The following is a 144,179-nucleotide window of genomic DNA, read 5'->3' as shown; positions in this document are numbered from 1 at the left end:
ACGAATAGCCAATAAAAAAAAATTTATAAAAAAAACTAAGTTTTCAAACTAATAGCACATAAAACAACATCCAAAAATGTTATTCTACATCCTACCAGACTGAAAACAATGGGAACCTTCTCTGGTAACACCTCCGAGGCTTCTACAATTTGCAAGCCATAACGGATGCTGAGACTAAGGAAGATGAGGGAATTCTACTATTTACAATTCACGTCCCATCTGCTCAGCGCAGTAAAGTTCCAACGAGAATGGTTCCCTTCGTACTCCAATCGGAGTAAACATGTAAATCAAAAATGAATAACCATTTTCAATTTCGTTGCAACACGAAACTACAGCCGCATCATTATTCCAGTTCAATCAGAGAGTGCAGCAAGCACCTCTACCGGTTTCGAAACTTATTAGTCTCTCATCAGGAGGCACATATGCTGCTCTCTCTGACCCAACTAGGACAAACCCCGGCGTGCAGTCACGGATTGCAACGAACGAAATGGCAGGGATGCCCTAGCTGCAACTGCTATTAAAAGACTAAGTTTTCAATCTAATCTATATATATATATATATATATATATATATATATATATATATATATATATATATATTGATGTGATCTTGATTATTGATATAAGATATGTTGAATACCCAGTAAAAATAAGCAACGGCAAATCTAGGGGATTTTTGTTATTGTATGATGTAGTTGGAAACAATGTTATATAAGTGTCAGATGTCAACTGTAAGCAAAAATAAGTGTCAAAAGAAAAATAAATGTTGATTTTGATGTTTAAGTTATTTGTAGAATTATTGAGTTTTCTTTTAAAATAAAACTGACTAGAAGTACTTCGGTGTTTAATTAACATCCACGCAATTCTGCAAAACATCAGGTTATGGGCCCAGATCACTTGTTTCGTGAGTATTTCGCCAGTAAAAAAGTCAGTGTTGAAGAGCCTGTGTCGGTAGTTTGCCGCGGCCAACGAAAATAAAAAAAAAGAAAAGCTGAAAAAAAGGTGAAAAAGAAGCTCGAGTATATATACATAAAAAAAAAGAAAAACATAAATCCGAAAAATGGAAAATTCATCGGCTGCGTTGAAACTTAGTGGTGGTGACAACTGGGTAGCCTGGAAATTTCAAACAAGGGTAGTGCTAAAAAGCCGTGGTTATTATGACATAGTAATAGGAAAGTCTGTGAGACCGAGCACTACTGGAGATGACCAAAAGAAATGGGATGCTAGTGATTCAAAAGCACAAGAATTTATAGTAACCAGAATAGAGCAAGGCCCTATGACACACATTTTATCCTGTGAGACCTCGAAAGATATGTGGACAAAGTTGAAGTCTGTCTACGACAAAGAGTCAGAGGTGAGCATTCATTTAATGCAACAAAAGTTTTTTCTCTTGGAGTTTTCATCAGGTAAAAATGTTGCCTCATTCATATCACAGCTTGAAGAGATAAAAAATAAGCTAAAGCAAGCTGGTGAAGAGCTGTCCGATAAAATGATCATGACAAAAATACTTATGGCATTGCCAGAGGAATATAAGCATTTTCGATCCGCATGGGAATCCGTACCATCTGATAAACAAACCCTAGATGAACTTACATCAAGACTACTTATCGAAGAAGAAAGAAGTAAGTCAGCACAGGGCAGCACAGCATTGGCGATGAAAAGTGATACAAGAGAATTTAAAGGGCAAAAGAAAACCAGATTAAAGTGCCATTTTTGTGGCAGAGGTGGCCATATTGCGAAAAATTGCTTTTTCAAGAAGAAAGAGAGAGATAATAATAGCCAGAAAGACATAAAAGTATGCAGTCAATGTAAAAGACGAGGACACAACTTACAAGAGTGTTGGTTTAATAAAAATAAAAATGAAAAACAACAGACAAGCAGAGAAGAAAATAAAATTGACAGTAATGCATTCATGGTATATACTGGGAGTAAGAAAAATAAAAATGAATGGTGCTTGGACACAGGAGCTAGCGAACATATGTGCTGGAATCAAGATCTGTTTGAAGAATTGATAGAGATAAGCTATAAAAAACAAGTAAAAGTCGGAAATGGAGAAAAATTACCAGTTAAAGGTATTGGAAAAATAACTCTATGGGCATTTAATGGTAAGAAATTTACAGCAGGAAAAATGAAAGAATACCCATGAACGAACATATAAAACACGCTGTATTTTGCTGTCACCGTGTCACACAAAAAATTGGCCAGCGCAAGTACATGTAATAATTATTGTTACATGTACTTGCACTGGACAAATTTCTTTGTGACACGGTGACAGGAAAATACAGTGTGTTTTATATGTTCGTTCATGGGTATTCTTTCATTTTTCCGACTGTATAAAGTCAACCCTGTCAGATGTATTATTTGTGCCAGATTTACAATTTAATTTATTCTCAGCTGGATGTGCCTTAGATAAAGGTTATAAGATGTTTTCAAACAATGAAAAATGTGAATTTTATAATGACAAAGGAGAAATAAGAGCATTGGCAACACGGGATAACAAATTATACAAAATGTTATTCTCACAAGAACAAAACACTGAAACCTTTGCAAATATTTTAATTTCGGAACGCACCCCTAACGAAAACTTGTCTGACGGTCAAGTTCACAAACCATACATACCACAGACCATACATACTTATAGACGTTTCACGGCCATGTTAATCTTTCGGATCGAATTAACGCCATCTCTTGATTGGAATGAGAACTAAATTGACAAATTTTAGTTACGCGGGAGTTTTAAACAATAAATTTTGAGTGATTTTTGAATTAAAAGGTACAGATAAATAACAGAAAGGCAAATCAATGTTTTATTCAATAATTATACAATAAATTAAATGAAAATAAATGTGGATATAATTATACAGTAACTTAAAGTTATTTTAAAAGTACTATCTACGTAAAAAATACATAAAAACGTTGGTTCAAGGATTTGAACCACCATTTTTGACATTGTTAAGTGAAATCATAATATTTTCACCTTAAAAATGAACCTTAATGAAAATTTAACTATTAAAGAATATTTCCTGGAAATGATAAAAATATTGTAGAAGGAAGGAGAATACAGAAACAGTGTATTTAGAAAGATTTTGGATATCTTAAGATGCTGTTCACTATTTGCATGAAACTATGGCTTATAGAATAAAAAATCGAACAGATAGGTAAGAACGAAAACAAGTGGCAAATTTGTTATTAATTGATATTAATAACATTTCAAGAACCCAGATGTATCTTCCAAGAACATGGTTTTTATTGCCTTAAGGTTTTCTGTAGTAAAATGGATTCATATCACTGGTTTTAAGCAACAGGCTCCTTTTTGCAACTTATGGGTGATTTTGAAGCAAATGTAGAAAATGATTTTGCTAATTTATTAAATTAAATGTACATAATTTGTTAATAAATCTAAAATTATATTTGTACCATGCTTATGTACATACCACTTTATTTAATATAGTTGGTTCACTAAACTCAGAGGCAACTGGCTAGATATTTTAGTCGATAATTTTTTTGTTTTTTGCAAATTTTGCAAAAATTGGCAAAATTACTAACTATTTAGTGATTATTAACTATTTAAAAATTATTTTTTGCCAATTTTACTAAAATTGGCAAAATTACCGACTAAAATATCTAGAAAGTTGCGTCTGAGTTTAGCGAACAGACTATATCTAATGGTTACAAACTAATGCTCTGAAACTATTTAAATAGCCTACCTACTTCATTAGAATAATGCAAATATTAACATTCTTGAGTGAATTTAGAATCATAGCTGTAAACAGTTATCTATGAGAACAGAATGTGAAGTTGTATCTTTTGGTTGGTGATAGTGGTTAGGGAGTCAAGAAAAACCTGATAACACCCTTACGCAATCTTTGTCAAATCAAACAAAAACTGTTAAAATTGTAATAATGGTAAATTTAAGGGTTAGTTATTAATACAGTTTGTAACTTTGTGTACGGTGTACTGTAGTACTAACCCTTAAAATGTATAAATTTACCATTATTATAATTTTAACAGTTTTTGTTCGATTTCTTAAAAATGAATCAAATGGCACTTGTTATTCGGTAGACCCATTCAATTGTAATTGCAACATCAGTGTTGCACAATATTGCAATTCTTTTTAATGACTCTTTACCCATACTCTAATACGAAGATGAGGAGGAAGCAATGGAAGGAGCAAGGAAAGTAGATAATAATATAACAAGACTTTGACTTATTCATGAATATTTTGCTAATCTATTAAATTAATGTACATAATTTATCAATAAAAGTAAAATTTATGTTGTAAAATATGTACTTATATCACTTTATTTAATTATTAAACAAACTAATTTACGTTATAAATTATCGTAATGCCCTATCTACATACTTCCCTAGAATATGACAAATATTAACATTTTTGGGTGATTTTGATATAGCTATAAACAACTATTTTTAAGGGAAATAAGCCACAATTTTACCAAAAAAATGATTTTATTAAAGTTTCATTATTATTTAGCAGTATTTTGTATTTTGACAACGAAACCCGATTTGGGCTTCGAAACGTTAATAAAATCATTTTTTTGGTAAAATTGTGGCTTATTCCCATTAAAAATAGTTGATTATAAAAATGCCACAAGGAAATAGCTTCAGAACAACATTAGCTATAAACAGTTATCTATGAAAAGAAAATGTGAAGAACTGGATGAATATCTATCTTTTGGAGAGTGATAATGGTTTTGGAGTTAAGAAATACCTGGTAACACCCTTAGACAATCCTCAGTCACCAACCAGTTGAAAATTTAATTAAATGGGGCATAAATTAGAACCAGGAATTCAATATAAAGGACATTTGGAATATAGAAACAGTGGTCTTTGGGATAAGGGTAAAGCTAGAATGCATAAAAGCAATTGTAATTGGAACATCAATGTTACACAATATTGCAATGCTTTTTAATAACCCTTTACCCATACTACATGAAGAAGGGGAAGTCGCAATGGCATTAGCGGAAAATGTAGAAAATCTAGTTGTCTAGAGAATTATGAGAAGTACAGTTTGTTAAACCTAGGATTGAAAGAGTTTGAAAATGTTATGCATGAATACTTTGTTCATTTATTAAATTGATTGTACATCCAATCATTTTATTCAACCATTATGTGTGGTCAGTGTTATTATATGGTGTGAGAATGTGTGCATTAAGGCAAAAACAATTCACCATCTGAGGCATTCAACATGTGGTTACTCACAATAATTGCATTTGATGTCTGTTTTTGCAGCAACCCATTGTGATATCTTGTTGTTGCAATTTTATCGTTTTTATATATTTTTTTTCTGAAAATTTAAACTAATACATACAACAACTATTAGATATTTATAAAAATATCTTACTATCTGTTACAATCAATGGCTTTGATAAATTTCTTTTAAATTTTTGTGGCTCACATTTATTTCATTTAGTTTCACTTTATTTTCTACAATTTTGCTGTATTGTTTGGCCCAAGATACCAATATTAATTTCTTCTTGAGAGGTGAAATTGGAAGCCATTCTTGAGTGCATATTAGAAAAAAATATACTTCTACCGACAATTTTTTACAAAATGAAAATGAGGTGTCGAATGAAAGCTTATAACCCAAGGATGATATTAAAGATCAGAAATTTGACTTCCTGATTTAGAGTTGCAACCTGAAGTACCTCTTTAAAGTCACCGAAATATTATAAGCGATATATAATTCGACATGCCTTAGCAAGATGAGGGCAGATTGGTTTATCTCTTTCGGTTAAAAAGTTCTAAACTGAAGTGCTATATTATAGTCGAAGATATAGTACATGTGACATATCAGCTAAAGCGCATTGAAAAGTCGAGATTGAAAAATTTTTATTTCCGATTTTTAAGTCGATTCTGTTTAAACAATTATGACCGAAAGTTTAGTAAAAATTATTTAAAATTAATGAAACCGTCTATCAATCGACGCTAAGTTACACGAAGAGATCAAATATCGACTTCTGGTTCTACTATTGATCACTTTGGGTGAAAACCTAGGACTTACGAAGTCCAATTACTTGTTGGGAATAGCACCTTCTATTAAGGTATTAATTTGTTTGCGAACTAAGCAAATGAACTTTAAAATTATTAGAGCAGAAGGAATAAGAGTTTTATATATCTTAAAGTAAAATCTAGAGTATCGTCAATAAAAAGTTCTAGAAACTTAATCGAACTTGCGGTATTTATTAGACTATTGTTAAAAAATTGGGACTAAAAAAAATTCCTCTAAACGATTCGAGCCCATTCGAGTTAGGGCAAGACTTAATAGTAACAAGAACGAGATCCCTCTACTTATGGTAAATTGTAGAATTAGCAAATCTAAACGTGCTTGCTAAGCTTGAATATTTCGTTCATATAGTAAAAGGTCAGTGTTATATAGTAGTCTGCTGTGTTTTATTGTACACGACAAAATAAAAGGTAAAAGAAATTTAGGAAGAAGACGAACCTTCTGGTCACGAAATCTAAGGGAATTATTTGGTCTGAGATCTAACCAACTATTCAGACCTACTGTAAGTAAAATAATAATTGCCAAGTGGATGCCACGTGCATAGACTTCATAACGAGAAACTTAGATATAAGACTGGTATGGGAGGAGATTCCTACAGGCAAAAGACCACTCGGGCGTCCCAGAATGCGATGGAGAGATAACATCCAAGCAGATCTCCGAAAAATGAACATCCCATTTGACCCTAGGTTGATGGAAGATCGAACAAATTGGAAAAAAGTTGTACAGTCAGCCAGGACCCACCCAGGGTTGAAGCGTTACGTGATGATGATGATCGATGTTGATGCCTAACCGTCGACAGAAAATGGAACCTTAAAAAGAAGAAATCTAAACTACTCCAGGTTACACTTATATCATCGGCAAACAAAGTAATTCTACTATATTAATTTTTAAGTCGGTCATGTAATAAAAAAAAAATGATTAGGTCCAAGATTGAACCCTGAGTTATACCACTGATTACCTACTGGAAGCTCTACATAATCCGTTAAATAGAATCTTTTGGTTTTTTTAGAAATTTGTTCTTTCTCCTCTTCAAATATATTTGAGAAGCTTCTTTTTTAACAGGATTATTACCAGAATAAGGTCTACTATCTTTACCTTGAATTATATTATTAATACATTTGCACCAATTATGTAATAAAGTCCGTGTAGTTATTGTAATAATCAAATCTATTGTATTATGTTTGTGCTCCTTACAAGAAAAAATATCCAAATTTTGTCTAATAACTTGTTGTTTTATATCAGTTACTAGGGTTTTAGATGAAGGAGATGTTTTTAAGAAATAATTGTCTGTAATAGCATGTGAAAAAAATTGACAAATCCCTCCGTTGGATAGCATAACCTGTAACCCCAACCATTTCTATATTCTCTGACTCGAATTAATTCATTATCTGGATTATCTTTTCCTGTAAATAAAGAACTTTTACAAACGTCACATTTTTTACACAGACTTTTAATTTTTTTCAAAATAAATCCCGCTACATAATTGGTTACCAACTTGCTCAACTTTTCGCGTAAATTTACAATATTTGTGGGAATAGTTGGTATGTTTTGCAAAACATAATTATTAGAAATAACATTTTCCCTGTTATTACAAAAAAATGTTTTAGTGGAAGTAAACAAATTTGTGCTTCCATCATCTTCACAATTAAATGATGATTGATGGATTTTGAAGCTTGAATTCACCATCATTGTTTTAAAAATACCAGCAAAACTTGATGGCGAGGGATTTGTATAGAGTGCCCCAAAAGCTCTAGCCTGACCAAATATATTCTCGATAGGATCCTGGTTCAAACGCCTGGGTAACACGTATTTGAATCCAGATGTTTTTAAGGCTCTCCAAATGGAAATTAAATTTTTTATAGTAAATATCCAATTTTTGAGGCTTGGGGGACGAGCTCGGTCATGTACTCTCTTTTTTTCAAATGTCATTGACTGCAACATGGGCAAAGCCTCATTTGTCCAAAATCTAATATGATCAGATGTATCACTTATACCACATCTTAAAATTTTTCCTCGCTCTGCAGATTTTCGTCCTCCATTCACTGAGTCAAACAATCTATCAAAAAAGAGTAGAAGTCTGGCAGTATCTGCTGCACCTTCCCCAAGAACCTTGTTGTTGTCTGAAATAAAACAACAGAATTAACTAATACTGCAACAACAATTTTTGTCACATTTACTTACCGAGTCTACTAGCCAACATCAGTGTTGATGAAAATCGTTGACTAAAAACTTGAGCAGCTAATTTGACTTTCATTTTCTTCATTTTTGACTCCTCAATGTGTAGATCTGTGATGTGCGGCAGTGCCCTTAAGCCTTCATTATCCTCAGAAGCACAATCATTTTCATATAATGATTTAATATGTTGCCATTTTGCAGTTTTTTGGGTATTTTTGAAAGTGTATTGTAAATTTTTTTTAGAAGATTATTCCTTATTCCTTTTAACAAATGAGGTGGATCCAGTATTGGATAAATTTTGAAATCTCCTACTTCAAAAAACCCATATTCATATTTGTCACTTCTTCCTTGTTCCAAATATTTCTTTTTTGTGTCCTTCATTAAAGAATTTAATACACTTACATTCACTCCAACTTGGTCACATATTACTGTTATGGGCTTCAAACCTATAGCTATAACATTTTGCAACACACTGGTTAAGGTGTTTCTTAGTTGGATGGATTTTGCTCCTCCTCTACTAGAAAAGCAGTAGCTTATTGGAGCTTTTATATTTGATTTTATACCTCTAATCATAAAAAAGAGAACATGATCACATATGTAGGTACTTCTTCCATCTCCAAAATCCTCAAAACCCTCAATGAAACCCTGCCTTTCATTATAATTCAATCCTGGCATTAGACTCATTTCATCAAAAATGAGTGACACAAATTTTTCAGTGTCATCAAGTTTTTCAACTTTTTATTCCAACGACTGGAAAATGTTGCTATTTAAGCCAGGTTCAAAATGAATTTTAATTAGTAATCTATGTAAGGTGGCTTTACTAGGCAAAATAAATATTTTACATAGGAAGCGGTAAGATCTAGCACTTTGTTTGTATAAGGTTAAAGCCATTATTTTCTCATCTATAGTGAAACGACGCTGCTTTTTAGATTTGTCTGCTTCTCTAAATTGACATTTGATTAATAATGATGACATATAGTTCAGTTTGTCAATATTTTCTTGTAGTAAAAATGTTTTCTGAAATTTTTCTGATTGGGCTAGTCGCTTTTTAAAAGATAACTTTGAAATCTTGGTATGATTATACTTTTTATACAGTCGCCTTATTTCAGTATAAAGTTTCTTTTTCCTTTGTGTTAGATCATTTCTTCTAATTCCACATTGTCTTAAAATGTTCTTAGGGCCTTGTTCTGAAAATAAAATATCTCATTTAATAATGTATTAAAGATACAGTTTAATTTGATAATTAAAAATAGTATTGATTTTGTACATAGTTGTACATTTATAAAATTAAACATCTGTACACTCGAGGTCTGCTTCCTGGAACAATTTTGTTCAGGAAAAGTTTATTTGATTGTATTGTGATTGACTGATTGACTAACTTAAGAGTTCCAGTGGGACATTTTGGACTTGATGTTGGGTGTTTCTTTGGGATTCTTTCTTTAGCATTGGTAACCATATCCTACTCTTCCTTTGCACTATGTACTCTTCCGTTTTCATGTGGTGATAAAACTTGGCCAGCCTTTTCGATTGAACTTATTATATCCGACTTTGCGATACTTTGTTGAGATATTGCAAAATTCAGTCCTTTTGACAGTACTAAGCTCTTCGTTCAATTCAAATTTCTGTTGGATAGGTCGACTACTGTGTTTAGTGTAGGCTGTGTATTGTGTTTACTAAGGTTGTGTTTTTCTATAGCCTTTTGTTTATAGCATTCTGAATTTTTAGAGAGAATGTTAAGAATAAGCCACAACAATATATTTACATAATATATACACTTTACTGCATACTACTCACCTGTAGTTTCATTAAACGGAAGGGGAGTGTCAACAGTTGCTTCAGAATTGTATTCGTTGGAGCATGATACATAGTTATGGTCATTTAACTCCATACATCTTATTGATTGAGCATAACAATGATCTTGAGAGATAGCTGTAAGGGTAGTGTCAACAGTTGCTTCAGAATTGTATTCTTTGGAGCATGATACATAGTTATGGTCATTTAACTCCATACATCTTGTTGATTGAGCATAACAATGATCTTGAGAGATAGCTGTAAGCGTAGTGTTAACAGTTACTTCAGAATTGTATTCTTTGGAGCATGATACATAGTTATGGTCATTTAACTCCATACATCTTGTTGATTGAGTATAACAATGATCTTGAGAGATAGCTGTAAGAGAAATGTTTTTTAGTATGGATGTAATACAATACTTCGTAGAGTCATACTCACCAAACCCACTTTGGGCCTCTTTTTCAGTTTCCCCAGGTTTAATCACATGGTTGGAAATAAGATTGATTCTATTGCCTGAAATATGAAAGTTACTGTAATCTGTATACAGGGTGTAACAAAAAGACAGGTCATAAATTAAAACACATTCTGGCACCAAAAATAATTCGATTGCACTTAACATACAAATATACAGGGTGTAACAAAAATACAGGTCATAAATTTAATCACATATTCTGGGACCAAAAATAAATCGATTGAACTTAACTTACCGTAGTACAAATGTGCACATAAAAAAAGTTACAGCCCTTTTAAGTTACAAAATGAGAATCGATTTTTTCGAATGTATCGAAAACTATTGAATATTTTTGATTAAAAATGGACATATGGCATTCTTATGGCAGTAGCATCTTAAGAAAAAATTATAGTGAAATTTGGACACACCATAAAAAATTTATGGGGGTTTTGTTACTTTAAACCCCCCCCCCCCCCCAAACTATTGTGTACGTTCCAATTACATTATTATTGTAGTACCATTAGTTAAAACAATGTTTTTAAAACTTTTTTGCCTCTTACTACTTTTTCTAAAAATCAGTTTTTATCGAGATATTTCGAATATTTGTCAAATCCACCACATATTTGTATATGGTTAAGTACGATTATGGAGACTTGGTAATAATATGAACATCATTTATTTATGATTTACATTTTTAGGGCTATTTTGAACCATATTCAAAAATAAGTCACATCCCGATAAAAGGTGCCTTTTCGAAAAAATACAAAGAGGCAAAAAAGTTTTAAAAACACCGTGTTTAACTAATGGTACCGCAGTAATATTTTAATTGGAACGTACACAAACATTTGGGTGGTTTAAAAGAACAAAACCCCCATAAAAATGTTATGTAAACATATTGAGAAATAAGCCTCAACTCGATAAAAAACTGCCTTATCGAAAAAATACTAAGAGGCAAAAAAGTTTTAATAATATTGAATTTAACTAATGGTACCACAATAATAATTTAATTGAGATGTACTCAAAAGTTTGGGGGGATTTAAGGGAACAAAATCCCCATAAATTTTTTATGGGGTGCACAAATTTCACTATAATTTTTCTTTAAGATGTTCCTGCCATAAGAATGCCACATGTCCATTTTCAATAAAAAATCTCCAATAGTTTTCGATATATTCAAAAAAATCGATTTTCATTTTGTAACTTATTCAAAGGGCTGTAACTTTTTTTATGTGTATATTTGTACTAAGGTAAGTTAGGTTCATTCGAAATATTTTTGGTCCCAGAATATGTTCATTTATGATCTGTATTTTTGTTACACCCTGTATATTGGTACACATAAAAAATTTCAGTCATTTGAAGTTAATTACAGAATGAAAATCGACTTTTTCCAATATATCGAAAATTATTAGAGGTTTTTTATTGAAAATGGGCATGCGGCATTCTTATGGCAGAAACATTTTAAAAAAATAATATGAGTGAAATTTGTACACCCCATAAAAAATTTATGGGGGTTTTGTTCCCTATTAAACCATCCCAAACTTTTGTGTACGTTCCAATCAAATTATTATTGTGTTATCATTAGTTAAACACAATGTTTTTAAATTTTCTTGTCTCTTACTATTTTTGTTTTATCGACATGCGGCTTCTGTTTTAATATGTTTCAAATATACCTCAAAAAAATATAAATTATAAGTAAATTTTTTTGTTACAACCAGGTCTCTATAATCTTCCATGTAAAAATATTGTGTTGGATTTTACAAATTTCAAAATATCTCGATAAAAACCGGCTTATCGAAAAAGTACTAAGATAGAAAAAAGTTTTAAAAACAATTTGTTTAACTAATAGTTATACTAATTGCTTAACTAATTACTAATAGTTATTCTAATTACAATTGTTCAACTAATAGTTAACTATAGTTAGCTTACTACAATAATAATTTAACTGAAACATACACAAATATTTATAGAGGGGTTTAAAGGAATAAAATTTTTATGGGGTGCACAAATTTCACTTTAATTTTTTTTAAGATATTCCTGCCATAGTAATGCCGCAGGTCCTTTAATTTGCCAATATAGAATCTGTAATAGTTTTCGATATATTGGAAAAAATCGATTTTCGTTTTGTAACTTCAAAGGGCTGTAACTTCTTTTATCTGCACCTTTGTACTAAGGTAAGTTAGGTTCAATCGAACTATTTTTGATCCTAGAATATGTGATTTAATTTATGACCGACCTTTTGTTACACACTGTATATTTGAAAATTTTGGTAGTAGATAGTATTGTAATCGGGACTGAAATATGTACTTCAAATATTCCAATTTGTTTTCAGTTATTAAGCTATTTTTATTAAATGATTTAAGTTATTTTTTTAATATATATTAGCCTGATTCTTTAACAATACCGCTGTAATAATATTGTTGCTTAACAGGTTAATTTTCATTGTATTACCGGCGGCATCAAAAATGACCAAATTTTTAACTGGGCGGATTTCTATGCACACAAGTTGAATGAACATTTTTGAAAGTATAACTTGTAGGAAGATAGGTAGATAAATACTTTACCTAATAATTTTAAAGTCGGAATTGCATTTGGGTGTAATCTTTTAAAACCTTCCGAAAAATATATTCGCTCGAAATGCTGATGACACACTCGTCTATTCGAATAAACTCTTTCAGGATCCATTAAATTAAGTTCAAGATTATTTATTTTCTGCAACCACAACTGAAATCGATGAAGGTCCTTTTTAGGATTTGGAAACCTATGGAGCAAAATATTGTTTTTTTTACAAACACAACACGGGATTATCGAACTCATAGTGTAAACTAAACTATTGTAAAGTAAATAGTAAATAAAAAAATAATATTTTAAATTAATTGTCAAATTTTAAATATGACAAGAGAATTGACTGACAGCGACATCTCTTGATTGGAATGGTAACTAATTTGCTGTCTTGACCTTGACAATTTACGTGAAACGTCTATAAGTATGTATGGTCTGTGATACATACTCATAGACGTTTCACGACCATGTTAATCTTTCGGATCGAATTAACGCCATCTCTTGATTGGAATGGGAACTAAATTGACAAATTTTAGTTACGTGGGAATTTCAAATTATAAATTTTGCGTGATTTTTGATGAAATTTCGCAGGAAATTAAAACAAGAGAAAGACAATTCAATGTTTTATTCAATGTTTTACTGAAAACTTCAAATGTTCCAATTTGTTTTCAAAATGCTATAAACACTACTGCCATGTGTCACGTGAAAGCTCTGATGTGTAATATTGAGTTGAATGAAAATTTTTGAAAGAATCTTGTACGATGATTGTTTAGATAAATACCTTATAATCTTTTACAAACTTCCAAAAATATATAGGCCCGAAATGTTGATGACACACTTGTCTATTGGAATAAACTGTTTCAGGATCTATTATATTGTTTTATTAAATGTGGAGCAACACAACACGGGATGATCAATGTAAACTAAAAATTCTACTCACAAAAACGAAGAGGAGGTTAATACAATTGATTGAAATTATGATTAAATCTAATTAAAAACGTAACACCACTATAATAAAATATTTAAGCCACAAACTGAAAAATAAAAAGTAAATAACAAATTAATTTAATTGTCAACTGTCAGTTGTTAAATATGACAAGAGAATTGACTGACAGCGACATCTCTGGATTGGAATGGTAACTAATTTGCTGTCTTGACCTTGATAATTTACGTGAAACGTCTATGAGTATATATGGTTTGTGGTCAAGTTCAAGAAAACAGCTGTTTAGTAGATGTATTTTTATCAGAGTGTAATTCTGCAAAAACAACAGAAAGTTTGAGAGTTTGGCACTGCAGACTAGCACATCAAAATACTACATATGTGAGAAACTTTTTAAGGCAAAATAACATTGATTTTATAGACGAAAAATTCGTGTGTGAACAGTGTTTAACATGTAAACAACACAGAATACCATTCAAGTTAAGTGAATCAAGAGCAAGTGAGCCATTACAATTAGTGCATACAGACGTATGTGGCCCTATGGAAGAAGAGTCTTTAGGGGGAAATAGGTATTTCCTGTTGTTAAAGGATGACTATACAAATTATAGGTACGCGTATTTCATGAAAAATAAATCAGAAGTTAAGAAACACCTTAAAAATTTTATATCATTAGCCGAGAGAGAGACAGGCTGCAAGATGAAAAATTTACGATCAGATAACGGTTTAGAGTTTATGAACCAAGAAATAAAGGAGATGCTTGACTATCAAGGCATAAAACATCAGAGATCAGTAGTGTATACGCCTCAGCAGAACGGTAGGGCTGAGAGGGAAAATAGAACCCTAGTTGAATCAGCCCGAACTATGATACAAGGGCAAAAGTTGAATAAAAACTTGTGGGCAGAGGCCATACATACAGCAGTGTATGTTTTAAACCGAACAGGCCCTAGTAGCATAAAAAATGTGACACCTTATGAATTATGGTACAAAAAGAAAGTCAATAATATTTCTACACTCAAGAGTTTTGGTTCTAGAGTATCGGTGCATGTCCCAAAAGAGAAGAGATTAAAATGGGATGCAAAAAATATGTTTGGTTTCTTTATTGGCTACAGTGAGGATGTAAAAGGTTACAAAATATTTGTCCCAGACAAAAATAAAGTTGAAATTCATCGAGATGTCATATTTTTGCCCGAGAAAACCATAGAAATAAAAAATGGGGAGACAGACATGAATAAAAACATACAGATGATATGTGAGGAGATAAAGTCAGAAGAAGATGACAGTGAAGCAGAAGAACCTCAAAATAATAGAGAAGAAAGCAGTGAGAGTGACCTCGAAACTGATAGCAGTGTTGAAGATGTGAATGAAATAGAGCAGGAGCATGGATATGACCTGAGAAGACATATAAAAAGACCCTCAAGATATGATGATTATGTTCTGGATGATGACGAAATGAGTTTGTTGACTTTTAGTGATGATGAAGAACCCCAGACGTATGATGATGCAGTGGCCAGTAGTGAGTGTAAAAATTGGAAGAAAGCTATGCAATCAGAAATAAATGCGTTGCTAGAAAATGAAACATGGGAGTTTGTGCAAAGTAGTGATGGTCAAAAAGTCATTGAGTGCAAGTGGGTGTTCAAGAAAAAGAAAAATGAAAATGGTAAAGTAGTGAAATATAAAGCTCGTGTGGTAGCTAGAGGTTTTCAACAAATTGGTATGTTTTTTAATGATATTTATAGTCCAGTAGCAAAATTACCATCAATAAGGATTTTCTTAGCCATGTGTAATACTTTTGATATGAAAATTCATCAAGTAGATGTTTGTAGTGCATTTCTAAATGGGGATATTAAAGAAAATGTTTTTATTTCACTCCCAAAGGGATTTAAAGAAAAAGAGGGCACTATTTGCAAATTAAGAAAATCCTTATATGGTTTGAAAAGTTCACCTAAAAATTGGAATGACAAATTTCACAATTTGATGCAAAATTTGAGTTTTTCAAGATCTGAATATGAATATTGTCTTTATATTAAAGTAAATGAAAAAGGTAGGATATACATTTTGCTGTATGTTGATGATTTGCTGTTGGCAGGTACAAATGATCAAGAAGTTGAGAAAATAAAATACATTTTAAACAAAAACTTCAAAATGAACGACTTAGGTCAATTAAAACATTTTTTGGGTATGTGCATAACTCAAAATTTGTCTGAAGGCAAAATAAAAATTAATCAAACTGTTTACTTAAAAAATGTTTTGAAGAAATTTGACATGTCAAGCTGCAAACCATCAACAACACCAATGGATAATAATTTTCACCACGATTTTCTCAAATGAAAAAAATCTGAGAGCATAGAGATAGAAAAGAAATGTAGAGTTGCTATAGGATGTTTGATGTATGCAATGTTATGCTCAAGACCAGATTTGTGTATAGCTATAGGTATATTAAGCAGGTATCAAACATGTGCAAGTAACGATTTGTGGGTAGCAATAAAAAGAGTATTGAGATATATTCAAAGCACAGTTACTATGAGTTTGATATACTATAAACATAAATATAAACAGGAAAATTTGATAGTAGGGTACTCAGATTCAGATTGGGCAGGTGACCGTACTGATAGAAAATCTACATCAGGATATGTATTCAAAGTTTTTAATTGCACGGTGTCATGGGCATCACGGAAACAGTCTACAGTCAGTTTGTCCTCTACTGAAGCTGAATATGTTGCACTAAGTGTATGTGTGAGTGAAGCATGTTGGCTAAGATACTTAATGTATGATTTAAAAATAAAACCTGATTATGTAGCGGTTCTAATTCATGCAGACAATCAAAGCGCTATAAGGGTTAGTAGAAATCCGGAATTTCATAAGAGACTAAAACATGTTGATATTAGATTTCATTTTGTACGAGATAAAATTAAGGAAAATATTGTTGTATTAAAATATCTTAATACAAGTGACCAACAGGCTGACATATGTACAAAACCATTAGGTTTAACTCTGTTTAAAAAATTTAGAGAGTTGCTAGGTTTAGAATAAAAAATTAATTTAGATCTAGGAGATTTACCGTTGAGGGGGGGTGTTGAATACCCAGTAAAAATAAGCAACGGCAAATCTAGGGGATTTTTGTTATTGTATGATGTAGTTGGAAACAATGTTATATAAGTGTCAGATGTCAACTGTAAGCAAAAATAAGTGTCAAAAGAAAAATAAATGTTGATTTTGATGTTTAAGTTATTTGTAGAATTATTGAGTTTTCTTTTAAAATAAAACTGACTAGAAGTACTTCGGTGTTTAATTAACATCCACGCAATTCTGCAAAACATCAAGATAATATTCTTATATGTCACTTAATTTAATCAATGTATTAATACTAATCTAATTAATTAACCAGATCACTTATCAATATGTTTTCAATCTCAGGGCGAATTATAAATTAATTACTTACTTTCGTGGCTTCAAATATTTCTTAATGGTTCCTAATCGGGATAGAAAAGAAAAAAGTAAAAAAAAATACACATATGGGTTACAATTATAATCAAAATATTATTTATTTTATTTAAAAGGCAATCAATGCTTAATATTTGCTATTTCTTATTATTCTTAAACATAACATTTACAAATGGGAATCTTATTTCCTTTTGGTTTTCAATTGAAAGTTTTTATTAACATTTAACTATTAGGAGTTATTAGGAACAACTCTATTTAACTTTGATGAAGCTTTTCTGATATTATTGATTATGTTATTCAATTTTTTATGTGGAATTTAATACGAAAAACCCATAAGTACATTCATGTCCAAACAAATGAGACTGACCTTTTCCTGGTGAACTGAAAATGTCCTCACACAAGACCCGTTTCCTGCTATCCTTGGCTGCGATCAAACCTCGTCCTGGCTTCCAGTAATGTTCTCCTTTGAAAAACTAGCTCGAATAGCTCTCGTTCCTGCTTTTGTCGTGATGCTGTGTTCTACCTTTTTCGAAACTGCTATCAGCTACCGGGACACTCTGGGCTCAAGGAGGTTCTTTTACTCTCGACCTGGCCTACTTCTCGTTCCACGATAGATACTCCACACTCACGGAACTACCGGCTTTCTCACTCTCCGTACACTACCGTCTACTACTCGACTTCACTTCTCGACAGCTCAAAACATTCTGATCTCTATTTGTCATTCATTCCCCTACTTTCTAAATATCCCTTCCAGATTCACAAATCAAACTTCCACCACCAACTCTCATTCGCAGTATTCCTCAAAACCAATTTTTAAACTTTCTAAATATGCTTAATGGATTTCAAAGAAAATAGTTAATTCCCATTCTAAAATACTTTCTAACTATTTACAAATTTTAATGACCTATTCTCTCTTTCAAATGAGTCTTATTTAGCATAGGCTAATGATCGAAACCTTCCGCGAAAAACGATAATGAACTATCATCTATTTCACTGAGTTTTATTTAGCATAGGCTAATGATCGACCTTCCGAGAAGAACGATAATGGTACGCGTCATTCACTTTGTTTATCTAAGCACATTGTTCCGAGTTTCGTACGCTTATTCTAATCACTTCTTAAAATTACATATAACAATTTGTTGTATACAGGTTGTTCTAAATTTATATGCCCGAGGTTGAGAAAATTAAAAATATTTTATATTAAAGTGAATTTTGTTTATAATTATCAAATTTTAATTTTTATATCAAATAGAAATATAACAAATCCCCGCCTTGTATTCGATAAAATTTATCTGCATTTTTAAATAAATTTTCTCGAGGCAAAACCAACTCCCTGTATATTTCCTTACTTTAATCTACGTCTTATACCCCTTCTTCTGGTATTACTCTAATTAGTCCCACCTGTAGAGTAATTGTTTCCTTATTTTCAGTGTCCTCATCCTGTGTTAGAGTGTCGGCTATTATGTTGTCTTTCCCTTTTTCCCATATTAATCTTCTGTCTTTTTCCTCAGATTTTTCACATACTTTTATCGTGTATTCTGCATCCTCGTTTTCATATGCCTCCTCTTCAAATGCCACTGTTTCGATCATATCTTTTTCGCTTTCATTTTTTTGCTTTATTTCTTCTTCTCCTGAACTCGTCTCTTCTTTTGAGGAATCCCAGGTTTCCTTTGTTTCTGATACTCTCAAATTTTCTTCTGGGCTCAACTCTTCTTTTGAGGAGCCACAGGTTTCATTTTCTTTTGTCTTTTTCTGACTTTTTCTCCCTTTTCTTCTTTGTCCTTGCTTCGTTGCCAAATTCATTTCCACTGTTTGTTCTTTACCTGATTCGTCCGTATTTTGTTTCTCCTGTTCCTTGTCCTGTTCTTCTTCTTTTTCTTCTGTTAGATTCATCGTATTATTTTTAAAATCTATCACTACATGTTTTTCTGCCAATTCGTCAACTCCTACTATCATGTCATGTGACATGTTTGGCATTATTACACATTGTAGTGCATACATCTTCTTACCCAGTCGTACCATTACTCGTATGCCTTCATTTATAGTTGCCAATGTCCGTTTGTTTGCGCCCACTAAATTTACCCTAGGTATTTTGTAAATTAAATTTGTTAAGTTAACTTCTTCTATTAGTTTTCTGTTGACCAATGTTATTTCAGATCCAGTGTCTATCATAATTTTAATTGGTTTCTCGTTGATAAATCCATCCACAAATTTTAAATTAACTCCATTTTTCTTTTCGTTGTTTCCTGCCAATTTAATAAACTCCTTGGGGTGACAAAAGATTCCTGTTTGATTTTTGGTTTTTAGTGAGCGCCGTCGTGAAAAAACGCCGGTTGCTCATCGTTGTTTATATTTTCGTCATAATGTCTCTCTCCGTCATATTCATCTGTCTGGGTATTATTTACTTCTCTTCTATTTTCTCTTGGTCTGTCGGATCTGTTTCGGTTTTCTCGATATCCCTGTTCATTTTGTCTACCATTATTTCTGTTTTCTTGATTTGAGCGTGTGGTGTTTCTATTCTGGTATTCTCGATTTCTGTCCTCATTCCATTGCCTATTTCTTTGTTCATAATTTCCTCTTCCGTTGTCTCTATTTTCGTTTTCCCTTCTGGGATTAAAATCTCGTCTTGTATAGTTCCTCCTATTTTGATTTCTATCTCTGTAATCCTGTGTTTCTCGGGGCCTGTAATCTTCTCGCGACCTTCTTGATTTTGTTTCTCTTACACGTAATTCTCTTATTTGTAGGAATTGGCATAAACTATCTATGTCTTTGTAGTTTTGCAATGTGATATGGTCTTCCAGCGTTTCTTCGAAATGTCTTGCAATCAGTTCGACTAATTGTTCCGATGAGTAATTATATTGTAAATGTTTTGCGTTATAGTAAATTTGTAATGCATATGTCCTTTCTGATATACCCATCCTATCATTGTATTTCCCATTTTGCAATTCCTTGTTAATTTCCAATTGTTGGACTTTTCCCCAGAAATAATTCAAAAATTTTTGTTCAAATTGTTGCCAACTGTCAAATTCTTCTTCTTTGCAATCGAACCATAGGCTTGCTTCATTTTTGAGATGGTTTCTGATAGTTTCTTTTGCTGTATCGAAATTTCCGATGTGTTGTATTTTCTTTTTCAGGCTATTAATGAACGGCACTGGGTGTAATCTTCTTACATCCCCGCCAAACCTTATCTTCACGTCATCTGTGCTATGTATAACCATTTCTCTTCTTTCTCCGACATTTTGTTGCGTATTGATTTCCGCAATCTTTCTTTCCACTTCTTCTATGTCTGCTTGAATAGCGTTTTGCAACTTGTTTTCCAAACTTTCCATTTCTTTTTTCTGGCAATTCGTTAACTCCTTCATTTTATTTTGAATTTTCATTTCTTGTTCTTTCATGTGGTCCTTCATTCTCATTTCTTGTTTTTGCATGTGATCTTTAATTTTCATTTCATACTTTTCTATGCGTTCCTCTATTTTCTTATTGTTCTCTTCTATCGCTTGTTTTGTTTCCTGTTGATTGTCATCCATTTTTTTCTCCACTTTATCCATTTTCTGATCCAATTTTTGTTGTGTTTCATCCATTTTTCGATCCACTTTTCGTTGATTGTCATCCAGTTTTTGTGACTGGAGTTGCATCAGTTGTAATAGTTTATCTATTCCTGATAATTCTTGCTGTTCTGATGCCATGATTGTCGTGTCTAAAATATCTTCTTGGTCTGAATGTTCTTTTTGTTTTTTGTTGTCCTTGCTTTGGCTTCTTGTCACAGACATTTGTTTTCAAGAAGTATTATCCCCGCCAAATATGAAATTTTACTAGTATGTTACCAAGACGACTTTTTTTTTTTTTTACCCAAATATTATAAATTGTCAATAAATATATCAAATGTAAATATCGTAAAAATAAAATATTAAATCAGTTATGTAAAATTTGTACCTAAAGAGATCTAAAATTTTATGTTATCAAATGTAAGTATCTCACTTTTTACCACAGGCATATAAATTTTCAAATACCGGCTTTACTCTTTCTATCCTTCAAATTTGCCACTAGAAATACTTTACAATGCCCCACGTTGGGCGCCAGTTGATGTGATCTTGATTATTGATATAAGATAATATTCTTATATGTCACTTAATTTAATCAATGTATTAATACTAATCTAATTAATTAACCAGATCACTTATCAATATGTTTTCAATCTCAGGGCGAATTATAAATTAATTACTTACTTTCGTGGCTTCAAATATTTCTTAATGGTTCCTAATCGGGATAGAAAAGAAAAAAGTAAAAAAAAATACACATATGGGTTACAATTATAATCAAAATATTATTTATTTTATTTAAAAGGCAATCAATGCTTAATATTTGCTATTTCTTATTATTCTTAAACATAACATTTACAAATGGGAATCTTATTTCCTTTTGGTTTTCAATTGAAAGTTTTTATTAACATTTAACTATTAGGAGTTATTAGGAACAACTCTATTTAACTTTGATGAAGCTTTTCTGATATTATTGATTATGTTATTCAATTTTTTATGTGGAATTTAATACGAAAAACCCATACATTCATGTCCAAACAAATGAGACTGACCTTTTCCTGGTGAACTGAAAATGTCCTCACACAAGACCCGTTTCCTGCTATCCTTGGCTGCGATCAAACCTCGTCCTGGCTTCCAGTAATGTTCTCCTTTGAAAAACTAGCTCGAATAGCTCTCGTTCCTGCTTTTGTCGTGATGCTGTGTTCTACCTTTTTCGAAACTGCTATCAGCTACCGGGACACTCTGGGCTCAAGGAGGTTCTTTTACTCTCGACCTGGCCTACTTCTCGTTCCACGATAGATACTCCACACTCACGGAACTACCGGCTTTCTCACTCTCCGTACACTACCGTCTACTACTCGACTTCACTTCTCGACAGCTCAAAACATTCTGATCTCTATTTGTCATTCATTCCCCTACTTTCTAAATATCCCTTCCAGATTCACAAATCAAACTTCCACCACCAACTCTCATTCGCAGTATTCCTCAAAACCAATTTTTAAACTTTCTAAATATGCTTAATGGATTTCAAAGAAAATAGTTAATTCCCATTCTAAAATACTTTCTAACTATTTACAAATTTTAATGACCTATTCTCTCTTTCAAATGAGTCTTATTTAGCATAGGCTAATGATCGAAACCTTCCGCGAAAAACGATAATGAACTATCATCTATTTCACTGAGTTTTATTTAGCATAGGCTAATGATCGACCTTCCGAGAAGAACGATAATGGTACGCGTCATTCACTTTGTTTATCTAAGCACATTGTTCCGAGTTTCGTACGCTTATTCTAATCACTTCTTAAAATTACATATAACAATTTGTTGTATACAGGTTGTTCTAAATTTATATGCCCGAGGTTGAGAAAATTAAAAATATTTTATATTAAAGTGAATTTTGTTTATAATTATCAAATTTTAATTTTTATATCAAATAGAAATATAACAATATATATATATATATATATATATATATATATATATATATATATATATATATATACATCTTTCCAACAATGTTGCGTCTTTTCGTACTTGCACCTTCTTGCGTCTCCTTGATAGCGATGAGTTACGTTCGAAACGATAGTGAATATTTGTTATAAACTGTTTATTAGTAAGGGCTGCTAATTTTGGTTTTAATAAAATATTTTTTTTAAATTCAAATTTTCATTCAATTTGCAAATGTTGCTAACTCCTTTCGGTATCCCACTTTATTAGCTCCAATTTAGTGTATATTGTATATTATTGCGTCATTACAGTGTTGCCATACTTACTTACTACAAAAAGTTCGAACACCTGTTCCCATTCATCAGCTAAATTTAGATTCCTACAAGGGAAACCAATTATAGATGTTTTAAATGGATTTTTTAACTTTGGTTACTCAATGCATTTAAAATAGATCCTCATGAATGATAATAATAATTTTATTTTATTTTAAATTGGGATTTATTTAATAGGAGTATTAATAAAACGATAATAAAAATTTTCTAGTTTTTATTCCTTGATAAAAACAACAATCATTTAAAATACAAAATTTTATTCTTTTAAATATAAACAATCATTCTTAGAGTAATGTAGAACCCAAAATTTAATAAAAAAACATGCGTTAATTTTTTTATTGCAATATGAATTTTGTATGAATACTTTAATCTTTAACCAGTTATTTTGTTCAATAGCTCAGGAAATTTATTCTTTAGTTCTTCACACTTCCCTTTTTTTGGAGGCCTTCTAGATTTGATATGATTCTTGAAAAAGTTTAGAGTGACAGACTTTTGTCTTTCTGTCCATGGAACTAGTTTTCGCGCAGTCTTATTTTTGAATGTTTTATTTTTTTTTTTCGTTGTAAAAATGGTATTCTCACTTTTAGGGCAGTCAATGAGGGTATTTGGCTCCGAATTCCATCCTACTACATCGATGTACTTGATATTTTTACAGTAAGTAGGGAATAGCTCAAGAAACAAAGTCTACCCTATGCCGATGTGAGCTTTTATCTTGGGGGTGGTTCTCACCCCTTCTCGAGGGTGAAAAATGTTTTGGTTAAAATAGCCACGGAAGAGGCTAGAGAACATAATTTTAAGCAAAACTGTTCTATAATTATTTTTTTAAAACTCAATACTTTTTGAGTTATTCGTACGAATTCGTATTTTTTCGTACGAATTTTTGCGAATAAATTAAAAACTATGCATCTAATAAAAAAACTATATAACATATTTCTGTAGGTTATAAAAAACAAAGAGATTCGTCCCTTCATAAATCTTCTAGTTAAAATACAAAGAGGGATATGGTAGGTAAGAAGAGTTCGTTTTTTTGCTGCATGCTCAAATCGGTGTATTCAACTTGAAATAACAGAGAAACTGTCGATTTTAGGTGTATAATGATACTAATAACTTTTATGTATTTTAAGAAGAAATGAGAAGTATATTTAACCCCTCATCCATCAGAATTTAAATACCTACATCGTTTTTCTTCTACAGTACTTTTTATTATAGTGTTATTTCTATGTTTAAAAAGTTGGACTAGATTAAAATGAATGGTTTTTGAAAAAAATAAGATCAAATTATAGAGCGCATTTTTAAATTTTCTTAGAAATCTTCCTTTTCCTCCATGTAACTCGAAAAAGATAAGAGATACGAAAGAAAGATATTACACAAAAATGTAGGGCTTTTTCAGATAAAAATTTCCTTTTTATTTTTCATTACTCTATCTCTTATCATTTTCAAGTTACATGGAGAAAAAGGAAAATTTTTAAGAAAATTTAAAAATGCGCTCTAAAATTTGATCTTTGTTTTTTCAAAAATCATTCATTTTAAACCCGTCCAACTTTTTGAACATAGAAATAACACTATAATAAAAGGTATTTTGGAGGGAAAATTATGCATTTACATTTTGGTGGATGTGGGTTAAAATTACTTCTCATTTTTTCTAAAAATACATTAGTTATCAATTTTGTTTGCATCATATCTCGCTCAGTTTTAATGTAATGGACCTTTAATATAGCTCATTGTAAAGGTCTTTTCAAGCACCTCAAAAGATATTAGTAGCATTATACACCTAAAATCGACCGTTTCTCTGTTATTTCAAGTTGAATACACCAATTTGAGAATGTACCAAAAAACAAAATATTTTCACCTACCATATCTCTTTTTTGTATAACTGGAAGATTTAATAAGGCAAGTCTCTCTTTGTTTTTTCATAACCTACAAAAATGTTTAATATAGTTTTCTTAGTTAGATGCATAGTTTTTAAGGTATTCGCAAAAAACCGTTCGAAAAGGTATTATGCTTCAATTAAAATGGCCAATTTTCAACCACGAATATCTCAAAAAGTATTGAGTTTTCAAAAAAAAATTATGGAACAGTTTTTGCTTAGAATTAGGTTCTCTAGCGAATTCCGTGGTAATTTTAACCAAAAAATTTTCCACCCTTAAGAAGGGGTGGGAACCACCCCCAAGATAAAAGCACACATCGGCATAGGGTAGACTTTGAATTAGGAGATAAGTAGAAGCTAGGCCCAAAATTTCATTAAAATCCATGCAGTAGGATAGAATTCGGAGGTAATATCCTATTCTTGCTCCCATTGACTGGCGTATTTGACTAGTTGATGGTTCACTATCATCATGTAGCAAACACTTTAACTCATCGTCACCATCAACATCGCTTTTAGAAAAGTTATCTTCCAAAAGATTTTTGTCCATATCAATTTCTACTTCATCTAAAGATTTTCATTTGAATTTGTTGGCTGTTCCCTTCTCCATTACCATCAACAGTTTCGCTATTTTAGTAGTTTGGTAAATATCATCTGGCAGTCTGTAGGAACTTCTGTAGTTCTGTCTGTATCCCATGAAAGTAGCTAATTGTTCAATCTCTCCATCAGATAAATTTAATAATTGTGATAAAGTTGCCAGATGCTTACGCAAACGAGCCGATGTTATATAAGTAGGATCTTTCGCAACGGATAATTTTGCGTGCTCTCCTAATATTTTGTAACTGATTAAATGTAAAGAAGATTTAACAGGAGCAAATAGGTAAGGATTATCCCTTGGTACAAATTCATTTCTAACCGCAAGCAAAGTATCGATATGATTTTGTACCTCGGGGTTGAACAAAACTGGAACACCCCTGCCCCTCTTACCTCTAATGGCTACTGTCTTCATTGAACTTAATAGTTTTTTTTTCAGAAGGTGAAACTGCTTTTTGAAACTCTTCATATTTTTGATTTCCGATAGAGTTAACATAAGTGTAAAAGGACATTCTCTGTAATTCTCCAGAACGTTTTCTGTTTAGCAAAATTATTCTACAATACACAGATTCAATGAGATTGTTAAACGCTTTAATATCTTCTAATTTTAGTACATTTTTGGAGTTAGTCTTTTACGGTGCATTTTCAACTGTAGTGTCACAAATAATTCTGCAGAATTTTCGTTGCATCGTCAGCAAGTTTAACTAAATGGGATCTTAGCAATTTTAGACCATTCGCTAGTGGAACTATTGTAACCTTATTCCATTTGTTAAGATTTAAATTATTAGCTGCTTGGGTTGAGGCCTCAATACTCCAGTTTGCCTCAAATAGATGAATTAAAGTTTTAAGCTATGCCTCAATTGTAGCAGTTCAAACATATAAGTATGCAGTTTGTTTCTTATAGGCAAAAGTGATTGCAAAATCGCAACATTGTTTGAGTGATCTCACTATATTCATGGCAACATTTGGAGACAAGTCTTTTTCAGGATCATAACAAGCTATTCGTTTTGTGGTTTCAACAAAGGCATCAAATACTTTGGTCGCAATGCTGAAAACATAGTGGATATAGATGGGTCTATTTTTCTCCTTTCTTTAAATATTTTTGACAATTCCCTCATTTTGCGTGATGTAACTGCTATAAAATGCTTTTCTCTGTGTGTCTTCAAACAACGGGTTCCAAATGGACGAATTAGAAAGTCGTTCTTGGCTTCCATTGAAATCCTGTCCGCTCTCATCCTGAGAAACATTTCTTCTTTTAGTCGATGATCAATTTTAATGTTGGGACACATTTTTGATTGGCTAGCAAATTGTGCCCTATCTTGATTGCTTCTATTTCCACATTTTTTTCTATATCGGTATAATAGTTTGGAAGAGAAAAATCCTAAACAATTGTCACAATGAATGAGAACCCGATCTGGTACATAAGTCTGTCTAACAGCCTTGAAACAGTTTCCACCATCAGTTAAAAAATTTCCTAGAGTTTATCAAATAGACTTCTTCTTTCACATGATTTGATTGGTTTGGAGATAATTTCAGCCACATCGACTTCCATTGAATGGTTCCTTATAATATGGCGACCAAAATTAAGAACTTCCGTTTCACAGTAGTAACAATAATCTGGTTTTCTTTTGTAAGGGTGTTCGAGATTACCTGTATTTCTACATTTTTGTTTATTGTAATTGTGTATATGTTCTTGTACCCCAGTTATCGTTGACTCGAGGGCTGAAACATCTTTCACTTCATGGATTAACTGGTGGTCGGTACAAGTTTCTGTGAGAATCCTGAGATTTTTTTGACTTAAATTTGTAGCACTGCTGTTATCTGAATCGGTCTCCTATAATAGAAAATATAGAATTAAAGTATATACGAGCTTTATTCGCGCAATCCGCCAAATAATTGTGTTCAGTATAAGTTATCTACTAAATAAATATCTTTGTACTGTAAAAGGTAAATAGTGCATAAATATATTCTACATCCCTAAGAAAAAGAGCTTGATTGAAAAGATTGACATGCAATTTGGTGTGCTTTTGACCTGGGGGTGAGTTTCACCCCTTCTCGAGGGTGAAAAAATATACGTTCAAAATAAGTCCGGAAATGAAACTGACTAATTATAAACAACTTCGGTTCTATAGAAAGGGGAAAAAATGATGTATGTATGAGGTCTCTAGACCCAGCAGAAGCCGAGTTCTAGCTAATGAAAAATAGGATATTCGTCAAATTCCAAAACAAATATTTCAACTTGAAATATCCAAAAATTAAAAAGGTTTCTGAGGAAAACTCATTACAACTTTTGTAAAGTGTTAAAAAAATCTTTATTTCTGTTTATAAATGAGTTTCTAGCATCAACCGTAAGCAAGTTACGCTCAAAATAAAGTTGGTAACTTTTTTTATAAAAAAAAAATGTGAAAATCACCCCATAATTAGCATCTAAAATAAAATTAATCGTTACCGCTTCACAAGTTCCTTTACTCGTGCACGTATTGTTTATATGGTCTGTTAGTTCATCGGTTCAATGTGCTTATTTTTAAAAGAGCTGTAGTAGAGAGGGCTTGAACGAATCACTAATCACGAGTGTATGCAAATAATTTTAAACAGCCATATCTGAATCCATTTTTGTCTTACTGAAAATCAAAAAAAAGTATTCAAAAAAGCAAAGCTTACAAATTTTTGTTCTTTGAGGTTTTTGGTGCCTATCAATAATAATTTGTAACTTATTTTGAAAAAAAAAACATGTTTTTGTCAAAATTAAAAATTAAGAAAATTTTACTTTATTTCCAACTTTTTCAAAGATAAACACTTTGAACCGATGAAACTTACAGATCATCAAAATAATACATAAGTAAAGCAACTTGTGAAGCGGTAACGATTAATTTTCTTTGAGATCCTAATTACGGGGTGGTTATCCCATTGTTTTTTTTTTCAAAAAAGACGGACTAACTTTATTTTGAGCGTAACTTGCTTACTTTTGATGTTAGAAACTTAAAAAAACGAAAATAAAGCTACTTTTAAACTTTTCCTCAAAAGTTTCTCCATTTTTTTTATTATTTCACGTTGAAATATTGATTTGGAATTTGACGAATATGAAACTATTTTTCATTGGCTACAAAACTGCTTATGCTGGGTCTAGAGGCCCCATACATACACCGTTTTTTCACTTTGTATAAGCTGTATTTCTGCTAAAAGTATTTTTTTTCCGATAAAATATTCACTTTTTGAGTTATCTGCGAAAAACCATCTAAAAACATGTTTTTTTTGTTGAAAAATGAACATATTCACTCGCAAATAACTCGAAAAATATTGACTTGTGAAAAAGGCTATAGAACAAAAGTACTTGCTTAAAAATAGTCAATTTATCCATCACCGGCCTTTTTTTAAAGCACGTTTTTTCACCCCCGAGAAGGAGTGAAACTCATCCCTAGGGCAAAAGCACACATCGGCACAATATCACTTTCTTTCTTAGCCTTGTTAGCTATGTGTATGCCAAATTTCATGTCAATATAAACGGTTGTTTAAAATTTGGAGCAAAAACCGTGAGTAAATGGATTTATTTTTAGTAAGAGTACATTATTCCTTTGAAATGATATATGTACCTATTTTACAATTATTGAAACTTAAAACAAGTGGTCACAAAAATGATTGCAATGACGTCCAAATATTTGAATATTTACCATTTTTTTTTAAATTACAAAAAATTAATTTTTAATTTAATGCTGTGCTAGTAAGTTTATTTCAATTTATCCAATAAATGAAAACAGTAACTGATTTCTTTAAAAATGTACTTAACAAAGTTGTGCATTTAACTTCTTTAACTGATTAAGTAATTACTGAATTGATAAATATTATCAAAAATATTTTTAATATATTTTACTCTTTTAGTGCATAGGCTAATAAATAATCTCGAAATCAAAAAGAAAAAATAATTAAAAATTTTTCCCTTCTAATAAAAATATTAACATAGAAATTCACTTACCTATTTGTTTGAGGATTAAAAGAACACAATAAATATACGACGCAATAAGCAACAGGACGAACAAGTTGATATATTATATTAAAATCAACGAGAAACAAACCGCCGAAAACAAACTAGCCAAGGTCGAAAGATTCTGTTATGTTCTAAAAATAGATACTCTGGGCAACGTTGTCATATCTCCTATTTTGACGCAATAATGTTCTAAAGGAAACGAAGTATACGGTAAATATGTATATTATAACCGCGCCACTTTCGTCAACTCGCTGAACTAACATTATTCATTTGATTACAAGTTTAGAATATTATTGCGTCTCACGATTTTTAGGAGAAGTTTAATATCTCAGAAATCTAACTAGAGAGCGGCATGACGTTTTGGGCTATTGGTAAATATAGAAATCTGCATTTAACTAAGGCGCCATTTTTAAGTAGAAGTAGTGGGAAGTCCATAAAATCAGGATGGTTTTATTGCGTCCAATATTCGGACGTAATAATTCGAAGGACGCAACATTCAATGCTACGGTATATAATATGGAAGCAATAATGATATAAATATGAATATATATATATATATATATATATATATATATATATATATATATATATATATATATATATTCTATAACACTATAAAACAGTGTTGAAATTATCGGGAATTGCGGTCTGTGGCTTAGATTGAAACTACATTTAATTCTGTTTAATTCGATATTTCGATGAGTATTTATTAATTTTTCATCTTCATCAGGAACAAAGAATTGTTGTAGGTATGTTATATAAAGCAATTTAACTTAAAGCTATGCATGTCGTTTCACGAGAACGTCGAGGGCGGCACTGTGAAACGACATGCATAGCTTTAAGTTAAATTGCTTTATATAACATACCTACAACAATTCTTTGTTCCTGATGAAGATGAAAAATTAATAAATACTCATCGAAATATCGAATTCAACAGAATTAAATGTAGTTTCAATCTAAGCCACAGACCGCAATTCCCGATAATTTCAACACTGTTTTATAGTGTTATAGAATATACTTGCACGGTCGATAAATACATCGGATTTCGAATCCAGTTCTGTATATATATATATATATATATATATATATATATATATATATATATATATATATATATATATATATATATATATATATATATATATATATATATATATATATATATATATAAATGGGGTTGAGGTTTATTGGGTATACAGCTGAATAAAACCAAGTGGTACTCTGTTTAACAAATCGTTATATTTCGCTGATTTTCATCAGCATCATCAGACGAAAGCTAATTGAGGTTAACGGTATTAAGATGACATCGAGATACTGCAATTTTGATATAAAATGGATGAAATTTTGTTAATAGTGATGTATTAGGATTGATTTAAATTATTTTTATATTGACAAGAAGGAAAATTTTTTTGATTTGAAGTTGATTGAATGTCAATTGACATTCAATGATAAAGGTGACACCACCTTTCCGTTCTGTTGGCGGATATCGCATGTAACATTTCCTCCCCAGCCTGTATTGTCGCTTCCGAGAAAGGGTCTTCTTCATATAGCTGTTCGTATCTTTTAAGTAGGGGTTTAGATTCTTCATTGAGCCCCGCTATGTACTCAGTTCGACAACCTCTAGGGATAAATTTCCGTGATACTTGCTTTACGATTTCTACAAATTTATCGTTTGAATCAGGGCAAGGTTCTAGCTGGGAAACTTCTTGATCCAATGTTTCAGAGAATTTTTCCCATTTTGCTTTAGTAAAGTTGAACCTTCTCTTGAAAGGAACAATTCCGTATCTGATTGCCGCGTTGGAAAGACAAATTATTGGTCTGTGCTGTGTCTTTGGGAGGGCGCTTCCAACGATTTTTGTCACCTGGTCTCCAATTCTGTCGCTGACAAATATATTGTCTGGGTTGTAACCTCTGCGCCATCTTCCGCTGTTGAACGACGCAGGCTGCTTTGGATCGTGAATAAGTTTTAGGTTCATGCTTTCAGCCCATTTTTCTAGTTCTTCGCCATTGGAATCTGTTTCGTTGTAACCCCACGCGACACTGTGACAGTTGAAGTCACCCAGTACGAATTTGATTTGCTGTGATTGAAAGTTATTCGGTTCCTCAAAAGCAAAGTCAGCGTTTGGTGGTTTGTAGATTGACGTTACTGTACAGGAGTTTATCTCCACTGTGAGGATCTCGATGTCATTTTGATCTGTTAGAGATGTGGATGCTACGTCGATATCTGGTCTGACGAAGACTGCGCTACCATATTGGTCGTGTGGTCTCTCCAGTATGAGCTTCATACCCCGAATCCTTGGTCTGCGGCTTGCAGTACCTCTATGGGTTTCTTGAACTAGTAGAACATCGACACCATGTTCTCTGCACATATTAGACAATAGGTCTTCTTTATCTGCTGATAGTCCTTCAATATTAATTGAGGTCGTCATCAAAACTGCCGACCCTGACCGGCCGCCACTGCTCGAGATTGATCTCTCTCGAGGTGTGGATTCGTCAAATACTAGGATACACATATTATGTTTTAAAATTCGCCATTAGAGGATTATTGGCAGTAAAATACCGCGCTTGCCTTGTATTTAGTGAGTTTATTTTCAGCCACCCATTCTTGGAGACCTATTATCCGCCACCTGTGGAGGCGCCTGATGGGAGATTAGTACCCCACATGGGATTATCTAGTAAACTACTTACGGCGAATTGGGTCCTGTAACCCGGTGAGTCAATAAGCCGACTCATTTGTGAATATACTAGCATAAATAGAACTAGTTATATTAAAATATATATCATTTATTTATCAAAAAACCGACAGTTACAAATATTAAACATATAATTGACCAGGAGATGACAAATAAATACCAAAAGCGGTGTTTGAAGGGACTGGAGAACTTGTTAGAGCGAAAGTCTTTGACACATTGTCTCCTTGTGTAAACCACAAGAATAGTCGGTATGACATATTGTACTATACACTCCTGCATACGTTCCGGTAATCTCCACTAAATATTTTATATTGTGCGTACACAGAGCAACTATAACTGGAGGAGCAATTGGAGGTGGTCTGTTTCTATTTAGCGTCAAGTCCTTTAAATTTCCCTGTGGAGTTACAGCTATGATCGGAATACTTGTGGACATTGGAAAGAGAGGGAATCCTATAAGGGCCAAGAAGAATCCTATAACTTTTCTAAAAAGATTTGAGTGATGACTATAAATAAAGTTTAGAGAATAGAGATCGTTTAAGGTAGCAAAGGCAAAAGCGCCTGTTAGAGCCAAAAATAAGTAAAATGAACATATTGCTACGAAATCGTAGCTAACTTTCTTAAATATTTTGCCTTTATTCTGTATAGGAACCAATAGACTGGGCAGCGATTGGTGACACATGAAACTGTACACCAGGGGTGGGCAAATACTTTTAAGCGCGGGCCAAAATGAAATTTTCAAAATGTCTCCCGGGCCGGAAGACTATACTCAGTATGTACGCTAATGTTTTTGGTGGAGGTTTTTCTCTGCCCAAGAAATTTTTTTGACAAGTTACTTAAGTATCATTTTAGAGCATTTGGAGAAAGACATTTGACTGTTAATAATAATAAATTGTCTTTCTGGTGTGTACATGCGAACAATTTGTTCCCAGTAAAATTACGAAATTTTTAATATGGTCAATTATACAGTGCGCTGGAATAAGTGTTACCCCTCCCTATTAACTTATTTATTTTTAGCACATAAGCAAAACTCTCGGAGAGGTCGATTTTTAAAACAGTCGTAGTATATTCTGGCATCAATGTTTCGAACTTTACGTGAACCCTCTTCAGGTGACAGGCATAACTTTGATTTTTTTAAATGGGAAAGTACATCATGTGACACCTCATTTAAAAGCTTTTGAGATACTGATTACAAAAATGTATAATATGTACTTAAATCTTTCTTAAGAGCGTAAGCGTAAAATTTTGATCGAATTATTTTTAAATGCATTCATTTTTTGCGGATCTTGAGAAAACTAATAAATATTTTTGAAAGATTTAAACGCAGAATGAAAGATTACATTATTACCGAGGGCTGAAAGTCCCTTAAAACAAACAAAAAGTTTCTTTTGAATTATATTCCCTCTTAATTGTCAATTTTTTTCACCCCTGTAACTTATTAAAATCATCATTAAAGAAGTTCTCAGGGATTTAAAACCCTCGGTAATACCGTAATCTTTCATATCGCGTTTAAATTATTTAAAAATACTTATTAGTTTTTTCAGGATCGGCAAAAAATGAATGAATTTAAAAATAATTCGATCTGAAATTTTGCGCCTACGCTCTCAAAAAGGGTTTAAGTATTATACATTTTTGTAATCAGTATCTCAAACGCTTTTAAATGAGGTGTCACATGATGTACTTTCCCATTTAAAAAAATCAAAGTTATGACTGTCACCTGAAGAGGGATCACGTAAAGTTCGAAACATTGATGCCAGAATATACTATGACTGTTTTAAAAATCGACCTGTCCGAGGGTTTTGCTTATGTGCTAAAAATAAATAAGTTAATAGGAGGGGTAACACTTATTCCAGCGCACTGTATTAAGCCATAACAAGGATCCAGATAAAAAATGAACTTCAGAAATTCGATCAAGAATAGAGTAATCAAGAGAAGCCTTTTTGAAGATGAGGAAATTTCTGAGTAACCAAAGATTCAATCTGCAAATCTAATATCGGATGGTAAAATGTTATGTCAAGTCAGCCATCATAGACGAAATTCAAAGGAGACAACTGATCTGGTCTGGTACGGTCATGTACGACGTCAATGGACGACGACAGGCTGCCAAAACAAATTTTAATATGGTGGTCAAGGGAAAGAAAGAAGAGAGGAACGCCGAAACAATCCTGGTTAGGCGGCATTCAGAAGGCAATGTCGGAAAGGAACCTTCACCCTGACGAATGCAACGACGGACGAAGCTGGAAACTGGCAACCGGAAGACGGAGAACGCTATAAAAAACCGGGATAATAATAAAAATGTTATGTCGACTCTCTTCTTCTTTATTGGATTGTTAATGCTGTCTTAATGAAAAAGCTGCAAGCTTTTTAGATGTGGCTTTTTAGGGGAAAATTATGAAAATACCATGGACCGATCATATTACGGACGAAATGGTGTTGCACAGAATGGAAAAGGAATAGAGAACTTTTGACCATCATTAAAAGGAGAAAGACATAATTTGAAATTAAAAAATCACACTAAATTTTCTCCTTTTTTTCGCCTCTGTGATAAACATTATAGAAGTTTTTAGGACTTATAGGACTTTCTGCCCTCGGTAAGAACGCAATCTTTCATTCTGCGTTTAAATTTTTCAAAAATACTAATTAGTTTTCTCAGGATTCGAAAAAAATTAATGCATTACGCTCTTAAAAAAATCGCTTGCGAGATTTCTCAATGGGCCGGATAAAGTAAGCAAAAGGGCCGGATCCGGCCCGCGGGCCGGCTTTTGCCCACCCCTGCTGTACACCGTACTGCGGTACTGCCAGCCAAAGCAGGCACTTCTTTCAAATTAACTAGAACAGGAAAACGCCAACCATCTTATACAAATGGTAAACAAATTATTTGTAATGACATTCTGAGGAAGAAAACCAACAAGGGGTTTCTTCCCTTTCGTTGAGTTGGTCTGATCTGAATTTTCTATAGATGTTTCTTCAAACATGTTCTGCTACCAGTTTTAGCATTAAAAACACAACGTATTACTCGTATAACATAATCGTAGGTGTTTCGTTTAGTGCTACTGATACTTCGTCGCAAACTGTTCAACTTCCTCGTCTGAAAGTCTACAACCTTTGACGGATATGATGGGCTTATGCATATTGTGCACAAAGAACCCAATACGTCCGCTCAGGTATCTTCCCTTTCAATGTGGTAAAAAAGGGGGCTTGATTTGAGTGTGTTCAAACTTTTTATTTTTCTTCTGACTTCACTTACTCCCTATTATATCCCAGTTAATGTATGATATTTCGCTTTCTATTTCTGTAAATCTGTCTTCTGGTGTTAAATGATGCGCTACTTGCAAAGAGATAGGTTTTTTTTATATTCGTTCTACTTTTATTCGGCGAATTTTTAGCTCCCCAGAATCTTTGAGGTTGACCTGTATCGAGATAAGACAGTTGTCAAATACTGTAAATACCCACCTGGGCTACACATCTGTTTTAAAATACGCCATTAGGGGGTTTTTGGCACTTAAAACCGCGCTTGCCTTGTGTTTTGGTGAGTTTGTTCAGCCGCCCGTTCTGGGAGCAACGGCGTAAGCAGGATGATCCTAAGGTGGGGGTTACAACTTCAAAATGGCTTGATTTGTCAACAACACATATTGGTGTTAAGCGTATAGAGCTCAAAGTAGATCCCAATGGGGGGAGAGTTATAACCCCCAAAACCACCCCCTGGTTACGCCTATGTCTTGGAGACATTCCCCTATCCGCCACCTGGGAAAGCGCCCGATGGGGAACTAGTACACACGGTGTAAATCTAGTAAACTCAACCCGGTGAGTCAACAAGCCAACTCATTTGTGAATATAGGTACTAGTAGAAATAAAATTAGTTATATCAAAATATATTATCATTTATTTACCAAAAAATCGACAGTTACAAATATTAAACACATAATTGACCAGGAGATCACAAATAAACACCAAAAGCGGTGTTTGAAGGGACTGGAGAATTTATTAGAGCGAAACCCGAAGTCTTTGACACATTGTCTCCTTGCGTAAACCACAAGGATCGTCGGAATGACATATTGTACCATAACCCCTGCATACGTTCCGGTAATCTCCACTAAATATTTTATATTGTGCGTACACAGAGCAACTATAACTGGTGGAGCAATTGCTATCGTAGGAAATATTAGGCGGTCTAGTACGACGGTAGCTCGTGGTCTATTTCTATTTAGCATTAAGTTCTTTAAGTTTCCCTGTAGAGTTATAGCTATGATCGGAAAACTTGTGGACATTGGAAAAAGAGGGAAAATAACCAAGAAGAATCCTATAACTTTTCTAAAGAGATTTGAGTCATGACTATAAATAAAATTTAAAGAATAGAGATCGTTTAAGGTAGCAAAGGCAAAAGCGCCTGTTAGAGCCAACAATAAGTAAAATGAACATATTGCTACGAAATCGTAGCTAACTTTCTTAAATATTTTGTCTTTATTTTGAATAGGAACCAATAGACTGGGCAGCGAGTGGTGACACATGAAACTGTACACCGTACTGCCAGCTAAAGCAGGTACTTCTTTTAAATTCACTAGAGCAGGATGCCCCTGAGGCCCCAGTTTAAACAATCTTATGCTTGCTAAGGTAACCATAATAAAAAACGCCAACCATCTTATACAAATGGTAAACAGTTGTAAATATTTTGTTTTCTGGACGTTGAAATAGGCAAAAGGGCCTACCAACAGAGCAAACGTGGTAACAAACATTCTATACATATCTATTTTAGTCAAATACGAATTACTCAAACACAACGTATCATAATCTTCTGTTTCATTCCCGTTGTTACAGATCAAATTGACTAAAGTCTTGCCTGAGGCGGCAGTGTATATAGCTAGGTCTCCGTAAAGATATATACATAAGGAAGAGAAAAATAAGGTGTGATGGAATTTGTTTAAATATAGAGCGGCTATTTCTCCTAATTCTACTTTGGTATCAATTTTGTATAACGACAATCTTCGAGGTACTTTATTTAAAATGGCAGTCTCTTCGTTACTGGTACTGTGCTCTGGCTCTTCAACTTCTGAGTCTTCTTGAGGACAGTCCGTCTCCTAAAACAGATACACATTTATTTAATTTTGTTTAGTTACATTGTTACTGTTGTTAGAATACAAAGCAACAATCAACAATATCGGCAAAACTTTAATATGCGTATTATTAGGGTAAAACATGATCAGAAGTGTATATAAGTATTTTATATACGTCAAACACAGATCTTTATATAAATAAGCAACTTAGTATGACTAAAATTGAAGTTCCAATAAGATTAAGGATTGGGATATACTGGATGAGAAGCTTTTCACCGGCACATCAGTACGAAATTGGCACAAAGGTCACAAAATACGGCAGGAAGAAAACAGTATTCGACAAAGAAAAATTTAGAAGATAAATAAATATGTAACCTACCAAAAAAATCTATCAACTTCAATGAGTTCCGAGAAAATATCATAAGTGCACACAAAAAAAGGTACTACAAAGAAGCATACCACATACACAGTATTTTACTGGTGGAATGATCAAATCCAAAATAAACGACAGGAATGCTTAAGACGCAAGCGAGTAGCACAAAGGCACAGGAACCAAGAAGAACACAAAGAGGCTATAAAAGCGCAAAAAAGGGAGTAAGTAGAGAAATTAAAAGGGCTAAATGCACATGGCAGAACTTGTGCGCCGCGCTGAAAAAAGGTATATGGGGCGAAGCATACAAGATTGCCATGAAAAGTCTAAGGTTCGAGACCCATATAATCTTTGTGCAAAAAGAAAGATGGAAACAGCGAACACATTATTTCGAAGGAAGACGACAACACGTTTCTGCGAATAGACAAGAATATTCGACCTGCAGAGTTTACTAATATATACTATATATAACACTATAATAAATGAAGAATGGACAACAACTAAGAGATAAGAGCGCGCATCGGAAAAGCTAAATCCACCTTCAACCATATGGAGAAACCATATTTTCTCCAGAAATCGTCAAATTCCACAAGGTCATTAAAAATTGTATAAAATATCTCGGTACTTATTTAGATAGAAAACTTCTATGGAAGGATCACATCCATCATGTCATAAAAAAGTCTGAAAATGCAATGAATATTCTAAGAGCCTTTTGTAGAACAAATTGGGGTGCCGATCCAAATACATATAGCACTTTTATTTTACCGTACTATGATTCGTCCTATTTTCGATTACAGTTGTCATTTGTATGGAACTGCTGCAAACACACATTAGAATAAATTAGAAATACAAAAAAATAAATGCCTTTGACTTTTTCTTGGATATTTGAAGTCTACACCCGTTAATACAATGGAAGTTAAGGCGACAGAACTACCCCTGGAAATTCGACGACAGTTTTTAAGTGATAAATTCATTACTAGAACCATAGGAAAAAATACAAACTATCTGCAGGATATACATAAGTTATCAATTTTAGAAGCATTTAGAAGCAAAAATATCTCAATACCGAAGCATTTTCTATACTTATAAAAATCAAGTTTCACCTATGTATTCCCATGTATTAGAAGAACTTTTCTCAAAACAAATGAATACTTTTTTTATGGATATTAATTTAAATCCAGCCGTTTTTCAATCATTTATACTTCATAAATGGCCACATTATCAGTTTTACTAGATGGATCCAAAGTACAAAACAAAGTAGGATGTGCAATAATCAATATCCAAAGTGGATTTAAAAAATTATTCAAATTGCCTTGTAAATCATCGATATACACCGCTGAAATGATAGCTATACTTTTTGCTTTAAGACACATATTTAGTAACGAACCCTATAGCTGCATAATATTTAGAGACAGTAAGAGTGTCGTTGATAGACTAACTAACGTACATTATAAGTCCCAACAACTCAATCATATAGAACTGGAAATTATGTCTCTTTATAATAAAATTGCAAATTTAGGAAAAAAATCATTATATCATGGATAAAGGGACACGCAGGCATTAAGGGTAACGAAATAGTAGACAGGCTAGCCAAATACGCCCTAGAAACTTCCCATGAACTTACTACCCATTTCTTATATTGATATTATTAGTAGGCGACACCAAAAAGAAAATTGGCAAAGGTATTATCGAAACACTAGAACTGGTAGTAATTACAAACAAATGCAGCCTGAAATTCCCATTAAAAGATGGTTTCATTCTGTATCAAATCGCCATTTCATAAAAGTTATAAATAGATTGAGATGTAATCATGCTCTTACCCCCCTTCATGTGTACAATTTGGGTCTCACAGAGTTACCTAACTGTGAGTGTGGAATAGGTGATCTACTACATATTCTCCTCGAATGTTCACATCAATCAGTAAATATAAACAAATTTTATGATAATCTTAATACCTATATTAAAAATTCCACTTCCCGTCTACCTGAACAATTTGATATTTTCTGAAGATATTAATACATTAAAAACAATCTAGGTACGAACATATCAAAAACTGTAAATATAGATTGTAGCAATAAAATTTACCCTGTATTTAAGTAATTTTGTTAAAACAAAGCAGGCATGTTTGTTAAAACAAAACATGTTTGTTTTGTTGTTATTTTTTTAAACCCTGTAGATTTAAGTAATTATTGTATATTATAATTGAAAAAAGAAAAGAAAAAGCAAAAAAAGAGAAAAGAAAAGCAAAAAAGCAAAAAAAAAAAAAGAAAAAAAAAACTAAGAAGATGTAAACCTCCAAGATGTTGAATCGGGTTTATGTCTTAACGTAGTAAAAAAAAACAATTAATAAAAAATAATAATAAAAAACAAATTAGAGATATAAAAAATACAAAAAAAAAATAAATATGTACAAAAAAATATTTTCAACCAAAACAGTGTATTATTTAGATAATAATTGTAATATGTTAGTTAGTTATCTTTATTCCAAAAAATCACAAATTTACAATAAATATAATTTTAACAAAAATATTTGTACAAGAACAATATGTGATTTTAGCCTAAGCGTTGGAACCGTCTAGATCATTAAAATTTATTAAAAAGAATTCATCCAGACTATAAAAAACATATTGACCTAACAATTTTTTAATTTTTTTTTAACTTACATATTGAAAGTGCTTTAATCCCAGTGGGCAAATGGTTGTATACTTTAATACCGGAGTACAATGGACCATTTCGAGTACGTCTATAATTATAATTGGGAAGAATTATATCTTGCCTGCGTGTATTGTGACTGTGCATATCAGAAGGTTTTAACAATTCATGTCGTTTTCTATGTATAAGTAGAGACATCTTATAAATATAAATATTAATGAGCGTCATTATTCCATGATCTTTGAAGAGAGATCTACATGAAGTTCTATTTGTTAAGTTGAATAGTGCTCGAATTGCTCGTTTTTGAGCCACAAATGTGGATTCTGCTGTGCTAGCCGCGCCCCAAAATTCCACACCATATTGCATAATACTTTGAAATTGAGCAAAATAAACTATTTTTGCCACACAAAAATTTGTATTTTGTCTAATTGCTCTTATGGCATATATAGCTCTGCTGAGGGTTTTATTAAGTTCAGTTATGTGGTAACTCCAATCAAGTTTGCTGTCTATGTTTATGCCTAAAAATTTAATTGTATGACAAGAAGTAATGCTTTCTTGATCTACTTTAATAACAACATCTTCCACATTTTGATACAAATTAAAACGGATACTTTGTGTTTTACTAATATTCAGAACCAATTTATTGGCGAGAAACCAGTCTGATATCTCTTCAACTGTAGTAGCGGCACAGGATGTTAATGTATCAGAACTATCGCCTTTAATTACTATACTCGTATCATCTGCAAAAAGTGAAAATGTGGTATTCGGGAAACTAGCTACCAAGTCATTGATATAGATAAGAAACAGTGTTGGTCCTAAAACAGGCCCTTGTGGAACTCCACACTGAACTTCTGCGAAATTTGAATAGGATGCTTCACAGCTACTATCAGAATTATTTATTCTAACACACATTTTTCTGTGTGATAGGTATGTCTGAAACCATTTATGTGGTGTACCTCTAATGCCGTAGTAGTAGATCTTGTCCAGTAGTATTTGTTGGTCTACGCAATCGAATGCTTTCGATAAATCACAGAAAATACCAAGAGGATGGTGTTTTGCTTCCAAGATTTTATGCACATTTTCGATTAGAGAAAATGCTGCATCTGTAGTACTCATATCAGATCTAAAGCCATATTGAGAAGTTGTTAGAATTTTATGTTTATTTAAAAAAAGAAGTAATTGTTTATTTACGCACCATTCTAATAGTTTTGAAAGGGAAGGTAATAGAGACACTCCGCGATAGTTCTCTATATTACACCTATCACCTTTTTTATGTACAGGAATAACTACCGATTTTTTAAAACATTTATTAAATATTCCGTTTTCAAGAGACAAATTAAAAAGAAAAACTAAAGGCCTACAAAGGGTATCAATATTTTCTTTTACAAGGGTAATTGGAATTTTGTCAAGCCCCGCGGATTTCTTTGGTTTTTGTGACAAAATGCACTCCCTGACATCAGTTTCTATTAAAGGTCCAAAAAACAATGAACTTACATTATTTGCCGGTAAACTCTGCAAATAGTTATCACTAGATTTTTTACTTTTGATATTAGGAATAATACTTGATGCAATGTGTTGAAAATAAGATTTAAATTCTTCTGCAACTTCAGTTGGATTTGTGATATCAATATCATCTTTTTATTAAATATATCTTTCTTAGCTGTTATGTTTTTTTTGTTAAAATGTGAAATTAAATCCCATGTCACTTTAGATTTATTATTTGAGGAGTTAATTATACCGTGGAAGTACTTATTTTTTGCCTCTTTAATTATTTGTTGTAACCATCGACAATACGTTTTAATGTAGTTTTTTATGGTAATATTTTTTTTATATTTTTTTAGTTGTAATATGAATCTTTTGTTTTTTGACGATACTTTTATTCCGGGAGTTAACCAACCTTTAAAATTTCTTTTGTTATGTATTTTTTTACGTTTAGTCGGGAACGCGTATTCGAAGCCCGAACCAATTTTTTCATTAAAAACATTATAAGCTACTTCCACATCTGATATTTCATATACATCATTAAAGTCGCACTGACGAAGATACTCAAGAAATTTTAATTTATTAGTTTGACAAAAGGATCTAACCAGATGATATTGATTATTAGCATCAGCTTTATCCACACTTATGGTTAAAATTTGAGCTTTGTGATCAGACACTCCTACTTCAAATGTAGACCCCTCAAATAATAGTTTAGGATTCAAATTAACACAAATATTATCTATTCGTGTAGCAGACGTTATTGTTACTCTAGTAGGTTCTAAAATAGTTGGTATTAAATTATACATTGTCAATATGTTTTCAAAATCAAAAACATTCCTATTCTTACAATCTAAGTCTATATTAAAATCGCCGCAAATTATATAATTGTAATTTCTGTATTTTCAATACAGTTCACTTAACAAATCGCACAACACATTAAAAAATATTTGCAAATCTCCCGAGGGGGTCTATAAATACAAGAAATTACTAATTTTAAATTTTGATTGTTTACAACGGTAAATTCAATTTTGTTATCTACTGAAACAGTTTTTAAATTAACAACTGGACTAAAATCAAACTCTTTATTAGAAAAAACAGCTGCTCCACCATGGGAATCCGTTTTCCTACAATATTTGTTTATTAATTGATAGTCCTCTAAAGAGTAAAAGTCAAATTCTCCCTCTTGCATCCAATGCTCTGTGAAACAGATCACGTCAATACAGTTTTCTGAACTATAATCGTCAATAAAAATATTTGTCATCAACTTTATTGTGAATTGAATGAACATTAAGATGCATTAATGAGAATTTTTGCGAACATTGTTCAGTTGAATTCGGATTTAGCTCCGTATTCCACTTCTCAAACTGTAGTTTTTTGAAGACGATGATGAATTTTGTTGTTGCTGTGATGAAATTGGTTTTTCAGAATCGTCGAATTTTTGCTTAATCTCTGTCAAAAACATTTTTTTGTTGTCCACTATTATATAATTATGTCTAATAAAAGCCGTTGCACCAGAATCTTTAATTTTCTTCAAGTAAGGGACCAGTTGTTTTCTTTCTTCTATCGTTTTTTTACTAAACTGCTCTGATACACTATAACTGGTGTCTTTTAATTTCCTAGCATTTCTCATAATTTGATATTTTTTTTGAATTGAATTAAGTCTTATAACTGTCGGTCGATCTCTGATCACTATATTTAGAGTTAGAAATACAGAAAAAAATCCTCTGATTGAAAAAACAAATTTGTTTGTTTTTAAAATAACAAAATGTCTGGCTAATTGGCTCGGCCAAGGCCATCAAATTCACAAAAAAACCATATGGAACCCTTTTTCAAGAGCCACAATCTTTCTCTTGATATAAAAGTAAGAATGCTGCGATGCTACGTCTTTTCTGTCCTTTGTTATGGTGTTGAATCATGGACCTTGAACGAAGATATGTGCCGAAAATTGGAAGCATTTGAGATGTGGCTATATCGGAGAATTCTTAAAATCCCGTGGACTGACCGGGTCACAAACGAGGAGGTATTTAGAAGAATTGGGAAGAACTACTAACCACCATCAAAAGTCGAAAGTTGGAATACTTGGACACATTATGCGGAATAAATCCAGATATGCCCTCCTACAGGCCATCCTGTAAGGAAAAATATTTGGAAGGCCAGGTCCAGGAAGAAGAAGAACATCCTGTTTAAAGAACCTCAGAACGTGGTTCAACACAACATCTGTGCAGCTTTTCCGCGTTGCTTCAGATTAAATAAAGATTGCCATGACGATCGCCAACATTCGTCACGGCTAGTCACATCAAGAAGAAGAAGAGTTTATTACTACAGAGATCATTCAAGGACCAGAAAGCAAGAGACAGGTACAGCAACAGGACCAGATAAAGTAACACCAGAAGCAATAAAGCTGGTAGTACAAGATAAACCCGAATTTATATGTAGATTTAGTGATGTAAGAAGAGAATATTCTCAAGAGAATATTCTCGAGAACGAGAATATTCTCGGCCAGAATATTCTCGTTCTTGAGAATATTCTCTTGAGAGTTGCTGCGTCCTTAATCGTGCTAAGACGATACATAAAAAAGAAAAATGAAAAACGGAAAATTTGGATACGACTTTTCTAAGTAAACGCGAAACAATAAGGAATTTAACTATGGAAATAATGCTAGACAATAATTATTTGTTTAAGAATTTTACAAGAATGTCAAAAAGTGATTTCTAACTATTAATAGGGCCAAGAATAGAGAAGAAAGATCAAACATGAGAAACGCAATACCAATCTCAAGTTCTTCAGTTTTTGGCGACTGGTGATTCCTATACTAAAAGTTTTAGTTTAATGTATTTATTCAGGGTGCACTACTCTTCCATTTGTCTCATAGTTCCAGAAGTATGCCAAGTTCCACAACTCTGGACGTAAATGTACTGCATTAATAAACCTTATTGTGATTTCATTTGACCACGTATTCATCTTTTCTTTTGTTTTGACAAAACCAAATTTAATTTTAACAGAGTACAGGAAATAAAGAGGAAATATAGAGCAACATGCAAAATTTTTCACAACAGTTCAACTTTATCGGCAACGCATCGCAGCAGCTAACTGCAATAGTGTTCAAATACCAGCAAGATTTCGACCACATGGCCCGGCCATATGGCGATATTTTAATTAGACGGCTGTAATGTTGCCAGCAACATACGAAATATATATTTTCAGCAACATATTGCTTCAGAAATTAGCCCGTCTAAATGCCACTTTAGACGTAGACCAATCCATGAATGAGCTGGTGACTCGTGAAAAACAAAATCCCACAACTTCTCATCAGTACGATGAAATGCAGAATGTAGATGAACAGGATCAGCTAATGATAGAAATAGATTCTGAATCTGAGGCCTCATCTTTTTCTGATTAGATCACCACATCCATTACTTGCATTATTTGCTGTTAAGAAGAAACTTTCATTTTTTTTATCAAATCAATTTTGTGTCCTCTGTTGTTTTTGTATTTTGTTTATATATAAAGAACACTGTTGTTTAGTCTCATAATTTTGTATATAATTTCATGATTTTAGTATGTACCCTATTTCATCTTTAACAATATCCCTAAGCGAGTCATAGGGTTCATTCTCAGAAAATTCTCCATATCGAAAATATTCTCGAGAATATTCTCAAGAATATTCTCCGATTTTTCATTCTCGAGAATTTTCCAACACTATGTAGATTAACTTTTGAATATGCCCAAATTCCCCGATAAACTGAAGTTGGCGAGACTCGTATTATTACTAAAACCCAGAAAGAATCTGGACGAACTACGATAAGACCACTATGCTTATTAGAATGCAAAGGAAAATTCTATATGAGAGGCTTATCAAGAAACACCTTGAAGAAGAACTTGAAGTACTGGGAATAATTTTAACTAGATAATATGGTTGTAGAAAAGCCAGATGGGCTGTAGATGCGGCGAAGAAGACCTCTGACACTGTAAAAACAACGAGTAAAAGATGGGGAAGCGCTGCATAATTTGGAATGGGGTGTGAAAGTTAATGGAATTCTGATAAATACAATCAGATATGCAGACGATACAGTTATTTTAAGTGATGATATGAATGGATTACAACACCTTTTAAATGCCATTGACACAGTGGGAAGAGAGTTTGGCCTAAATATAAACTGTTCAAAAACAAAATACATGGTATTTAGCCGTTTGGCCCATCAAGATTCACGGTTATATGTTGATGGTCATATAATTCAAAGAGTACCCAGTTTTAAATATCTTGGTTGCCATATTACGGAACAACTAGATCCAGATAAAGAGATAACATGTAGAATCGAGATAGCCCGCACGACATTTTTAAAAATGAGGTCATTCTTCTGTAATGATACCTTGCAACTTCAACTTCGAAAGCGCATGATTAAATGCTACATTTGGTCAGTCCTCTTGTATGGTGTCGAAGCATGGACATTAAAAATATCCACCATTAACCGTTTGGAGGCCTTTGAAATGTGGCTGCACAGACGTATACTGAAAATACCATGGACGGCTGTGCTGACAAATGTGGCAGTCCTTAAGAGAGCAAATGCTACCCGCGAGCTGCTTGATAACATCAAATATAGAAAGATGGCCTATTTTGGACACGTAGTAAGGGGAGACCGGTATAATATTCTTCAACTTATTATGATGGGTAAAATCGAAGGACGCAGAGGAATTGGTAGAAAGCAGACCTCTTGGTTGAAGAATATCAGGAAGTGGACAGGAATAAAGAAAGCAGAACACCTATTTAGAATAGCTCGAGACAGAGACAGTTTCGCCATGTTAATCGCCAACGTCAAGGGGACTTGATAGGGCACGTTAAGAAGAAAAGATGGGGAATTCTCGTAATGTTCGGTGTGAAAAATGCCTTCAGTTCTGCAAATTGTCATAAATATTATAACTTTTTTATTAAAATTGAAAAAAAAATACTCTGGTCCAGAGGTAAAGTTGTGAAATTTAGATCTAGTGGATAACATAATTATTAAAAAAGAAATAATAAAAAAATAAATTTATTGGAAGATTAAAATACGAAATTCCAATAATCTGAAAATGAGATGACGGAGTTATACAGGGTGTCCCGAAAAGATTGGTCATAAATAATACCACAGATTCTGGGGTCAAAAATAGGTTGATTGAACCTCACTTACTTATATACAATATATTGCACACAAAAAAAGTTACAGCCCTTTGAAGTTACAAAATGAAAATCGATTTTTTTCATATATATCGAAAACTCTTAGAGATTTTTTGTTGAAAATGGACATGTGGCATTCTTATGGCAACATCTTAAAAAAAATTAAAGTAAAATTTGTGCATCCCATAAAAAATTTATGGGAGTTTTGTTCCCTTAATACCCCCCAAACTTTTGTGTACGTTCCAATTAAACTATTATTGTGGCACCATTAGTTAAACACGATATTGGTGACATCAAAAAAAGACTAGGAGGCAAAAAAGTTTTAAAAACACTGTGTTTAACTAATGGTACTACAATAATAGTTTAATTGGAACATACCCAAACATTTGGGGGGTTTAAAGGAACAAAACCCCCATAAAATTTTTATGTGGACATATTAAAAAAGAAGCCGCATCTCGATAAAAACTGGCATATCGAAAAAATACTAAGAGGCAAAAAACTGTTTAACTAATGGTACCACAATAATGAAAAGTTTGGGGGGGGGGACAAATTACGCTAGAATTTTGTTTTAAGATGTTCCTGCCCTAAGAATGCCACATGTCCATTTTCAATAAAAACTCTCTAATAGTTTTCGATATACATATTGAAAAAAATAGATTTTCATTTTGTAACTTCAAAGGGCTGTAACTTTTTTTATGAGCACATTTGTACTAAGGTAAGTTAGGTTCAGTCGAACTATTTTTGACCCCAGAATGTGTGGTATAATTTATGACCATTCTTTTCGGGACACCCTGTATATTACTATAGCTCTGAGTGACTCAAATAGTCAATAAAAAAATGAATAAGCATACTTACATACGATTCACTGGACTGCAGTGTTCTCCATTGAATTGTTGCATTGGCACATGCCATACTTTCGATGACAAAAGTAACCGTCACGAAACTGACAAATGCCAAAAAAATAATCATGAACGTGCTGAAGAGCCATCCTGCCCCGGCAAAGGCAGCTGGTAATGTCAGCGCACCAGTTCCAACAATAAGGTTAAAAATATAAACTAACCCAACCTAAAAAGATTAATTATTAATATGTTAAGTTAACCCATTATAGGCCAGCGTCCTATTTGTTGATCACTGAATTTTTTTTCAACCCTTAAAAGGACACCACACAGATCTACCACCAAAAATGTTTAGTAGATATTTTAGGCTGTAGCAAACTGAATTATAATTTTTATTGTATCTATTATATTTCCAATATCCTTTCCATAAAAAAATTATAAGCATTAGACAAATTTGCTGATTTTTCTTGATTATTCCTTGTTGACTAATTATATTAGTCATATATATATATTAATTATATTTAGGAATAAATCTCGGAAATATACATTGTTGAATCGTCATTCTTTTTTAAGTTTTATTTTACTGGTCTATAAATATCACACTGGTACTTAGTGTGATCAAAATGCGCAGCATTTCAGCATTAGTTGAATGTGCATTTATGCACAAGTCTTTGTATTTTTTTATTTTTACATTTGTTTATTGCGATTTGCATACAAAGTTTTATATTTTATCATATTTAGGAGAAATTATACCTCAGTAACTAATATTTGAACGAGTAGGTACTATTTTTGACAATAAATATAAAAATAAAGTAAACATGATTGTGAAATATTATGGACTCTATATTGAAGCAATGTATATGTGGAAAGGTTATTTAACTTGGGTACAAATTTGGGGATTTTTGGGAAGTAGTGGATACTGTTATAATTTTGACTTTAAGTTGGATTTATAGTTTGACGTAGCGTACTACGTAGACGCAACGGAGACGGAAGAAACGGACTGGAGACGTAAGAAAATAATATGCCAATTTATAAATCGACGTAGCGGAATTTTTGCGCATGAGTAGAAAGAGTATGACTTAATTCTAATTCAACAACATAGCCTATAAATTAAACGAACAGTAAACAAACTTTGTGTTTATTTATTTATACTTATACCACAGTTTTTTTGCTTATACGAATTGTTGTATAAACCTATATACTGTGCTTATACTATTATTTATTGTAATATTTATCTGTTTTGTGTGTTACATGGATTAGGAAATAAACGAAGGTATGCTCCTTCCAGGGAGGAAGTTCACAGGATCGAGAGTTGTATGTTAGATTGTGTTTCTGAACCTGCAAGCCACTGGCTATTTTTTAATAATTTATTTACCAGTAGACAAATTTACAAAACATTTACAAAAATGTGAATACTTAACAACAGGAACCTTGCAGGAAAATAAATTAGTGAAGCATCCTATACTATACAAGATACAAAATCTCTTGGTAAAGAAGTTTGTGGATCATATGATTTTAGATTTGATGTAAATGGAGAAATATTTGTAAATTGGAACGATAATAAGTGTGTTCCTATAGCATCTAATTTTAATAATATATCACTTCTGGCACAAGCTAGTAGATCAGTAGATGGAATCACAAGCTCAGAATAAAATGTTTATTTCTTAACTGCAAGTGCAGTATTTATATATCAATAAGAGGCATGGATTAACACCACTGGTTTGTTGAAAAATGCCATTAAAATAAGAGCTAAAGAAGATTGGCCAATATCCATATGACTGATTAATATGTCAATAGTAAATTCATGGTTTCTCTAAAACCAAGTAAGTCAAATATTACTTTATTAGATTTTCCACAATATGTAGCAGTTCCCTACCTAAACTTTACTCTTAGTACAAAATGAATGTACAATAAGAAGAGCGAGAACATCAACATTTAAAGTATTTACAAACATAAAATTTGATGTTGTTCTGAAGCTATTTCCTTGGTGGCATTTTTATAATCAATTATTTTTAATGGGAAATAAGCCACAATTTCACCAAAAAAATGATTTTATTAACGTTTCAATGCCTAAGTCGGGTGTAGTTGTCAAAATACAAAATAATACTAAATTAAACAAAAATGTTGTTGCTTAGTAAAAAATTCTTCTAATAATTTATTTAATCTGACTCATTTATATTGGCAATTCAGACATGTATTATACATTTTAAAGTAGAAGACTTTAAAATGATTTTGCCCATATTGATGAGTTGAGTTCCTGGGACTACTTTACTATAGTATTTTTACTACAAAAACGTTATTACGTAGGTCAAAATTTTTGACGTAAGAGAACTGTCAAAACATTAGAATGTGACTTTTCATTATTGCCATGTTCTTATAAACATGACAATAATGAAAAGTCACATTCTAATGTTTTGACAGTTCTCTTACGTCAAAAATTTCGACCTACGTAATAACGTTTTTGTAGTAAAAATACTATACAAGATAGTTCATTTGATTACATGAAATCAACCCAACTCAAGAATATCCGCCACAAAAATCATAGCATGTGATCTGTCTTTTAAAAGACAACCAAATTTTTAAAAACACTGTTGCATTAAGGGCCGGTTGTTCGAACGCTAATCAAAACTGTTCATTATCAAATATTTAATTACAATTATATTTCATTAAGCCTACTTCTGACAGATGTCGCATTTTAAGGTTATGTTGACTGATTTATTTTATTATTTTGGTTTTAATTTAAAATAAAACATAATTAAACTCTTTCTGATGTTAATTTCTTGTTTTTACTTACAAATCAATAATAATAATAAGCAATTTTTAATAATTTAAGAGCTGCGGCTATATTTTAATTACTGTTTTACCTACAATCAATAACTGATTAGTGTTTTACATGTATTTTTCATGACGCGATTTGATTCCCATCAAGAAAATTGATTACAATAAATGATTGATTATAATCAACTGCTTGATTAGCGTTCGAACAACCGGCCCTTAGTAGTCTTTTTAAAGACAGATCACATGCTAGGATTTTTGTGGCGAATATTCTTGAGTTGGGTTGATTTCATGTAATCAAATGAACTATCTTTTAGTAAAGTCGTCCCAGGAACGCAACTCATCAATATTGACAAAATCATTTTAAAGTCTTCTACTTTAAAATGTATAATACATGTCTGAATTGCCAATATAAATGAGTCAGATTAAATAAATTAGAAGAATTTTTTACTAAGCAACAACATTTTTGTTTAATTTAGTATTATTTTGTATTTTGAAAACGACACCTGACTTGGGAGTTGAAACGTTAATAAAATCATTTTTTTTTGGTAAAATTGTGGCTTATTTCCCATTGAAAATAGTTGATTATAAAATTCGATGGGAATGAACACTTTATGGAGACACTGCAGACACGTGAAGAGCAGAGACAATGTTAGAAAAAATTGTACAGCCAAACCACTAACATTTGTGGAAATGTACTGTAACGTTGTGTAAAAATTGTTTTATACAATATCATAAAAACAAAAACTTATTTTTATTACATGCAAATAAAAATGGTTATTCCCATAACTGTATTCTCTTCTATTCCTTCTTATCACTAACGCCCAGTGATCTATTTATAGGACAGGTCAAAATTCAAAAATGCAAAACAATTTCATCAATATTTCCATTGTACATACAAATTCCAAGAACACTGATAATAATAATGTACATACTATGTACTTTGAAATTTTGAAATTTGAAAAAAAAATGGGCAATATTGTGTTTATAAATCCAAACTCAAATAAGACGAGCCGCCCCTGTTATTTGTCACATTACCAGTATTTACACCGCCAACTTTATCAAAAAAGGAAAAAAAACCATTAATTTTATCTGTTACAGTTTTTGTAACACACAGTAATCTTTCATTTTATAAATAAACATATGCTTTTAAAATACTTGTAAATTGTATATTTATATTTTTTAACACGTTTATGTTTACTTTATCTTTTTAAATGTTTACCAAATCAATGTTTACTTTACATAATTATTGATTATTACAGACAGTAGTATGAATTGGTATGAATATGAGGTAAAATAGTAGACCTGTACATTTACCTTTTAAAATTTTAACAATGTCTCTCTAATGTAATGACTTTGTTTTTCTTTTGTTGCAGAACCATATTGCACAAAACAAAAGAACACATTTATTGTTACTACTCTTACAATTAACATTAGTAATAAAATAATAACTTACCCATGACGGGTATCGGTCCCTTTGTGGCATATTTATTATTGAAAATTATATATTCGTGTTATCATTTTGCATTTATAAATTTAAATATTATTGTCTGAATAAAGAACACAGCTGACATCATAAACAATAATAGGTTTTGTATTTTGTAATTTAAGGAGGGGAGTGGCTAATAATCCCAACTCCCAAACACGCATTTCTATTTTATCTAATCGATGGATCTACGAATTTCGATTGTATTCGATAAAACAAGCCAGAGCTCTTTAAAGAAAACACCCTACTAATAGGTTTGTTCCAACACGACCGAGAACCGTCAGGAAACGGTAACGATCCTGCGCAGTAAAGAAAATCCGTTCCAACAAAAATATGATCGTCATCGGATCGTCCTTCCCACTGTTCCAACAAGAATTGTGATCTTTCGGTGACGGTTTCGTGATGATCATTTCAGTAATCGGGCAAATGCATAATGTGCTGGTTGGACTGACTTGAGCACTAGGATTTAATTCTTTAAATTTTTTGAGCCTTTGATCGACTAAAAGCACACAAGCTGTCACCAACAAAAATGACAAATATATGATTACCGTCATGGGACGATAACTGGGCGATACAATTACGAACATGCGCACAACAAACGGTACAAGCAGTTTCGTGACGGTTTTTGGGCCGTCCAAAAGTTCATGTTGGAACAAACCTAATATCAATTCCATATTTATTTAAGGTTTGTTCCAACATGAACTTTTGGACGGCCCAGAAACCGTCACGAAACTACTTGTACCGTTTGTTGTGCGCATATTCGTAATTGTATCGCCCAGTTATCGTCCCATGACGGTAATCATATATTTGTCATTTTTGTTGGTGACAGCTTGTGTGCTTTTAGTCGATCAAAGGCTCAAAAAATTTAAAGAATTAAATCCTAGTGCTCAAGTCAGTCCAACCAGCACATTATGCATTTGCCCGATTACTGAAATGATCATCACGAAACCGTCACCGAAAGATCACAATTCTTGTTGGAACAGTGGGAAGGACGATCCGATGACGATCATATTTTTGTTGGAACGGATTTTCTTTACTGCGCAGGAGCGTTACCGTTTCGTGACGGTTCTCGGTCGTGTTGGAACAAACCTTTTTAATAAACGCATAAAATAGTTTTTGATAAATAAAAATATGGAAATGGAAAGTGCAAATCGGTTTTTAACTCAGAAACGACAGCTTTTATTTATGAGCCCAAGGTTTTAATAAAAAGTGTACTTTTATTTAGCATAGGCACCAGTTTTTAAAAGTACAAGAGAATATGTATATCCATGGTCCCCTAAATTGACTGTTTAAGGGGGTCATGATATATTTTTTAATCTGAAAAGTATTTGAAGAATTTACAATGAACTTAAAAGACGGCCATGATCTAGGCAATTCTTTTTACTTATAATTCATTGTAGAATTAAAACTTCTTAATTCGTCTTAACCACATTTATCATATATAATTAATTATTTAAAGGTATTTTACAATAGAATATTTATTAAATTATTTAATTAAAACAGTCATCTACTCATCTACTAAACAAAATGAAGAATGACAAATGACATTGACAATTAAACAAAATGAAAGACCTGTTTGACAACTGCTAACTTCACACTTACAGAATTTAGAGAATTTTATGAGGAGAAATGTTCAATCTTCCTTGTAAGCAGAGAATATTATAAAAGTAAAAGATTAATGTATGATAATACACCTGTCACCGGTAGCAAAATATAAGTTAGTAATTTTGAACAATGGACACTATGTAAGTATCACTTACGTGTATCAATTATATCTTACAGTTAGTATTTTTAGATCTAAATCTAAGTCTAATCCTCCTGATGACTCTTCCTCTAAAAAGAAACACAAGAAAGAGCATAAACATAAGCACAAAAAGCATACTTTGGAGAAGAATGAAAAAGTTAAGACTAAAAAGCATAAGAAACACAAGAAACCTAAACACAAGGATGCAGATACACCAGATGATACAAGTGGAAGGTATACTCCAGTTCCAAAGAGTAATGGTAATGGGGTCGTTGTCAATGGCTCTACAGATCCTGATACAGTTTCTGAGGCATTAATATCAGGTTTGTAAAACTGTAACCTATAATTGGGTAGATTAGGTCAATCAAATACATGGTAGGGAAGTTTGGAGAGGCACACTGCATGTTGTTTATTAAAGATTATAGTTATATACACATAGGGTGCATTTGGACGACCTCAGCGGCTGACTGTCAGCACAAAGCAGCTTGGTGGTGTATCCTGCTGTAATAGGTAACGCTTAGTAAATCTCTCAGCGGCTGACTTCCAGGGTGTCTGAACACTACCGCTCTCTCAGCTGTCCAGCCGCTTTGGTCGTCCAAATGCACCCATAGTTTCAAAAGTTATGCATCATCTCTCTTATTCAAGTAAAAAGTCAACAGGCCTTGAAGGTATATGGTTAAAAATACAATTAATATATCACAAAACTGTATTAAGTGGTGTGGCTTCTTGTCTAATCATGCTCCTTGCCCACTAAATTGACTTACTATTTAGGGCAGTCAATGAGAGCAAGAACAGGTTATTACCTCTGAATTCTATCCTACTGCATGGATTTTAATGAAATTTTAGGAATAGCCTGAAAATATCTCTTTATTCAAAGTCTACCCTATGCCGATGTGTGCTTTTGTCTTGGGGGCGGTTCCCACCCCTACTCAGGGTGGAAAATTTTTTAGTTAAACAAATACGGAATTTGTTAGAGAACCTAATGCTAAGCAAAAATTGTTCTCTAATTTTTTTTTTCGAAAACTCAATACTGTTTGAGTTATTCGTGGTTGAAAATTGGCCATTTTTATTGAAATATAACACCTTTTCAAACGGTTTTTTGTGAATACCTTAAAAACAATGCATCTAACTAAAAAAAATTATATAAAACATTTTTGTAGCTCATAAAAAACAAAGAGATTCGTTCCTTCTTCAATCTTCTAGTTATAACACAAAAAGAGATATGGTAGGTAAAAAGAGATTGTTTTTTGGTGCATGCTCAAATCAGTGTATTCAACTTGAAATAACAGAGAAACAGTCGATTTTAGGTGTATAATGCTACCAATACCTTTTATTGTGCTTGAAAAGTCCTTTCAAATAAGCACTATTAAATGTCGATTACATTCAAACTAAGCGAGATATGCTGCAAAATATTGATGACTAACGAATTTTAAGAAAAAAATTGAGAAGTATATTTAACCCCTCATCCACAAGAATTTAAATGCATCGTTTTCCTTCTACACTACATTTTACTACAATGTTATTTTTATGTTCAAAAAGTTGAGTGGGTTTAAAATGAATGGTTTTTGAAAAAAAATAAGATCAAATTATAGAGAGCATATTTAAATTTTCTTAAAAATCTTCCTTTTTCTCCATGTAACTTGAAAATGATAAGAGATACTGTTATAAAAAATAAAATCAGAATGTTTATCTAGAAGAAACCTACATTTTATAGGTATCTCTTATTTTCGAGTTACATGGAGAAATAGGAAGATTTTTAAGAAAATTTAAAAATGCGATCAATAATTTGATCTTATTTTTTTCAAAAACCATTTATTTTAAAACCGCCCAACTTTTTGAACATAAAAAGAACACTATAGTGAAATGTATTGTAGAAGGAAAACGATGCATTTAAATTCTTGTGGATAAGGGGTTAAATATACTTCTCATTTTTTTCTTAAAATATGTTAGTCATCAAATTTTTTACAGTTTATCTCGCATAGTTTGAATGTAATCGACATTTAATATTGTTTATTTTAAAGGTCTTTTCAAGCACAACAAAAGTCATTGGTAGCATTATACAATTATACACCTAAAATCGACCGTTTCTCTGTTATTTCAAGTTAAATACACTGATTTGAGCATGCACCAAGAAAACAAGTTTTTTTCACTTTCCATATCTCTTTTTGTGTTATAACTAGAAGATTCATAAAGGAAAGAATATCTTTATTTTATAAGCTACAAAAATGTTTTATATGGTTTTTTTAGTTAGATGCATAGTTTTTAAGGTATTCACAAAAAAACCGTTTGAAAAGGTGTTATGTTTCAATGAAAATGGCCAATTTTCAACGAGGAATAACTCAAAAAGTATTGAGTTTTCTAAAAAAAATTATAGAACAGTTTTTGCTTAGTATTAGGTTCTCTAGCAACTTCCGTAGTTATTTAAGCAAAAAATTGTCCACCCACGAGAAGGGGTGGGAACCGCCCCCAAGACAAAAGCACACATCGGCATATAGGTCTGGATCCCGCGTATGAAAAAAAAGTTGATTAATAGCAAGCTGAAAATTTGTTAATAGCTTAAGGGTGTCTAGTCGGATAAACTTTGATATATGGGAACACTAGAACAGGGGCAGTTTTACTTGTGGAACAGGTTAAAAATTTGGAACGGTCACATCACGAAAACGGCACATTTATTTTGTCCGACAGAACAGACTTAAACTCTCCGAACAGAGATTAAACTCTCATGGAAAAATCAGACTGCTATTTATCACCTGTCATAATTCCTGTCATTTGACATATTCTACATGTTCCACTCATTAAAACGCCCATTTGGTGATAAATAGCAGTCTGATTTTTGCATGAGAGTTTAATCTCTGTTCGGAGAGTTTAAGTCTGTTTTGTCGGACAAAATAAATGTGCCGTTTTCGAAGTGTGACCGTTCCAAATTTTTAACCTGTTCCACAGTTAAAACTGCCCCTGTTCCAGTGTCCCCATATATCAAACTTTTTCCGACTAGACACCCTTAAGCTATTAACAAATTTTCAGCTTGCTATTAATCAACTTTTTTTTCATACGCGGGATCCAGACCTAATAGGGTAGACTTTGTTTCTTGGGCTATTCCCTACTTATTGTGAAAATATCACGTAAATCGATATAGTAGGATGGAATTCGGAGCCACATACCCTCATTGGCTGCCCTAATTCTCCTCCATTCATCCCTGTTACTCTTTCTTGCCAACCAGTAATTTCCTCATTTCTGAGATCTTCCTGACATTGTTAAACCATTTTTGTCTGAGTCTTCCTTTTCTTCTTTTCGTGATTGGCCCGTTTTGGATCATCTTTGGCATTCCCCTTATGAAGCAACTGATTCTTGGTTCGTTATACAGTTCCTCTAGCTCCCTGTTTGTTCTTCGCACCCAACCTTTAAAAATGGAATTGAAATTCCAAATTTCCATTCCTTCCTCCATGTTTTTGCTTTCATATACAGCTCTGAGTATTTTAATTTCCCATCTTTCCAATTTATCCATATTTGCTTTTCTTATTGTCCATACTTTGCTATCATTATATCACTGTGGCCCTTATTACTGTTTTATATATCCTTAGCTTTGTTTTTCTCGATACATATTTGGATTTTTCACTTTTATAAATCCTTATCCTTATCACATGTTTAATAGGCCTTTTTCATATAAAATACACCATTTTTGACCTTTTATTTTATTTAAATACTCACTTAATTGATCTGGTTTTGCCAAAGTGTAAACTAATTCCCATCTAAATAGTTAATTATAAAAATGCCATAAGGAAATAGCTTCAGAACAACATAAAGTGTAAACATTTGAAAAATTTGTTCTTGTTAAATTTGTGAAAATGTGATTTATAATGAATAGAAATTTAATTTCTGAGTTGGACTGGGCAAAAATTATTGCTTAGTTGAACAAGACCCTTCACAGCAATAATTTTCGAGTTGGAAAGGGTGGGTGTTTCTCGTAGTGATGTCTCACTGATATGGAATAGGTTTCTGGAGACCAACTGGATACAAAATAGAGCTCGCTCTGGTCGATATGGTAGACCTGAGTAACCAAAGAGCAGCAAAATAGATATATAATAATTTCCATTCAGAGAAATTTTTCCTTGTCTATACGAGCCCTCCAAAGAGACTTCAGGCATGCTATAGGGGTCAGATTATTGTTAGCTACAATAAGAAGAAGAATTTTAGAGTCAGGTTTGAGGAGTTGTCAACCAATAAGAGCTCCTCAGCTACAATCCAAATATCTTTTGCACTGCCTCCAGGAGGCTCACGAACACATACAGCTCCCTCAACAATTTTGTAATTTTGTGCTTTTTTCAGGCAAGACCAGAATCTGTTTAATGTTCTCTACCAAGCGATTCATATATGAGTCACATCGATTTTTCACATAGACCAGTGTCTCATCCCTGAGCCGGTGATCACAGTGCACATAATGGCAATTTAAATAGTTAGTCTATGAGGACGGAACTTAAGTACGCCCTTTGATAGCAAATGTGTTAAATACAAGCACATGCTTTGTTTCGCTAGTGACAGTGATGTTCTGGGTAGATATTATGGCAAGTGGATGCATGGAATTGGTGGTTATTGAAGAAATGTGTAACAGGATGAAGGTACACATCACATGGATTTTAGAACCCCAAGTGAAACTATGGGAAGAACCTGTGGGTTAAAATTTTGTATTTATGGATAATAACACTCTCCCACAGGGGATTCAATTGGTTAATGCCTGTCTTCAGATAGTAGATATAGTCGGTTCGCTAAACTCAGACGCAACTGGCTAGATATTTTAGTCGATATTTTTTTCATTTTTTGCCAATTTTGCAAAAATTGGCAAAATTACTAAATATTTAGTGATTATTAACTATTTAAAAATTATTTTTTGCCAATTTTGCTAAAATTGGCAAAATTACTGACTAAAATATCTATAAAGTTGCGTCTGAGTTTAGCGAACAGACTATATTTGCCATTTATAGTGGCCGGTTATATCTCCAGACATAAACCCCATTGAACATTCATACAATGACCTCTCCAGAGCAGTTCATGCCAGAAGGAATCCATCGTGAACAAATGCCTCTATAGAAGAATGGGAGAATCTGCCATAGGAAATTATTGATTGACTTGTTATCAGTATTAGAGCTCCACTCCAGGAGTGCATCATTGTCTGTGGTGGAAATACATGATAATAAAACTGTTAAATACATTTTAATCAGAAATAAATTTGTTAGTTTTTAATTTTTTATTTATTAAAAAAACAGTAGGTATCTCTTTTAAAACAAAAAATATATGTCAAAATTATATTTTTCTATGAATGATTTGTAACTGTAGTTTCTGAAAATATTTAATAATAGCGAACATATTGGGTAGTGCATAACTATGTGTATATAGATTATATCGAAAGTGGAACAATTATCTATAACCGGCAAAATAGCGCAAAAGACGGAAAACGTATGTTGTGAAATAACGCAAAAAAACAAAAATGAACGTGTTCAAGTCGATATTCAGGCCTATACTAACCTATTGGTGTGAAACATGGGTGTTGGATGAAAGACAGAAAAGCAGAATCCAAGCAGTCGAGATGAAATATCTAAGAAGAGTTAAGGGTGTGACCAGACATGATAGATTAAGAAATACTGATATACGAGAAGATCTAAATATAGAAGCTACTCTGGAATACATTGAAAAAAGACAACTTAGTTGGTGGGGACACTTGCAAAGAATGGACAAAATGAGACCAGTGAGGAAGGTTTGGGAAGCAAAAATACAGAAAAGGAAGAAAAGAGGACGGCCAAGAACAACATGGGATGGGGTAGTAAGAAGAATACTAGAAAATAAAAGAATAACATGGAGAGAGGCAACCAATGTGGCGAAGAATCGAAAAGAATGGAAAAAGTTTTTAAATGATTAGTATAGATATTAGTAATTATAATGTAGAAATTGTAAACCCGACACCGTATGGTATAAGGGTACTGATTATACAGATTGATACAAAAATACAGCTCATAAATTTAATCACATATTCTGGGACCAAAAATAGTTCGATTGAACCTAACTTACCTTAGTACAAATGTACACATAAAAAAAGTTACAGCCCTTTGAAGTTACAAAATGAAAATTGATTTTTTCCAATATATCGAAAACTATTAGAGATTTTTTATTGAAAATGGACATGTGGCATTCTTATGGCAGTAGCATCTTAAGAAAAAATTATAGTGAAATTTGGACACCCCATAAAAATTTTAATTTTGTTCCTTTAAACCCCCCCCCCCCATACTTTTGTGTACGTTCCAATTAAATTGTTATTGTAGTACCATTAGTTAAACACACTATTTTTAAGACTTTTTTGCCTCTTAGTACTTTTTCGAAAAGTCAGTTTTTATCGAGATATTTGGAATATTTGTCAAATCCACCACATATTTGTATGGAGACTTTGTAATAATATGAAAATTTATTTATGATTTACATTTTTAGCTATATTTTGAACCATATTAAAAAAGAAGCCTCATCTCGATAAAAGGTGCCTTCTCGAAAAAATACAAAGAGGCAAAAAAGTTTTAAAAACACTGTGTTTAACTAATGGTACCGCAGTAATATTTTAATTGGAACGTACACAAACATTTGGGGGGTTTAATAGAACAAAACCCCCATAAAATTTTTATTTAAACATATTAAAAAATAAGCCTCAACTCGATAAAAACTGCCTTATCGACAAAATACTAAGAGGCAAAAAAGTTTTAAAGATATTGAATTTAACTAATGATGCCACAATAATAATTTAATTGAGACGTACACAAAAGTTTGGGGGGGTTTAAGGGAACAAAACCCCCATAAATTTTTTATGGGGTGCACAAATTTCACTATAATTTTTCTTCAAGATGTTCCTGCTTTTAAGAATGCCACATGTCCATTTTCAATAAAAAATCTCCAATAGTTTTCGATATATTTGAAAAAATCGATTTTCATTTTGTAACTTCAAAGGGCTATAACTTTTTTTATGTGCAGATTTGTATTAAGGTAAGTTAGATTCATTCGAACTATTTTTGGTCCCAGAATATGTGATTTAATTTATGACCTGTATTTTCGTTACACCCTGTATATATTTAAAAAAAAAACAGTAGGTATCTCTTTTAAAACAAAAAATATCTGTCGACATTATATATTTTTTATGAATGATTTGTAACTGTAGTTTCTGAAAATAGTTAATAATAGCGAACATATTGGGTAGTGCATAACTATGTGCAGTGCTGTTTTTGTGACGGTACGCACCGGTACGCCGTACCGGCACCTTTTGGGACAAGAAAAAAAAAGCAACAAATATTTTGTAACTTTAGGTGAGCATTATGCGATTGACGCGATGTAGAACTTACAACTTTGTATTTAACGCGAGACAGGTGGGATCACGATCGGTAGAATTCTATTTTGCTGACGTCACAAAACGAATTTTACAATGCGAGAATCGACGGTTGCTAGACAACGTGACGTCAGCAAAATAGAATTCTACTCATCGTGATCCCACCACTGTATTTTCTTCTACCCTCCCTGCAGTCTCCGCCCCCGCGGCCGGCAATATTGCACTATCCAAGGTCGTGTGTTGTTTTGTTTTCCATATTTCACTCAGTTCCGCAGTGACCGCGGTCAAAGTGACAGGTACTTGCCACTGTCCTATTTGTGCGCCCTAATCTGCTACCCTCTTCCGCTCATTTAGTATGAAAGTGTTGTGTTGCTTCAAAAATGCAGAAGATTACTAATTATTTTAACCAGCCCAAAAAACGAAAATTCGTTTTTTGGGCTGGTTAAAAAAAAATTCAAGAATTCAAAAATTCTTAACATCGCCAGTGATATTGGACCAAACGCCTTCACTAGCGTCTAGTCCAAAGAAGGTGATAAACATTGGCCAGACTGTTGGACTTTTGAACAAAAGAGTGAACATTGTAGGAAAAACGATTGGCTTATTGTACAAAACAAAAAGTTAGGCCACAGGTTAGGCTGTGACGTTTGCAGAAAAGTTGGATCTCTGGGTGTAGAAAAAAAATGGTATGAAGATGGTCAAGCAGTGGACTGAATGTGATGTTAGTAGTTCTGGAGAGAGTCGAGCTCAGCAACAAACTTCACTAAGAAAAAAGATATTTGATCACAAAGTTAGTACTGCTCATGAAGCTGCTGTTAAGATTTTTGTAGATTCACAGAAAGAAACGTTAGAAAAGGTTTTTTTAAAAACAGTGTCAAAAGAAAAAGAAGTAACGGAGCGAGTTTTTCGAACTGCTTATAAGGTAGCAAAGGAAAATCAATCTTTCAACCACTTTGAGGCAGAAATAGATGTTCAAGAGCTAAACGGGTTAGATATGGGCAGAATTTTACATTCACGGAACGCTTGTGCTAATATAATTACTCACATAAGTTCAGAAATGAAGAAACAAGTTGTACAGGAAATTGTAGAAGGGACTGAAAAATTTGCGCTTATTATTGATGAGTCAACAACATTAAGTAAAAAATCAATATTTATTTTGTACCTTAGAGTGTCTAAAAAAGTTAAATAGGGAGTCACCTGTGAACTTGTTTTAGACCTTGTGGAACTGGAAAATGTGACGTCTCGTGGAATTTTTAATGCTGTTATGAAATGCCCTGAAGGGCACAAAATAGATGAAAACATTTTAAAAAGTAGACTTGTTGCTTTGGCATGTGATGGAGCAGCAGTGATGCTTGGAGGGAAGTCTGGGGTTGGTGTACTGTTGAAAGATAAGTTTCCATCTATTGTTATTTGGCATTGCTGTAATCATAGACTTGAGTTGTGTGTGAGTGACGTGGTAAAGAAAATGGCAAGTATAAACCGGATCAAGGGATTTACAGACAAACTATACGTACTGTATCACGCCTCACCCAAGAACAGTCGGGAACGGCACGTATGTGCCGATGAGCTTGGTGTACAACTGTTAAAAGTCGGTAGAGTGTTGAACACGCGGTGGGTCGCATCAAGTTTTCGCACAGTTTCGGCCGTTTGGGAAAATTTTGAGGTCTTAGCCAACCATTTTGCAGCAGCCAAAGTAGACCAGACGCGTAATCCTTTGGAAAGATCCAAATACGAAGGCCTACACAGAATGCTGACATCAACGTGCTTCATTTTGGATTAGGGACTGATATGCGACGCACTGCAAGAACTATCTGATGTTAGTGAGGAGTTACAACATCGAGACCTTGACCTATTTCGAGCTAACAAGAAACTTCAGATTTTGATGAACACGTTTGTTTCTCGAAAAGGCAGTCCTGGAATGTTTTATGCGCAAGCTGAAACAGCTGTCAACAACAGAAGTTTTATGGGAATCGAACTGTATGTGAAATCTAAAGAAGGCCCCATCAATGCTGTTGTGTTTTATGACCACCTTGCTCAATCAATCGAAAAGAGGGTGCTTAGTGGAGACGATGCAGTGTTGGCCAATTGCGCCCGCATAGTTGACAAAAGCGCTTGGCTCAAAAACATTAAAGACAATACTTTTGGGGAAAGAGACATTGAAGCGCTCGCAGTTCGTCTACAAGTGAACAAACGAGAGGCAATTAAATCCTTCAGAGAATATGTTTTTGACAATTGTAGAAATTTGGGGGAAAATTGTGAGAACAATAGCTACCCAGAAAATTTGCTACGTTTGACAACAGCTTTAAAGACAATACCAATATCTTCCAGTGAGTGTGAAAGGGGATTTTCCCAAATGAACCTGATAATTACTGATGACAGAGTTTCCCTACTCACAAAAACTGTTTCTTCATTAATGTTTGTGAAGTTAAACGGCCCACCTCTTACTCGATTTGAACCCTCGAAGTACGTGAATTCGTGGCTGCTTCGGGGACGGCACTCAGCATTGGACACAAACAGCACGGAAAGAGCAGAGAAGAGACTTATGACAAAATCGTCTCCAAACTTTGGACAGTTCTATAAACTGCAAGTTATCAAATTTATTGCTTTCTTTCTTGTAAAATGTAGCTATGATCTAAAAACTTACACTGATTAATTTGTTACTGAATACTAACTAATTTGTTACTTTTGAACTGTTATTTGAAAAATTATGTAATAAAACATGTAAACTAAGATTTTGTGCGTTTTTTTATAATATGCCCTTGAAATGTGTACAAGACTAAATTTCTACAGTAGGCCAGTTAATTAGCAAATACAGTTTTTTCCAGTAAAAGCAGACATACCTGTTAAGAAACCACAAGTTAAATAGGAGTAAAAAATTTCAAGTTTTCTGAGAAAAATAATCTGTGTACTGTTATTTTATCAATGGTGTAGCCAAGTAGAGATGGTCTTAGATTTTTTATAGTTTTCACGTCAAATTATATACAAATTCTTAAATTTTTTCTTGCTTCCAAATGGCTTTAAAACGCCCTTTTTGAGGCTAAATTTACAAAGTTTTCCCGGGGCCTGACCCCCCCCCCCCTTCTGAATACCCCCAGACTAGTGGAACAATGCGTACCGGAACCTATATTGTTACAAAAACCGCACTGACTATGTGTATATAGATTATATCGAATGTGGAACAATTATGTAGGTATTTTAAGTCATAACATTTCACAGTTATTAGTCACATTATATTATATTGAACATATGAATAGAGATGTTGATTGTAGTTACTTGTGAGTACCTACTTGTTACTTTTGTTAGGCTTTTGTATACAGTGATGAGTGTGCTAATAACCGACAAAATAACGCAAAAGACGGAAAACGTATGTTGTGAGATAAAAAGAAATGGAACTAGTCGAGTTGGGAGATTTAGCGATATTAACATATAAATTCACATTATATTGATTGTTTCCCACCTTTACACGTATCAGAGGAGTATGTCAACTAAAACTGTCACTGTGACAATGGCAGTTGCCAAACTCGTCCGATACGTCTAAAGGTGGGAAACAATCAATATAATGTAAATTTTTAGGTTAATATCGCTAAATTTCCCAACTCGACTAGTTGCATTACTGTTTATCTCACAACTCAATACGTTTTTCATCTTTTGTGCTATTTTGCCGGTTATTAGCGCGCTCATCACTGTATAATCAGTTACAGTATTCGTGATTTTGTAACAAGTATATACCTCTTCAGCACATTTAGGGAGTGTGAATGAATTGATCACGCATTCCTTGTGTTGGTAAGCTACATTTCTTTTAAGTGAATATACTATAGCTTTTAGTCATTTAGGTACTTTAATTCTATTTTTATATAGGTTTAGTTGCGGAAAAATCCCAAGAAGTAGTGTCATCAGAAAGCGAAGGCGTTGCAGAAGCAGATTGCGATAGTGTAGACATCGACATGAACGTTATTGAGGCTGATATGGATCTGGAAGAATTAATGAAGCAAAAGGAGCTGCTCCAAGCTCAGCTTGCAAAAGCGGAAGGAACTTTAAATGATGATATTAAAGAGAAAGAAGGCGAGGTGATATTGTTAGAGGATTCAGATGACCAGGAACTAATTGCTCCGAAGAGAAAAAGGTCTAGAAGCAGAGACAGAAAAACTGAAGTTAGAAATAAGGATGATTCAAGGAAAAAGTGTAATAGGACAAGAGATTTTTATCCTTATAGAGAACAAGAAAGGAGAGATAGGTAAGTTATTTCATATTTAAGGATATTTATTATTTTTTAAAAATCTGTAAGTTGTCATATCATTCCTCAACCTCTTGCATCCACTGTTGGTTATAGGTTTCCTCCATATCCTTCCATTGTTCTCTATCTTGGGCCGTCTGTATCAAATTTCCCACTGTTTTTCTCAAGTCATCCATCCATCTTTTTGATGGTCTACCTCAGTGATTTCTCTAGGTCTCCATTCTATGAGTCTTTTGGTCCACCTATTATCATTTAAATGTGCTACATGTCCAGCCTGTCTCCATTTGGATTGCGCAATTTTTTCTATGACATCTGTCACTTTGGTCCTCTCTCTCATTATCCTATTTGGTACCATATCTCTTCTTGTTATTCCCAACATTGCTCTTTCCATTTTTCTTTGGATTATTCTCAATTTATTTGCAAAGTGTTTAGTCAAAGTTATGGTTTCGGAACCACATGTTATTACTGGCAGTGTGCATTGGTTGTAAACTTTTTCTTCAAGCAAATCGGTAGCAAATCTGTAAGTTGTATTCATGGTAAAATCAATTCATGGAATCTATGTGATTATAGTTTTGTTGTTTTTTGTGACATTGTGTTTTGTTGTGACATTGTTTTTTACCATTTTAGTACTGAAAAAGATAATAAAGATGATTCAAGTCTCGTTAAAGAGAAAAAGGGTTTACTTTTTCTTTTTTCACTTAAATATCATAGAACGCTTCTAATTTTATTATTTTCTACCTTATAACTAAAGTCCAGATTATAAGCATGACAGAAAGGTCGAAATAAGCACTTATATAAGCAAAAAATGTCGCAAAAATAAGCAAAGTTTTTATGAAATAAGCAAGATTCAAGAAAAAAAACCTGTAAATAAACATGGATATAATGATATAAATATGAATAAAGGACATTAACGTTAAATTACATTTATTTTTAATTATCGTATTATTAACAATAAATAAAAAATTACAAAAGTGTTAAACTATAATATAATAAAAAAAATCGAAAAATAATTATCACATTAATAGGCTAATAGGCCTATATCTTTTATTTATGGCCATTAGGCCAAAAAACAATTATATGTTTTTCAAAATTTTCTTTTAAAAAGCTATGTCTTTATCTGTAGGCATATATTTATACGTAGAAAAAGTTCTTTCTACATCTACAGATGTGATTTTGCAAGGAAAAGTATTTTACAACAGTATAATAAATTTGGGCTGTCTGCAAACAAGTATTAGTTTATTACATGGACAGGTATAAGGATGGGTTTTCTCATTTAGTTCCTAAGCCTAAGTGATTAAAATTCTCATGGTTTATTGAATTATTACAATTTTATACCTCTGTATACTTCATTGAATTTTGTTTAAGACAGGACTACATGAACTATAGCTGATCGTAAGAAGTAAAATAAACAAAGATAAGCAACATATCTTTAAAATAAGCATTTTTACTAAAAATCCTAATTATAAGCAAAAAAATTTAGTGGGAAATAAGCCACAATTAAATTGAAAAAATAATTTTATTAACGTTTCGAAGCCCAAATCGGGTTTCGTTGTCAAAATACAAAATACTATTAAAATAAACAAAAATGTTGTTGCTAAGTAAAAAATTTCTTCTAAAATAATTTATTTAATCTGACTCATTTATATTGGCAATTCAGACGTATATTATACATTTTAAAGTAGAAGACTTTAAAATGATATCGCCAATATTTATGAGTTGCGTTCCTGGGACGACTTTACTAAACGATAGTTCATTCGATTACATGAAATCAATCCCAACTCAAGAATATCCGCCACAAAAAAATCATAGCATGTGATCTGTCTTTAAAAAGACAAACAAATGCAACGATGACAGTAAAATTCTCGCGTTAGAGATTCCGTAGTAAATCACGAGGGAAAACCAGGAAAAACCTCGTGATACTATCCCGACATCGTAAGTATTTGGTCTTACATTTAATTTACTTTCAAAAAACTAATACCAAATTCTGACTTTAATATGTTTAAATTATAAATAATATTAATAATACATAGATCTACAATAAGTAATACTAAAATATAAAATTTGTACTAACTCGATGTGTTATTGACTTACTAATCGTGGAATTTTCTTTCTATTGACTTCCTCTTTCAGTATGGGTAACCACATCCTACTGCATTCTACCGAGGAATTTGCGACACAATTGGTTTCATTTAGCATAATTAGAGCCGCTTCTTTGATTTTTCTCTTTTTACTATCTGTTTCTTTCAGGACTATACTTGAATCTCTCCACTGAACTCTATGTTGATTATCCCATGCAGGTTGACATATTTGAGATCTATCAAATTCTCTATTTTTAATATAAGAGTGATGTTCACTTATTCTAACGTTTAATGGTCTTGATGTTTCACCTAAATAAAATTGTTCGCATTCACAAGGTATTTTATAAATGCAATTCTTTGTTCTTTCTTGTTCATTGTTAGGTTTAGTTTTAGACAGAATAATTGTTGAAATGTTGAATTTATTTCCTATTGTTTTAAGTTTCTCGGATAGTCCTTTTATATATGGTATTGATATTTTCCTCGTATTATTTCTTGTGAATGTTGTAGGATCCCGTTCTAAGTTGTTCTGTTCCATTTGATCCAATCTTATTACAATTATATATACACACAGGATGCAATTCCTTATTTATAAACGATAAAGGATAATCATTTTTTAATAAAACAGATGTTAACAATTGTTTTTCTTCTAAAAATGAATTTTCGTTAGAACAAGTAATTTTGGCTCTATCATATAAGGATTTAATGATTCCCTTTTTAACGTTGATGTTGTGATTTGATTTGTAATTGAGATATCTGTTGGTGTGTGTTGGTTTTCTATACACTTGAGTCTCATATCCAGTATCCTTCTTTGAGACTAAAACATCGAGGAAAGGCAAAGTGTTATTGTATTCCTTTTCCATTGTAAATTTTATTTTATTTAAAAATTATTTAAATTTTCCATACTGAAAGAGGAAGTCAATAGAAAGAAAATTCCACGATTAGTAAGTCAATAACATATCGAGTTAGTACAAATTTTATATTTTAGTATTACTTATTGTAGATCTATGTATTATTAATATTATTTATAATTTAAACATATTAAAGTCAGAATTTGGTATTAGTTTTTTGAAAGTAAATTAAATGTAAGACCAAATACTTACGATGTCGGGATAGTATCACTAGGTTTTTCCTGGATTTCCCTCGTGATTTACTATGGAATCTCTAACGCGAGAATTTTACTGTCATCGTTGCATTTGTTTGTCTTTTTAAAGACAGATCACATGCTATGATTTTTTTTGTGACGGATATTCTTGAGTTGGGATTGATTTCATGTAATCGAATGAACTATCGTTTAGTAAAGTCGTCCCAGGAACGCAACTCATAAATAATGGCGATATCATTTTAAAGTCTTCTACTTTAAAATGTATAATATACGTCTGAATTGCCAATATAAATGAGTCAGATTAAATAAATTATTAGAAGAATTTTTTTACTTAGCAACAACATTTTTGTTTATTTTAATATTATTTTGTATTTTGACAACGAAACCCGATTTGGGCTTCGAAACGTTAATAAAATTATTTTTTCAATTTAATTGTGGCTTATTTCCCACTAAATAGTTAATCATAAAAATGCCACAAGGAAATAGCTTCAGAACAACAATAAGCAAAAAAAGTAAAAAAAACAAAATGCTTATAATAGGGACTTTACTTATAACGTTACAAAAATTGTTAGTTTCCATAAATGTGGAATAAACAAATTGAATTGTTTAAAAACCATTTTGAAATGTTTGTCACAATAGCCATTTTTACTCGAAATGAATTTTTTCAGATACCCCCGAGATCAAGACCGTTTCAGAAGCAGACACGAAAGAGAGCGTTCACGCGAGAGATCATCACATTATAATGATTCATTGCGGCATAGATCCCGGGAAAGATCTAGGGAGAGACGATTTAAAGACTCGCGCAATTATAGCCATAAAGATAGGCACAGAAACGATGGAGACTATAATAAAAGACACAGAGACTCTGGTAAGTCAAGGAGTGAAAAACATGATAAGTATAAGGACTCGTTGAGCGAAGGTCAGAAGCGCCAAGAAAGTACTGATAGTAGTGATGTCGAGGTTGATATAGATTTGAAAGAGGATGAAGATGAAGAGACTATTATTGAGAGAAGGAGGAAGCAGAGGGAAGAATTACTCAAGGTAAAATTTAACTGTTTCTTTTATACAGGGTGTTAGTAAATAAGTATGAAAACCTTTAAGGGGTAATTCTACATGAAAAAATAATGACAGTTTGCTCCATAAACGTATGTTCGCAAATGCTTCGTTTCCAAGATACGGGGTGTTGATTTTTTTTTCAAACTGCGAATTATTTTATTGCTCTAAGACCTTTTAAGCTATAAAAATTAAATTTGGTGGGTTTCAAGAGGTAGTTATTGCGCATTTTTTGGCAAACAAATAACAATTTTATATTTATCATTGGCGCGCCTACGGGTAATGGTGTGAATTTTGTTAAAGAAAAAATAGTACGCCACTGAGATCTTTCAAATTAAAAAAGAATGTGTGTGTACTTTGTACGCACGTAAGAAGTTATACTTCTATTATATAATTTCAACGAAATAATACGAAATAACGAAATTTCTGTAACAGTTACAATACCAAAAATTAACAATAATTACCAAAAATTAACCAAAACAGCAATACCAAAAATAAAAAAAAATGACTATGAATCGTCCGGGATTTGAACCCGCGATCTCTCGATCTCTGGTCCAATGCTATACCAACGGAGCTAGCAAGTCCCTTGCTATTGACGTGTCGGATATAATTACACATCACGGTGACAAATAGATCAAAGTGAAGTATAAAAATAGATATTTTATTATCTTAAGCCCGAGGAAGACAAATCCAAAGACACAAAAATTATAATAAATAATACATTTACTAAGAACACTAATGTATTCTTTTAATGACTTATTTGTGCTGATACATACATAATTTGAAAGATTAGCAACGAACTACATACTGTCTGTCTGCGCATTCGCCAGGAATTATAAAATTTCACCCTCGATCGTAAAGAAGTATAACTTCAAAAATTATTTTTGTATTCCACGTTTAATTTATGATAAAGAACCTTTCTTGTCTGTTTTTCATATGTTGCACCGTTTTTATGCAAATAAATAAAACATCTTCGCGCGTATTTTTCCTTTCGTAATACATTATTAAGAAATCTCCAATATAATAATGCCAAACTAGAACAACAGAAAATATTTCTAAAAAGATTTTAACTATGTGCAAGGCTACAACAAATGTTCAAAATTACCTGATTTAAAGGTGACACAGTAATTTTATATTCACCATTAGCGCGCGTACGGGTAATGGCCCGAATTTTTTAAAGAAAAAAATATTATACTACTGAGATATGTCAAATTAAAAATCATTTTTGAATTGCTCGTTCAATTTACGACAAAAAATCGTCTTTGTCTTTTTTTCATATGAGGCGCCGTTTTTATGCAAAAACTAAAATATCTTAACGTTTACAAAGTATTTGCAATAAGTTTCTATGCATATGGAATCTACCTCGAATAATTTGTAAGCGTTAAGATGTTTTAATTTTTTGTATAAAAACGGCGCCGCATATGAAAAAAGACAAGAATGATTTTTTGTCGTAAATTGAACGAGGAATTCAAAAATGATTTTTAATTTGACGTTTCTCAGTGGCGTAGTATTTTTTTCTTTAAAAAATTCAAACCATTACCTCTTCGGGCGACAATGGTGAATACAAAGTTATTCTGTTACCTTTAAAGGAGGTAATTTTGGACATTTGTTGTAGCTTTTCACCTAGTTAAAATCATTTTAGTAATATTTTCTGTTATTATTCTACTTTGGTATTATTATATTGGAGAGTTCTTGATAATGTATTAAGGTACTAGTACACTTTAGAAAACCAAAAATAAGCATTTTTTCAAGATTTTTTTTCTCAGAACCTTTCTTAAAAATGAACATAAAACTTTTTACATATTAATATCTAACTCTTAGAGAGTACAAAAAATATATCTTTTTTTATTTATGCACGTACGCTAATATTGTAGAGGGCCGAGGCCTCAAAAAAAGTAGTTCCGATGGCGGACAGTTAATCTCAGGATTGGGATCTCTGAAGCAAAAAAAAATCGTACGGCATTTGAAAAAGGAAGGTTTCTTACGTAACAATTTACCACCTTTAGTGAAAAATTTCGCAAAAAAAAAGATTTTACGGAAATTTGAAAAAATTTTGTGAAAAAATCGCCCGTTTTTCTTCAGTTTTTCATGGTTTCATGGTCAAATTGTGGTAAATTGTCACGTAAGAAACCTTCCTCTTTCAAATGCAGTACGACATTTTGTTTCAGATATCCCAATCCTAAGATTAACTGTCCGCCATCATTTTTCGAGATTTCGACTTTTGCGCCCTCTACAATATTAGCGTACGTGTATAAATGAAAAAAGATATATTTTTTGTACTTTCTAAGAGTTAGATATTAATATGTAAAAAGTTTTATGTTCCTTTTTAAAAATGGTTCTGAGAAAAAAATTCTTGAAAAATATGATTATTTTTGGTCTTCCAAAGTGTACTAGTACCTTAAGAAATGAAAAATACGCTCGAAGATGTTTTATTTTTTCGCATAAAAACGGTGCACCATAGGAAAAAAATACAAGAAAGGTTCTTTTTCACAAATTAAACGTGGAATACAAAAATAATTTTTAATTTGAAATATCTCAGTGGCGTACCATTTGTTCTTTAAAAAAATTCAGACCATTACCCGTAGATGCGCCAATGATAAATATAAAATTGTTATTTGTTTGCCAAAAAATGCGCAATAACTACCTCTTGAAACAAACCAAATGTAATTTTTATATCTCAACCGGTCTTAGAGCAATAAAAAAATTGGCAGTTTGAAATAAAAAGGGTACCCCCCGTTAAGATAGGCAAAATGCCCTCACTCTCAGAATTCAATCTTTTTAATTTTTTTACGTTCTGTGCAATTAAAAAATGAGATAACGCGGATTTTTACCTCGCCACCTCCCTTACCCCTCCCCCCACAACTTAAAACGTAGATTTTTAGATTTATTTTTTTTTAGTTGGGTTGCAATTGATATAAAAATTTCAAAAAATTCACACGTGTAACTGAGGCTTTTACAAAACATGTCCATTTTTTATGGACCCTTAGGTCGAGTGTACATAAGCTCAATTTTTTTTTTAACTTTTTTAAAACCTATAACTTTTTTTGGAGGGGGCTGCAGGTCCAATTTTTTTGCATTTTGTGTATTTTATCAAAAGCTATCTTTCTGATTTTTTTCAGATTTTTCCGTCAGGTGCGCCATCTTGAAAAATCCGGAAAACTGTTTTTGCAGGGGGTTTTTAGGGATTTTCTCCATTTTATAGACTGCAACATAGATCAACTCATGGTTTTGTTAATAGATTATGTATAATTTGAAATAAATGAGTATTTTAGGATTATCAAAAATTGGGCAAAATACCTTTAAACCCCCCCAAAAACCATGTTCTTTTAAGTTATGTAAGGGTTTTTGCGGGCTTAATGATATTTTTTGAGGTCGATACAGCCTGAATATATTTTTTATTTTTTTTACGTTCTATATGATTTTAAAAAATTAGGACTCACCGCAATTTTAGCCCACTTCCCCTGTTCCCCCTCCCCCACAGGCAAAAATGTCAATTTTTCGATTTTATTTTTTTTTAAGTTGGTTTGCAATTAGGTTAAAAATGTTGTTCTGAAGCTATTTCTTTGTGGCATTTTTGTAATTAACTATTCTAAATGGGAAATAAGCCACAATTTAACTAAAAAATGATTTTATTTTCCATCTGTAATGCGATAGAGAGAATTCGATAATCTGTGACGCACTGAAAAAATGGTTTGTGACGATCTATATAAATAAGTCAGATTAAATTAAATTATTAGAAGAGTTTTTTACCAAGCAACCTTTTTGTTTAATTTATTAATATTTTGTATTTTGACAACGACGTCCGCGGTGGACGTCGAAACGTTAATAAAATCATTTTTTAGTTAAATTGTGGCTTATGTCGCATTTAGAATAGTTAGTACCTAATTATTAAATTATAAATTACAAAAAATTCACACGCAGAGCTTAGGCTGTTACAGAACGTCTATTTTTATGGACCCGAAGGTCGAGTGTACATTATTATAACATCATTTTTTTTGTTTTTTTTTATAGGTACGTATAACTTTTTTTGGCGATGGCTGCTAATTTTTTTTTTGTCTTTTGTGTATTTTACAAACCATCTACGTTTGGCTCCTAATGCAAATAGTCCACGCTGTATGCTTGTCCCGTTAGGTAAATTATTCCGATTATTTTTTTTGCACAAACTTACTCAAAAACAGGTCCTTATAACAAATCCACAAGGTGCCAGGCAGTACCGCGATCGGAAAATTGTTTAAACATTTTTTTAAATGAATTCAAAAAATCAATTTTTTCACTTCGGACAAATTTGTTTTAGATTCTCTGGATCAAGCTGAGCAAAAAAGGTATCTTGTGATTTTTCTATAAAATTGACTGTTGTCGAGTTACATGCAATTTCAAATTTGAAAAACGCGAAAATGGCCATTTTCAAGGCTTAATAACTCGGTTAAAAATTATTATTATGAAAGTCATAAAGTGACCAACTCAAAGTTTACAGCCCCCCTGCAATAGCCTAAAATTTTTGTCATTATTTTATTGCTAACTATTATTTTTAATAATTAAAAATGAGCGCTAAGCATGTATTGAAGCGGCCGTCCGCGAGAGAGAGATGTACAATATTCATTGGACGTTTTAAAAAAATATCGATTGGAAGTCAAAAATACGTTTTAAAAAATAAAAAAAGAATTTTGAGATTATATGTATGTATTGTACACTCGATCTACACGGGTCTATAAAAAATAGATATGTTTTGTAGACGCCTCATAAAAATTTTAAATTAATTGCAACTTTAAACAAAAAAAAAAATAGAAAAATTGACGTTTTTGTGGGGGGGGGGGGTGTGCTAAAAATGCGATTAGTCTTATTTTTTATTCACATATAACGTAAAAAAAATGAAAAAAAATATTCAGGCTGTATCGATCTCAAAAAATAATATCATTAAGCCCGCAAAAACCCTTACATAACTTAAAAAAACATGGTTTTTGGGGGGGTTTAAAGGTATTTTGCCCAATTTTTGATAATCCTAAAATACTCATTTATTTCAAATTATACATAATCTATTAACAAAACCTTGAGTTGATCTATGTTGCAGTCTATAAAATGGAGAAAATCCCTAAAAACCCCCTAAAAAAACAGTTTTCCGGATTTTTCAAGATGGCGCACCTGACGGAAAAATCTGAAAAAAATCAGAGAGATAGCTTTTGATAAAATACACAAAATGCAAGAAAAATTGGACCTGCAGCCCCCTCCAAAAAAAAAGTTATAGGTTTTAAAAAAGTTAAAAAAAATTTGAGGTTATGTACACTCGACCTAAGGGTCCATAAAAAATGGACATGTTTTGTAAAAGCCTCAGCTACACGTGTCAATTTTTTGAAATTTTTAAATCAATTGCAACCCAACTAAAAAAAAATTAAATATAAAAATCTAAGTTTTTGGCTGTGGGGGGAGGGGTAAGGGGGGTGGCGAGCTAAAAATCCGCATTATCTCATTTTTTAATTGCACAGAACGTAAAAAAATTAAAAAAAATTGAATTCTGAGAGTGAGGGCATTTTGCCTATCTTAACGGGGGGTACCCTTTCGACACCCTGTATCTCGGAAACAAAGCATTTGCGGACATACGTTTATAGAGAAAACTGCCATTATTTTTTCATGTAGAATTATCAGCAGTAATTGCACAAGAGCTCTGAAATTATTGAATTTTTCCCGAGTGACACTTTGACAGTTTTAATTTCACGAGCCGAAGGCGAGTGAAATTATGTCAAAGTGTCACGAGAGCAAAAATTCTATATTAATTTCAGAGGTCGAGTGCAATTTGTTGCGATTATTTCATGAATAAAACTGTTCAAAACCAAAATTTTATTGTAATTTATTTATGTAAGTACCATTAAACACACAGTTTTTATAAGTATTTGACGATTGAAAGTCATCACTTTTATAATTTTTAAAAAATTAATTGTCATTAATGTCACTGAATGTATTTTTTCGTAGCAACGAAGGGCATCTGACGTAATATACTTAACGACGGGAGATTATCAAAAATTGTCGATTTAATTCAGATTTCTGTAGCTTTCTATTGGTCAGAATCTCCTATGAATGAAATAATCCCTTAAATTTTTCATACTTATTTACTAACACCCTGTATAACTAATATCTAACTAATTATTATTTTAAGAGAATTGTATACATAAAATAAAAAAATGTACTACTATACTATAGTAGTATATAATGGAAATTCCTTGTAACTTCTTGTAGTAAATATATGAAGACACAGGGGAAAAACGATCAAAGTCACAGGAACGTAGTTTGGAGAAAAACTGAAATTAAAGTTGACGTCAATGTATAATTTGTATATAAAATAAAAATGTATACCATTTTTATTCAGTTGCAATGCGAAGGCAAAACAATCTTACTTTTCAATTAGAATACGGAGTGCAGTCCAGTCCCTTGAACCGCGATTTTCGGCTCTTATTGGAGCCTTCATCGGAAGGAACGTAGGCACTGTTCTCCATATTTTAACTGATTCGTATCGAGAGGTTTTCCCACCCATTGCAACTGAAGTGATGATAGTAGGTGGCTAGCGCCATCTGGCATTGAAAGACGAAGTAGTTTTCAATCCTAATAGTAAATTATTAATATTGAAAATTTTAAAAATATTACTAAAAGATTTTTAAATTGAAAACTTATGGTTACACTTCGTGTAAACTACTTCGTCTTCGTCGTCAATTTGTATATAATTTGTTATATTTTACCTGCATTTGTGTGGACTGCCATCATTTTCCCCTGTTTTAAAATTGCTCTATTATAGTACTCTCAACAATGTTTAAGGTACTAGTACACTTTAGAAGACCAAAAATAATCATTTTTTCCAAGAATTTTTTTCTCAAAACCTTTATTAACCCGGCACCTGCCACGTGGGGTGCTACAAGCACCCCATAACACATTTTTATCAAATATTTGGCATTTCAAGTTTGTTAACCGTGCTGTGCGTCATAGTAGCTTTCTATAATATTATATAGAATAGATGTGTTAGTGTTTGAAGTGGTTATTTAATGTCATTCTGAACTTGTAGCTCTAAAGTAGAATTGGGGTGTCATCATCTGGTACTTTAAGTCTTAAATTTTTTTTGTATTTTTGATAAACAGGTCAAATTTATATTTTTTTATTGAAATAACTGATTTAAATTATTAATATACTCTATACTCACTAAATTTTAATTTTTTTAGATATTTTACTTGACTTCATTTATTATGATTTTAGTCCATTCTTTCACGGTTTTTGCTCTAAATTTTAAAGAACCGCTTGGAATGACATGAAATTTGGCATACGCATAGCTTACATGTCAAAGAAAAAAAGTGATATTGTGCCGACGTGTGCTTTTGCCCTGGGGGTGACTTTCACCCCCTCTTGGGAGTGAAAAAATATATGTCCAAAACAACTCCGGAAATGGGTAAACTGACTAATTTTAAGTAACTTTTGTTCTATAGAGCTTTTTCGCCAAGTCAACACTTTTCGAGTTATTTGCGAGTGAATATGTTCATTTTTCAACAAAATAACCACATTTTTAGACGGTTTTTCGCAAATAACTCAAAAAGTAAGTATTTTGTCGAAAAAATCGTTCTTAGCAAAAATATAGCCTATAAAAAAGTAAAAAAAAATGGTGTACGCGTTAGGTCTCTGGATCTCGTAGAACCAGAGTTATAGCCAATGAAATATAGATTCATATTCACCAAATTTCAAATAGAATATTTCGACGTGAAATATCCAAAAAATTAAGCACTTTTTGGGGAAAACCCATTTTAACTTTTTTAAAGTGTTTAAAAAAAGCTTTATTTCTGTTTTTACGAAAAGTTTCTAGCATTAAATTTAAACAAGTTACGCTCAAAATAAAGTTGGTCCCTTTTGTTTTTGCAAAAAAAAATCGGGAAGACCACCCCCTAATTAGCAACTTAAATGAAATTAATCGTTGCCGCTCCATAAATTATTTTACTTATATTGTGTTTATATGATCTGTAAGTTTCATCGATTCAAAGTGTTTATTTTTTAAAAAATTTGGTTTGAAAGTAAAATTTTTAAAAATTTAAATTTTGAAAAATATGCTTTTTTTCAAAATAACTTAAAAATTGTTAGAGATACCAAAAGTCTCGAAATACAAAAAAAGTCCGATTTGCTTTTCTGAATATCATGTATTTTTTTGTTTTTCTGTTAGACAAAAATTGATCAAGATTTGGTGTTTCTAAATTTGCATACATTCGTGATCAGTGACTCGTTCAAACCCCTTTTAACTACAGCCGTTTCAATAATAAGTACTTTGAACCGATGAAACTTACAGATCATATAAACAATATATACACGAGTCAAGAAACTTGTGAAGTCGTTACGATTAAGTTCATTTAAGATACTAATTAGGGGGTGATTTTCTCGATTTTTTTACCAAAACCAAAAGGAACTAACTTTATTTTGAGCGTAACTTGTTTAATTTTGATGCTAGAAATTTTTTTTATAAAACAATGAAGCTTTTTTTAAACACTTTAAATAAGTTTAAATGAGTTTTCCCCGAAATGTGCTTCATTTTTGGTTATTTCACGTTAAAGTATTCCACTTGGAATTTGACGAATATGAACCTATATTTCATTAGCTATAACGCTGCTTCTACTAAATAAAAAAAGTGATATATTCACTATTTTTTTAAATTTTTTATAGGCTATATTTTTGCTAAGAATGCTTTTTCGACAAAATACTTACAATTTGAGTTATTTGCGAAAAACCGTCTAAAAGCGTGGTTATTTTGTTGAAAAAATGAACATATTCACTGCCAAATAACTCGAAAAGTATTGACTTAGTGAAAAAACTCTATAGAACAAAAGTTACTTTAAATTAGCCAGTTTACCCATTTCCTGACTTTGTTTGGACGAATTTTTTTTAACCCCCAAGAGGGGGTGAAAACCACCCCCAGGGCAAAAGCACATATCGGCACAATATCACTTTTTTTCTTTGACTTGTTAGCTGTGTGTATGCCAAATTTCAAGTCAATCCAAGCGGTTCTTTAAAATTTAAAGGTTTTGCAATATTTTACCGTTAATGAATGGAGTATTTGGTACTTGGTAATTTGCTTATAACACCTTTTTCATTTTATTTTTTAACTTTTATAACATATTAGTGGCTAATAAGTTAATAAAACATGTTCTTTTATATTCTTGTGTTACTCAACACATTATTTTGTTTTTTAAACAAGTAGATCACAGAAAATTTTTAAGGGGTGCTATGAGCACCCCACGTGGCAGTTGGTGCCTTGCAAAGCCACGTGGCAGGTGCCGGGTTAAAAATGAACATAAAGCTTTTTACATATTAATATCTAACTCTTAGAGAGTACAAAAAATACACCTTTTTTTTATTTATTCACGTACACTAACATGTATTGTAGAGGGCGCAAAAGTCGAGGCCTCGAAAAATGATAACGGACAGTTAATCTCAGGATTGGGATATCTGAAACAAAAAAATCGAACTGCATTTGAAAAAGGAGGGTTTTTTAGGTGACAATTTACCACAAATTCGACAAAAAAAAATAAATATTTTTTAACCATTAAAAACTGAAGAAAAACGGGCGATTTTTTCACAAATTTTTTTCAAATTTCTGTAAAGTCTTTTTTTTGTGGAATCTTTCACTAACGGTGGTAAATTGTCACGTAAGAAACCTTCCTTTTTCAAATGCCATACGATTTTTTTATTTCAGAGGTTCCAATCCTGAGATTAACTGTCCGCCATCGGAACTACCTCTTTTCGAGGCCTCGACTTTGGCGCCCTCTACAATATTAGTCTACGTTCATAAATGAAAAAAGATATATTTTTTGTATTCTCTAAGAGTTATACATTAATATGTAAAAAGTTTTAAGTTCATGTTTAATAAAGGTTCTGAGAAAAAAATCAAAAAATGCTTATTTTTGGTCTTCTAAAGTGTACTAGTACCTTAAAAATAAACACAAAACCCGCCATTTTCACTTTTTGTGACTGATTGTTTTCCCCCTGTACCCTTCATAATATGTAATCTTCTAAATCTTCTATAAGTAATCATTTAATGCATATTTTTTATACTTCTTTTTTTTTGTAAATGGAAGTTAATGGACAAGTTTTGCTGTTATTGCATAAACATTTAGTATTGTTGTAATATAAGCCTTCATACAATTTTTAGCGTCTTGGAGCCGACGATCCAAGCTCAGCCATGTCAAGATCTCAATCTCCTGAAGTCCAAATCGTTGAACAAAATCAAGCTGCCGTTCCAGAGGTTCCTAAAACAGAAACGACACAGGAGCAAATACCAGACACACCCAAACTGCAATCAGAAGTTGAAAAAGAAGATGAAGAATCGCTGACTCCACCACTTCTGCCTAACATGAAAACAGTTGCTCTAACTGTTGATAAAAAGGTTGACAAAAAGAGAGCCGATTGGGATATGTTCGCAGAACAGGACATATTTAAAGTCAACACTGTAAGTATAGTACATTCTTTGACGGTTTTTGCTGTAAATCTTAAAGAACCGCTTGGATTGACATGAAATTTGGCATACGCAGAGTTAACATATCAAAGAAAAAAAGTGTATAGCGATACGCTTTAATTACTGTTTTTGCTAAATTTTTAATAACTTTTCTCAAAACGAAATAACATTAGTCATTTAAAATTCACATTTAATATACAAACCATATGCTAAAAAGGGTCGTTAAGTTTAAGAAACGAAATGTATCCCTAAGCAGATTGTATAAAATTAATGTTTTTTTCAAGGAAACACTAACAGATTTCGAGGCCAGATTGCCACGCTCTTTATGTCAACTTCTTAAAATACAGAAAGGTTCTCATCTTTTAAAACGCAGATGTAGTAATTTATTGCCTTTCTAGCCATATTGTAAAATCGCAAGCATGGTGACATAATAGAGTGTGGTGGTCTCGCGGTATCGATACAGCAGGCGCGCGGTTCAAACACACCCTCGCTAAAACAACAACAAAACCGTTACGAGATAATAAACGAAGCACGCTTGTTTACCCAAAAATACAAGTATATTATTGACAATTGTTTGCGTTTTAATTAATATTATTTTATATAATTGTTTCCGTCAACACACCCACCAACGGAATAAGTAATATTGTGCCGATGTGTACTTTTGCCCTGGGGTGAATTTCACCCCTTCTCGCGGTGAAAATCATACGTTCAAAATAAGTCCGGAATTCGATAAACTGACTTTATATATACTTTTCGAATTATTTGCGAGTGAATATGTTCATTTTTCAACAAAAATAAACACGTTTTTAAACGATTTTTCGCAAATCATTCAAAAAGTAAGTATTTTATCGAAAAAAACATTCTTAGAAAAAATATAGCCTGTAAAATAGTGAAAAAAATGGTGTATGCATAAAGTGTCTAGACCTAGTAGAAGTAGAGTTGTATAATTGTATCTAAAGGAAAATAGGTTCATATTTGCCAAATTCCAAATAGAATATTTCAACGTGAAATATCCAAAAAATTAAGCACTTTTTGGAGAAAACTTAAGTACAACTTGTTTAAAGTGTTTAAAAAAAGCGTTATTTCTGTTTTTATAAAAAAAGATTCTAGCATCAAATGTAAGCAAGTTACGCTCAAAATACAATTGGTTCCTTTTGTTTTGGCAAAAAAAAACGGGAAAATCGCCCCCTAATTAGTAACTTAAATGAAATTGATCGTTACCGCTTCATAAGTCGCTTTACTTATGTTGTGTTTATGATCTGTAAGTTTCATCGATTCAACGTGCTTATTTTAAAAAAAAATTGGTTTTAAAGTAATATTTTAAAAAAATTTTAATTTTGAAAACATGCTTTTTTTCAAAATAACTTAAAAATTATTAGAGGTACCAAAAATCTCAAACATTAAAAAAATCGGCTTTGCTTTTCTGAATATTTTTTTTTGTTTTTCTGTAAGACAAACATTGGTTAAGATTTGGTGTTTCTAAATTTGCATACACTCGTGATTAGTGACTCGTTCAAGCCCTTTCAACTACAGCCCTTTCAAAAATAAGGACTTTGAACCGATGAAACTTACAGGTTATATAAAAAATACATACACCAGTAAAGCAACTTGTGAAGTGGTAATAATTAAGTTCACTTGAGATGCTAATTAGGGGGTGATTTTCCCGATTTTTTCACTAAATAAAAAGGGACCAACTTTATTTTGAGCGTAACTTGTTTACTGTTGATGCTAGAAATTTTTTTATATAACAAAAATAAAGCTTCTTTTAACACTTTAAAAAAGTTGTACTGAGTTTTCCCCAAAAAGTGCTTTATTTTTTGGTTATTTCACGTTAAAATATTCGATTTGGAATTTGACTGATATGAACCTATTTTTCATTAGCTATAACTCTGCTTCTACTATTCTGCGTTCCGCAGTCACTTTGCAGTGTGGGCAGCATATATCCCAATATAAAACTTATGGAACCATGCAGCTCAGTGTTGCCGGTTTTAAGCAGACGAACTTAAAGTCCGTCTAAATAGAATATTCCAGAAGTCCAAAACATCTTGATTTGAAAATCTGTGGGTTTTATTATTTTTAAATAATTCATAGATAGGTACTGTGAAAGATAAATATCTTTCCTTAGCGTGTGATTAATATTATATTTAATAGTTATTTATGATATAAGTGTTAAAAGTACAATTTTAAGGCACGCATGTGAAAGTTTGCAGAATGAGCGAAGCTAATTCTGCAAAAAGTAGACAAATTTTACATCTCTAACACAATTAATTTTACAGGCCTCACCAAGCACAATTACTACTAAGGGCTCGGCTGCCGAAAATCCAGCTCTTACAGACAATTGGGACGATGCAGAAGGGTATTATAGAGTTCGCATTGGAGAAATATTAGACTCCAGATACATGGTGTACGGGTATACAGGTCAAGGTGTATTCAGTAATGTTGTTAGAGCACGAGATCAAGCTCGTGGTAATCAGGATGTAGCTGTGAAGATTATTCGAAACAATGAAATAATGTAAGTGACAAGTGATTGGAATTAATTTATTAACAAAAATACCTTTCTTGCTGCTACTAATTCTGAACTTTAAATTCAAATATTAACTTCTAGGCACAAAACCGGCTTAAAGGAGTTGGAAATACTGAAAAAGCTCAATGACGCCGATCCAGAAGACAAGCTTCACTGTCTTCGACTTATACGACATTTTTTCCACAAGCAGCATCTGTGTATGGTTTTCGAACCTTTGGCGATGAATCTTCGAGAGGTTTTGAAGAAATATGGAAAAGATGTGGGTCTGCACGTGAAGGCAGTTCGAAGTTATACTCAACAGTTGTTGCTTGCATTGAAATTACTGAAAAAGTCTGGCATATTACACGCAGGTAAGGATTTATTATTTTTTAAGTTTTATTAACGCTTAAACGAACAAGAGACGGAATTTAAGTCAAAAATTAGATTCCAGTGCATGTTTGGTATACATATTTATGTAAAAATATACGAGGACAACAATAAGTATTTTCTGTATCAACAGAGCCTGTCTAGGTTAACTACATACGAAGAGATCTATGGTCTACATATTCTTTAGTAAAAAGTTACACCACTTTTAGGTGTCGGGTTTTAGTGGGAGGGGAGGGGAAAAGTCGGTAAATTAGTAGTTTTTTACGTTTTTCGTCAATATTTCAAAACCTAAGCGGTCTAGCATGAATAAGCTTCTATACAAAATTGTTCTACATTAAATTTGAAATGAAAAAGGTCGTATGCATAATTGTTCTAAAATCAACGGTTCCGGAGTTACGAAGGGTGTAAGGTTTTCCATATTATTTATATTGCTTGGACAAATTATATTATTATTACTGAAAAAAACTAATACAGGATTGTGTTTTCTAAATATAATTTGCTATTTCAATAGCCGGTGGTATGTTACTGATAAGCCCTTGAAGGAACGTCAACGTCAATAAGAGGCTTCTACAGGCCTAGGCCATATAAATCTCTAGTACGGAGAAACCCAATCTGAACTTTCTATGGACAATGTACAATGTCGCATTAATATCTTTCCAACAGTAAAATTTTCGTTTCAAATTTAATGTAGAACATTTTTGTATAGAATATTGTTCACGCTAAACCGCTTAGGTTTTGAAATATTGACGAAACACGTAAAAAACTACTAATTTACCTACTCCCCCCCATCACCAAACCCGACGCTCAAAATGGTGTAACTTTTTACTGACCAATATATGGACCATACAGAACAATTTGGTGTTGAAGGATAACTTTCATTTTGGATGTCTGGGTTTGGGTCTAGTTGTACCATACTATAAGGGAGAGTTGCCCAAAACAGGAGAGCTAATATTCTTTAATCGAAGCTCATTAACTATGCTACTCGTATCTATCGTTTTTTACCAGTAACTTTCCCATTGACTCCTCTTTATGTCTGGCTATATTTATTCTTCCATATGTTGATGATAACAGAGAAAATGTATCGTTTTTAATGAAATGTATAGTATTCCGTTTTGCCCACCTGGTCCGGTAAAATGGAATCGTGTTTGAATATGATGAAGAAGACATTCTATACAGGGTGAGGCAGATAACTGGCCTATTAGAAATATCTCGAGAACTAAAGGTAACAGAATCATGAAAATTGGAAAAAGGGGGGTTTGAAGGATGATCTATTAAATAAAAATATTTTCATCTCTTTGCAACTTCCGGTTATACCGGAAGTTGCTTATAACTTCGTTTTTGAAGTTATACCTCTTTACCGGCGATAGAGGGTGATTTTTTTATATGTTAAAACCTATCAGCCCGGCGGATGCGCATAACTTTGTTCTGATTGGATGTTCAAATGACATGTCAAAAATTATCCGATATGGCAGCTGTGGTTTGGAGGTAAAGGTAAAGGTAAACAAATGTATAATATATTAGTTTTATTGTTGTGAGGACAGAAACAAAAAAGTTTATAATATTGTAGTGACTTTTAAATAGTTTTTAAAAGCAACAGGTACGTAATAATTGTTAATGTATCATGGGTATAAACCTACCTATTTGATCTGCCAAAATACATAGTATGTAATACTTTTATTTATATAATTTGATTACCATCAAAATTTCTATCAATATTCACCTAATATATTGTTTTTTTACTCTATGTTTTGTTGTATTTTTTCAATTCTAAATCATTTCAATTCAAAATTAAAATAATTTGATCAATTTTCAAAATATCAAAATATCACAAGTTTAATCCGTTTAGTTAGTCGATCTTCGTAAATAATGACACATAGTGTCCGTGGCTAAGCGGAGAAGGCGAATGAATTCCAATACCAACCGCTCTTATCAGCGCTGGTTCGAGTCCCAATAGAAACTTTCTTTTTTGTTTTTTTTAATACATTTTATGATTGTAAGTATATTTATTATATAATTGTATTTTCAGAAAATACGTATTTAGTTAAAAAAAATTTCGACAATTAATGTTCAGACATCATTTGTGGCTTGTTTAATGTGTTTGTGTGTGTTTTATTCTTTTATTATTTTAATTTTTGGCACTGTTCTAATAAAAATGTTTGAGAAGTAGTAAGTATAAATTAGTTTAATATTTAAACAAAATAATATAAATAAAAAGTATATTAATTTCGTTTAAATCATATAATAGAAGTATAACTTCTTACGTGCGTACAAAGTACACACACATTCTTTTTTTTGCATTTGAGATTATATTCGTACGTTAGTAGATGGAGTTATGAGTTTATTGAATTATTTTAAATTATTAATTAAACATAAAAAATATTTGATATTAAGTTTAATTATTATGTAAAATACGATGTTTAAAAATAAAATTTGAGTATAGTTTGAAAGGAATTATTAAGAACTAAAGTGAAAAAGGTTGGTTAAAATATATTGCTTTCGTATTTACTACTTCATCAGTAGATACTTAATTACATCTTTCGCAAAATTGACAAAAATGTGGGTTACTTTATTAAGAAAAATAATTTAAAACGTTGTTTTACTTTATATTTACTTGGTTTACATACAATACTTTTATGATTTTAAAAATGTAATTTTTAATTCTTTTGAAAGTTTGTTGATTCTAAAATTTTGAAAAAATTGGGTGAAGTGACTGTAAATGGCAATTGATTGGTAAAATTGCTAGTTTTGAACTAAAGGCCGGTATCCTGTTTTACCCGATTATCCTGCTTTGGGCAACTCTCCCCTATATTCAATAGAGTATTAAAATTTGTATATTGTTTTTATCTTTCTTTAGATATCAAACCCGATAACATTCTCGTCAACGAAAGTAAACACCTTCTTAAACTCTGCGATTTTGGTTCGGGGTCAAAGATAAACGAAAACGAAATAACCCCCTATTTGGTGTCGAGATTTTACCGAGCCCCCGAAATCATCCTCGGCATGACGTACGACTACGGCATCGACATGTGGTCCGCGGCCTGCACCATCTACGAATTATATACGGGGCGAATAATGTTTTCCGGCAAGTCTAACAACCAGATGCTGAAGTTTTTCATGGACGTTAAAGGGAAATTTCCGAATAAGGTGATACGAAAAGGGGCATTTAAGGATCAACATTTCGATTCGAATTATAATTTTTTGTATCAAGAGATCGATAAGGTCACTGAACGGGTAAGTTTTTCAATATTTCAAATTAATAATTATATAGGGTGTTTGGTAAAGAATATACCATAGCTTAACCTCAGATTCCTGAGGTTAAAATAGGTCGATTTAAGCTAACTTACCTTAGTACAAAAGTTGATAATAACCGAAATACAGGGTGTCAAAGTTAAACTTTTATTTTATGTATTTTTGAATATTTCCTGACAGGCATGGGACAACAACACGAAATTTGGTAAGTGGTGCTGGTACTGTTCACCCTACTAAATTATGTTAAACAAACGTTTCTGGCTACTACCAGAGGCGTACGACGGGGTAACGTGAATGGTTGACCCTTCCCAAATTCTACGCCACTGGCGGAATTGCTATTTTAGTGCAATTTTTTGATTCTCCAATACTTTCTATGTAAATAACATACTCTTCATTCGTAACGATAAAGCCATTCGTTTTCGAGATATTTGAAGCGAAAAACGAAGGAGCATAATACATTAATCAAAATAAGTGTGCCTTTTCATTTTTAACTTCAAATATCTCGAAAACTAATGACTTTATCGTTACGAATAAGCGTATATTATTTGCATAGAAAGTATTGGAGAATCTAAAAATTATGCTAAAATAGCAGTTTCATCAGTGGCGTAGACCTTTGGGAAGGGTCAACCATTCACTATCCCCTATCGTACGTCTCTGGTAGTAGTCAGGAACGATTATTTAACATAATTTAGTAGGATATACATTACCTACACTTTCTGCCAAGTATCATAAGGATATGTTAAACAGTTTTATAGTACCGGGCACACATAATTCTTAAAGTTTTAGCAACAGAAAGTGACAGTAAATGACTTGCTGTTGCGTTTATTAAATTTCAATTCCCGACTTATCATCGACTTATTTCGTATGCTTTAAATGATGACGCACGGGTAAAGATTCAAGGACCCAAATGTAGGTCTGTATTCTTATTGCTTTCGAGAATGCTGGTAATGTGTTATTCAAATGCATTTATATTATTAGGCTTTGTCCAAGTAGGTGTAGACTTCTTTTTGATCATGCGGCATCTTTCTTTCCCAAGATCTATTTCTATCGAGGCTTTTACCATTCTACGATCGGTACCTGTTAAAAACTGGTTTAGGACTGTAACATGTCTAAAGGTCTTTGCTACTGATCTAAAATCTCGTTCCTAGTTTTTGCATTCGGGCTCTGCCACGTCCATCTCCGATGTTCTTTTTTTTGTAGAAGAAGTTAGTTGTTCATTTGGACTACATTTTTTTTTCTAGCAGGAAACTAAGTAAAATTTCACCGCGCTCGTTCCTCTTTTTCAATCCAAATTTTCTGCCTTTCTTCCCGTATTGTGTTGAAGTCACCAAATATGATATAGTGTATTGTATCGCTTAGGGCCAACGTAATGTCATAGGGAGAGTAGAATTCTTGTACACCATAGTCAGCATGGCCATTTGTTTGGGCACTTATTTGTATGTTTTTTAAAGTATATCTTTCACTAAATTTTAAGGTTAAGGAAGGAACTGTAGTAGAGAAACCTTTTACTGATCTTGAGTTAAACAAAGTTAGTTAAAGAACGTCGTACTTTACTTAATCTTTAAACCCACAGCAAAATGTAACAATATTATTTCAAACGTATTTAATTATAAGATAACATAACGACGTTATAGATGACAGATGTGGTAATTTTTTTTTTCCAAATATGAGTTATATACCTGATTATGAATATTTTTACGATTCTCTGACTTCAAATATGATCTAAGAGCTAGCAACGTTTTCGAGAAACGGTTTTAAGACAGCTAATTCTTTCATATATTGTTTCCTATGCTTCCTCGAACACCGTACCGGCCATCTGGCTGCTGATACAGGTTGCGTTCATTACTGCGCAGCACACCTGTACAGGTAAATACAAAATCAGGGTTATTGATTAGTGTGATAATGCTTAGTAGATCCGCTATAGTAATAGATAGCAATAAAAGTTAATAACAAAACTTGTAGCCAACTTTGAGCTTTACATTACAAAATTAGTTAGAATGTTACAGGGTGTTCGATATCATAGTGGCAGACCAAACTTATGTTTTTCTAAATGGAACACCCTATATTTTATTTTATATTCGAAATCCTGTTAACTTCTCCATCACAAAAATATAAAGGTTTGTTATGTTATACAGGGTAATTAGAAAGTTATAACCAATGTTCTACGAAAATCGTAATAAGTTCAGCTCCCTGTATAAATAAAAATAAGCACAACAGCAATGGTTTATTGGTGCCATATTTTTTTGTTGATTGTCAAAATTTATAAAAATGGTTGATATTGCTAATTTTTTTTTATATTGAATACAGGATGAGTCAGAACGCAAGTACATTATTTTCTCAGTAATTTTAAATAGAACACCTTAATTAATAACTTGCTCTGAAAAATGAAAATATCTCGAAAACTAACAAATTTAGGCATAGGGAATATTATACAAAAATTAAAGTACGGTAATGATACTTTTCGCGATGTTGATATAAAATACAGGGTGTTCCATTTAAAATTTCTGAGAAAAGATAAATTTTGACGATCAATAAAAAAATATAGCACCAATAAACCATGGCTCTTGTGCTTATTCTTATTTATACAGGTAGCTGAACTTCTTACGTTTCTCATAAAAAATTAGTTTCTTTCTAAAAACCCTATATAACATAACAAACCTTTATATTTTTGTAATGGGAAAGTTAAGAGAATTTTGAATATAAAATAAAATATAGGGTGTTCCATTAAAAAAAAAACAAGTTTGGTTTGCCACTACGTTATCGAACACCCTGTAACATTCTTACTAATTTCATAATGTAAAGCTGAAAGTTGGCTACAATTTTTGTTATCAACTTTTATTGCTATCTATTACTATAGCGGATCTACTGAGCTTTATCACACTCATCAATCACCCTGTATATTGAATTTAAATTATTTTAGAACCAATCTTTTTTTGTCATTACTTTTTATACCATAAAAATGTCTGATAATTATAGTTCATATTTCTAATAATGTTTAAAAAGTAATGACAAAATAATTTTTCGTCTTACAATAATTTTAAATTCGATATGTTTACCTATACAAGTGTGCTGTTCAGTGATGAACGCAACCTGTATCAGTAGCCAGATGGCCGGTACGGTGTTCGAGAAAGCATAGGGAATAATATATTAAAGAACCAGATGTCTTAAAATAATTTTTTTCCGACGTTGGTAGCTCTTTGTCCAATACCCGTGTGTTAAAAACAAATGGATTCCGAAAATGAGAGTTTTCAAAATTAAATACTTTTCCATTTTAATTTGGTTTTACTTGTTACTTTTCTTTTTAAACATTTAACAATATAATCAGCTAAATGTGGTATGCACAATAAAGTAGGGCACAGAAATGGTAAGTGCATATCTGAAGGTAATTAATTATATAATTTATTAAACATTGAAAATGCACAGTATTTATTTTAAGTTGTTAGTACCACAGTATTCGAAGAATTAAACTGAAGTGCATAGAAATCGGTCCACTTAAAAATTTGATCATTTTTGATGTCTCGAATTTCCTAAACCTTTTGTCCGATTTAAGTGATTTTTTTACATGTTCTGTGGCATGCCTAATTCTTATTCCAAGCTGTAATAATATTGTTGCTAAACAGGTAAATTTTCATTGTATACTGGGTGTACGAATCAAACTTTGTTTTTTTCTCAAAGTTCGCATCACCCTGTGGAATATTCTAGCATTTATAAAATACTGAAATTAAAACCCAACTATAGCATCATGTTTTCTCAAAATTGTGTTTTTTGATTTATTCGCTATGTTGGACCATAAAAAAAGTTAGGTACTGTAACAACTAGCAACTAGCCATCTTTTTCATCAATACAGGGTGTTTTTAAATAAGTATTGCAAACTTTAAGGAGTAATTCTGCATGAAAAAATAATTGCAGTTTGCTTTATAACTATATGACTATATTTTTCTTATAAACTGACGATTTATTTATTGCTTTAAAAGCGGTTGAGATATGCAAATGAAATTTGATGGGTTTTAAGACGTAGTTACTGCACATTTTTTGACATACAATTAAGAATTTAATGTTCACCATTGGCGCGCATACGGGTAATATGACCCGCTCATTGCTAGTTGTTAAAGTACCTAACTTTTTTATGGTCCAATAGTCCAATATAAGCGAATGAATCAAAAACCAGAATGTTGAGAAAAATGCTATAGTTGGGTTTTAATTTCAGTATTTTATAAATACTAGAATATTCCACAGGGTGATGCGAACTGAGAAAAAAACAGTTTGATTCGTATACCCGGTATACAATGAAAATTTACATGTTTAGCAACAATATTATTTCAGCGATGTTGTTAAAGAATGAGGCTATAGCATATTAATAAAATCACTTAAATCGGACAACAGGTTTAGGAAATTCGAGACATCAAAAATGGCCAAATTTTTAAGTAGGCCGATTTCTATGCACTTTAGTTTAGTATATACCTTTCTATCAATATAAAAGTTATAACTGTAACAGCTTACAGAAACTTGATGCACAAACTTTAAAATTGCTGTAGGTACTGAAAAATTGGTTTTAACGCACATACCACATCTGTCTTCCATGCCATCGAATGTAATCATTTTGTAGTAAAGGGTCATATTATGTTCCCAGAACTTATTAAATATAGTCACTATATAGCGTTTCACGTTAAGAACGGAACTTTGTGTAGATATGTAGGGCTACGTATTTCTTATGGACGATAGAAGCGCGCCGATGCCACGCCGTCTGATTAGAATGAATCGTATAACGGCAGTCTAGTAGCAACACGTGCCTGAGAGTTTTGGCAACACTGATCTGCATAAGCCAAACGTTCCGTTCTTAACGTGCAATAAAGTACTAGTGATGTTGAAAAAGTATATATTCGTTACAAAGTACTCGTTACTTACGAATACCGAAAGTAACGATCACTATACAGAGAGGCAAGTCGTTACTTTGATTACTCTGATTACTTCGTACCAATCGTATCAGAGCGAGTACCTATTTGAGTATTGTATTTACAATCGGTTGATATATGAAGAGTTTTACAGGATTTTTACAGGGCGCTGAGAAGTAGCTGAAACAGAGAGAGGTATATCATTTAACAAGCATGCACCCAGAAACAGATGTTTACGATTTGTCGAGGTAGATAATTCACAGGATTTCACAGATGTTCGTTCCTTTGAAAATAAAAATGCAACACATTAGATTTTAATAATAAATATACACTATTCTTATCAGGCCTAGAAAAAAAATAGCTTAGATTGACCGGAAACAATGTAGAAATGATAATATTTCTAGACTATGTTCATCAACTTTAATTTTACACGTAGGTATGGCATTGTTTTTATTAGACCAGAATATTTAACACTAAAAACACATGAATAAATCTATTTTTAAATATAGTAGGTACATAGAGACTTGCAACTTTTTGCATTGTATTTAGGATTAGGATGACGTCTGGAAAAAAGTCTACAATAGGAAATGGGTGGAAATGCATTATTACATTTTAAAGTGTATAAAACGCATCGAAAAATGCATAAACATGTTAAAATCAGTATATTAAGGCAGATATATCAGCCAGATTTTCTTATTTCGGGGTATTTGACTCTAGAAACTATAGTTGACGTACTTTAGCAGTAACCCTGGACACCAGGTACTTTGGAGGTTGGTTCTGATTGCGTAGTCGTGTTCAGTGATCCCAAAAACCCCCGAATAACAAAATCTGACCCTTAATATACTTATTTTGACATGTTTATGTACTTTTTGATGCATTTTATACTGCAATTATGCATTTCCACAAATTTTTCTATTGAAAACTTTTTCCTGTTTCACTATTTCCCTAAAAATCATTTATTTTTTCCTAAATGCCTTGGTCTATGTGTATTTTATTGTTATGATCCAAAAATCTAAAATAATATCTGCCCGGACCAAAAAAATTAGTAGAATTTATAAAAAAATTCATTTTGAATTATTAATTATTCTGGACAAAATTATGTCGGGCACCCCTTGTTTTTAATAATTTTTAACATAATAGATTACATATCATTTAATTTCTATCCATTAAATAGATCGGTGAAGGTCGTTGTTATATCGGATCTTATACTTATACGAAATACTGAGAAATGCGATTCTCGATATTATTACCGGTACTCAAATACAAAAGTAATAATAGTAATCAAAATATCCTACTAACACTAATACAAAATATGTACTACTAATACAAAATATGTACTGAGAAATGCGATTCTCGATATGATTGCCCGTACTCAAATAAAAAAGTAACAAAAGTAATCAAAGTAACGAATACTGTAAATGATTACTTTATACAAAAGTAACGATTTGTAACGAATACTAGAAAGTAACTATAATCAACATCACTATAAAGTACCTATATTGTTGGATAATATTTTACTTTTAATTTATCCTTCTCTTATGATATAGCTTCGATTTTATATTCACGTACAATTTGTTTGTATAATTTGTTTATATAATTTGTAGTACGTTTATTTTTTTAAAACTGTAGTGTAGGAAATAGAGGTTGAACCTTGCAAAATGGACACAAGTCCGGTTTTATTTTTTTTCTGGCATATCAAGGAGTGCTTATTATAAGACTAACTTTTTCTGAAAAAATTTCGCCCCGGAACCTCGCTTTTCACCCCTTTAAAGGGGGTAATTTGTGGTTTTTGCGGAACGTAGCCCTTCCTGTACCTTTTACAAAAAATTTCTTTTATAAAAATATGAAGAGGAGTATACTTTCTACGATATATTTCTGACAGCATCTCTCTATCATCCACCGTTTAGCAAGGGTGGCGCCCCAAAGTTGACAAGTTTTTAAAAAAGATGTTTTAAAAAAAAATATATTTTTCTATAACTGTAACGGAAATTAAAAAGAAATTCTGCGGAAATTATTCACAAATAGATGATTGATTTTTTGGTATAGGTTTCACTTAAGGGTAATTGCCCTTTTTTTAATTACAGGGTGTTACATTTTAAAAAACCCCTTTTTATACCATCTGAACCATTTATGCTAGAGTAAACAGACTTTTAGCGATTACCCATGTACTGGTGTTATTTACAAATTTTTATAATGCACCCCAATTTTTTCCCCGAAACCACCCCAAAAAAAGAAGAATTAATAAATAAAGTGATTTTCTTGGAATCCTTCACACACAATGACCTTCATTAATATGCTTCATATATCATTTTGTGCACGTTATTATTACCCATGTATGGACACTAAAAGCGATTTCCTAGTGCAACCCCTGTAGCCAAAAAAAAATAAATAAAATGGGGGGTTGAAATTTTTTTTTTGTTTTTTGCTTTTTGATCCATATGGGCATATGCTTCATCAATAGTGCTTTTCAAAAATATATATGGTTATTGCAACATCCTGCGGAAACCACCCCTATCCTTGAAAATATACTGCAGAAACTACCCCTATACCTTGGCGAGCATGTTTTTACGATTTTCTCATTACCTATTCATTTTTTTTAAACAAAACTTATACAAGGTTAAAGACCACTATTTACTCTAAAAATTAGGTCCTATTCATTTTTTTCGTTTAAGCAACCGTTACGGCACAGTGGCGCCGTAAACCTCATATATGCTTTGGCGGGCTCCAGTTTTTGTTTTTTTTTTCGTCATCTGTTCGTTTTATTGATAAAGTACTTATGTAAAATAAAACAACACAGTGTAACCTATAAATCATAACCTATGCAAATTTTACATTCTTTGCTCCCCAAAGCCACAGTGGTGGCCCAAATTAAATTTTTTCATATTTTCGCCACCTACACGCATGTTATTGCGTTAATGCTACTTTAATAGCACAATATTCACCCCTAAGTGGTCGCTAAGCAGTGGCGGATCCAGGGAGGGGTGATGGGGGCGATCACCCCTACCCCTCTCAAACCAAGTGATATTTTATTTGAAGATTATAAAAATATTCATTTATTTTTATAGAAATACTTATATTATATTAATATCATTTTTATAAGAATGACTTTTTATGCTTTAGCGACAGTGGCGGATCCAGCATCGTTAAGATGGTGGTGGGGTGCCAATTGGTTAAATTTCTATAAAAATAAATGAATATTTTTATAATCTTTGAATATAATATCACTTGGTTTGAGAGGGGGAGGTGATCACCCCCATCACCCCTCCCTGGATCCGCCACTGCTTAGCGACCACCTAATGCTGTGTTATTAAGGTAGCATTAATGCAGTAAAATGCGTGTAGGTGGCGAAAATATGCAAAAATTTATTTTGGGCCACCACTGTGGCTTTGGGGAGCAAAGAATGTAAAATGTCCATAAGTCATAATTTGTAGGTTACACTGTGTTGTTTTATTTTACATAAGTACTTTATCCATAGAACGAACAGATGACGAAAAAAAAAAACAAAAACTGGAGCCCGCCAAAGCATATATGAGGTTTACGGCGCCACTGTGCCGTAACGGTTGCTTATACGAAAAAAATGAATAGGACATAATTTTTAGAGTAAATAGTGGTCTTTAACCTTGTATAAGTTTTGTTTAAAAAGAATACATAGGTAATGAGAAAATCGTAAAAACATGCTCGCCAAGGGATAGGGGTAGTTTCTGCAGTATATTTCCAAGGATAGGGGTGGTTTCCGCAGAGATGTTGCAATAACCATATATATTTTTGAAAAGCACTATTGATTAAGCATATGCCCATATGAATCAAAAAGCAAAAAACGAAAAAAAATTTCAACCCCTCATTTTATTTATTTTTTTTTGCTACAGGGGTTGCACTAGGAAATCGCTTTTGGTGTCCATGCATGGGTAATAATAACGTGCACAAAATGATATATGAACCATATTAATAAAGGGCATTGTGTGTGAAGGGTTCCAAGAAAATCAATTTATTTATTAATTCTTCTTTTTTTTGGGGTGGTTCCGGGGAAAAAATGGGGGTGAATTATACAAATTTGTAAATAGCACCAATACATGGGTAATCGCTGAAAGTCTTTTTACTCTAGCGTAAACGGTTCAGATGGTATAAAAAGGGGTTTTTTAAAATGTAACACCCTGTAATTAAAAAAAGGGCAATTACCCTTAAGTGAAACCTATACCAAAAAATCAGTCAATTATTTTTGAATAATTGCCGCAGGATTTCTTCTTAATTTCCGTTACAGTTAGGAAAAAATATATTTTTTTTAAAAACATCATTTTTAAAAACTTGTCAACTTTAGGGCGCCACCCCCGCTAAACGGTGAACGATAGAGAGATGTTGTTGGAAATATATCATAGATAATATAGTCCTCTTCATATTTCTATAAAATAATTTTTTTGTAAAAGGTACAGGAAGGGCTACGTTCCGCAAAAACCAAAAATTACCCCTTTTAAAGGGGTGAAAAGGGAGGTTCCGGGGCGAAATTTTTTCAGAAAAAGTTAGTCTTATAATGAGCACCCCTTGATATACCAGAAAAAAAATAAAACCGGACTTGTGTCCATTTTGCAAGGTTCAACCTTTGTTTCCTACACTACTGTGCATATAAAGTGAATGTTTAAATTAATTTCTCTTTCTCTATAGGAAAAGGTCGTAGTTATGTCTGTGGTAAAAGTGTCACGTGACTTACATTCGGAACTTATAGCTGGCCAGAGCTTACCTACAGAACAACTACGCAAAGTAACCCAGCTCAAGGACCTTCTGGAAAAAGCACTGGCGATCGATCCCGCCAAGAGGATAAGCCTGAACAATGCATTGACTCACCCATTCATCCAAGACAAGATCTAGAAAAGGTTTAGAGAGGTAAACTATGTGAAGAAATCCAAAAAAGTTTATGATTTTTTTAAATGCATTTTACACCGCACTTATTTGGCCTGTATATATAGTAAAGATTATGATGTAATCATATTTAAATAAAATTATGTTCGTTTTATAAATATTCGTATGAGTCGGTTTTTTCGTATTACCCAATCAGCCGAAATCGTTTATACTTGTTGGAGATATCTCGAGAACTATCAATATTTCATTCATTTAAACATGTATTTAATACCACATTTACTAAGATCAATTTTATCGTGAGACAGATTTATTTTGCTGCGCCTAGCTTTCGACTTTCTATGTAGAGTCATCTTTACAACTCAGTTCACTGTACACGTACTACTTCTGTTTGGTGCCTTGCATTAGCATTGTCCACGGGGGCATGAATTGTTGACTATTAACGTAAGGAATACTGTCATCAGAGGAGAATTTTGAATTGGTTTGATGAATTAGCTTTGGTTTTGTGGTTATTTAGAAAAGGACTCCATTTTGAAGATAATTGCATACCGTCTCCTATTTTGTTGTTCTGAAGCTATTTTCTTGTGGCATTTTTACAATTTTAACTATTTAGAATGGGAAATAAGCCACAATATTATTAAAAAATGATTTTTATTAACGTTTCGACGCCCAAATCGGGTGCCGTTGTCAAAATACAAAATACTATTAATATAAACAAAAATGTTGTTGCTTAGTAAAAAAATTCTTCTAATAATTTATTTAATTTGACTCATTTATATCGGCAATTCAGATACATATGATACATTTTAAAGTAGAAGACTTTAAAATGATATTGCCAATATTTATGAGTTGCGTTCCTGGGACGACTTTACTGAAAGATAGTTCATTCGATTACATGAAATCAACCCCAACTCAAGAATATCCGTCACAAAAAATCATAGCATGTGATCTGTCTTTAAAAAGACAACCACATGCAACGGTGACATTAAAATTCTCGCGTTAGAGATCTCATAGTAAATCACGAGGGAAAACCAGGAAAAACCTCGTGATACTATCCCGACATCGTAAGTATTTGGTCTTACATTTAATTTACTCTCAAAATTAATACCAAATTCTGACTTTACTATAATTTTGTTTAAATTATAAATAATATCAATAATACATGGGTATATAAGTAATACTAAAATATAAAATATGTACTAACTCGACTATTGACTTACTAATTGTGGTATTTTCTTTCTATTGACTTCCTCTTTCAGTATGGGTATCCACATCCTACTGCATTCCACCGAGGAATTTGCGACACAATTGGTTTCGTTTAGCATAATTAGAGCCGCTTCTTTGATTTTTCTCTTTTTACTGTCTGTTTCTTTCAGGACTATACTTGAATCTCTTTTATATAGGTGAAACATCAAGACCATTAAACGTTAGAATAAGTGAACATCAATCTTATATTAAAAATAGAGAATTTGATAGATCTCAAATATGTCAACACGCATGGGATAATGAACATAGAGTTCAGTGGAGAGATTCAAGTATAGTCCTGAAAGAAATAGACAGTAAAAAGAGAAAAATCAAAGAAGCGGCTCTAATTATGCTAAACGAAACCAATTGTGTCGCAAATTCCTCGGTGGAATGCAGTAGGATGTGGATACCCATACTGAAAGAGGAAGTCAATAGAAAGAAAATACCACAATTAGTAAGTCAATAGTCGAGTTAGTACATATTTTATATTTTAGTATTACTTATATACCCATGTATTATTGATATTATTTATAATTTAAACAAAATTATAGTAAAGTCAGAATTTGGTATTAATTTTGAGAGTAAATTAAATGTAAGACCAAATACTTACGATGTCGGGATAGTATCACGAGGTTTTTCCTGGTTTTCCCTCGTGATTTACTATGAGATCTCTAACGCGAGAATTTTAATGTCACCGTTGCATGTGGTTGTCTTTTTAAAGACAGATCACATGCTATGATTTTTTGTGACGGATATTCTTGAGTTGGGGTTGATTTCATGTAATCGAAGAACTATCTTTCAGTAAAGTCGTCCCAGGAACGCAACTCATAAATATTGGCAATATCATTTTAAAGTCTTCTACTTTAAAATGTATCATATGTATCTGAATTGCCGATATAAATGAGTCAAATTAAATAAATTATTAGAAGAATTTTTTTACTAAGCAACAACATTTTTGTTTATATTAATAGTATTTTGTATTTTGACAACGGCACCCGATTTGGGCGTCGAAACGTTAATAAAAATCATTTTTTAATAATATTGTGGCTTATTTCCCATTCTAAATAGTTAAAAAAGTCTCCTATTTTGTCTAGGGTTTCTAGAGTTTTTCCATCTCAGTAGCTTCTCGGTTGATTCTGGGTTTGAGGAAACGAACTGAAACTATAGTTTTGCATTTTAGTTCAGTCTATCTGTGAAAAAATAATCGATTTCAGATGAAAACCTTATACAGCTATTTGAAAGTTCTAAAAGTTTTTTAATAGCAATTGCGATCTGTTAAATACCTGTAGAGTCTTTGTTTGGGCCAGTACAGTTGTTTAAATAATCGCACTTCGGAATAAACATATTGAATAACTTAAAAACTATTTAATCGATCTAGCTGAGATTAAATACACTTTTAGCACTCTAGCACACTTTCGCACACTATATTATGTCATTATGCAAAAAACAAATTAACAGTCATAATTTACTGCAAAAATGAGAGTTTTTCATCAATCTCGGTCAATTGCTTATGTATTTTAACTTAGAGACTCGCAAACTTATAAAAAGTTTTAAGATCTAGAACTTTTATTTGAACCATTTTTCTCTAAAGGGTCAATTTATGCCAAGTGGTCCAATATAAATTAAGTTGGTTGCTTGACTATTTTTAATATTTTTTATTTTTCTACCTTTTAAATTTCAGTCTATAGAGACTACAGAATTCACGGAAAACATGGCTTCGCTTTTTAGCCAATATTTTCATTGAGGTTTGTCCTAGAACAATAAATAAAAAACCAAACTTTTTAGAAAATATGCTCTAAAATAATGGCCTATAGCATTATTTAATTTCAAACTACCCTTAAGGCCTTAAATGAACCTCAAAATTTGAAAAAGTAAACTGTTAAATTCCATTTTCAGCATTTTTTTAACAGCATAAGGCAAGCCGATAATGGTTTGTAATTTTTTTCTGCAAAAGACATACTTTAAATAAAAAAAGTTTGAGCTTTGAGACTTGAGTAAATTTTTTGAAAAAAAATCTCAAATATGTAATTTTTTGAAAAAATCTTAAAGTTTGACCCCTTATATCTCTGATGGGCACGGATGAAAAAATTTGACATTTGGCTGAATGTTAACCCCTAGCAAGTAGAATAAGGAGTAAAAATTTGGAGTTTCAGACTTACCTCATATAGGAGTTACAGGCCTGAAAAAGGCCAAAAATCAAAATGGTCAAAATTTGAGCGTTTGAGGGCAGGGTAATTAAAATTCAAATAAACTGTCTAATGAAATAAAAATTAATCTATTTTCACCAGATTTCACAATGAATACAAATTTATACAGGGTGGGCCAAAGGTAAGAGTTCACCTTGATATTTGGCAGTTATTAAATTTTAAGGGAATGCCGAAACAGGTCGCTTTTATTTTTAAATTACAATTTTTTTTATATATATTTCATACGTCTCCATGACGTGTCATCGTTGGTGACATCATCCATCTGGGCGTGATGACGTAATCGATGATTTTTGAAGTTATACTTCTTTAGGCGCGATTGAGATTGAAGGTGAATTTATATTGATCTGTGTTATACGGGCTCTGATTGGGTGTTGAAATGATCTGTCAATAATAAATAATTGTTCAATATAAAGGTAAACAAATGTATAATATATTAGTTTTATTATTGTGAGGACAGAAACAAAAAAGTTTATAATTGTAGTGACATTTAAATAGTTTTTAAAAGCAACAGGTACGTAATAATTGTAAATGTATCATAGGTACCTACCTATTTGAACCTACCAAAATACATAGTATGTAATACTTTTATTTACATAATTTGATTACCATCAAAATTTCTATCAATGTTCACCTAATATATTGTTTTCTTACTCTATGTTTTGTTGTATTTTTTCAATTCTAAATCATTTCAATTCAAAATCAAAATAATTTAATTTAATTCAAAATGTCAAAAGTTTAATCCGTTTAGTTAGTCGATCTTCGCACATAATGACACATTGCCTCCGTGGCGAAGCGTTTAAGGCGAATGAACCCCAATATACCAACCGCGCTGATAGCTGGTTCGAATCCTAATAAAAACTTTTATTTTTTTATTTTTTTTTTATACATTTTATGATTGTAAGTATATTTATTATATAATTTTATTTTCAGAAAATACGTATTTAGTTAAAAAAATTTCCGACAATTAATGTTCAGAAATCATTTGTGGCATTTTTAATGTGTTTGTGTGTGTTTTATTCTTTTATTATTTTAATTTTTGGCACTGTTTTAATAAAAATGTTTGAGAAGTAGTAAATATAAATTAGTTTAATATTGAAATAAAATATAAATAAAAAGTATATTAATTTCGTTTAAATCATATAATAGAGGTATAACTTCTTACGTGCGTACAAAGTACACACACATTCTTTTTTTTTTAATGGGAATAGGGGTCGTATGCTATTTCATTTGAAAGAGTGTTCAGTTCTCTGTTCAGTAGTATAAACAATAATATAATTATTTATACAGGGTGGCCAAAAAATAATTTTTGAATTAAATTAATTGACACAAAAAGAAGAATGTATGTAATTTATTTAACTCAAAATACATTTTATTGCTGTCATAAAATAGAAAAAAAAATTATTATTTGGCAAATAAACATTGCTTTTCGCTTAAATTAAATGTTCAAACTGTCAAGAGGTAGGTGCTTTGTGATTTAATTTAAGCGAAAAGAAATTTTTATTTGTGGAATAAAATTTTTTTCTATTTTATGACAGCAGTACAATGTATTTTTAGTTGCCACAAGACCCCTATTCGCATTTAAAAAAATCATCGATTACGTCATCCCGCTCTGATGGATGACGTCACGTAGTATGAAATATATCCCAAAAAGTTGCAATATAATCAAAATAAAAATGGACCTATTTCGGCATTTCCTTAAAATCTAATAGGTAACTATTGCCAAATATCGAGGTGGACTCTTTTCTTTGGCCCACTCTGTATAAATTTGTATTCATTGTGAAATCTGGTGAAAAGACATTAATTTTTATTTCATTAGACAGTTTATTTGAATTTTAATTACCCTGTCCGCAAACGCTCAAATTTTGACCATTTTGATTTTTGACCATTTTTTCAGGCCTGTAACTCCTATATGACGTAAGTCTGCAACTCCAAATTTTTTACTTCTTATTCTACTTGCTAGGAGCTAACATTCAGCCAAATTTCAAATTTTTTCATCCTTGCCCATCAGGGATATAAGGGGTCAAACTTTGAGATTTTTAAAAAAATTACATTTTTGAGATTTTTTTTTGAAAAAATTTACTCAAGTCTGAAAGCTCAAACTTTTTTTATTTAAAGTATGTACGTATGTCTTTTCCAGAAAAAATTTACAACGGCTTGCCTTATGCTGTTAAAAAAATGCTGAAAATGGAATTTTATCAGTTTACCTTTTCAAACTTTGAGGCTCATTTAAGGCCTTACGGGTAGTTTGAAATTAAATAATGCTACAGGAAATTTTTGTAGACCATACTTTTCTAAAAAGTTTGGTTTTTGATTTATTGTTCTAGGACAAACGTCAGTAAAAATATTGGCTAAAGAGCGAAGCCATGTTTTCCGTGAAAATGATCGACACGCTTTAACAAAAATGGCGGTCATCGGCAAACTAAATTTTTTAAAAATAAAATGAATGCAATTTTGTACTCTCTGTAGACTCAAGTTTAAAAGGTAGAAAAATAAAAGATATTAAAAATAGTCAAGCAACCACCTTTGGACCATTTGGCTTGGATTGACCCTAAAATGTATAAAAAATGTTTTATAGTCAACAAATGATTTTTTCACTTTTTATGATTGTTAAAAAAAAGCAAAACTAAATGATCTGTATATATTCAAGGATTTGTCATCAGTTATCCCCATATATCTTTTAGAACCTTCAAAAACCTCTATAAGTTTGTTTCAGCTGTTTGTTTTTCTTTACTGCCCCATTTTCCCTATAAATTCCGTTGATTTAACTTCTGTATCTCCGGTTCCCTACACAAGTGTTATTTTTATTTAGCGCTCTTCGACATATTTTCTGATGACTAGAAAAGGATTTGTGCAGTTTGGCTTGGTTTTCTGTAATTATTCAGTAAAAATGCCAGTCTCAACAGTAATCGGATACCATAATCTATTCTGTTGAAACAGTAGAGATGTTCCTCCATATCGGTGACTTTTCCGGATTATCCGTGGTATAAGAAAATAAACGGGAGGTACAATTTTGGATTTTTACTATTTTCTTGGTGGATCTGACTTCGGTTAATTTTATTTTTAATGTATTAGTTTTTGCTGCGTGTAAAGATGATTGTAATAGTTTTAGAGATTTTGTCCTTGATGCCTTTGAAGTAAGGAAGAAACGAAGACTTTTTTGTAGGAATTTTTGGATTGTGGAAAAATTAAAATTTTTGAGAATTTCCATGCTCCTGTTTCATCATGTTTTTGTAACTATCTACATCTATCCCCCTCCTTAATCCAAGGAACTGTATGTTCAATATTTTGAAGAAATATTTAAAGAAAATCTTTCGTTATGTTCAATATTTTGAAGAAATATTTAAAGAAAATCTTTCGTTGGTTGCTGAAAATTGTCGCAATTATGGGAAAAGATTTTGCGCAGCAGTTTGGCTGAATCAGCTTTTACTTTGTGGTTCTTTCTATTTTTAATTTAATGGGATACTGTCATCTGTTTTGTTGAAACAATCGGAGCGATTTTGCATTGCAGTAGTTTCTCGGAAAATCCATCGTTTAATTTAGTTTTAAAGAGGCATTTGAAGACATCCACTTAGTGTGTTTTGGTTCATATTGTAATGTTTTTCCATGAATAATAAACAAATTGCTTATATTAAAATTATATTCTTAATCTTTTATTTGATATCTCGAAAAAGTATAACGATTATTTCCTTTTTTGTTTATCGAATTAATTATTTTGTGATTATTTTGTTGCAGAATGTTGATAGAGGAAACCAGACATATCGCTACGAGCAGATGGTTTGAAACTTTTCAAAGAAAGGTATTTTTAGTGGGAATCGACGTAGATAATTCTTTGAAATGCGTTGAATACATTTTTGCTATGTTTTTACACCTAGTAACACTAAAATATTTGTCTGGCGCAATTTTTCACTCTCATGACTCGTATGTGTAAAGCTATTTATGATCAAAGAACAAATATTCACAGTATTTATAGTTTTGATGTAGAAAATCATATTTCTTTTAGTTCTTGGATACTTCTCAAAAATAGTTGTTATAAAAGCGCCAAAAATATCTTTTTCTGTAAACTTAGATTAGTTTTTCCAGATTGACAGACATTTTTATTTGGTCATCTAAAAGACTGGTCTTACTCGGTCTGCTAAAATATGTGATTTATCTGCATAGAACATGTCCTAAAAGATCAGTTCAATACAAGATGTGAGCAATGATCTTCTTACAGAACAAAATCTCTTTATACACTCCTGACCAAAAAAATCGGGACACCCTAAAAATGGGTAATTTTTGATGTCTCGAATCTCCTAAACCTGCTGTCCGATTTTAGTGATTTTTTAGTATGTTATAGCCTTATTCTCTAAGGATATGGATGTAGTAATAGTGTCGCTGAACAGGTAAATGTCACTATACCGGGTGTAGCAATAATACTGTGTTTTTTTCCTGAAAGTTCGTAACACCTTGTGGAATATTCTAACATTTAAAAAATATTGAAATTAAAACTCAATTGTAGCCTTAGCCTTTCTTAACATTCTGCTTTTTGACTCATTCACTTATGTTGGATAATGAAAAAGTTAGGTACTTTGACAACTAGCCATGTTCTTCATGAATACAAGGTGTTTCTAAATAAGTGCGACAAACTTTAAGGGTTAATTCTGCATGAAAAATAATGACAGTTTGCTGTATAAACATAAACATAGGTCCGCAAATGCTTCGTTTCCGAGATACGGGATATTGAATTTTTCTTACAAACTGACGATTTATTTATTGCTCTAAAACCGGTTAGGATATGCAAATGAAATTTGGTAGGTTTTAAGAGGTAGTTATTTCACATTTTTTGACATACAACTAAAAATGTTATATTCGCCATTGGCGTGCATACAGGTAATATGACCCGTATGCACGCCAATGGTAAAAACAAAATACATAATTGTATGTCAAAACATGCGCAATAATTGCCTCTTAAAGCCCACCAAATTTCATTCACATATCTCAACTGGTTTTAGAGCAATAAATAAATCGTCAGTGTGTAAGAAAAAATTCAACATCCGGTATCTCATAAACGAAGCATTTGCAGACATATGTTTATAAATCAAACGGTCATTATTTTTTCATGCGGAATTACCCCTTAAAGTTTGTCGCACTTATTTAGAAACACAATGTATTGATGAAGAATATGTCTAGTTGTCAAAGTACCTAACTTTTTCATTATCCAACATAAGTGAATGAGTCAAAAAGCAGAATGTTAAGAAAGGCTAAGGCTACAATTGAGTTTTGATTTCAATATGTTTTAAATGCTAGATTACTCCACAGGGTGTTACGAACTTTCAGGAAAAAAACACAGTATTATTGTTACACCCGGTATACAGTGAGATTTACCTGTTCAGCGACACTATTACTACATCCATATTCTTATAGAATAAGGCTATAACATACTAAAAAAATCAATAAAATCGCACAACAGGTTTAGGAGATTCGAGACATAAAAAATGACCCATTTTTAAGGTGTCCCGATTTTTTGGCCAGGAGTGTATTTATATAAATTCGTTATGTGGTGTCAAATTAAAATAGACTTTTGTTTAGCGTTTTAACCCAAAACTTTACAAGTTTCCCGCGTATTTCATCGTATTCTGCAGTTTCTCTATTTAGTTTTTGCTTTCTTGCCGTGTTCTATCTACTTTTTGTTGTATATCAATTTTTTAGTACAGTTGTTCGAGATATTTCTCTAGTTCTCTTAGTTTTCAGCTTAATCTTGACAATTTGGTTATTGTTCGTGGATTATATTTTATAATTTAGGATACTATTGTCAGTGTGTAAACAGCAACATATTTATCGTGAAAGATTTCCAAAAAATGTTCTATTGTTTTCAAACAAATCTGTATAAATCAATCAGAAATATGTTGAATGTATCATTTTCGTAAAATTTATGTAAATGATTCACCCTGTATATAGGGTGAGGCAGATAAATGGCCTATTAGAAATATCTCAAGAACTAAACGCAACAGAATCATGAAAATTGGAATGAAGGGGTTTTGAAGAGTGATCTATTTAATGAAAATATTTTCATCTATTTGCTACTTCCGGTTATAACTTCGTTTTTATAAATGGGCTACCCTATATATTTTTACATTTTTGGAGTCACCTATAACTGTAGTGTAAGAACAGAAAAATGTATTCAACGCTCTAGCGTACTAATATCTAATATTCTTACCTGCCGTGTTTTCTTTCTAGTGAAAACTGAATCATACAAACAATTGAATTGAATTATGAACAAAAGAATTGGTTATGACATGCATTTAAAAGTTAGCTGCATGAAAGACTGGGAAAAAGAGGCTAAGTATTCTACCGTTTATTAGATCACATTCTAATCATTTTTATTTTTATTTTAGTTTGAATTATCTAATAGTATAAATTGAGAAGAAGTTTAAGCTAAAGACAAGAGACAACAGATGGAGCAGCTAATTTGGAATAGTACAGATTGATACAAGGCAATTTAAAGTACTAGTGTGTCGTATTGGTATGAATTAAAACAGTTCTTATAATATGTTAACATAATAAAAAGTTTATTATGTTGTTTGTTTTTTTTTTTGTGAAGTTAAAAACCCTACCACTCCACACATACAGAGTGAGTTTTATGTATGGAAACACTCAATTATCTCGAAAACGGCTCGCATCTGTTGTCAGATCTTCCGTTTTTCTGGAAATCTAATGAACTTTCTTATTTCAAATGGAATACCCTGTATATTTTTTGCGTTTTGAAGTCGATAAGAAATACTCTCTATTTTTTTATGTTTCCCTATACCTAAATGCCATAATTTCGGAGTTATTGCTACATTTATTAAAAACAATTCATTCGGCCCGGGTAGACTTGTTTTGCGTTCTTTGGATCATTAGGAACAACAAAGGTATTTTTTAAATTTTCTCTAAAATTAATTATTCTCGAGTAATAAACAATTTAAAACTGAAAAAAATCGAATAATGACGATTTTCAAGGTTCAAAAGCACAACTAAAAAATATAATTTTTGAAATTACGAAGTACCTAAATTCAAGCTCAATTGTTCTTCTAACAGCTTGCTGTAAGAGTTTTTGGTTCGTTTTTTTTTTCTAAAACATAACTTTTTAATTGTTAATGAAGTGCATATGAGAGGACGGACGATCGCATTTACAATTAAAAAACGATGTTTTACAATGAAACAAACTCAAATTACTTATCGGTAACTGATAAAATATGGCTTGAACTTGAATTTGGATACTTCGCAATTTTAAAAATAATATTTTTTATTTATGTTTTTGAACCTTGAAAATCGTTATTATTCGATTTTTTTTCAGTTTTAAATTGTTTATAACTCCAAAACGATTAATTTCAGAGAAAAATAACAGAAGATCTTTTTTGTTCCCAATGATCCAAACAACCTAAAACAATGTTTACCGAAGCCGATAAAATTAATTTTTATAATTTGTTTAATTTTTTTTTAAAATAAATGTAGCAATAACTATAGGGAATGTAACATGAAAAATAATCAGTATTTCTTAAGGACTCCATAACGCAATAGATTTCCAGGAAAACGGAAAATCTGACAACAATGTAATTAGCACTATAGTATCGGCCGCATTAGAAGACCCCTTTCTACCAAAATTTATAAAAATCGTGTAAGCCCTTTCCGAGATTATTGAGAGTTTCCATACATAAAACTCACTCTGTATATTCCAACATAATCATAAAAATGCTGATAGAATATATCCCTCTCAGGTTTTACCTATTCTTCTTCAGCCTTAAGTAATCCAACTCTGGACATAGGCCTCCCCCAATTCAATCCAGTGTTTTCTATTTTGCGCCACTTGTGTCCTCCAATCTTCTTAATAGTCCAGGGCGCATCTGTTTTGAGATGGACGTTGAGAGGTGACTTAAATTTTTTTTGCAGAAATTAATAATATCTGAGTTATCCTCCCACTCAAAATGGTCCGGAACATTGTTTAAATAATCAAAATGTCAAAATATGAAGGAAAAATTCGATTTTTTTATTGGTTTTTTGATTATAACTTTAAAACTATTCATTTCTGAGAAAAGTTGTACTGACATAAAAGTTGCGTAATTAAATTTCTTACGATATAGAATTGGTTAAAAATTTAAAAAATAGTCACCCTTGTTGCAAAATAGCAATAATTGCAAAAAACCATACAAAAACAAGTATTCGCATTTTACGTTTTTTAACCATTTATGCTACACTTAGGACCTTCATATTTTACCCAGAAAAACTTTATGATATAGTAAAACAACACTGTAAATTTCATTAAGATCGGTTTAATAGATTTTGCAATCCAGGTTTCGCAAAAAAATTCATTTTTTTTACATGTTGCAGGACTGAAAATAAAGCAGATAGCCAGTTGAAATTTTTTTTTTTTTGCTTATAGAAGTGTACTGTACCTTTCATTTGCAATTTGCAAAATTAAAATCGATTAATTACCACGGCGTCATGAAATTTTTTAAATAAACATTAATTTTGGTGCTACGCGCACGACAGCGGTGTTCGATTCACACAAGTTGATTTCCACCAAAATTTCTTCCAATCTTTATCTAATATATTATTTTCTTACTCTATATTTGGTTGTATTTTAATATTTTGATTCCACAAAAATCAAACTAATTTTATCATTGTGTGTGAAATATTGTTTAAACAATTGCATATGTTTAAAAATAATAAACTTTTATTCTCTAAGTTAAAATATATGAACAAAGAAAGTTTTTGCTAAAAGAAGTGTTATTTCAAAGGATAGAGTATGTGTTGTTTATATCGAAATGTAATAAAAATTAAAATATATCAATCATTATCAAAGGTCATTGGAATGCCCAATCAGAGCAAACTATCCGCTGTCCTGCGCGTAGCACCAATAATTTATGTTTATTTAAAAAAATTCCTGACGCCGTCGCAGTTAATCGATTTTAATTTTGCAAATTGCAAATGAAAGGTACAGTACACTTCTATACGCAAAGAAGAATTTCAACTTGCTATCTGCTATTTTCAGTCCTGTAACATTTTGAAAAAATGAATTTTTTTTGCGAAAGCTGGATTGCAAAATTTATTGAACCGATCTTAATGAAATTTACAGTATTTTTTACTCTATCATAGAGTTTTTCTGGGCGAAATGTGAAGGTCCTAAGTGTAGCATAAATGGTTGAAAAACGTAAAATGCGATTACTTGTTTTTGTATGTTTTTTTTCACAATTATTGCTATTTTGCAACAAGGGTGAATATTTTTTAAATTTTTAACCAATTCTATATTGTAGGAAATTTAATTACGCAACTTTCATGTCAATAGAACTTTTCTCGGAAATGAATACTTTTAAAGTTATAATCAAAAAAGGAAGAAAAAAATCGAATTTTTCCTTCATTTTTTGACATTTTGATTATTTAAACAATGTTCCGGACCTTTTTGAGAGAGAGGATAACTCAAATATTATTATTTGAGTTATTTTCAAGCAATGTCTGCAAAAAAATTTGAGTCACCTCTCAACGTCCAAATGTACTAATATTTTTACAGATGCGCCCTGGTCTATAATGTCATCAGCCCATCTCATTTGTGGCCTTCCTCTGCTTCTCCATCCTAACCATGGTCTTCATTGTTGTATTTCGTGATTCCATATTTTATCCTTCAGTCGGGTATTGTGTCCTGCGAAGCTCCATTTTAATTTGGCAGCATATTCTCCTCCTTTGGTTTTGCTTCTAACCCATTTATTTGTTTTTTGCCTATAAGTCTCACCCCGAGCATTGATCTTTCCATCGCTCTTTGTGCCTTTACTATTTTATCCATATTGGTCCTGGTGAGTGTCCACGTCTGTGAACCATACGTAAGTATAGGGATAATACACTGATCGTAAACTCTGGTTCTCAAATATTGTTGTATTTTAGTGTTTTTCAAGATCCAACTCAGTTTTCCAAATCCTGCCAACGTTAACCTTATTCTTCTGCTAATTTAGGCAGTCTGATTTTTTTTAGGGTTAGGCTTGTACCTTGAACCGGATTTTTTCAAAGCACAAATATTTTTAAGTTTTTAAATTTTAAGGAAAAATTGTTGGATTAACTTGTAGTTTATACACCATAGTATACTATATTCAAAGGCTATTTTAATAAAACAAAACCAAACACATTTTTTAGAATTTTATTTATTAGAGTTAATTTGGTCCAATGTACAAACCAGTCCTGTACCTTGAACCACGTAGTCTTGTACGTTGAACCATCCGTAAACCTTTAAAAATATAAACAAAAAATTGTGTTATTCAACATTGAACCTCTCAAAATCTAAGTCAAACACTCCTTTTTGCCTTTCAGATAACCCAGCCTTACTTGGTGGTTTAAGTTTGAGTAAGACATCTTCAATGTCAGTGTCAAATTGTTGATCACTTGGGCCAGAAAATTTGTTGCTGTTCAGAATTCTCTTCAGATACTGGACCGTTAAATAGGGACTTACAGCAGTTACTTGTGCAACATAAAAATGTGTCTTCTTTTTTCTCATTAATTTTGTAAGGCCAAACGTACAAGACGTGATAGCGGTCCAAGGTACAAGACTCGGCAGAAACGAAAACAAATATGAATTTCACCTAATAAAACGGTTTTGTTATATTTCTCACTATGTTTAACTACCTGTTAGTATAGGCATACACACCCTGTGATTTAATTTACGATGTCTGTTAACACAAAAATTAAAAAAGAAAATTATGTATCCTATGAATACACTGCGGTGCAAAAAAATCGATCCACTAAAAATTTGGTCATTTTTGATGTTTCGAATTTCCTAAACCTGTTGTCCGATTTAAGTGATTCTTTTACCACGTTATAGCCTTATTCATTGACAATATCGCTGTAATAATATTGTTGCTAGACAGTCAAACTGTCATTTTATACCGGGTGTACGAATCAAACGATAGCCTCAGGTTTTCTTAACATTTTGTCTTTCGATTCATTCGCTTATGTTGGATAATAAAAAAGTTAGGTACTTTAACAACTGGCCATGTCCGTCATCAGTACAGAGTATTTCTAAATAAGTGCGACAAACTTTAAGGGGTAATTTTACATGAGAAAATAATGACAATTTGCTTTATAATCATGTGTCCGCAAACGCTTCGTTTCCGAGATACGGGATGTTCAATTTCTTTTTACAAACTGACGATTTACTTATTGCTCTAAAACCAGTTGAGATATGCAAATCAAATTTGGTGGGCTTTAAGACGTAGTTATTGCACATTTTTTGGCATACAATTAAGAATTTAATATTCACCATTGGCGCGCAAAGGGGTATTATGACCGATAAAATTACCCGTACGCACGCCAATGGTGAATATAAAATTCTTAATTGTATTTCAAAAAATGTGCAATAACTACGTCTTAAAGCTCACCAAATTTGATTTGCATATCTCAACTGGTTTTAGAGCAATAAGTAAATCGTCAGTTTGTAAAAAGAAATTGAACATCCCGTATCTCGGAAACGAAGCTTTTGCGGACTTACGATTATAAAGAAAATTGTCATTATTTTATCATGTAAAATTACCTCTTCAAGTTTGTCGCGCTTATTTAGAAACATCCTGTACTGATGACGAACATGGCCAGTTGTTAAAGTACCTAACTTTTTTATTATCCAACATAAGCGAATGAATTTTTGGTTTGGTTTTTGGTCAAATGTCGTCAATCTCAAATGAATCAGTTTTCTTCCATTAACATTATTTATTCCTTTATCTACCCAGTTAATGTCTTTGAACACGTCTTCCAGTCCCAGTGTGAACAGCTTTGGTGAAATAACGTCTCCCTGGCGAACTCCTCTGTTGATTGGTATAGCTTTGGTTTTCTCATCTATTTGTATTTTCATTGTAGCTTTCTTGTAAATATTCTGTATGAGCATTCTGTTTTGCCTTTAGCTAAAATTTTTCCTGATTATAAAATCCAATGAGCTCCTTCCAAACAATGTCGAATTTCTAAGTATTCGTCAGAAAAAATGGCCAACGTCAATACCTTTCAATGGATTAGTGTTCAGGAACTTTATTCTAAACTTCGCAATACTCCCAAACAAACTCCATTACATGAACATACCTCAGATATTCTTCTATTTCTTCCTTTATAAAAGCAATTTTGCTTGCTCACTGGCGGATTGTTGCCTCTATCGAAGATTGTCACTCTATCTCTTGCTCGGTTGGCCGATACTTCTATCATTTGACATTTAGACAAATAACTTGGCGTTCAGAAGTCTTTCGTCACTCGATCACAGCACGTGGCCGGCCCATCTTATTCGGTTTGCTTTAATGTAGCGTACTATGTTTTCATCTCCGTATACTGTCTGGAGTTCATCATTGTGACTTCTTCTCCATTCTCCTGTTGTCTCGTCTCTGCAAGGTACATAGATAGTCCGCAGTATCTTTCTTTCAAGTACCAGTAATTTTGACGTTTCTCGCTGGTTCAGAGTCCATGTCTCGCTTCCATACGTTATTGTAGGACGAATTATTGTCTTATATACTCTTATTTTTGCTGGTCTTGAGAGTATTTTTGATTTAAGTAGCAATTACTTCTCCTGTCTCTAACGAGATTTCACAAAATATGTATGGCCATGCCATATGGAGGACTTGAAATAAAAAGCAATGAAAAAATTTATATTTTTATTGCACTGATCCCTTTGAATCTTAGGTTCTAATAAGTAAATAATTTTTTAATATAACATTTTATTTCCATATGTAGATATAAATAAAAATATACATATACAAAACTTATAGTTAGAGTATTTAAAGGTCTTGTTGTACGGACAGGTAGACATTTAAAAAAATCTACAAAAATTTTTCGAAACTATCAAATGTTTGCACTATAGTCAAAACTTTCGCAGTTATTTTTTTTAATAATGTGGTGTTCAGGAATTTAAAACTTCACCTTATTTTAAATGGCTTACTTAATAGCATATTTAAAATAAAGTATTAAGTGTATGAAGGAGTTAAATAATATAACGTACTTTGCTGTCATAGTACTTCGGCATAAATTTTGAAATATGCCAACAGCGATTTAGAAACTCTAAATATGATAAAAGCGTTGTAAAAATGTGTGAGGATTTGGACAAGGAATATCAACCTCGACCAACTGTTCACGGCTAAGCAAGTTTCAAGTAAAGTCTGGAAACATGACATACCTACCTAAATATCTATATTTTCGTCGATTTTAAACAAGCATATGACTCAATAAACAGTGCATATTTATACAAAATATTAAGTGAATTTGAAATATCGTCCAAACTATTTAGGCTGATCCGAATGAAGATGACGGACACAATGGGTCAGGTACAGATACCTACAACGAGAGATAACAGATGAATTTCAAATAACACAAGGATTAAAACAAGGTGATGGACTTGCACAACAGTTTAATTTAGCATTGGAATGCGGAGTTAGAAAAACGTCAGAATGTAGAAACAATACACTTATCATCAATAAATCAGTCTAACTAGCAGAATATGCAGATGGCATACACTCAACCAAACTTATATGGAATCATCTGATATTTTTTATTATTTTAAGTGAATTAATGCTAAATTAAATTTTCTTTCATCGCATCTCTTATCATCAAAACACTAACTACAGTTATATATAGTTATATTATACAGGGTGTCCCGGAAAATAGTGCGTTCCTTCAAGGTATGGGCTAAGTGCACCATTTATAGTAAAAAAGTCTAATACAATTTTTTTGTAAAGTCAACCGTTTTCAGAGAAATAATTTATTAATTTTAATGCATTTGATTAATGTCCACAGAAAAGCAAATATAGCCGGCAACGCTGCGTTCCTTCTTCTGTGTTAAAATAATTTTACTGTAACTCAACTAACATGAATCATCGACCATTAGGAATAATACGTATTGATAAAATACTGATAACAGTGATAGAAAAACAGCATAACATTTGTGTTTATTAAATATCTAATAAATAAGGTTTGTATAGTGTTTTAACTTTAAAACATATCAAAAAATATCAAACTTTTTTGCCAATCTAGTTCAAGTTAATGTACAATTTCCTTTTAATCTTATATACCTTTTACAATCAAACAATCTAGATGTTTATAAAATTTTGTACAACCATGTTAATTGTTTAAAATTAAAGCTCTGAGAAAAAAAGAAAAAAAAAATAAAAAAAAATAATTAAATAAAATTACTAAGATCTAAACCTCCGCGAGGTTGAATCGGGTTTAGGTCTTAGCGCGATAAAAAAATATACAAAAAAAAAATATACAAAAAAAAAATATATACAAAAAAAATATACAAAAAAAAAAAAAAAAAAAAATAAAAAATTTAATAAAAAAATGTTAAAAAATATAATAAAAAAAATAATAAAAAAAAAACAGAGTAAAAAAAACAGTAGTACTAATAGTTTTAAATTTAGATACTAAGCATATATTTTGTAAAAGAGAGAATTCAAAACACATTGACTGGCCAGTTGGTTGCTTAAACCAGTGCCAATAAAACATAAACACACACACACAACTTTAAAACATGAAAAATTTTTATTACAATCAAGCTGTCTTCAAGACGTATCGATAGAACAGGTTGCAAAAAATTTGAGTACCCACACTTCCCCATTCAATCTTCTGGGAAGTTCGAATGGTTCAATCAGATGAATAATCCCAGCCCATAAATTCATACTTTTGGCAATTATGAAAGTTAAACACACCATTTCTGGTAAAACAAGCTTTATCTGCACACAACACACTACACAAAAATTCGGGTTCTCTGAAGATTTTGTTTGAAACCGTCTACAAATCCTTAATCTTCAAGGTAAATCGCCTTGGTGTAAATCTGGCACTAATTGTACACTATTCGTAATTAACATGATACTCGCGATCGAAATATCATGACAATACCAAATAATAAATAAAACAATACGATGTATTCTTGGGTTACAGATAATTATGATATGACTGTTTGTGTTCACAATTTTAAATATCTTCGCTATGTGAAAATAAATAAAACTGCCGGGTTGCCAAATGTAAATTTTAGTAAAATACATTATTTTATTTTTTTAGACAACAGATGACTTTAGAAAAAAAAATTACAATAAAGTTGTCTTTTAAATGGTGCATTGTACCCACACCTTTAAGGAACGCACTATTTTCTGGGACACCCTGTATAGTAAGTAGCCTAACTACAGGTTATAGAACCAAATCAGCATACCTGCAAGCTATTAAAGTTGGTTGGATGAAAATTAAAGGATTTTTTTACCGATCATAATTCCTTTCTAGAACATGACCCTTTTTATTTTTATGAACAAATCTGCCAGTTTCCGTTCTTACTTGTCTTTCTCACATGAATCATCGGCCCTCTAAGTACAAGAATTCGTTAATCATCTGATTTTACATATCCTACTTTCGTTTGAAAATCGCACACTTTTCCAATGTTCCAGTTTTGGTGTTGAAGACACTAATTTACGTGATCCTGGTGTGCTGCCTGGTTAACTCGGGATCCCGTAACTTCCTCCTTCTATATAGTCCTTTGACACAGGAACTCTTCTTCTTATCGTTTCAACTAAAATATTTACACCTATAGCTTCCAAAAGCTGCAGGTTTCAAATACATAGTGATTCCATATAAGTTTGGTTGGGTATAAATATCATGAGCAGAATCAAAACAACAGGCGAGATTACGTAAGTACGGAACTTAAATCACGTGCTAAATAAATAGGTCTGTAAGATAATAGTACCAAGCCGATCGGAAACACCAACATGACCCTGCATGTTGGTATAAATAGATCAAGCTTTTTTAAGTTGTCAACCTGACAGTTGACAACAGGAGATAGCTTTATCTATTTAGTAGTCAGCATCACAAAGCACATCATCGACGATGCCGAGCTTAGCGGAAGAATCATTCCAGCCAATGGGTCTATTGAATAAAAATAATAGTGTTACCTTACAAGCAGTAACTTTTAAACAAAAGCTAATACTGATAACGATAAGATATTAGGTAGGTACTTATTTATACTTGAATAAAAGTAAGTTTTTTCTGATAAGGTAATACTGGAAAAACATTCTAAAATTTAAGTGTATACTTGTAAGTGTTAACTTATGCTTGTAAGTTTTTACTTTAAAAATTGTCTTGTGATGTTATTCATATCTGCTTTAAATATTGTTTCCACTATTGATTGACGTTTTGCAGCTCCTCTTTGACGGATGTTATCTACTTCCGCTTCATTGTTTTGTACATCATAGAGGTCCTATGGGTTTTCCAGTTCATTTTTGGAAAACTCAAAATCATCACGTAGATGTTTGCAAATATTGTGCAAAACAGCACAGCAAACAATGATTTTTGGAACTTTTGCCAAAGATATTCGTACTTTAGACCCTAATATAAGAAATCTCTCCTTAAGCCGCCCAGATACTCTTTCAATTATCACCCTTTCTCTGGAAGGAGTGATATTAAATAATTCCTCGCTTCTGTTTTTTGGATTTTAAATTGAGCATAATAACCATGGAGCACACTTGTAATCACTTCATTTGCATCACACGTTACTTGTATACCTATTTATGCTAGGAAATCCGTTTCTATTAATAAATTTGTCACCAAATTCTAAAGGTTTTTTTTTAAATTGGAACATGGGTACAATTCAGTGCACCAATGACTTTGGTCAGATATTTGGAATCGATTTGCCTTTATCCTTGCTTCTTCCATACCTTCCAGGTCAGACGGATACTTTATCCACTAATGTCATTTTTTTTTTAAATTCTGTCATCAACATTATTTTATGGTTTTACATACCGTCGTATGGTGAACGCCGAAATCTTTTTGTGATACCTGGTTGAAATCCAGTATCACTAACGTCTCGCAGAAAAATCTCGAGAGGAAAGTGCCCCTGTACTGGTTTGATCTAGCTCTGGAAAAAAAAATAATCTGATAGAAGGTCTATACTTTCGCTTTTATAAACGCAATAGAACCTTAGATTTACTGGGACTTATGCTTTTTCTTATCTTGTAATGCTTACTTTTACGAGAATATGAAGGTCAACTATAATTATAATAACCGAAAAATGTTTAAAACGATCACTCCACTGCTGCCTCTAAGTATTCATTTGAGATCCCTTAATAAATATTAAGGTATTACTTACTAATTGTAGGATATACTTCTTTTTATTCAACTAAAAAGAAGTAAGAACTGGAAAAATTTATGTATAACCTTATACTTTCAGTAACTACTTGAAAATAGAGATTACTTTTTGCTCTAAGCTCTTTTATATAAAGTAGTTACTATTGTTTTATTCAATTACTATTAAGTAAATACTTAAATATGAGGAAGTAAAAGCAAATACTTATTTTTATTCAATAAACCCAATATGTAGGTACGGCATACTTTGCAATGAACTACGATAGTGAGCTATGTAGGTGAAACTTGGGTATTGTCTCAAAAATCTGTATGTAAACCACATGAACATCTTTGATCCATTGTGAATAAAATATACTATCCTTATTCGTCTTTTATAAAAATTAAGTAGGAGCATTCGCAGCTAAAAAGAGCCTAACTTTTTCATAATATAATTCAATTAAGACAGTTGAGATAAATAACACCACTGTAGTTTTTTTATATAATTGTTATTTTTTATAATATATTTTACAAAAATAAATGCACATAACTTTAAAGTGTTTAAGCATCTTCAATTAAGAGTGTGAGGGACAATAATATGTGGCCTGTTCTTAAAGTAAGTATATCTGTCAGTAATAATCCATACTTTTTCTTTTTGGATATTCGTTAGGGTAGTTATTTATAGTTAGGACTATTTAAGATAGGGACTAATAATCCATCTACTTATAACTGGCTGACTCACTAATGTGAATTACAATACAAAAAAAAATCCATACGATTGAAACATACGATAATGCTCACATTTTTTATACAATCAACTGTGAAAGCGATTAGGTACGTATTTCTTAAATTTCATTGTCGCAACTTGTTGGTGAACACCTTACATCACAGGTAGGTACATAGCTTGATTTGTATTGTTATTGTTTACCTGATGGTTAATTTATTCACATTTAAATCGTATTGATCTTAAAATATACCGTTATTCCATTATTTCTCTTTGTGTAATCATGTTTGTGTATGTATTCTCAGCCTTAGATAACTGTTTTTGTATCTTTGGTCATGTCGCATAATTTAATTTTGTACATCTTAATGATTTATAATTAAATGTATATGTGATACTTTCTGTTTTTATTTCAATTGCCGTAAATAGATTTTCCAATAACCTACTTGCTTATTTCCTTTATCTAGTAACTAACGGAGTAACTATCGTGTTCTAGACTGAACGTATAGTATTTTTACTACAAAAGCGATATTACGTAGGTCAAAATTTTGTTTAATGGTCTAATGTTTTGACAGTTCTCTTACGTCAAAAATTTTGACCTACGTAATATCGCTTTTGTAGTAAAAATACTATACCTATATATCAAGACTCTATTTTTGATGTCCCCATATGTTATATAGAGGTCGAGGTCGTAGTATGTGCACAAAGCAGTAGATGGTGCACCTCGATATATGGGCTAATTTCTTAGTTGATTGGCGTTCTAAATCTTCTGAATGTGGACATAAGAGTAGACCTCTAATACTTAGAACCGATGACATTAAAAGAGTCATGACAAACTGGAGTTAACACTGTAAGAAACAGTTTGTATTTTAGGTTGAATGATGTTGATGTCTTCGTGTATGTCCGTGCCAAAACGAGTCTGTTACATTTCTATCAAAATAAGATTGAGAACTGCTGTATCATGTGATGTGCCTTTAATGTCGCTCAGAATTACGTATGAAAGTAGCTTAAGGCTACTGTTTGTTATAGAACAGGCTTTTTGTTATGTTAAAATAAAATTCTAAGAAAACGCATAGCTATCTTCTTATATAATTACGTTAAGAACATGGCAAGGTTTGAAATACTGCAAACTTTTATCGAAATATTTCCATGTGACTACAAAAATAATAATTATCATCCCTTAAAAATCAGCTTAAACACTCTCTACCATCATAATTTTTTTCCCGAATACAATTCGAAAAATTTTAGTGATTAGAAAGACAGTGATATTTTATATTTTATTTATGTTGAAAACCGGTAACATATCCAGATGAATCAACCATGTCTTTCCTTCCGGAAATGCCCTTGCCTTTGCCAGTGTCGTCGAATCTTTGTTTATGTGTGCCGGTGTATTTTGACGTGTCTGTTAGTCGATCGACTGCCGCTGCTGCTTTGGCAGTTGTAGATGACTAAAATAAAAAAGGAGACTGTTATTGGTGAAAATTATTTGTTGGTTTAATAATTTATTCTTTAAAAAGTTATTCTTAGCGCGATCAGGGAACACAAAATTTTACGAAAACCTCCAAAAAAATAAAGGAAGGATGAAAATTTGGGAAGATATAGTTGAAATTGTCTATTATTATATAAGAAAAAGTTTACAATTCTACATTCCCTCCATTTTACAAAAATTGGGAAATACGGGGTGAAAAATATTTTCTCAGGAGTGAAAAAATATATGTTCAAAATAGGCCCGGAATTGGATAAAATGACTAATTCTAAGCAACTTTTGTTCTATAGAGTTTTTTCACTAAGTCAATACTTTTAGAGTTATTTACGAGTGAATATGTTCATCTTTAACAAAAAAAAAAACATGTTTTTGGACGGTTTTTCGCAGATAACTCAAAAAGTAAGTATTCTAGCCAAAAAATATTCATAGTAAAAATATAGCTTATAAAAAATTTAAAAAAATGGTGTACGCGTGAGGTCTGCAGACCCAGTAGAAGCAGAGTTGCAGATAATGAAAAGTAGGTTCTTCTTCGTCAAATTTCAAATCGAATATTTCAATTTGAAATGACCAAAAAACAGAGCATTTTTCGAGGAAAATTCATTACAACTTTTTTAAAGTGTTTAAAAAAAGGTTTATTTTTGTTATTTAAAAAAACTTTTAACAATAAAAATAAGTGAGTTACGCTCAAAATATTGTTGGTCTCTTTTATTTTTTGGTACAAAAATCGCGAAAATCACCCCCTAATTAGCTCCCCAAATAAAATTAATCGTTACCGCTTCACAAGTTGCTTTACTTATCTATTGTTTATATTATCTATAAGTTTCATTGGGTCAAAGTGCTCACTTAAAAAAAATGGATTTAAAATAAAACATTTTTTTTAATTTGAAAAAAATAGAATTGTTCATGGAATTAACTTAAAAATTATTAGTAATACCAAAAATCTTAAAGAGTAATAAAATGTACGTTTTGCTTTTCTGAATATTTTTGCTGTTTTGTTTTCTTGTTGGACAAAAATTGGTTATGCTATGACTGTTCAGAATTTGCCTAAACTCGTGATTAGTTACTCGTTCAAGCCATTAACTACAGCTCTTTCAAAAATAAGCACTTTGAACCGATGAAACTTACAGATCATATAAATAATACATAAGTAAAGTAACTTGTGAAGTGGTAATGATAAAATTTATTTGTGATGCTAATTAGGAAGTGATTTTCGCGATTTTTTTAACAAAAAATAAAAGGGAGCAACAATATTTTGAGCGCAACTCACTTACTTTTAACGTTACAAGTTTTTTTTAAAAAACAAAAATAAACCTTTTTTTAAACACTTAAAAAAAGTTGAAATGAATTTTCCCCGAAAAGTGCTTCTTCGTTTTTGGGTTATTTCACAGTGAAATATTCGATTTGGAATTTGATGAAGAAGAACCTACATACCTCATACATACACCATTTTTTTCAGTTTTTTAAAAGCTATATTTTTGCTAAGAATATTTTTTTCGCTGAAATACTTACTTTTTGAGTTATCTCCGAAAAAACCGTCCAAAAACATGTTTTTTTCTGTTAAAAATTAACATATTCACTTGCAAATAACTCGAAAAGTATTGACTTAAGGAAAAAACTCTATAGAACAAAAGTTGCTTAGAATTAGTCATTTTATCCAATTCCGGACTTATTTTGAATGTATATTTTTCACCTTCGAGAGGGGGTTTTCCTCTCCATTTTTGTAAAATGGAGGGGATGTAGAATTGTAAACTTTTTCTTATATGATAATAGACAATTTCAACTACCTATTCCCAAATTTTCATCCTTACTTTATTTTTTTTTGGGTCAGATTGTTCTTTGATCGTGCTATCTGTAAGAAGTTATATAATGAATAAGGATAACACCAGAAAATAGAAAATAGATACTGATTAGAAATCAGATAGATTTTATCCTGGTAAAAACCCGTTGAAGGAATGTTGTTAAAAAAAGACCTATCCAGGAAAAGATCGTAATGGCGACCATTAATTTTTATCAGCTACATTCCATAAATACAGGGTGTCCAGAAACTCTACCGACAAACGAAAAAAGGAGATTACTCAGATAATTTTGTGACAATTTAACCCAATTCACCTAGTCCGAAAATGCTTCCTAAGGGAGCTAGAGCTCTTTGAAGATGGCGCCATGTAATTAGTTTTTCTTAAATACCTCCAGAACGCTTCTATTTAGAAAAACGAAAATTGGTATACACATTTACTTTCCTGAAATGAATCGATTCCATCCATTGCGAATTTCTAGTACCGGTCATAGGCGTACGTCTTGGGTAGGGTAACAGTTATTTTATCGCATAACTTTTTTGTCTTCAACTTTTAAGCATTTTTGATACTGGATTATTAAATTGTGAGGTATTCTAGTACTAAAAGGTACTCTTACTTTAAGTCGATAGGATACACCGTTTTCTAGAAAAATCGATTTGAAAGTTTTTAGTTTTGGGAATTTGAAAAAAAAAAGTTAAAAAAAATTAAAAAAAAACCGATGTATTTTACCAACTTAAAGCAAGAGTAACTTTTAGTACTCGAATATCTCATAATTGAATAATCTAGTGTCAAAAATACTTAAAAATTAAAGACAATAAAGGTATGCTATAAAATAACTGTTGACCTACCCAAAACGGACGCCTATGACCGGTACTAGAAATTCGCCATTAATGAAATCGATTAATCTCTGGAATATAAATAAATGTACCAGTTTTCATCTTTCTAAATAGTTTTTTTTTGTATCTTTTTTTTTAAATTCAAGGAACGAAAAATTTTCAAATCGATTTTTCTAGCAAACGGTGTATCCTATCGACTTAAACTAAGAGTACCTTTTAGTACTAGAATAACTCACAATTAAATAATTCAGAGTCAAAAATGCTTAAAAATTAAAGACAAAAAAGTTAGGCGATAAAATAACCGTTGCCCTACCCAAAACGGACGCCTATGAGTTGTACTATAAATTCGCAATAGATGGAATCGATTCATTTCTGGAAAGTAAATATGTATACCAATTTTCGTTTTTCTAAATAGAAGCGTTCTGGAGGTATTTAAGAAAAACTAATTACATGACGCCATCTTCAAAGAGCTCTAGCTCCCTTAGGAAGCATTTTCGGACTAGGTGAATTGGGTTAAATTATCTTAAAATTATCTGAGGAATCTCCTGTCTTCGTTTGTCGGTAGAGTTTCTGGACACCCTGTATATGAAGACAAGGAAGAGTCTAAAAACAAGTAGTAGCCCAACTAATTGGCATCTAAGATACAAGTATCTATACAAAAAAAGCCGAAATGAAGAACCTATATGTGGCCTCAAACAATCATTAACACCAGAAGAGTCTTCAAACAATATATGTACGACAACAAAAGTCAAATTGTATAATGCTACGAAAAACATTCATGACTGGTTGCACCAACAAATTTTAAGGTTCACCTTAATAGATGCTCAGCTTATAAATAGGGTCGCTTTGAGTCTCACTTACGTTGCACCATAATGTTCGATTCTTATCTAAGCAATCTACGTGGCAAGCTAAAAATTGGTTCAGGACAATGGTGTAACGATGTGATGTTACGACAAGCGATGAGCTGTTCTACCAGAGACGGCCGGAGGAGCATCCGTGTTGGCGCATACGCGCATAGCACCGCTGGGGGAAATCGAAGGAGTAGTGGCAGCGAAAGCATATATTTAAGGCGAGCCAGAAGGATGAGAAAATCAGTCGTGGCTAGCGTATTGAACTAGCCAAGGCTCGACAGCTGCTGCTAGCGTATTGAACTAGCATTAGCTGGCTGGGCAAAAGATGCACCGTATGTGAGGTGGAACTATGCCTAGGCGGACGCCACAGTAGTGACGAGGAGTCTTGCAATGGTCGTTATCGCAGTAGGCGGTAGTAGCGACGAACGAGTGACTGCATTACAGAGGAATGCGGGGTCTCCAGGCTACGTTGATTTAACGTAGCGAGATTGTTATTGTATATATTGTTTATCGTATTATTTTAATGTTGCTATTATGATCGGATGACTGTAATAAAGTTTAATATTGTTTTTCCTTTGCAGAAGATGGAATTGTATTTTATTTTATTTGTTTTAAACTGTATATAATTATCTCAAATATATTTAAACTAAAAGGGAAGTTCCCTAGGTTGGCTGTATACCATATAGTTAAAAAACTCTAACAAGAAGTAAAACCACTTCTATGTAAATTGGTATATTTATTAAAACTTAAAAAATCCCAATGGATTGAATAAAATATGTCCAATTCAGAACGTTTTCAGACCTATCGGTCCATCATCAGTGAATCTACAATAAAATAAGTAATCCCACTATTAGAATTGAAAGATGGTTGAAATTTTTAAAAAGCTAAAAAAGTGTGATTAGATTACTTACGTGCATACTTGCTAAATAGCCCTAAAACCAAACAATGGTTGAATTTAAAATTCAATTTACATTATTTAAAAATAATATTAAACAGGCTCAACGCCGATGTTAAAGGATATAGCCTATGGGAACATGGTGAAACCCTACCAAAACCTCAATCAACCATCTTAGGCCAACTTTGACTATAAAGTGTCACAAGTGTGTAAGGAACTGTTTGAAGTGACATTGACAGTAGAGAAAAAGGTAGTCGATTTTCAAAGTTAATTAACCAAAAGGTCATGACCCACAACAAATGATAAAGATTTTAATATCTGAAAATGTCTAACATTTTAAATCTATTGGTTTTTGAAAAGAAATTGTGATATACCAAATTAATTTAGAATATAAGATTATTTATATTGACTGTATACTATAACATTAGATTGATCAAATTGATAGAAAGAAAGTTAAGCTGCTGTCAATAATGATAAAAAGATAAAAATAGATGAAGGTGAGAGAAGAGAAAGAATAAGTATTAGTTGGAATGTTATTGTACAAAATGAATAAATTGGTAGGCAAGTTAATCAAGTCTATATTGTATTGGTGATTGTATATATAAAAGGAAAATATTGTTATTTAAAAATAAATGCAAATTTTTGTAAATAATGGATTTGAGTTAGGATACAGTCAAATAATTAAAAGTGTGTAATATGTGAATGAAAAGGATTGTAATTATTATGAGATGTTTTATTTTTTAATTTTATTTCAAAAGTTTTGAGAGAATTCTTGTGACAAAATGAGGGTATGTGAAGTTAGAGATAAAGAAAAGTATGATTATAGCTGTTGAGTCCAGTTGATACAAGAATGAAATTAAAATGAAAATAATATTGAAAGTGTACTGAATAAAATAAAACCAAAGTGAGAAAAAGAATATTGATATAATTTAATTTTAATGATAATGGATCTGAATGTGAGAACTTATCAATTATATCAATATTCTTTTTCTTACTTTGGTTTTATTTTATTCAGTACACTTTCAATATTATTTTCATTTTAATTTCATTCTTGTATCAACTGGACTCAACAGCTATAATCATACTTTTCTTTATCTCTAACTTCACATACCCTCATTTTGTCACAAGAATTCTCTCAAAACTTTTGAAATAAAATTAAAAAATAAAACATCTCATAATAATTACAATCCTTTTCATTCACATATTACACACTTTTAATTATTTGACTGTATCCCAACTCAAATCCATTATTTACAAAAATTTGCATTTATTTTTAAATAACAATATTTTCCTTTTACATATACAATCACCAATACAATATAGACTTGATTAACTTGCCTACCAATTTATTCATTTTGTACAATAACATTCCAACTAATACTTATTCTTTCTCTTCTCTCACCTTCATCTATTTTTATCTTTTTATCATTATTGACAGCAGCTTAACTTTCTTTCTATCAATTTGATCAATCTAATGTTATAGTATACAGTCAATATAAATAATCTTATATTCTAAATTAATTTTGTATATCACAATTTCTTTTCAAAAACCAATAGATTTAAAATGTTAGACATTTTCAGATATTAAAATCTTTATCATTTGTTGTGGGTCATGACCTTTTGGTTAATTAACTTTTGAAAATCGACTACCTTTTTCTCTACTGTCAATGTCACTTCAAACAGTTCCTTACACACTTGTGACACTTTATAGTCAAAGTTGGCCTAAGATGGTTGATTGAGGTTTTGGTAGGGTTTCACCATGTTCCCATAGGCTATATCCTTTAACATCGGCGTTTAGCCTGTTTAATATTATTTTTAAATAATGTAAATTGAATTTTAAATTCAACTATTGTTTGGTTCTGGGGCTATTTAGCAAGTATGCACGTAAGTAATCTAACCACACTTTTTTAGCTTTTTAAAAATTTCAACCATCTTTCAATTCTAATAGTGGGATTACTTATTTTATTGTAGATTCACTGATGATGGACCGATAGGTCTGAAAACGTTCTGAATTGGACATATTTTATTCAATCCATTGGGATTTTTTAAGTTTTAATAAATATACCAATTTACATAGAAGTGGTTTTACTTCTTGTTAGAGTTTTTTAAATATATTTACTTTATTTTTAACCTAAGTTTTACTGAGTCTGTCGTCCTGAAAAACCTACCCGTTACATGGTGCAACGCGTATTTTTCATAAGCGTAGCTTAAGTACGTCTTAAGCTTAAGATCGGTTGGTGCAACCAGGCATAAGAGTGATAAAGAAGAAAACAATGGATAACAGACTACACATGGACTAACATATAGGAGAGGAAGTGCTTAAAAGCCACAGGATTGAACAAGGACAATGATAAAGAGATAAAGCGTTGAACGCTCAAATAAAACAACTCTGCAAAAGGATAAGAACACACGTACTTAAAAAAACTTCACGAAAATAGAAAAAAAGGAGATAACATGTTCCTTTACACCAAATGACTTTGCTGTCAAAGATGATAACGGAACTCTACTCACTTCTAAAAAAGATATTTTACACTTTGGAAAGAATATTGCGGACGATTGATAATGGAGGAAAGCACAGACGCCCCATCACAACCAGAAGATATGTAGGTACTAGTTTTGGGACGAAACCTGACATACTCAAAAGTGAAGTTGGAGCAGCAATTATGAGACAAAAAAGTCATAAAGCTGCGGGTCCAAATAACATACGTATTGAATTGATTTGACAAAACCACTATATATCCCCATTCATAAAAACGGAGCAAAATATTAATGAAACGACTATCATACAATTCCTCTAATTACCTACTGGAGTAGGATACTATAGGATAAAGACCTTATTAGGTACTTCCTGAAATTGTGGAGGAACAAGCAGGTTTCGTCCCCGGACGTGGTACTAGGAAACAAATTTTAAATGTACGACAGATAATAGAAAAGAATAGAGAATTCAACATCGCAACATATCTTGGTGACATGCTAAAACTATTTTTTACTATTTAATGTTATACATAGGTTTATACATTAGTTTTGGACCAGATAACAGCGAAACTACAGGGTAGCATTCCATGTTGCCTAATGTATGCTGATGATGTAGTGTTAATAGGAAATAGTGAAAGAGACTTAGAACAAAAACTGGAACAGTGGAGACAAGCTCTGGAGGAAAAAGGTTTAAAACTTAGTAGGACAAAAACAGAGTATTTGGAATGTTCATTTAAAGATGGAGTTACTACAAATAAAATGGTATCTTTGGATGGTGAAATTATTGTGAAAAGCAATAGTTTTAAGTACTTAGGATCGGTATTACAGAGTAATGGAGAAATAGATGGAGATGCATGCAGTAGAATTAGGGTTAGATGGATGAAGTGGAAAGAAGCGAGTGGTGTGTTGTGTGACAGAAAAATTCCAATGAAGCTGAAGGGCAAATTCTATAAAACAGCCATAAGACCGGCTATAATGTATGGAACTGAATGTTGGGCAGTGAAAAAGAAAGAGGAACAACGAATGCATGTGGCGGAAATGAGAATGCTTAGATGGATGAGTGGAGTGACAAAGAAGGATAAAATTAGAAATAAGTATATTAGGGGAAGTCTAGATGTGGCACCAATTGATGCCAAAATGATAGAGCACAGGTTAAGATGGTTTGGTCATGTTCAACGTCGAGACGTTAATCACCCAATACGAAGAATAGCTGAAGTGCAGATTCCTGGAAGAAGTAGGAGGGGAAGACCAAAGAAGACCTGGGGGGAGACGATAAGGCAGGACATGTTGGTAAAGGGGATTAACATTGATATGACCCAAGATAGAATTATGTGGAGAAATGCAATTAGGGAAGCCGACCCCGCATAGGGATAAGGCAAAGAGAATGATGATACATAGGTATATTTTTTAATAATAGTAATAAGACATTTACTTACACCACCAGGAGTTGCTGGTGGTCCACAACTGACCAACTTGTCTTTAATTTCATCCACCCCCATACCTTTAGCTTTAGCCAAATCTTCAAGGAATTGTTTATACTGTACAATTCCCACTTTTAGCGATTTAAGCTTTTTAAAATGAATACCGGTATCCGTTGTCGTAATCTTCTTTCCATCGATGATCTTCGCTTGCTTCATCCATTTGTCGCTGTTCGATAGAGTTATCTGTTTGCCATCCGATTTTGGGTCTCCGAACTTTGCGAAGTTCTTGAAGTTTGTTTCGAATGTGAGTAGGGATGAATTGCTTCCCGGTGTAGGGGAAGCGGCCGGTGATTCGTCAATTTTTAATGCGTTTAGGTCCGTAGTTGGTTTCTCGAGATCTTTGTCAGTCATCTGCAAAAAGTAAATAAAGTCAGAAGAATCCGGACACTTACATTTTTTTTGTTTTTTTTTTATTTTGTCAGTTTATAGTCGTTTTAATCGAAAGGAAGTAAACACGAATAATAAAAGACGTTCATTCATAACAATAAAAAGTTCGTTTACTGTTTTTAAATTATCACTTATGTAAAATATGTTAAAAAGTCAACTGTTTAAAATGCCTACTTTGGGCTCAGCATCATTTTGCTAATTTGCAATCTTTTTGGGGATCTAGGTCTGCAGGATCTGCAATAATTATGGTCTGCTTTTCGACAGATTCCGCATGGACTATTAGTTTTTTTTTCGCAGCTAATAACCTGTTATAATATATAATTTGCATTAACGACATTTGAAAAGCTGACAATTTTCTAAATTTTTGGTTACCATTTCCTGTGATGACCATACATAGCTTAAATTAACAAGAAATTAAATAGAGGTATGTATTGCCATTAGTAAATTGTTTGTTTCGCATTAATCTGGGTGTGTGTATATTTTCTTTTTGGCCAATTTATTCATTCGGGATTTACTACGCCCACGGCATTTAATTTAGCACAGGTAAATTAATTCCATCAACGGACTAAAAATAGCGGAACGTCATGATCCTAACTAGAATAAAGTTAGACCATGAGCACTAGTGATAATTGATATTTGTTTAAGAAATTGGCATAACCAACGAATACTTTGTACCTGTGCATATTGAGTATGCATTGAAAATAATATTCGTTTCTGATTTCGTCGATATACAGGGTAATAATTTGAAAGTTTCCCACCATTAATATCTTCATTCTCATTAACATGAAATTTCTTTTTTCTTCCTTCTATTTCACTACTCTTTCAAAACATGGTTAAATAAGCCAGATTGGTTAAAACATTATTCTATCATTCTTACAACGTATAATACGTTATCTTTCATTTCACTATCAGAAACTATACCAACTCTATTCATAGTGTTACTTTTTCCTAATACAGTAGACAGTAGACTCCCTCTATAACGAGAACTGAAATGACTGACTAATTACCTCGTTATAAGCGGATCTCGTTATATCAGACAACAATAATATTGACATGTTTTGATGCCTCTTACGTAGTTTATTAAGTGTCGATGGTCGACATGAACAATGAAACTTCGTACCATCGTAAATTGTAACTTTCCTACAATATGTATTCAATATCGGTCGATAGATCAACAGAAAGAAGTTTATTGCAGGCGGTGTTTATTACAACACTGGCCTCGAAACACAGAAGTTGGGAATTTCTATATACAAGCAATTGGGGTATTTATTTATAGCCATTACTTCGCTGAAAACAGGTAAAAAAACATATTCTTGATTTCATTTTTTCTCGTTATAACCAATTATACCTCGTTATAGAGGTGTTATAGTTCAATAGGAATTTCATGGGACATCTAGCGTACCTCGTTATAAGCGAAACCTCGTAATATCCGTGTTACTTATAGAGAGAGTCCACTGTAGTAGAATTTGAATCCTTCACCTAGTTCTTTCGCCCTTTGTCCTTTCCTCTAGTCATCAATTTGTACTCTCATTTATTTAAATGCATCTTCGAACTTCACACTCTTATCTGTAAAACTCCAAGATTCCAAGACCCTATCCTAATTTCTCTAGCCTGTAATGATGTCCCCCTAAAATAGTTCTCACCCCGAAAACCGAACGGACGCTCAGTTTGTTTCCGGTACATCTTACCTCAGGAGATGCCATAATTTCAGTATAATTTTTATTGCACTGGAGAAGGTATTTTCATTATTATGAAAGATTTTCGGACGTTTGATGCTTGAATGCCTTTTCTATTAGCATAGGTAATATCCTACACGATTTAGGCGACATCCCACCAATGCAACAAAAGTGCAGTGTTACCTCACACCCGCTTGTATTTTCTGTATAGGCCAGGATCCCTACTGTAAGGATTGTCCTAGAAGCAGTGGCAGATCTAGACATTTGCTTTGTGCTGGGGTAATTTTTCCTATCCCCCCATAATCCGCCACTGCCTAGAAGCCAATGTATTATTGCCAGTATTCCGCCATTAAGAGGCCCGAACTTTATTCAGAATACAAAATATAACTTTTTTTCTAAAAAAATATTGTTTGGAAATATCAAATAAAGAAACAAGTTTACAAGGAAGATTTATGACTGACCAGCTATTCACAGTGATATCAATTTCTAAACAAATCGTGGGAATACGACATTGACCTCCACAATAAATTCATAGATTTCAAGCAGGCCTACAACTCAATTTATAGACACAAGTTATATCAAATATTGCATAACTCTAACATTCCTCAAAAATACATCCGACTAGTAAAAGCAACGGATGTGAAGGATAGTGATGCGCAATACATAGCCTCTCCTATTCAAATGTCAACCTTGCCTACCCGTGAGATGATCTCGATCATGATCATCCGGTACATCCTGCTAGATGACAAACGATGCCTTGACGTCCGAGTGATGCCTGTATAAGCAATCCCCCACTTACTGACCAAAAGCTTCGGGTGGAAGAGTCGGTAAGTGGAAGGCCACCTTCTTGTCCTAGAAGAAATGAGAAATCATTTCTAAAGGCGGACGAACCAGACATGGTCAACGGCGTGGAGATGCATAAGGCAACAGGAAACCAATGCATTAAAGGCTCATAGAGCATCTCTAGTTAATCATCATGACTAACAACATAACCAAACACTCTACTGATCATGAAACTCGGAAATCAAGATCCGGCAGAGGAGGAAACTCACAAGACTGCAAGGTCTCCCCGATCGTCAACATGCGAAAACCTTGCACAGTAGCGACTTGGAATGTTAGTCTACATCAAGCTGGAAAAGTGCATAATGCCGTTAAAGAAATGAAAAGGCTGAATATAGACATTTTAGGAATCAGCGATGTCCAATGGCCCGACTCAGGAAAGATGAAAATTAACAATAAAACAATATATTCAGGAAGTCAAGACGGTTCACATAGATATGGTGTCGGGATAATACTAAACAAAAACATTGATAAAGCCATAGGTGTAACCAGGGGGGGTTTTGGGGGTTATAACCCCCCCCATTGGGATGGACTTTAAGCCCTATACGCTTAACACCATACCCCTCAGAGACCTTCCAGTAGTTGTAACCCCCCCTTAGGATCATCCTGGTTATTCCTATGGATAAAGCTGTAGTAAATTCCATTCCATACTCCATCAGAATTATGCTCTTAGAATTAAATCAGAATAAACCCAAAATAAACATAATACAAGTTTATGCTCCGACTGCGGACAAACCAGATAAGAGAGCGATATTGAAACTTTCTACGAAGACCTAGACAATATTTTAAAATCCATTAAAACGCAGGATGTTACAATTATGTACTGGAGGATATGGTCTGGGCAACAGAAACGAAAGAGGTGACAGGCTTATCGAATTTTGGCAAAACAATAATTTTGTCATAACTAATACATTGTTTGAAATGCTAAAGAGAAGACTTTTTTGGAGGCTCTAAAAAACTCATGGTTTGGTAATTTTGACGTTTTAATCAATGGTTAAACAATGGTAAAAAGTACTAACCCAAACGCATTAGACTGTGCCTAATCTTTGATTTGGAATTTTTTGGATATGGATTTTATTTGACTGAGCTAACAATTCACAATTTTATATCTCTTAGGGCCGGTTGTTCGAACGCTAATCAACAGTGATCACTATCAAATATTTAATTACTCTCACCAACTACTGTCAATGTCAACTTTTATTGGGTTGCTGAAAACATAATTGATTATAATTATGAGATTAGTTAATCAATTAACATAACAATTATTAACATAATTGATTAAGTAATTTCATAATTGTAATCAATTATGTTTCCAGCAATCCAAACAAAGTTGATATTGACAGTTGGTGACAGTAATTAAATATTTGATAATGATCATTGTTGATTAGCGTTCGAACAACCGGCCCTGCAACAAAAATATGTCACGTAAAGTTCTCTTAATTAAACAATAATTCAATAATAATAATATTTTGTCTAAGTATGTAGCGTTTACTTGCAGGTTTCACTTTTATGATGCCTAATTTATCAACCTGCTTATCAAAATTAGGTAAACAACAATTTTAAAAATTACGACAGTGTATTTAATTTTCTTTTAAAATATTTATATTACAGCTCTTATCAAAGCTTATCTTCCATTATTTTGTACCTTTCACTCAAGAATTATCAATTTTTTGTTAATGTACCGGCGAGATCACAATTATTATTATATTTTTTCTGCAATTAAAAATATAAGGCAAAACATCACCTGATAGATAGAAATCCTTCTTTATAGCTTATATGAAGAAATAATTCGTTTCGAAGTTTTGAAGCTGTTTTTTATAGTTTGGCATCAAAAATTGAGGCGCATGGGTCGCATCTCTTCACTTTATAAAATAGTACTGAAAAATGCAATATAGAGACGAAAAACAGCAAATTCCAGAACATAAAAATGTGAATGATTTAAAATACTTACTTACTAAAAATTTTGACAGATGACAAACAGACTGGTTATTTATTATGAAAAGACAAGAGAATCATGAATCTCGAGATTTAAATAGCAAGTACAAATTCAGGCATTTTGCAAAAAATGTAGAAAATACATTCTAAATTAAGATGACCTTTAAGAGTAAAATGGGGTGTGCCAAAATAAAAAAGAAATCAAATTTGTTACTTCTAAATAGGCAGAAAAAATATTAAATCCCAAAAAATAGTTGGTTTAAAAAAAGAATGTGTGTGTATTTTGTACGCACGAAGAATTTATACTTGTATTATATGATTCCAACGAAACTAATATGTACTTTAAACAGTTTATTTATATTTTATTTAAATAATAAACTAATTTTAATACTTACTACTTTCCAAAAATTTTTATTAAAACAATACCAAAAATTAAAAGAATAAAAGAATAAAACACATACAAACGCATTGAAAAATGCCACAAAGAAATGATTTCTGAACAATAATTGTTGGCAAAAATTTTAAATAAATACGCATTTTCTAAAAAAAAATTATAAAACAAATATACTTACAATCATAAAATGAACTATTTTTAATGGGAATAAGCCACAATTTTACCAAAAAAATGATTTTATTAACGTTTCGAAGCCCAAATCGGGTTTCGTTGTCAAAATACAAAATACTACTAAAATAAACAAAAATGTTGTTGCTAAGTAAAAAAATTCTTCTAATAATTCATTTAATCTGACTCATTTATATTGGCAATTCAGACGTATATTATACATTTTAAAGTAGAAGACTTTAAAATGATATCGCCAATATTTATGAGTTGCGTTCCTGGGACGACTTTACTAAAAGATAGTTCATTCGATTACATGAAATCATTCCAACTCAAGAATATCCGTCATAAAATGTATAAAAAAAATAAAAAAAAAAATAAAAAAAAATAAAAACTTACATTGGGATTCGAACCCGCGTTTATTAAATGAGTAGATGGATGCAATTAGCACAAGGTCGAACTTCCTGGAGACGTGCTGAGGAGGCTTATGTCCTGCAGTGGACAAGAGACGAAGCTGGATGATGATGATGTACCTGTAATGATGTTACCCCTGAGATAGTCCTCACCCGGAGATTCGAACGGAGGCTCATTTTACTTCCGGAATATTTTACCTCAGGAGATGCCATCATTTCAGTATAAGTTTTTATTGCGTTGGAGAAGGTCTTTTCATTATTATGGCATGAAAAGATATTTTTTGGATATTTGATGCTTGAATGCCTTTTCTATCAGCACCATACCCTGCCCTGCACGTTTAGCCAATACACCACCGATGCAACCAAAGTGCAGTATTACCTCACACCCGCCCGCATTTTTCTGTATAGGCCAGGATCCCTACTGTAAGGACTGCCCTATAAGCCAATGTATTGTTGCCCATATCCCGCCACTAGGAGGCACGTACTTTATTCGGGATACGGAATGTACATACTTATATTGTTTTACAAATATTTCAACGTATTGCTTATTGAATACTGTTTTAAAATGTTAATTTTCCATTTGAATTATAATATTATAGACATAGGTACATTACTGTGGTTTCATAAATTACAGTTATTTATTTTTAGAGGTTTAACACTCTTTTAAATAAAAAATATTACGTAATAAAACAAATATAACTACTTTTTAAACCAGGTGTTCTTAAAATAGACGTGATAATACCGATTATTTAAATTTTAATAAATTCAGGGTTGATTGTTGCAGATAATATGAAGTGTTTACAGGATGAGGATGATTCATTAATTCATATATTATTTGGCTTGTAAATTCTATAGAGAAAACATTTTGCTTAACTACTGGGACCTTCGTCTCCTTTTTGAAATGGCATTTTGTAAGATCACACATTTTGTATTCTTCTGTCTGTGATTGCATTCTACTTGCTAAGTTGTTGGTCTCTGTATGATTGGTTTCCTAGTCATAGGCTTAGGCAACCTTACCCACCTCTCTTCTGCCATCATGTCATTATGATTTTATTACAGAGTGTTACATCTATACAAACATGAGCAATGGTATTATATTATTTGTTATTTTTCTACATAATGACTCAGAGAACATGTTCGACATGGCTACCCGTTATATCTTCGAACATGCATTGGGAAAACTACAGAAAGGCGTATTCAAGGTACGTATACATTACGTTGGTGCTCCGTGCTCCGTGTAACTGATTCAATGGATACGACCGACCGACATACGCTCGTCTAGAGTCTAGATAGTAGTGATGTTGAAAAAGTAACTATTCGTTACAAAGTACTCGTTACTTACGAATACCGAAAGTAACGATTACTATACACAGAGGTAAATCGTTACTTTGATTACTCTGATTACTTCGTATCAGAGCGAGTACCTATTTTGAGTATTGTATCTACAATCGGTTGATATCGGAGTCAGATCGGTATTCCACGAGTGTTCGGAATCAGTACAGTTAACTAAAATTTTATCTATGAAGGGCGATGGCTATGAAGAGTTTTACAGGATTACAGCGCGCTGAGAAGTAGCTGAAACAGAGGGACGTATATCATTTAACAAAGCATGCACCCAGAAACCAGATGTCTATACGATTTGTCGAGGTAGATAATTCACAGAATTTTACAGATATTAGTTCCTTTGAAAATAAAAATGCAGCACATTAGATTTTAATAATAAATAATCACTATTCTTATCAGGTCTACAAAAAAAATAGCTTAGATTGACCGGAAAATATGTAGAAATGATAATATTTCTAGACTATGATCATCAACTTTAATTTTACATGTAGGTATGGCATTGTTTTTATTAGACCATATTATTTATCATATTATTTTTATTGTTTTATTTAACACTAAAAACAGGAATAAATATATTTTTAAATATAATAGGTACATAGAGACTTGCAACTTTTTGCATTGTATTTAGGATTAGGATGACGTCTGGAAAAAAGTCTACAATAGAAAAATAGGTGGAAATGCATTATTACATTTTAAAGAGTATAAAATGCATCGAAAAATACATAAACATGTTAAAATCAGTATATTAAGGGTCAGATTTTCTTATTTCGGGGTATTCGGGGTCACTGAACACGATAAGGCAATCAGAACCGAACTCCGAAGCACCTGGGTGCCCAGGGTTACTGCAAAGGTACGTCATCTAGCTAGATTTTCGAGGGCTTGTTTTTGGCACTTAATTGATGCAAAAGATTACTCGAGATTACTGATATTGTGGAGCAGCAATGACAGAACAATTACTTATCATTTAATTTCTATCCATTAAATAGATCGGTGAAGGTCGTTGTTATATCGGATCTTATACTTATACGAAATACTGAGAAATGCGATTCTCGATATGATTACCGGTACTCAAATACAAGAGTAATCATAATAATCAAAGTATCCTATTAATACTAATATAAAATATATACTGAGAAATGCGATTCTCGATATGATTACCGGTCCTCAAATACAAAAGTAACAAAAGTAATCAAAGTAACGAATACTGTAAATGATTACTTTATACAAAAGTAACGATTTGTAACGAATACTCGAAAGTAACTATAATCAACATCACTACTAGGTAATAGCTACATATAAACCGCCACCGCTTGGTTCGCCGAGGGTGAGCGCCAAGCGGGAGCACCAACGTATCCACTATGGGGAGCAGCTACACGGAGCACGGAGCACCATCCTAATGGATACGTACCTTTAGATATGTCGACGATGCAGTAGTTTTTGCTGATAGCTTGGACGGTTTACAAACACTAATGTCGCGCATATCAAATATAAGTAGAGAATATAATATACTCAGTTTTGTTGATCAGCAGCCAATTGACACTATAAACAGCTACACATACATAGGGAATAAAACAACACATAGGGAAGGTAAGATCAGCGTTCGTAAAGGTGGGTACATATATTTCTTCTTTGGATATGTTTGCATTAGCATCACTATTCTCACATCATATTTTGGGAATATTTTCTTTATCTTTATTCTATATTTTTCACCTCAGTCGGTGCATGTATGTTTATAAATGTTAATTGTTGGTATTTTTCCCTTATTGTTAGTACCTACGTATGTTCTCAATGAAATTGGTTTAAAGTAAGAAGTAATTGATTAAAACTTTCAGCTTTTTATCTACCATAAAACCTGTGACTAATATTCTATTTTCTCCTCGTCGACTAGAATCGACGAAAAGTGTTTTAATTTTCATTCCTCGTAAGTTCCCCTTATATTCTATGTTCCGACTAATATATATTCATGTATTGATTTGTTTCCATTAATATATGCCCCTCCGATAGGGATCTATGGGGGAGTATCACTGAGCCGCAAGCCCTTATCCCTTGCCATACTGCTCTCTCATAGGCCGATCAGACGCCCGCATATTCCAGTCTAAGCTTCAGATTCCTATGAATTTTAAACTGCTGCGTCAGCCTTTTTATTTTCCGTTCACCGGGCTTGGGATTGAACTCGCATTTATCACAGCGAAGTGATGTATCGTCCCACTAGGTTATCCAATCGAGTGTTTCTATTAATAATCTGTTTATTTTTTGTTCATCTCGTGTAGGTACCTTTATCTTTCCAAGCCCACTCCGTTATTTTTGCCTGTTTTGGTTGTACTGTTAATTTTTTGGTTTTACATTTTTCTCTTTTACTAATAATTATTGGCTGCTATTCCGTACCCATATTTCTCCGTTTATGATTAGTTTCTGGTATCCTATTTTGACATTTTTTCCATTATTTCTGTCAGCTATAGCCTTACTTCTAATTTCTTTCTTTCTAATTCTTTCTTCTTCTGACTATTTTTCATTAATTACTTTGATTTTGTTTTTAATGCTGTTAAGTTCTACTATGGCAGTATTTTCTTCATTTTATTTGCTCCATTTAAATGATCATCAATTTATTTAATCTTTCGTTTGCTGCGTTAATTTCCTTTTCTAATTGATCCGTTTTATAGCTTTTTCGTTTTTCCACCAGCTCTCTTGTTTCATCTTTGTTGATATTTTAGTTCTTTAATTTTCTTCTTTAGTTGTGATATTTCTTCTCCGGATCTATATTGTTCTTCTTGTTTTGTTTTAACGTATTTTACATTTCTTGCTAATACCCTGCTGATTTAATGTTATACAATTTATATTTAATTATCTTAAGCGATCTAGAATGCGCCGACAAGATCTGCCTTCCTTCTTAGGACGAAGATTCCAAGATTTGGCAGAATGTGGCTGACCAATTGGTAACTCATTCCAATGAAGGCAATAAAACAGGTTTGAAAATCAATATTGATAAAACCAAATCCATGAGAATAAGAGCCAGAAATAACATACTACATAACGTACTATTAACAACATTTTATTAAGGGCATGGGCGCAAATCTTTTACGGCTATCCTTACCTTTCCTGTCTTTACACGGCAATAAATTACGTGTAGTAAAATCAAAGATCATATACACATAGATTTGGCCAACTCCGAAACATAGCGTAACGCGGAGCAGTTCGAGTCGGTGGTCTATCTCTATCTCTCTCTACTGGCGCTTAGCTTTCTCTCTCTAGCATATGATGGCTGCCGCCTCTGTGTAACTGTCGTTCCATTACTCCCACCTCTTCGTAGATACGCTCACACTCGCACGACAGACAAAGATAGCTAGACCACCGTCGACGTTACACCCCGATGCATTGTTTAGCATATCCCTAGCCAGATCTATTCTTGACATATCTCTGAGTAAAATTCTCACTGGTTTGGATATGTAAACCTTAGACAAGGAAAAAAGAGAGGACGGGTAACACTCATTTAAAACACACGTTCCAAAAGTGAAGCCAGTTTTTGGTTTGTTTGTCACCAGAAACATGGCGGTCACGTCAAAAATAACAATGGGTTGCCAGTGGTGGGTGTTCGTTGAAGGTTAAAATTTCATAAAAAATAAAGTAAATCATCATCTAAAATTCGTAATAAAAACATGTGTATGTATTGAAACATATGTACGTAATATGAGCAACTTAATAAAACATTTACCGTACACAAATTCTTCATTTTAAATACATTTCATGTTTTTATTTTAAATACTCAATGCATAACAATACCCCAAAGATACGTCGATGATCAAAATCTCTGGTGTCGGTTTGGCTTCACTTTTGGTCATAGGATTACTCGTCCTCTCTCTTTCCTTGTCTAAGATGTAAACATCATGCATACAATGAACTTCCATGGTATGGCACGTAATGTTCCAAAATCGGTCGCTTTCGCGCATGGCGTAGTAAAGATCCTTCTTCACGCAATATTTGAATATAGTTTTATAGGAAAGACTTTTAAAAATAAAAATGTATACCATTTTTATTCATTCAGTTGCGGTGCGAAACCAAAACTGTCTTAATTTTTACTCAGATCAGAGAGTGCAGCCCATAGATTAATAATATAGTATTACCGGATAGATAGGCAACTCACTGTAAAAATTTGGTTCCTTTCGCCACTTGCGACCGTAGTGTTAACTAATCACCATTTGGCGGGAAATTTAAATGGACAAGCATTAATTTCATCCGTTCAGCGCCTCTTGCGGGCCCTTTCGTTACTAATTAAAATATAATTAAAATAAAAAATATGTTATTTTTGCTGTCAAATTTAGTAAGGAAAAGGGATATAAAAAAAGTTATGACAATGTTTTTCTAAATATAGGTACGTGTATTTATTTGTTGTTTCAGATAAAACAGTTATAAACTAATTACTATTTACATATCTATGCATTTTTCTAACTTTTCTATGATTTGTACACAACGGTATTACACAACAATAAACCATGTTCAGTTTTTTTATTAACACAACACAAAAGTTCTTTCGTTTCGTAACTAAAACAAAACTACACTTTATCAACGAAGGATAAGGAACCAACTTAAATTGAAATTACTAAGAACAAATCGTTAAAGGTAATACAATAAAAAATAAAAACTGTAAACTAATGGAAAATTTTTTCCACTAACTGTCATTACTTTTGACAGAATTGACATTGCCGAGTTAAGCCTCGTTTGATTATTTTATTTATGACATTCAGATATGGCGTTAACATAAATGATTGGTTAAAGTCTTCGTGAGCGAGATAGGCTGTCATTTCTCTTTATTAGCTGATAGAGGTAGTGAAAGTGATGGGGGAAATTCCCCAGTTTGTTCATATAAGATTCCGGGGCATGGTGCAGCCAGCACTCTTATCGACGTTTTCACCTCTTGTTAGAGGTTCATCAGAGACCGCATAGGCTGCATTTCTCTGGCCCAGGTAAAAATCTTCGACATATCCATCTCCCACCGCAACTGACGAGATGGTAGTAGGTGCCTAGCGGCATCTGCTAAATAAAAGACTAAGTTTTTCAACCTAATAAAAATATTTGTAAATTAAATATTTTTAAAAGATTTTTAATTGAAACTTTTTGAAAAATTTAATTATTTATTAATTTAATTATTTTTTGATTAATATTTTTTATTAGTTTTTTAATATTTTACAGTTTTTACCCTTTTCTCAACAAATAGTCATAAACTGCATGCATCCATGTGCTTATGCATGCTTATGAGTATCTGTTTCTCATAGGTGTGCATTTGTATGTATCGAATTTCTGAAATGTCAACAGTTGCAAACCTTTATTTCAAAAATTTTCAAATTTGGCTTTCTATTAGCATCTGTGCAACCAGACAATGTTCTAACTCTGGTTTTCTTTAATTGTAGCATTTAACTACTTGTAACGCCGACCTGAAGATGATCTGAATAATGTAGAGATCGAAACCGGTCGTCAAAGTATAATTAAATGATTGTGAGTAAGTCTGTGTTTCATTACTACATTTAATATGGACTCACATATGCAACCCATTCAATATTTATAACACATACATATATACTATCCAAAAAAACTGAAAAAAAATCGCTGAAAACGTGTTAATTATAAGAATTTTGCAAAATAATCCACATAATAGTAACTACCATTACAAATAATGGCTCACAGGGATCTTTGCTACGTCACACGCTTGACCTCAGCTGTCAAATGTCATGCGCAAAATTGTACCATAAACTTTATTGTATCATGTGTAAACATTACTTGACAAATGTCATCATTAACTTTAAAGAGATGGCTTTTGAATATTCTTGGATAACTGTTACTTGTATAATTGCATCATTAATTCAGTTAATTAATATGATAATTTTTTCACTAACTATATATTCGTATTCAGTGATTGTAATAGTTTATATACTGTACAACAAAAACTAATACTCAATCGAGAAAAGAGGAAAAGTGATTAAGTGATTTTTTAATAATATATTGTTACTAAGGAACGCTTACAATTTTGTATCTTTAACAACAAAATACTTGGATCACAGAATATATCCTGCTGTATTCTCTGCTTGGATCTTCCATAATTAATAAACAATAAATAACTTTTTATTAAGTTCCCGTCTTAAATCAATTATTTATCAAATACACTATCAATATTATTTAATCAACAACTCAAAATATTCCAATATTTAAAATTGTCACTGTCTTGTCACCATATTCTATTCGAGTCCATGCGTTATATGACATAGATAGATAGCGAATGTTCAATTTGGAAAATATCAGCACGGACATGGTGATCCATTTTTTTCGAACACTGAAAAAACTAATAAATATTAAAAAAAAAATTAAACGCAGAATGGAAGACCAAATTATTATCGAGGGCCGAAAGTCCCTTAGAATAAATAAAAAGTTTATTTTGAATGAGATATTTGAAATTAAAAATCACACTACATTTTCTCTTAGTTTTTCACCCCCGTAACTTATTAAAATAAACATTACAGAAGTTTTCAGGGACTTTCAGCCCTCGGTAAAAACGTAGGTAATCTTTAATTCTGCGTTTAAATTTTTTAAAAATACTTATAGTTTTTTCAGGATTCGAAAAAAAAGAATCTCATTTAAATAGCATTGAAGCCAAAACTACGTACCCATCCCCTTAACTTAGAAGTTCCATAACAGAAAGCGGAAGTACAGAAGATGATATTCGTATGACGATGCGAAAAGCTCAACAAGCTTTCAGCATGTTCAACGAAAGTATCCTATTAAGACAAAGATCCGAATGCCTGTTCTACTTTACGGATATAAAACCTGGAAAGTGACAAAAACCCTTACATACAAACTGCAGGTCTTTGTTAATAAATGCATACGAAGAATTGTTCGTAGTATCTGGCCTAACATCATCAAAAATTAAGCATCTGCTACACCTGACCGAACAAAAGAAAGAGGGTAGAAATAAAATAAAGTCCAGAGAGTGGATACACTCCGAAAAATAGTTTGGTTTGCAAAAATTGCCCTAGAGTGGAATCCCCAAGGATAAAGAAAAAGAGGTGGCCAAGCACAAACTTGAAGAAGATCCATCATGGATAAGATAATAAGAGGTCAAGAAAAGTCTTGGAATGAGGTGAAGGCCTTTATGCAAAATAGAAAACGATGGCGCGTTTTCTAAAAATTTAACAATATTAAAACTAACAATTTTAAATCAACTATAATAATATATTGAATTATTGAAAGTATCTATACTATTAAAATAATAATAACTTATAGATTATAAGCAATTAATAATGCAAGGGAGAATTTTTGGTAACAGGGAGTCAACCCCAACACGCAACAGCTTATTCTATTTTTAGAAATGAGATCACAATAAGGGGCATATTAATATAATTTATAATGTATTTGTACCACTAGAACTTTTTTAAATTTTGCCTTAATACAAAAAAAAAAATTAAATACACCAACTAAGATTGCATATATTTAATACAAATATTATTTTGGTCGTGGTATATAATGGATTTGTGCGAAAATCTTAGTCATCGACCTTGAAGTTGTAGATATCCTGAGGGATTATCATCCCCATGCGCAATAGGCCTAAAAGATATCGATTTCCAGTTTGGACCAAAATAAACTACCCTTTGTTTGTCCAAAAACAAGATTTGTTTTAATTCAACAATATTTTACAAAATCTAATCAATTTCCCATCGATTTTTCAATAAAAATCTTTGTTACTATGGAAAATAAACATGTAAGATGTAAGGCACGTCAAAAATTCAAACAAAAACACAAAAACATTGGCATTGACATTTTGCGATAAGCTATTATTTAACTAGTCAAAAATAAGGATGAGGTAATCAACCAACATTGAAATACTTACGATGACGGTATAATTTTTATATTCCAGTCACAGGGTATTTTAAAATTATCGATTCGGTAATATTTAGCAGCGCGCGAAGCGAATATTTAGAGGCCGAAAATGTGTGGAACACTGCCTTGCATCCGCACGATCGCGTATCCTACATAGGACTGCAGAAAAATGGGTTTGGAAGTTTGGACTTCGCCTCATTATTATCTCACACAATTTTTGCGGAGCGTTAATGAGTAATTAACACGTACGAAATTTGTAATTAAGAAAATGATTATACCAAAAATAAAAAGATAAATATTTTTTATGATGAAAATCATCATCATCATCATCTCTTTGCCTTATCCCTATGCCGGGTTAGGGCCGTGTGGTGCTATGATGCGGTGAGGCAGTCGCATCAGGCGGCATCACAAGGGGGCGGCATAATCAGTAAAATGAAAATATATCAAAATAATCATACGAATAAGAAAGGGTGTGCAAAATAAAATATTTGAAAAATATCCGATGGTGTGTGTCACTCGAGTTTAAGGCTAAGGCCAGACAAGCGATAATTTACGTCGCCGTAAGAGTAGTAAAATGAAGCGCGAAAAATGGGTCCTATGTTGCTGAGCGATATTTTACAGCTCGTCTTCTTCTACATTAACAATAACCTCTTTTTTTGTATTATACAAGAGCTGTACACTTTTTTTCTGGTTCTACAAAGCGTTGGGATGCTCTGAAAAAACATGTTCCATAACTGACTTTAAAACCGTTAAGCGATACTAGTAGATGGTCAAGTCGAATAGATGCATTGAAACCTTTAAAATTTCAATTTTGTGAAATATATGATGCCCCTTATTCTAAATAATAGAAATAGTCAACAAAGATCCAGAAATTAAAGTCAAAGCACGAGAATTAGCAAAAAATATTAAAAATTATACATTTGTATGCGGTGTAGTTCTTTGTCATGATATTTTATTTAATAAATTCGGTCTCAGTCTCGAAGATGTTGCAACATGTAACTATAAATTTGTCAGATTGTGCAAAAAGGTTGTCAGAAACGATAAAAAAAATTAAAAGTTACGGACAATCTGGCTATGACCAAACAAAAATTACTGCTAATGAAATTGCACAAAATCTTGATATAAGCTCCGAATTTCCGGCGAAAAATGAAAAATTTGATGACGAAAAATCTATGGATGAGCTCTTAACAGAAGAAGATAAATTTAAAATAATTTTTTTCATCTTTATTTTAGACATTGTCATTAATTCTTTGATTGTTCGATTTTCACTTCTAGAGATTCATAAATAAACAAATTTTTGATGATAGGTATTTTTAAATTGGGGGAAATAAATGATAAAACACTAAAAAAATATTGTATGAATATGCATTCAATACTTTCAATAGAAAAAGAATCGGATATACAGGCAAATGATCTTCTAGAAGAATTGTGTGATATATCCCAAATGATAACATTGTCCATGAAACCTTTAGAAGTTTTGAACTATTTCTGTACACCCAAATGTAGTTGTATCGCTAAGAATTTTATCAACACTCCCTGTCTAGGTAGTTAGTGGGGAAAGAAGTTTTTCAAAATTAAAAATTGTTAAAAGCCTCCATCTGGCTTGCAATTTTTAGAAGCCATGGAGGTGTTACCAGGGAAATAGACCAATGAGTTTTCAATTAAAAATCTTTTAGTAATATTTTTAATTTTTTTCAATATTATTAATGTTTATATTAGGTTGAAAACTTTGCCTTTCAGTGGCCAGATGACGCTAGTCACCTACTCCCAACGGCGGATCCAGCAACCTTGCAAGGAGGGGGCAATGAAATAAAAATTTTTCGTCATTCGCGTACGCAGGATTCTTTTTCGGTATGGGCTGTTATTTTATTTTTATTCATGTACCATGTCCATTCAGAACGTTGGTTACTATCATAGCTACCTTAATTTTATTCACTGCCACCCTAAATCAACCACGAAGTGCTTTTTCGTCCTGGACTGCGTTTGCCTTCTATTTTCACTTGCATAATATTTTGTAGCAACCTATATTTGAAACTTCTCATTACATGTCAAAAAACTTCACTTTTCTCTTC

At 32.2% G+C, this 144,179-nt stretch overlaps 4 protein-coding genes across 6 annotated transcripts; 2 read left to right on the top strand and 2 right to left on the bottom strand.

The window, feature by feature from the left end:
- Window positions 1–36,186: 36,186 nt before the first annotated feature.
- Window positions 36,187–52,384, bottom strand: LOC114338223 (transmembrane protein 104 homolog). Its single transcript, XM_028288813.2, has 3 exons — window positions 52,101–52,384; window positions 47,889–48,098; window positions 36,187–37,401 (listed from the first exon to the last, which is right to left on the bottom strand). The coding sequence occupies exons 1-3, from the start codon at window positions 52,128–52,130 to the stop codon at window positions 36,205–36,207; spliced, it is 1,437 nt and encodes a 478-aa protein (XP_028144614.1). The 5' UTR covers window positions 52,131–52,384; the 3' UTR covers window positions 36,187–36,204.
- A 1,299-nt stretch (window positions 52,385–53,683) lies between these two features.
- LOC114338222 (uncharacterized) lies at window positions 53,684–106,046 on the top strand. Of its 2 annotated transcripts, XR_007696630.1 has the most exons (11): window positions 53,684–53,875; window positions 53,926–54,197; window positions 65,084–65,459; window positions 69,308–69,680; window positions 79,855–80,151; window positions 82,434–82,669; window positions 82,763–83,031; window positions 85,902–86,278; window positions 95,845–96,063; window positions 103,221–103,284; window positions 105,705–106,046. XR_007696630.1 is itself a non-coding variant. In XM_050644463.1 (9 exons), exons 1-9 carry the CDS (start codon window positions 53,865–53,867, stop codon window positions 96,046–96,048), a joined length of 2,415 nt encoding a protein of 804 aa, XP_050500420.1. In that variant the 5' UTR covers window positions 53,684–53,864; the 3' UTR covers window positions 96,049–96,197. The 2 variants fall into 2 exon arrangements, 1 of the variants encoding a protein (XP_050500420.1); XM_050644463.1 differs by lacking the exons at window positions 103,221–103,284; window positions 105,705–106,046 and having other exon boundaries at window positions 95,845–96,197.
- Window positions 62,850–64,186, top strand: LOC126880539 (uncharacterized). Its single transcript, XM_050644464.1, has one exon. It carries the CDS (start codon window positions 63,108–63,110, stop codon window positions 63,876–63,878), a length of 771 nt encoding a protein of 256 aa, XP_050500421.1. The 5' UTR covers window positions 62,850–63,107; the 3' UTR covers window positions 63,879–64,186.
- Window positions 106,047–118,341: 12,295 nt separating the features above from the next.
- On the bottom strand, window positions 118,342–142,286 carry LOC114338224 (tubulin polymerization-promoting protein homolog). 2 transcript variants are annotated; one of them, XM_028288814.2, is made up of 3 exons: window positions 142,118–142,286; window positions 127,049–127,444; window positions 118,342–118,724 (listed from the first exon to the last, which is right to left on the bottom strand). In XM_028288814.2, exons 2-3 carry the CDS (start codon window positions 127,442–127,444, stop codon window positions 118,554–118,556), a joined length of 567 nt encoding a protein of 188 aa, XP_028144615.1. In that variant the 5' UTR covers window positions 142,118–142,286; the 3' UTR covers window positions 118,342–118,553. The 2 variants fall into 2 exon arrangements, with proteins under 2 accessions (XP_028144615.1, XP_050500419.1); XM_050644462.1 differs by lacking the exon at window positions 142,118–142,286 and adding an exon at window positions 132,890–133,018.
- Window positions 142,287–144,179: the final 1,893 nt, after the last annotated feature.

Source organism: Diabrotica virgifera, chromosome 2 (assembly GCF_917563875.1).
Source record: "Diabrotica virgifera virgifera chromosome 2, PGI_DIABVI_V3a".
NCBI classification, from domain to species: Eukaryota; Metazoa; Arthropoda; class Insecta; order Coleoptera; family Chrysomelidae; genus Diabrotica; species Diabrotica virgifera.
Note: the sequence above shows the minus strand (reverse complement) of the source record. Positions and strands in the feature narration are given on the sequence as shown.

Coding starts and splice junctions, on each gene's coding strand:
- LOC114338223 (XM_028288813.2), bottom strand. CDS start 52,130: ATGCCACAAAGGGACCGATACCCGTCATGG. Junction 48,099..52,100: donor GGGACCGATACCCGTCATGG/GTAAGTTATTAT, acceptor TAATCTTTTTAG/GTTGGGTTAGTTTATATTTT. Junction 37,402..47,888: donor TGCAGTCCAGTGAATCGTAT/GTAAGTATGCTT, acceptor TATCTGTTTTAG/GAGACGGACTGTCCTCAAGA.
- LOC114338224 (XM_028288814.2), bottom strand. CDS start 127,444: ATGACTGACAAAGATCTCGAGAAACCAACTACGGACCTAAACGCATTA. Junction 118,725..127,048: donor CACCAGCAACTCCTGGTGGT/GTAAGTAAATGT, acceptor TTTTTATTTTAG/TCATCTACAACTGCCAAAGC.
- LOC114338222 (XM_050644463.1), top strand. Junction 82,670..82,762: donor ATTCGAAACAATGAAATAAT/GTAAGTGACAAG, acceptor ATTAACTTCTAG/GCACAAAACCGGCTTAAAGG. Junction 83,032..85,901: donor GTCTGGCATATTACACGCAG/GTAAGGATTTAT, acceptor ATCTTTCTTTAG/ATATCAAACCCGATAACATT.
- LOC126880539 (XM_050644464.1), top strand. CDS start 63,108: ATGAACACGTTTGTTTCTCGAAAAGGCAGTCCTGGAATGTTTTATGCG.